The sequence below is a fragment of the Podarcis vaucheri genome (assembly GCF_965113315.1).
Source record: "Podarcis vaucheri genome assembly, chromosome: 13".
Classification (NCBI taxonomy): Eukaryota; Metazoa; Chordata; class Lepidosauria; order Squamata; family Lacertidae; genus Podarcis; species Podarcis vaucheri.
Window position 1 is genome coordinate 27,266,739 of NC_138751.1, and position 136,096 is coordinate 27,402,834.

A 136,096-nucleotide genomic window follows, 5' to 3' on the forward strand; every position below is an offset into this window, starting at 1 on the left:
ATTATTGATATCCTGGAACTTTTGCTAACAAACATTAATACAAAAGCAGTTGTCAGGGAACTGACATCGGAGCAGAGGGGGAAGGCGGTGCTTCCAGACTCTGCAGAAGAGGGAACGAGTAAGGGTAGAGAGAGAGCATCAGCTGGGGAAGAATGTCCAGGTGACACCAGGAAGAAGGGAGAGGGAGAAAGCATCTTGGAGGAGAGGCTCCGAGACTCTGGCAGTGAAATCAGTGAGGAGGGTGGAGGGGCACCCTTAGGCACGCCCACTCTGCGCAGAAGGGTTACGCGCAGAGAGGCGAGGCGAAGGTTGACCGTCAAGGAGCTCTTATGCTGGAGGAAATTTAGGAGACGCCCACTCACGGATTTGTCGAGCGACTGAGCAGCAGCAGCACCCAGGCTGCTCAGTCAGGGAAAGACACAACCGCCCCTAAGCATTTTGGAACAGCTAGAGGTTTACACACAAGCAACCCCAATTCCCGTGACAGCAGTGTTGATTTTTATAGATGCGGAGAAGGCCTTTGATAATATTTCATGGAAGTTTATGAAGAAAAATCTTGAAGGGATGGGAGTGGGACGGGGGTTTGAGAATGGTATAGAGGCAATTTATTCAGAACAAAAAGCTAAATTGATAGTTAACAGTGTGGTGACAGAAGAGTTTAAGATTGAGAAAGGAACACGACAAGGTTGTCCTATCTCCCCTTTGTTATTTATTTCGGTCCTGGAGGTGCTCTTGAATATGATTAGAGGGGACCGGTTGGTTGAAGGGATTCAGGTCGGAGCCAAACAGTATAAACTTAAAGCTTTTGCAGATGACTTGGTTTTGACACTACAGGAGCCAGAATCTAGTACGAAAAGGGTTTTAGAACTGATTCATGAGTTTGGTCAGGTGGCGGGATTTAAATTAAACAAGCAAAAAACAAAGGTTCTAGGAAAAAAATTGACACCTTTGGAATCAGAAAGGTTTCAGAAAGAGACAGATCTAAATGTGGTTAAAAAGGTGAAATACCTAGGGGTTAATATGACTGCCAAAAATCTGAATTTATTTAAGGATAATTATGAAAAGTGTTGGTCAGAAATCAAAAAGGATTTAGAAAGCTGGTCAAGATTGAAACTTTCCTTGTTGGGCCGGATTGCTGCTATAAAGATGAATGTATTGCCAAAAATGCTGTTTTTGTTTCAGACCCTACAGATTGTGGACAAGGTGGAATGTTTTAGAAAGTGGCAGAGAGACATTTCTAAATTTGTCTGGCAGGGCAAAAAGCCCAGAATAAAATTTAAAATATTAACTGACGCTAAGGAGAGAGGGGGGTTTGTCCTGCCAAACCTAAGGCTGTATTATGAATCTGCAGCTTTCTGCTGGCTGAAAGAGTGGTTGCTTTTGGAGAACACTGATGTCCTGGATCTGGAAGGGTTTAACAACGCTTTTGGATGGCATGCTTATTTGTGGTACGACAAGGTAAAAGTCCATAAGGCTTTCAAGAACCATATTGTCAGGAAAGCAATATTTAATGTCTGGTTAAAATACAAAGACTTACTAGAAAACAAGACCCCAAGGTGGCTGTCACCAATGGAAGCTAAAGCCCGGAAAAGACTCAATATGGAGGCCAAATGGCCGAAATATTGGGAAATACTAGAAAAAGTTGGAGATACTTGGAGGTTGCAGAGTTTTGAGAAATTAAAGGACAAAGTGCGAGATTGGTTACACTATGCTCAGATTAGGGAGATTTTTAATTTGGACAAAAAAATAGGTTTCCAGGTAGAAAAATCGAAATTAGAAACAGAACTGTTAGAACCTAAGACTAAGGTACTTTCGAAAATGTACAACTTGCTGTTAAAATGGAATACTCAAGATGAAACAGTTAAATCAGCCATGATAAAATGGGCACAGGATATTGGGTATAACATTATGTTTGCTGACTGGGAAAGGTTATGGACCACCGGTGTGAGGTTCACGGCATGTAGTGCCTTGAAAGAAAATATTATGAAAATGATATATAGGTGGTACATGACCCCAGTCAAGCTTGCAAAAATATACCATTTGCATGACAATAAATGTTGGAAATGTAAGGAGACTGAAGGAACATTTTTCACCTTTGGTGGACTTGCCCGAGGGTTAAGGCCTTTTGGGAAATGATTTATAATGAGTTAAAAAAGGTATTTAAGTATACCTTCCCTAAGAAACCAGAGGCCTTCCTTTTAGGCATTGTTGGCCAGAGGGTGTTAAAGAAGGATCGAACCTTTTTTATGTATGCAACAACAGCAGCAAGAATACTCATCGCAAAACACTGGAAGACCCAAGATTTGCCCACGCTGGAAGAATGGCAGACGCAATTGATAGACTACATGGAGTTGGCTGAAATGACTGGCAGAATTCGAGACTTGGGAGAAGAGACAGTGGAAGAGGACTGGAAAAAGTTCAAGGACTATTTACAAAAACATTATAAGTTGTATGAATGTTAAGAAAATGCACGATTGAAAACAACATGGCATCAGCAATTTAGTTGAAAGATATTATGAGAATAAGTGATGCTTAAGAAAAAGATGAAATTTGAAGCAATATTATGTTTAAACTAAGCAGCTAAGCGCTTGACAAAAAATTTTAAAGTCTGAGACATAATATTCGAGAATTACAAAATAAGAATTGAAACAAGGCAATAAATTGCTGTTTATAACTTTATTATTGAGAATGCAGGAAAGGGAGATGTGAGGAAGTCCAAAAGTTATGGAAATATGATTTATGGATAGTGGTTTTCGTTGTATTTTTTCTATTCTATGTTTATTTTCTTGTTTTTCTCTGTTTTCTTTTAATTGTTATTTCTTGGTGATGGTATTTTATATGTTTTTTTTTGTTTTTTTATTGCATTTTTCCAAATACAAATGAACGAGAAAAGCAAAAGGAAAAAAGAGAAGAAAAAGAAATAGAAGAAAAAAGAAAAAACAAACCATTTCATCAACTTATTTCAACTTTCCAACGGACTTCCCCACATCTCCTGCACAGAGCATTCTTAACAATAAATTTATCAACAAATTATAACCTTGTTTCGTGTGTTTCTTTTATACTTTCAATTACTATTTAAGTTTAAGTTCCTTATTTCCCATTTACTCTATAGTATCCTTTTTTACCATTTAAACATTGATTTTTTCATTAACATTATCTAATTTCATATATATTTCACTCTCGTTGCTGGGGCTGACATTCAAAGTCATGTGAAAACCTATAGTTCATATAACTTATAAAACTTTTGCAAATAGTCTTTAAATTTTTTCCAGTCCTCCTCCATTGCTTCTTCTCCCAAGTCTCGGATCCTGGCAGTCACCTCGGCTAGCTCCATGTAGTTCATCAATTGCGTCTGCCACTCTTCCAGTGTGGGCAAATCTTGAGTCTTCCAATACTTAGTGATAAGGATTCTTGCTGCTGTGGTAGCATACATAAAAAAAGTTCTATCCTTCTTTAACACCTTTTGGCCGACAATGCCCAAAAGGAAGGCCTCCGGTTTCTTAGGGAAGGTGTACTTAAACACCTTTTTTAACTCGTTGTAAATCATTTCCCAGAAGGTCTTCACTCTTGGACAAGTCCACCAAAGATGGAAGAATGTCCCCTCAGCCTCCTTGCATTTCCAGCATTTATTATCAGACAAATGGTATATCTTAGCAAGCTTGACTGGGGTCATGTACCACCTGTATACCATTTTCATAATGTTTTCTTTCAAGGCATTACATGCCGTAAACTTCATACCGGTGGTCCATAACCTTTCCCAGTCCTCAGACATGATATTATAACCAATGTCTTGAGCCCATTTTATCATGGCTGATTTAACTGTCTCATCCTGAGTATTCCATTTAAGCAGCAAGTTATACATTCTCGATAATACCTTGGTCTTTGGTTCTAACAACTCTATCTCAAGTTTCGATTTTTCCACCTGGAATCCTGTTTTTTTATCCAACTTAAAAACCTCATTAATTTGGGCGTAATGAAACCAATCTTGCACCTTACCCTTTAATTTTTCAAAACTCTGCAACCTCCAATTATCTCCAATGTTTTCTATTATTTCCCAATATTTCGGCCAGCCGGCCTCCATATTAGGTTTTTTCCGAGCCTTGGCCTCTATCGGTGATAACCACCTCGGAGTCTTACTTTCCAGTAAGTCTTTATATTTTTTCCAGACCATAAATATTGCTTTTCTGACAATATGGTTTTTGAACATTCCATGTGTTTTTGCCTTGTCATACCACAAATACGCATGCCAACCTAACGAATTGTTAAAGCCCTCCAGATCTAAGACATCAGTGTTTTCTAACAGAATCCAATCTTTCATCCAGCAGAAGGCAGCAGCTTCATAGTATAACCTTAAGTCCGGCAGGGCAAACCCGGTGGTATTTTATATGTTTGGTGATTTTTTGTTAAAAATTTGCAATAAATATCTTTTTTTTTTAAAAAAAAGGGGGTGATATGATAGCCATGTTCAAATATATAAAAGGATGTCACATAGAGGAGGGAGAAAGGTTGTTTTCTGCTGCTCCAGAGAAGTGGACACGGAGCAATGGATCCAAACTACAAGAAAGAAGATTCCACCTAAACATTAGGAAGAACTTCCTGACAGTAAGAGCTGTTTGACAGTGGAATTTGCTGCCAAGGAGTGTGGTGGATTCTCCTTCTTTGGAGGTCTTTAAGCAGAGGCTTGACAACCATATGTCAGGAGTGCTCTGATAGTGTTTCCTGCTTGGCAGGGGGTGGGACTCGATGGCCCTTGTGGTCTCTTTCAACTCTATGATTCTATGATACTCCTGCAACTCCGTTACCAAATGAGAACCCGAAGAGAACCCAAGCTGCCATATTACTCTCAGAGAACCATAAGGACTGGATTCAAAAATAGATTAATTCAAAGAGGATATGTGACCACCATTTACCTATGCACTCATATTTACCTGAGAGAAAATAAAAAAAATCCTTCCAGTAGCACCTTAAATACCAACTAAGTTAGTTCTTGGTATGAGCTTTCGTGTGCATGCACACTTCTTCAGATACACTGAAAAAGAAGTTGCCAGATCCTTCTATGGCAGACCAAGACGGCTACCTACCTGTAACTGTTACCTGAGAGAGTCACTCAAGGATGCTGTCTGTAAGGAATTACAGATTTTTCAAAATTCATGAATGCTTATCCTTCACTTTTCCCCCAAAGCCCCTTGAAGTCAGTATGGCATTGTTATTACAGCATTGTACTCAAATGAAGGAGACCCACCTTAAAATAAAATTAAGCTCATTTGCTATAATTCAGCATAACATATCTAACAGTGTTGCTGAGATGGTAGAGAGACAAATCAATGAATTCCTCCTTGCTCTGTCTAGATGAATGATATGGATGGAAAGTGAATAACGGGGGGGGGGTGGAGAGAACATTCAGAATGATGTCCTTTTAAGATGTTCTTTGTAAAATGAAATCCACATCCTAATTTATACTTAAATCAGAAAAGCTTTGAATGAGCTAGATATAACAAGTACAACAACAATAACAAAAATAAGCAGAAGAAGCTTTTGAGAATTACAATATTCTTTAGTGTTTTCCTCCCCTAATTAACTGCTCCCTTTTGTTCAGCTCAGGCCTCAACAAGATAATGTAGCATTTCGGGAAGAAGATGCAAGTCAGCAACCCAGCACTGGAGGCAAAGATGGAGAAGATCTCCACAGCCACCATATATTTCCCTTTGGTGCTCAAGTAAGTTGGAACAAAGGACAACCAAACACTGCAAAACACCAACATGCTGAAAGTGATGAACTTGGCTTCATTGAAACTGTCAGGCAAGTTCCGGGCAAAGAAAGCTACAGTGAAGCTGGCCGTGGCTAGCAAGCCCATGTAGCTCAAGACACAGTAAAACATGATTGTGGATGACTCGTTACATTGCAGTACAATCTCCTCAGTCATTGACTGGGCGTCAGTATCTGGGAATGGAGGAGAGGTGGAAAGCCACACCAGGCAGATGCCTGCTTGAAGAATGGAGCAAGAAAGGACAATGGAGCTGGCCAGGCTTTTCCCCACCCACTTCTTCATCCTGGATCCAGGCTGTGTGGCCATGAAAACGAGAACCACAGTGATGGTTTTGGCCAGCACAGAAGACACAGCCATTGTGAACACAAGGCCAAAGGCAGTTTGGCGCAGAAAACATGTCACTTTGTCAGGTCTGCCAATAAATAGAAGTGCAGAAAGGAAGCAGAGCAGGAGGGAGATGAGGAGAGTGTAGGTCAGGTCCCTGTTGTTGGCTTTAACGATGGCAGTATCATGGTGCTTCAGAAATATTCTTAGCATCAAAACTGTGATAATGGAAAATGAGACAGCAGAAACTGTTAAACTGATACCCAAAGGTTCTTCATAAGATAAGAAGGTTATAGTCTTGGGAATACATGCATTCTGGCCCTTGTTTGCATATTGATCATCTGGACATTTGGAACACACGGACACATCTGAAATGGAAAACACAAAAAATCAGGTTAGAATTATTTTTAACCATTTGCTTCTGACGTGACAGAAATACAGTCATGAATAAGTAACACAAACTAGCTATAGCTGTTACTCTCTTTTTTTTTATAAAATTTTTATTGGTTTTACAAAAGTTTTTATAACAAACAAACATAAAAGAAAAACAGACAAACAAACAAATATAATTTCAAAATGTCCTTTCATAAACTTCTTTCCTCGGACTTCCCCATACCTCCCCTTTCTGCATCCTCATGTCCAAATTTTATAGCAACTTATAAATGTTTTTTCCAACCCTAATTTATCATAGTCCTTTCTTAATCTAATCTTATATTACTGCAACCCTTTCTCTCTGTAAAATCTCGACATTCTAAACTTCATCAAGTTTATAATAGTTCTTAAGATAAATCTTAAATTTCTTCCAGTCTTCTTCCGCAGTCTCCTTTCCCTGGTCACGAATTCTGCTCGTCATTTCCGCCAATGTCATATAGTCAATCACTTTCATCTGCCATTCTTCCAAGGTGGGTAAATCTTGTGTCTTCCAATACTTTGCGATCAGTATTCTTGCTGCTGTTGTTGCGTACATGAAAAAAGTTCTATCCTTTTTTGGCACCAATTGGCCGACAATGCCCAAGAGAAAGGCCTCTGGTTTCTTAAGGAAGGTATATTTAAATACCTTTTTCATTTCATTATATATCATCTCCCAGAAAGCCTTAATCTTCGGGCATGTCCACCAAAGATGATAAAAAGTACCTTCAGTTTCCTTACATTTCCAACATTTGTTATCAGGCAAATGGTAAATTTTTGCTAGCTTAACTGGGGTCATGTACCACCTATAGACCATTTTCATCACATTTTCCTTTAAAGCACTACATGCCGTAAATTTAATACCAGTGTTCCACAACCTTTCCCAGTCAGCAGACATAATATTATGACCAATATCCTGTGCCCACTTAATCATAACTGATTTAACTGTTTCGTCTTGTGTATTCCATTTCAACAGCATATAGCTGTTACTCTCAGTCAGCTACACTGCCACAGTGCCAGTGGCACTGTGGTCTAAACCAACGAGCCACTTGTTCTGCAGTTTTAATCTGCAGAATCGGGTGAGCTCCCATTGCTAACTCCTGCCAACCTAACAGTTCCAAACCCTACCAGCGTGAGTAAAAAAATAAAAGGTAAACCAGTCACAGATGGTTAAGTCCAGCCAAAGGTGATTATCAGGTTGCGGTGCTCATCTCGCTTTCAGGCCGAGGGAGCCAGTGTTTGTCTACAGACAGCTTTCCAGGTCATGTGGCCAGCATCACTAAACCACTTCTGGTGCAATGGAACACTGTGACAGAAGCAAGAGCACACAGAAACGCCGTTTACCTTCCAACTGCAGCAGTACCTATTTTTCTACTTGTACTGGCGTGCTTTTCACCTGCTAGGTTGGCAGGAGCAGGGAGGGAGCAATGGGAACTCACCCCATTGTGGGCATTTGAACCACCGACCTTCCAATCGGCAAGCCCAAGAGGCTCAGTGGTTTAGACAACAGCGCCATGCACGTCCCATCAGAGAAATGGGTAACGCTGTAGCGGGAAGGTAAATGGTGTTTCTATGCTCTCTGGCCTCCATCACAGTGTCCCTATTTTTCTACTTGTACTGGTGTGCTTTTCACCTGCTAGGTTGGCAGGAGCTGGGAGAGATCAATGGGAACTCACCCTGTCGTGGGCATTTGAACCACCGACCTTCCTTTTTTATAATTAAAATTTTATTTTATTTATACAACAAGAAAAACAAACAAACAAACAAAAGAAATACCAAATTACACACAAATTACAAAAATAACCATAGACACATAATTTTCTTAGCAAACAATAAAACATCTATTGGTCTTAACACTAAAGACCCAACCTCCTGTCTATTCCATATTTCAAATTCATATTACTTATTGCCAATACAATATTTTTTTCATAATTAAACTTATTCTTAATAAATCTAATTTCTTATATCTACCTTACAACTATTACTGAAGTTCCTCGAATGCTGCAACAGAATTTAAACTACTATATTTATTTTTCAGATATTCTTTGAAAACCTCCCATTTAGAAACAAATTCCTGTTTTGATTTATTCTTTATTTTTTCTGATAAACCATCTAATTCGGCATATTCTGTCAGCTTTTGGATCCAATCTTGTATAGAGGGGATTTCATTACCCTTCCATTTTGCTGTGATCAAAACTTTTGCTGCCACCGCCACATATAAAAAGATACCCTTCCTCTTTTGTGGAATATCCAAATCTGTTATTCCCAGGAGGTAGGCCTCAGGTTTTTTATTGAAAGAGATCTTTAGCATTTTTTGCAGTTCTGCATGTATACTCTCCCAGAATACCTGTATTTTCCTACATATCCACCACATATGGTAGAATTGAACCACCAACCTTCCAATCGGCAAGCCCAAGAGGCTCAGTGGTTTAGACAACAGTGCCACACATGTCCCATCAGATAAATGGGTAACGCTATAGCAGGAAGGTAAATGGTGTTTCTATGCTCTCTGGCCTCCATCACAGTGTCCCGTTGCACCAAAAGCACTTTAGTCATTCTAGCTACATGACCCAGAAAGCTGTCTGTGGACAAACACCAGTTTCTTCATCCTGTAAGCAGAGATGAGCGCCACGCCCTATAGTCGAATTTGAGTGCACTTAACTGTCCTGGACTCCTTTACCTTTACAGTAGAATATGTAATAACAGAAAAATGAAATATTCTCCTTACTTGTGTATTCACTCATGTATTCCATTCTATTTTAAATGTGCTATTACATTCAATGGCTAAAATATCAAGGGCTCATTAAAACATAGGAAGAACAAGGTGATTTGACGGAACATTAAACTGGATTGTATGTTCATATTTCTCCCCATAATGTATTATGTAGTTCTTGTATGGACATTAGCACATATTTCCAGGCTATCACATGGTTGTTGCAAATGTTATGGCTCTAGATGCAAAGGTTCACAAAGACACACATTCATCGACACTACTAAATCTCATTTGAAATATGGAAGGCACCTAACATTGCAGAGCTGGATGCATAAACTGCCATTGTCCACATAGTACACATTAATTGCATTTGCATAATGTGCCCATTATTCTTCCTTGTATTGGGCTGTAAAATACAGACATTCTTCTTGTATCTGTATGCTGAAACTCTCACCTTCATGATCAGATATCCACCCTTTGGGGCATACAATGCAATCATAGCAGCAGAATGACTCCCCCTCCTTGCTTTTCTTCCTATAACCAGCTGGGCACTTGGGATTACACAAAGCAACAGGCTGTGTCTATCAAGAAATGAAAGGGGGAGATGTTGACCTTCAGGAGACTCATCTTGGAATCTCATTGTACTTTCTGGCCATTTTCCTCATACACAGTCATTTCTTTAGTCTTTAGTCATATGCCCTTCCCTTCCCTCCACTTTATCTGCTGCTTATTGTCATGCGTCCAAGTTCCTGGCCTGATAACACAGTAAAAAAGGTAAAGGTAAAGGTACCCCTGCCCGTACGGGCCAGTTGTGTCCGACTCTGGGGTTGCGTGGCCATCTCACTTAAGAGGCCGGGGGCCAGCGCTGTCCGGAGACACTTCTGGGTCATGTGACCAGCTTGCTGAAGCTGCTCTGGCGAGCCTGCACCAGCGCAGCACACGGAAACGCCGTTTACCTTCCCACTATAAAGTGGTACATATTTATCTACTTGCACTTAAGAGTGCTTTCGAACTGCTAGGTGGGCAGGAGTTGGGACCGAACGACGGGAGCTCACCCCGCCGCGGGGATTCGAACCGCCGACCATACGATCGGCAAGTCCAAGGCGCTGCGGTTTTACCCACAGCGCCACCTGCATCCCTTCGATAACACAGTAAGCATTGTTAATTAAAAAGGAGGATTTATTGCAAAAAAACAAACAGCTCCAGACAGCTGTAACATTGCCTCCAGCATCACCAATCAGGATGACCCTTCTGAAGACTGTTTCCGGTTTCTAAAGAAGATAAGAAATTTTTGAACCTTGCATCTCTTTCTTTATTTCTCGTCTAACAGCCCTCCCCTTAGCTGATTCTTAGAACGGATTATATCAGCCTCAACCTCTTCCCAGTCTGAAATACTACTTCCGCCCCTTTTCTTGCCAGATTGCACTTCCTGAGAGTTTTGGTTAGGTACCAGCCCGCTCTCAGTCATTCCCTTATCAACTGGCATTCCAAGGGAGTTAGCTCTCTCTGCTGCTTACCCTGCATGAAATTTAACCCTCTGTGTTTCCGGCTGCTTTCTTCAGTTCGCTGCAAACCTTCACTAGGAGTTGACTCATTCCTGACACTTATAACGCATAAACAACAATTTTCATAATTTGGTTTTTCCATATCCATACTGCATCTGTAACATCTTCATGTTGAGTGATTCTCTCAATGTCAGTTTCTCTCAAGCATCCCATCTATGGGGGGCCGGAGAGGTCAAGGATCCCTAAAACAAACCAATCATGGGGTGGGCCCCCTCAATATTCTGGAGCTAGGCAGGTGCCATCAGGCTCTGCCGCAGCTGCAACAGGCTCTTGGGATCTCTGTTGGGCCTTCCTGTTGTTGCAATAGGCTCTGAATGGCCTTTTAGAGGGTATGACAGGCCGTGTCGGGTGTAAATGCAACTGTGGCAAACCCATGCTGTGCATGTGATATCACACTCACTGACCCCCCCCCCAATGTTGAGTGAAACCTGGTGTGCCTGATTTCACTCCCTTTCTCTTTCTTTTCTATGTAAAATTTAGTTATCCAGAATTGTATATGCATTTTTTAAAAAAAATTCTCCATGAAAATTCACGTGCCTTTTAGTTTGAATTTCTCCTCATTTAGCGATGCTTGTATGCAATCAGCTGTCAGGAGTGCTCACCGTCCTAACAAGTACAGATTGCACTTGGCTAATTTGACACTTACAATGCCCAAATACCCCTTGCTGATGGCTCAGTTGCAGCAACAGGGGAGCTCACCCCATTCAACAGCTCCGAAAACTTTCATTTATGGGCTGCATGCACACAGCTGGAGACGACACTTGCATGGTAGATGTTTCTGCTCTTCCAGCTTCAATTCTCTCCTGCTTCTGGGGGACAGTGATACAGGAGAGGGTAGGGAAGCACCTGGCTCTTTACTTCCCTGACCTGCTTCTTCCTCCACTTCCTCCAGTCCTTCACCATCCAGCTCTGCAGCTTCTTCTGCCTCTTGCCTCTTGGCTGCCCTTCCTTCCCAATCAGACTCCAGCTCCACTTCCTCCACTGCACATTCATCAGTGCCTGAAACTCCCTGACACCACCACCACCACCACCATTTATTATTTGTACCCCGCCCATCTGGCTGGCTTCCAACAAAGATTAAAAATACATTAAAATGTCACACATTGAAAAGTTTCCTAAACAGGGCTGCTTTCAGATGTCTTCTAAATGTCAGGTAGTTGTTTATCTCTTTGACATATGATGGGAGGGCGTTCTGCAGGGAGGGTGCCACTACCGAGAAGGCCCTCTGCCTGGTTCCCTATAGCTTTGCTTCTCACAGTGAGGGAACTGCCAGAAGGCCCTTGGAGCTGGACCTCAGTGTTGGGGCTGAATGATGGGGGTGGAGACGCTCCTTCAGGTATACTGGGCCGAGACATAATATAGACATTTTTGCAAAGTAATTTCTGTCAAAAATTACAAAGCCCTATACAGCCTGTATATTTCTGTTACAAATATAAACATTCTAAAGCACACACTATGTGCTCTGACTCACGGGAATAAGTCTGCATAGGGCTGCTTTTTTATTTTTGATTGAATAAGAGTAAAATTTTCATGCATGAAATCTCTCCTCAGAGGGTTGGGATGGTTGGAGAATGAGCAACGGGCAGGAACAAAATTGTGCAGAGGGTTGGGCTTGGAACAAAGGACTCACCCTCATTGAGAACTGGGACACTTCCCAAATATCTGCATTGAAGTCCTACCTGATTAAACCAGCTGTGCCACACTATGGCTTCCTTATTGATGCTCATGAGTTGTTCAGGAGGAGCTCGGGGATCCATGCTTCCAACTTTCACTCTCTTGAAAGATTGGTTTGGATATGTGACCAAATTGATAATGTCATACTTTTGAATGAGCTCCCCATTCTGGTCAAAGGAAACCTTCTCCCCAACACTGTTGTTAAATGACACAGCTTTCAAAAAATGGTAGAGCTGGAACAAAAACAGAAAAGGGAGCCAGATAAAGTTGGATGTCATCAGCATATTGAGGACAACCCAGCCCGAAGTTCTGAACACGCTGGGCAAGAGGGTGCATGTATACAATAATATATATACAATACAAAACTATGTACACTATGTATACAAATAAGACCTTAGGATAAGAATACGAAGCAATAAGTAAAAAAGGAATAAAGTAAATAATCAAATCAGGACATCATATCAGTGTTCAGCTAGATTTGAAACAGTGGTAGAGCAGGGAGAGGAATATATATATATTTAAAAATAATATCAGAAAATTAATAAAAACTGAAGGAAGGAACAGAAATAAAAATAAAAATAAACCACTGTTAATACTCTCATAGATAGGTCGCACCATATATATATATCACATACACCCTTTTATTTCTTCCATCTCTCCATTTCTTTTTCACACAGCCCACATACAGACATTTCTCCCTCTCACTCCCTCTCTGGCCAAATATATGTTGCTCGCAAAGACAACACTTGAGCTCACAAAAAAAATATTAAGAAAAATTGCCCAGCCTTGTACCTCTTAACTATAGGGAATAAAGGCAAAGCAGAAGTGGACAATTGCACAGGATCAATGTAAAAAAATGTCTACAGCTGATGAATCTTTCTTCCTGGTAACTTGACCTTGAGATGTAATATTGCTGTTCTTGGACTTGGAGAACTACAGGGCCAAAGTTTTGGTGAGACCAGGGATCCCCCTCTCCATCATCGTATGAAGCTGAGGGACACAGCTGTGTCTCCTTAATTAAAGCAGCACCTCACAATGTGGGTGAGACCAACAATTCAGATGAAGCTGTTGCTACTATAAAAGACGTATTCTCCTAATATTTCTTGCTAATGCAACATTAGAGCTCTGCTTGAGTCTGAAAACACACACCATGTACATCCCTCAAACATCCCACTCTTTCTCATGTGCCCTTTCACATTCCCCTCTCTTCATTTCTCTTTCACAAACCAATATGCCTTCACATATATCATAGAATCATAGAATCATAGAGTTGGAAGAGACCACAAGGGCCATCGAGTCCAACCCCCTGCCAAGCAGGAAACACCATCAGAGCACTCCTGACATATGGTTGTCAAGCCTCTGCTTAAAGACCTCCAAAGTAGGAGACTCCACCACACTCCTTGGCAGCAAATTCCACTGTCAAACAGCTCTTACTGTCAGGAAGTTCTTCCTAATGTTTAGGTGGAATCTTCTTTCTTGTAGTTTGGATCCATTGCTCCGTGTCCGCTTCTCCGGAGCAGCAGAAAACAACCTTTCTCCCTCCTCTATGTGACATCCTTTTATATATTTGAACATGGCTATCATATCACCCCTTAACCTCCTCTTCTCCAGGCTAAACATGCCCAGCTCCCTTAGCCGTTCCTCATAAGGCATCGTTTCCAGGCCTTTGACCATTTTGGTTGCCCTCCTCTGGACACGTTCCAGTTTGTCAGTGTCCTTCTTGAATTGTGGTGCCCAGAACTGGACACAGTACTCCAGGTGTGGTCTGACCAGAGCAGAATACAGTGGCACTATTACTTCCCTTGATCTAGATGCTATACTCCTATTGATGCAGCCCAGAATTGCATTGGCTTTTTTAGCTGCCGCGTCACACTGTTGGCTCATGTCAAGTTTGTGGTCAACCAAGACTCCTAGATCCTTTTCACATGTACTGCTCTCAAGCCAGGTGTCACCCATCTTGTATTTGTGCCTCTCATTTTTTTTGCCCAAGTGCAATACTTTACATTTCTCCCTGTTAAAATTCATCTTGTTTATTTTTGCCCAGTTCTCTAATCTGTCAAGGTCGTTTTGAAGTGTGATCCTGTCCTCTGGGGTGTTAGCCACCCCTCCCAGTTTGGTGTCATCTGCAAATTTGATCAGGATGCCCTTGAGTCCACAGTTAAATGTCAATGGAATTAATAATAAAAGCAGAGCAACCAGTCCCTGATTCACATTTGGATTCTCTTACCTGCCATGGCTGATGATTATGAAGCTTCCTTCTTTCTTTCTTCATCCCTGCTTTTCTTCTGGATCTGGATGAAATCATGGCATGTAAGGCATGAGCCACAATATAGACACTATTGTAAAAGCTGTAGCTGTGGCCTGTTACACTCTTTGGGAAGACGTGCTCAGGAAGGCTCTCTAGTTTCTCCTCTCCAGTGCAGGGAGAAGAATAAGCTCTCCCAGAGTAATTACCCTGTACAAAAGGGTCCAGAACAATATCCTGAGATATACAGCGAAATTGATCTGTCCAGAAATCTGTAATAAAAGTATCTCCCTCAGCATTAGGAGGGTTTCTGTTCTGAATAAAGTGTTGGAATCCTTGTAGCTCATTAGACTGAAGTGCAAATGATAAAGCACCAGAGAAATTTTCTATATCAAAGATACGTTTGAAGAGGTAGGTTTTTAACTCCATCCCGATAGTCAGAATGAAGACTTTTCCTTTTGGATTTTGGATTTGGGGCTTGATTCTTTTTCGTAGAAAATATCTCAAACAGATCATATTTTTAACCTCTCCATGGAAGACCAGGACATTGGCTTTGCTGTTCATGATCTTATCAGACAAATACATTGCACTTCGGTCAAAATTTCCTTTCTCAACATCATATTCCAAACTGGTGAATGAGTCAAGGAATGCAAAACAAATGCTATGATTGGAAAATTCTGGAACCATCTTCTGTATGAACCATTGTAAAGTCATTCCATCTGCAGCAAACAATCCAATCAATCTCCAATGGAAATAGTCAAGTAATTTGAGAATCCCCCTGAACTGATCAAGTCTCTTTGGGACCATTTTGTAGAAGGAAGGGAGGTCAGGGTTCTCCAGTATGATTGAAGTAGAATCATATATGAGCTAAACATATATTGCAGATGTGGAAAGATTTTTTTTATTTAGTTTACATTGGTGGTGCTTTGGCACTGTACACCAGAAGGAGCATCTCCACCCCCATTGTCCAGATACTGAGATCCAGCTCCAAGGGCCTTCTGGTGGCTCCCTCATTGTTGAACCAGGGAAGGCCTCCTTGGTAGTGGCTCCGCCCTGTGTAACACTCTCCTGTCAAATATCTGACTTTTAGAATACATCTGAAGGTAGCCCTCTATAAGGAATGCTTCTATGTGTGGCGTTTTACTGTGGTTTTATAATTTGCTGGAAGCTGCACAGAGTAGCTGGGCCAAACCAGTCAGATGGCCAGCATAAAAATTATTAAAATTATTATTATTATTCATGAGGTGGGGCAGAATATATGAAGAAAATCAGGCATGGGAAGGAAAGTCTTGTGAAAACTCTAAGACCTATCCTGATTGCTGGGTGTGTCTTTCAGGAGAAGGTAGGAGCACACTGTGCCCACTCTCCTTCCTTCCTGCACTAGGAAGGATTTGCCGCTCTGTGTAGCAGCGTTTCTGTGCTTCCACCAATCCCGTCTTCTGCTTGGGATACTGGCAAAAGGACACCCCATAGAATTAGCCTTCCTTTTGATCAACAGAGGGAGGAATGAGAAAGTCACCTTCTTCTTCCCCCCTCCTAACAGTATGATTAATAAGGGTTGAAAAAACACCCTGATAAAACAGTCCTATTATTTTGAATGGATGTGGTTGATAAATTGGGTCAGGACATTTGAATACTTTAATCAGCTTCCCCTTGCATAATAGAGTCTATCTTTTTGTAATTTTGTGTTTTTTAGCCATTATGCCTATTCTATTAAAAGCTCTGTCACCTACCTTCCATGTCTTCAAATTCCTGATCTGGTTTATTTTATGTCGGCATTGTTGATCACTCATCTATAATTGTATATGGGTGATTCATACTGTCATCACACCTTGTTTGATAACTCTGTATTCTATACATTATGCATAATGTTCCTTTTTTCATTTGAAATGTAATAAAAATATATTTTCAAAAAACCAATTTGGGATGGATCCAAAACCACTTCTGAAATGGAAGGCAGTATTTAAATTGTATATATTTCTTCTGTTTCCTTGCACACATGCACTCTTACCTGAGGAATCTTGTAGATACCAAATACTTGTGGTATGGGAAAGTAGGAATTAGTAACATCCGCAGTGATTGTCAATAAATGTTCATGGATACCACACATAAAGTTGGGGAGGAGTCTGTCCTTTGGTGAAATAAATTGTATCGCAGCAGGAGTGGTCCACCTAGCTTCCAAAGAGTTATCATAAATGTTGAATCCCAGTGAAATATTGGATAAAATCTGGGGATTTTCATTAACCTCCTTTACAGCAAAAGCCAAAGCCAGAAGATGCTGATAGTTCTCTGTCACTCCACTAAAAAGAGAGTTGCATATTACACCAGAAGAAAATAACAAGTGCAGACAACTGCTGGAAATGTGTCAGTTAAAATGCAAACTTAGTACATATCCTGATTAACTGCAAGATAATAAGCTCATTTTGGTGCGAGGTGAGGATATTTAAAGCAAGAGTAATAATTTTTATTTATTTATTTAGGGGAACTTAATTTAATTCTAAGTTACATTCCGGAAATGTGGGCGATTTCAAGAGGTCAAAAATAATGGCTGTACCATGCTATATTAGAAGCAAAAAAACTTGTTTTGATGAATTGGAAGAGCTGCAGAAAGATTCAGTTGAGCACATGGATTGAGAATATGGACAGCTTTGCTACATACGAACGAACTGCATGTCGATGCAAAATAAGAATGGATAAATATGAATAAATCTGGAATGAATATTTAAGTGGATAGTGGTGAGAAGTACGGGGAGGAGAGAGAGGTGGGAAAATATTGTTTAAAAGGTGTAGTCATAGGTATATTAGTTTATTCAAATCTGAATTGTCAAAATGTGGTATTATTGTTATTATCGTTTTTGTTATATGTGTCTTTTGCGGTTGATTGTATAAAAAATGATTGAATAATATATTATTATTATTTTTAAAAAGAGAGAGTTGCATATTGTGTCACAAGCATATTCTGCTCTTTCTAAAGCTGTTATTTTCTAAAGTGGCAATCCTATAGCAAGATCCTTGGCTGAGGTGGCTGAGTTGAAGCTGGCTGAGGGTCACTGAACTGAAGCTGGAAAAATGGTTGTTCCAGAGGAATGGGAGGGCAGGACCACAGTGGGGGTGAGTTACAGTATTTCACTAGCACACATTACCTGGCAATCCATACAAAACTTTAACAAAAATATGTTAAAATAGAATATGTTCCCACTACCAGACCAGAGGCAGAATTGAGGCAGCTCAACCGGTTCGCTTGTACTGCACGTGGAGCCACAGGGTGTGCCGCAACTATGAAGTATGAAGGTGAGAGGCAGAGGGCACCCATGACATCTGAGACCCCCAAATCCACCACTGGCCAGGTTTAGGCCAAGGAGCAGCAGCAGCATTTCTACTGAATGTGGCTTGGATGTGGTGTATCTTTACCTCAGATTAATTCACACAGGCTTGCTTTAATGCACTTTATTGTGCGTAGGAGTGTTCCTAAGTTTTTTTAGTTATTGTTCTTCATTACTATACATTACTATATGTTGTGTGCTTACACACATACAAGAGTAGGGGAAAGCTACAATATTGACACCACCACCATCATTTTATGTGTATGCCTTTCTACAGTTGAAACCATGCTCAAGGCAGCTTAGAAAACAGAATTCTAGAAGATTAGGAAGGAACCTCATGTGTATGCTACCCTACAGGCATATCTGGTGGGCCTCAAACCACCAGCATTCTGATTAAAAGCCTGAAATCACTCGCCCATTGCTCTATCTTAGGCACAAGACATGACAATATGTGTATAATCACAAACATGAGAAAGGTCATAATGAACAAATAAAACACATCGAAAAGAAAACAGCGAAACTGAAATAATTTCTACAAAAATCAGAATAAGATATGATTCATAATCAGTTCTAAAAATGAAAAATAAAAAAGAATAAATTACAACAATGAAACACCCTAACAAAAGATGTGAAACAAGACCCCAGCCCAAGAGTCAGTTCAGCAGCTTTCGTAATATACCAAGTGAGATATACTAATGTTTGAGAGCTGAGGAGAGGGATGCTCCTTGCCTTATACATGGTTCTGAAGCTCAGCTGTTTAGATCCTTTATTTGGTGGGAACTGTAGCTTGGTTTGTGAAGCAGAATTCAATATCATAACTTAACTGGGTACTGCTGTCCATCACTCTTCCACTGCATGAGAATTCTGCTTTGGAAGACAATATGGTGATGGAGAGAGATACAAATGGAAAGAAGATGGAAATGCACGTAAGTCAAGAAAACAATGCTTCAAAAGTCAGGTGACATTCCAAAGCCCCAGTACATATTCAGTGGCTATTTGTATATGGAGAGGTGGGATACAAAATTCCTATAATTAATTAACTGATTCTCCTATTGAAAAAACAAACATGTCATTGTCTGGAGGCTGAAAACTTAAGATTCCTGTGGACTTTCCACGAGCTCTCCCTAGTTTAGTGTGTTCAAAGTTTCTGTTTTAGAATCAGGATTGCAAAGAACTAAAGTTCAATCTATTTAATTTCTGCTGTGGAATGTAATATAGACAGAGACAAAGTAGGGAGGAGAAATGATTCCTTATACAAACATTTTAGGTAGTTGTTCCCAATCAGGATGTCTGTTCAAGGTAATTGGAGACAGAGCAATTGCACTCTGAAAAACAAAGGCTCCATAGGTGAAATCTCCACGTTGATAAAACCTGGGATGAATTGGTCTGGAACGCCACTTTCTACACTGAACATCTTGAGCCTTGCATGCTATGTGAGGCAGCAGCAGCAGCAACAAAATTACTAGTATCACCATTTTCAATGCAAATCTACCTTCAGCAGATTTTTTTACATCTAGAAAATTAATAATGTCACCATTCTGCGTACAAATTTAACTTCAGCACTCAGATCCCTCTATTTGTCTCTACCGCTGTATGTTTAGAATCCCAATGATAGCAGAAGCCTGACTTTAATGAATAATTTGCAAATCTACCCAAGCCCAACAACCAAAAAACATGAATTGATAGAAACCAGTCTAACATAGGTTTGGTCTCTATTCCCTAGTCCTTGGTAATTGCAGGTACTCTATTTTGTATCCTCTGAGCATTTCTTGAAAAATATGTAATTGTTATATCTTAAGAGAAATAATACCTGCATGTGATTTGGATAATAATGGCCAAAAGCAAGAGCAATAATTAAAAAGGCTTGTCTAGAGCCTGGCAGAAAATGGGTTTCATTCATCCTAGGAATTGTCATGTCTGATAATACAATGCAATTTCTCCACTTCTGCCATTCTAGGAAAGAAAACATATTTTTGGCACAAGCACCTTTTATTGTGTGTCCCCTAAGTTTAAAGTGAATAGGATCCAAATGTGAAATGGGACTGCTATGATCAAGCAACAACTCCCAAATATGCACCCCATTATCAAATATCAAAGTCAATGAGTAGGCATTGCAGATATTCCTATGGACCATTGACTTGATTCATCTGCTGAGTCCTCTTAAGATATCTTTGCATCTCTCTAATTGATCTTTACTCTAAACAATTTTTTTAAAAAACCCTTTATGAGAGGGATGATAAGAAATAGACAAACGTTTGGCAAAAGGGGAAATACAAGGAAATTTTATGGGAAGGAGACGATGGCAAAGGGGAACAGCTCAACTCCTACGTACTCTCCATCTTTTCTGACTAACGTTTCAAAGCAAAAACAGTTGAAATGATGAAAGGAAAAGTTTTCGGTCCAATCTGTGTTAAGAAGTGATATGGAAGCACACAGTCACTTAATGAAAGGCTAATTTTGAATAGATAAGTCCATTCCAATTTGCCAAATGCCTTTGTGGCATCAAGTGACACCAGTGACAATTAAATATCCTTTGGTTTAGTGTGTCTCCAATCACATTGCGCTGCCAATTTTATAGGCCCCGAGAATCACGCCGCTCACCCTAATTGGCCAAAACAGCCTGGCTCGTTCCCAGGGCTGAACAGTTATGGTTTGGGCCACACCTATCAACAACTCACCCTGGTTGGGTTGATTCTCTGTACTTTTTGATTCTCTGTCCTTTTGTCCTTTTACTGAATTTATTTGTACCAATTTCAACTATAAAGTGATTTTCTTGAGTCAAAATGAGAGTACCCCTAAACATTTTAAAGAGAAAAAGCACTACCCGTCCCTGATAAAACCATTGATATTGGGAGTCTTTCTTACATTTCAGGCTTTATTAACTTCTTCTACTTTTTCAAGGGAAATGGGTATTTAGAAATATTCAATATGATTTTATTCTAGGTTTTTATTCTAGGTTGTTCTTATAGCATTGTACTCAAATGAAGGAGACTCCCCTTAAAAGAAAATTAAGCTCATTTGCTATCATTCAACACAACATACCTAACAGTATTGCTGAGAAGATAACATGGAGAGAAAAACCAATGAATTATGAACATTCACAATTATGTCATTTTAAGATGTTCTTTGTACAATGAAATCAAATTCTTATTTATACTTAAGTCAGAAAAGCTTTGAATGAATTATAAATAAAAAAGAATTATTATTATTATTATTATTATTATTATTATTATTATTATTATTATTATTAGCAGCAGCAGCACCTTTTGAGGATTATAGTGTTCTTCAGTGTTTTCATCTCCTAATTAACTGCTCCCTTTTGTTCAGCTCAGGCCTCAACAAGATAATGTAGCATTTCGGGAAGAAGATGCAAGTCAGCAACCCAGCACTGGAGGCAAAGATGGAGAAGATCTCCACAGCCACCATATATTTCCCTTTGGTGCTCAAGTAAGTTGGAACAAAGGACATCCAAACACTGCAAAACACCAACATGCTGAAAGTGATGAACTTGGCTTCATTGAAACTGTCAGGCAAGTTCCGGGCAAAGAAAGCTACAATGAAGCTGGCCATGGCTAGCAAGCCCATGTAGCTCAGGACACAGTAAAACATGAATGGGGATGACTCGTTACATTGCAGTACAATCTCCTCAGTCATTGACTGAGCATCACTATCTGGGAATGGAGGAGAGGTGAAAAGCCACACCAGGCAGATGCCCACTTGGAGAATGGAGCAAGAAAGGACAGTGGAGCTGGCCAGGCTTCTCCCCACCCACTTCTTCATCCTGGATCCAGGCTGTGTAGCCATGAAAACGACAACCACAGTGATGGTTTTGGCCAGCACAGAAGACACAGCCATTGTGAACACAAGGCCAAAGGCAGTTTGGCGCAGAAAACATGTCACTTTGTCAGGTCTGCCAATAAATAGAAGTGCAGAAAGGAAGCAGAGCAGGAGGGAGATGAGGAGAGTGTAGGTCAGCTCCCTGTTGTTGGCTTTAACTATGGGAGTATCATGGTGCTTCAAAAATATTCTTAGCATCAAAACTGTGATAATGGAAAATGAAACAGCAGAAACTGTGAAACTGATACCCAAAGGTTCTTCATAAGATAAGAAGGTTATAGTCTTGGGAATACATGCATTCTGGCCCTTGTTTGCATATTGATCATCTGGACATTTGGAACACATGGGCATATCTGAAATAGAAAACACACAAAAATACCAGGTTAGAATTATTTTTAACCCTTTGCTTCTGACGTGACAGGAATTACAGTCATTAATAAGTAACACAAACTAGCTATAGCTGTTACTCTCAGTCAGCTACACTGCCAGTGGCACTGTGGTCTAAACCAATGAGCCACTCTTAATCTGCACTTTTAATCTGCAGAACTGGGTGAGCTCCCATTGCTAACTCCTGCCAACCTAGCAGTTCCAAACCATTCCAGCATGAGTAAAAAATAAAAGTTAAATGTGAGAGATGTGTTTGCTGCCAAGCTATTTGGAGATAAAATTCCAGGCACTGAGCCACTTCTGTCCGGTAGATTAATTGCTGCAAATTCCAAGCCAACACAGGACCTCAAACAAACACGTCTGTGTTGCTTACTCAGTTGACGCTTCTGAATCTTTGTGACGATTTCTTGACCAGCATGCCCAGCGAGACAGGGCATGCCTCTGATTTCCTCTCTTCTGAATATAGCTAGTTCCGGGGACAGACTGGCCCCTCCCTAATTCAGTCTCCGATTCAGAAGACAGACTGGAAAAGGGCTCTTTAGGCTCTCGGTAAGTGCTTCCATGCCCCCCCTTCTCTGGCTACTTCCCTTTCCCTGACAGTAAAGCACTCATGGATGGTTAAGTCTAGTCAAAGGTGACTATCAGGTTGATGTGCTCATCTTGCTTTCAGGCTGAGGGGGCCAGTGTTTGTCAAAAGACAGCTTTCCAGGTCATGTGGCCAGCATCACTAAACCACTTCTGGTGCAATGGAACACTGTGACAGAAGCAACAGTGCACAGAAACGCCCTTTACCTTCCAACTGCAGCAGTACATATTTTTCTACTTGTACTGGTGTGCTTTTCACCTGCTAGGTTGGCAGGAGCAGGGAGGGAGCAATGGGAACTCACCCCGTCGTGGGCATTTGAACCACCAACCTTCCAATCGGCAAGCCCAAGAGGCTCAGTGGTTTAGACAACAGTGCCACGCACGTCTAATACGATAAATGGGTAATGCTGTAGCGGGAAGGTAAATGGTGTTTTTATGCTCTCTGGCCTCCATCACAGTGTCCCGTTGCACCAAAAGCAGTTTAGTCATTCTAGCCACATGACCCAGAAAAATGTCTGTGGACAAACACCAGTTTCCTCATCCTGTAAGCAGAGATGAGCACCGCACCCTATAGTCGAATTTGAGTGGACTTAACTGTCCCGGAGTCCTTTACATTTACTTTTTTAGTACAATATGTAATAACTGAAAAATGAAATATTCTCCTTGCTTGTGTATTCACTCATGTATTCCATTCTATTTTTATGGTGGGAAATGTGGTGTTACATTCAATGGCTAAAAAATCAAGGGCTCATTAAAACATAGGAAGAACAATGTGATTTGACAGAACATTATAAACTGAATTATATGTTCATATTTCTCCCCATAATGTATTGTATTATGTATTTCTTGTATGGACATTAGAACATTGTATTTCCAGGCTATCACATAGTTGCCACAAATGTTATGGGTGCCTCAACGCGGTAGGAGAAAACAAAATTCATATTTATTAGTAATATTGCATTGTGTGAAGCAAATGTTGATTGTTCTTATTTTACAAAAACAAACTCTCATGCTTTTAGGGATCAGTAGGGAAAACAAACAAGGAACTGGAACTATAGCCACTTCACAGAAGTTAAAAAACCTCACTGTAGATGTTCAGCTTGTAAACACGTGGAACTACATTGAAGGCAGAAATGTAAATTAAGGTTGAGACAAGGGATAGTCCATAATGTGCTAAAGAAAAGACTTATAGATCAGGCCAGTTGGCCTTCTTGTCCGTGATCTGGTTCTCACAGTGACCAGCCTGATGCCTTTAGGAAACCCATAAGCAGGACCCAAACAGAAGACTACTCTACCGCCCACTGTGGTTTCCAGCAAATGGTATTAGGAAGCATTCCTGCTGCTGAGCATGGAGGCATATCCATCATGGCTAGTAGCCACTGATGGCCCTCTCCTCCTTTAATTTGTCCAATGCTCTTAAAGCAATTAAAGTTGCAGGAAATCTCTGTCTCCTATGGCAGCAAGTTCCATCATTTAGCTATGCACTGTGCACAGAACTGCCTTTTTTTAACTGTACTGAATTTGCTAATATTCAGCTTAATTAGATGTCTACAAGCTCAAGTCCACAAACTTTTATTGAACTTTTTTTTTTTAATATGACAAGGAAAGAATAGGCAGAATGGCCTCATTCTGTTGCTGAACTGACAGGTCTGCTTCACTTTCCTTGACATTTTTTTCAGTTGGTGCTGAGACACATCATCAGCCAGGGCTCCCTCTAGCTCAAAGAGTGTGCTGCTGTGATAGATGGCGCTCGATGCAAAGGTTTACATTTTCATATGTTCATAGATACTACAAAATCTCATTTGAAACATGGAAGGCACATAACATTCCATAGCTGGACACATAAAATGGCATTGCCCACATAGTACTCATTAACTGCATTTGCATAATGTGCCCATTATTCTTCCTTATATTTGGCTGTGAAGTATAGATATTTTTCTTGCATCTGTATGCTGAAACTCTCACCTTCATGGTCAGATATGCACCCTTTGGGGCATACAATGCAATCATAGCAGCAGAAGGACTCCCCCTCCTTGCTTTTCTTCCTATAACCAGTTGGGCACTTGGGATTACACAAAGCAACAGGCTGTGTCTATCAACAAATGAAAGGGGGAGATGTTAATCTTCAGGAGAATCATCTTGGAATCGTGAAGGTTCAGGAATGAATATGCTAAAGAGTAGTCTAGCTTCCTAAGCAACATAAACAACATTTTTAATTGTTTACCTGTGGAATAAGTCCTGAAGGCCCAGTCTAACAAGTGCAGATGGCACTTGTCTAAGCTGACACTTACAATACCATAATACCCCTTGTTGATGGCTCAATTGCAGCAACAGGGAGCCTCACACCCTTCACCAGCTTGTGTAACTTCCATTTATGGACTGCATACACACAGCTGGAGACTACCGTACACTTGCATGGTAGCTGTTTCTGCTCTTCCTGCTTCAATTCTCTCGTGGTTCTGGGAGACAGTGATGGAGGAGAGGGGAGGGAAGCACCTGGCTCTTTACTTCCCTGACCTGCTTCTTCCCCCACTTCCTCCAGTCCTTCACCATCCAACTCTGCAGCTTCAGCTGCCTCATGCTTCCTTGCTGCCCATCCTTCCCAATCAGACTCCAGCCCCACTCCCCCCACTGCACATTCACCAGTGTCCTGAAACTCCCTGACACCAGCATAATATTGACATTTTTGCAAAGTAATTTCTGTCAATATAAACATTTAATATAAACACACTATGCCCTCTTACTCACTGGGATAAGTCTGCATAGGACTGCTTTTCATTTTTGCTTGAATGAAAGTAACATTTTCATGTAATGGGGAACCCTCCATGAAATCTCTTCTCAGAAGGTTGGGATGGTTGGAGAATGAGCATAGGCAAGGACAAAATTGTGCAGAGGGTTGGGCTTTGAACAAAAGACTCACTCTCATTGAGAAAGCGTGTTCTCCATAACCAGAGAGCACGGGTTGCGGTTGGGGAAACATGCCACCTTGCCATGACTAGGCAGATTTGAGAAAATCCAAGCCTGTTAAAGGGTTAATATTGGGTTGCTGGGGAGTTCTGTATGTTGCTAAATTCAGAGGAGGGGTAGAGTCTATAAATATAGGGAGCCAGGGGTTGGACTTCCTCTTGGCCGTTTTGCTTTCGGATCACATGGAACACTTGGACAATCTTCTCATTGTCTGGTTACATTTCTTTATTTCTTTATTTCCCCTTTCCTTTAATCCTCTCTAGTCCCTTAAATAATTTAATTCCCCCCTTTTCCTGTTTGATTTCCCACCCCACCCCTTACCCTGCCCTGTGGGAAGATTCTCCCTGTATCTGTGGCTTGCCTTTCCCAATAGGGAGAGAGCCCCCGTTAGGGGCTTTCTTTCGCAAAAAGGTTTCCCCCATTTCTCTTGTTGAAATTGTGGGGCTAGTCAGGGCTGTTCCCAGCTTAGCTGGTATCACTTTCGTTTATAGTATCTCCAAAGGTTGGCTTTATGGCTCCCTGTGCCTCCAAGGACTATGAGCACTCTGTATATGCTCTTGAACTATGCTGTTTCTGAACAAGTTTATTTTCTTTAAGTTTGTTTTGCCCTGATAGTGGCGACTGCCATTTTAGAGATGAGCCATTGTGGCTTAGTGGCTAAAGTGCAGGACTAGGACCTGGGAGACAGGGTTCATATACCCCTCTTAGCCATTGTTATAACAAAACAAAACAAACTGCTCCTTTTGAGCTATTCTGTTGCTGGGTAGTTCGGCCCATTTGTGATAAAAGAACTTTGGGATTCTTGAAGGGGTGCTTCCCTCTAAAAGGGCAAGCAGGGGTACCTGGACAAGCTGTGAGCTACCTCAACTCTGCTATTTCACTGGAAACATTTATGCCTGGCCTAGCAGGTGATCCTAGGGCCTTGCCCTAGAATTGGATGGCCTGGAAGCGTTTCCGGCCTCAATAGTGTCCCCATGTGGTCCATGAAGCATTGGTTTCACTGGGTCAGCGGATAGTGCCGGTAATGCCTAGGTTGCAGGATTGGTCGCTGTATGGGACAGCTGCATGCTCCCCCATTGCTCTACCTGGACACTTAGGTCCTTTTGGTGGTTACCTCACTGCGAGGGATGTAACAGGTGCCACATTTGCAATATGCAACTGGGAGAAAGCACCTTTGTGTGCCCGCATTGCAGTTTGCGTTGCAGAGCACGGCGCTGCACAGGCTGCAATTGCATTGCATTGCTAGGAGATTTGCAGTTGCATTGCACGGAGGGTGTGTGCATTGCATGGAGGGTGTGTGTGCATTGCACGGAGGGTGTAGTTGCATTGCACGGAGTTTGTTGTTGCATTGAACAGAGGGTGTGCAGTGCACGGAGTGTGTAGTTGCATTGCATGGAGTGTAGTTGCATTGCATGAAGGGTGTGTGCATTGCAGGGAGTGTGTAGCTGCATTGCATGGAGTGCGTGTGCATTGCATGGAGGGTGTAGTTGTATTGCACAGAGTGTGTTGTTGGTTTTTTTTTTTTTTGCATTGCACGGAGTGTGTGTGCATTGCACAGAGTATGTAGTTGCATTGAACAGAGGGTGTGCAGTGCACGGAGTGTGTAGTTGCATTGCATGGAGTGTAGTTGCATTGCATGAAGGGTGTGTGCATTGCAGGGAGTGTGTTTTGCATTGCACGGGGTGTGTAGTTGCATTGCACGGAGGGTTTGTGTGTGCGTTGCACGGAGTGTGTAGTTGCATTGCACAGAGCGTGCTTTTGCATTGCACAGAGTATGTAGTTGCATTGCATGGAGAGTGTGTGCACTGCACGGAGTGTGTTTTTTGCATTGCACAGAGTGTGTGTCTGAAAAGGAAGCTGGCTTGGCGGCAGCTTGGTTGGGACTTCTTTAGGGGTTCAGGCCAGCATCGGCCCTGTAAATTTACATATCATGATGGCAGCACAAGATGCCCCCTGCCCAAGCGGGGGCTGGAAGCTGGCAAGCAATAGCTCAATACCTTTTGCCCTTATTCCCATTTTATTTAGGGATCCAGTTGGATATCGTTGCTAAAACATACCACTTGGCTATGGAGAAGCTGTCTGCCTTGAAGGAAGTTAATTTGTAATACTTCCTCTGTAGCAAGTGATGCTTCACCAGATCCGATCTTGCTGGGTCACTTAACTAATCTTCCCACTAGGCCAGGCTGCCCAGATTTCACCCCTCCCATATCCAAGAATCTCCTGAGGAGTATGCTGATTCTCCAGAGAGGAGGAGGCGTGTTCTGGTCTCTACTTTTTCTGCTCCAGCACCAAGTCAGTCAGTCAGTCAGTGTCGGAGAGGGAGAGAGACTGAGTGTTAGAGATCATGTGTAGAGATAAGGTTGCTGCTAAGGGCAGCTGCAGACACTCAGTGCAGTGCAGCATTTATTTATACTTAGACCTATTAAGCTCTGTATATAGTTTGTATAGTAGTAGATAGAATAAAGAAGATATTCTACAGAGCTGCTCTCCGAGTTGTTTGTATACTCTGCTAGACTCTGCTGTACTCTGCTGTGCGACGACTGTCTTTTTGTTGGAGTGAATCTGGTGCTCACAACTCTAAGCTGTGAGTCCACAGCACTTTGACCTGTTCCTGTGCAGAAGGTGGTCTCTGGAAGTGCTACCCAGCTCGCCTAGCCCAGTTGGGGCTGAAGTGGATGAGTCCAGTTGGTGGCACTGGCTCAAGGGCGATGCTGACAGAGGTCCCCTTACCTTTGTGTATGCCTACCAAGTGTGGTGAGGGCAGATATCAGGCGATGGTGGCAATTCCTGAATGTATGCAATAGTAGTTCGCCATGGCAGGATACCTTGAACCCGCTCAGGGATTTTCAGGTTCATGGTGGTGCTGCTGGATCTTTGCCCTTTGGTTTTTATTTCAAGGGCTGCTGGTGTGCAAAGCTATGGTCTCAAGCCTGGTGTGGTGAGGCAATCATGTGACATAACTTTTCTTGAGTTTTCCCCATTGTAGTAGCAGTTCACGTGGCCCGAGGAGTTCAGTGACCATCGGATCTGCTTTTGGTCTGATAACCAGGTAGTGGTGAGCGTCTTGGCAAAACAGTCCTCATGCTGTAGCACAGTCTCTGCCCCTCCGCTCATGCTTTCGAGCTGCGCCACTTAAGGTTTAATATTGTGCTTTCTACTCTCCAAATTACATTGACACTATCCGATTTTCAGATGAAGCGCTTCAGATCTTGGGCTCCAGACTCAGCTATTGCCAGACTTTTCCAGACCTGTGGCATTTTGACAACAATTAGTAATTTCAGAGAGCGGCAGCTTCCATTTCCCCTTCTGCTTTTACCTCTTATGGGAAGGCCTGGATGGATTTCTTAGCCTTAAGCTGGCAGTTCTCGGCCATTCAGGAAAATTGGCCCCCATCCTCTGAGCAGATCCTGCAGTATTTGGTCCACCTGCTGCAGATTGGGCATGCGGTTATAACTATCCGAATTCAGTCCGCTGCAATGTCTGTTACATTGAAGCTTTATTTTTCAGAGACCCTTGTATAAAGTTTGCAGTGCGCAGGGCCTTGGAAGGTTGGAATAGGCTCCAACCTCATAGGACAGTGGGCAGGAAGTCGGTCAATTTTTACCTATGCAGTATCTGCAACAAGTTAAAACTTGTCTGCGGGTTAAAGATCAAGGTGAGACTCCTTTCAGTAGTCCACTGCATTTTCGCACTGAGGGTTGGGAAAATGGTTGTTGGAGCCAGCACGGGGCTGAGAGTCTGGAGGCTTATTGCTTCAGGACTTTTCCTTATCCTTTGGAGCTTGTCATTAGAGTTGGTAACTCTAAAACAGACTTAGTGGGCAGGAGTGCCATAATCAGGCTTCCCGCCACAGGTGAGGAGGGCCCTTGCCCCGTTATGGATAACAGAATATTTGGCTTTTTATTCCCTGGGGGCTGGCCCACTCCTAGTGCATGAAAATGGGTTCCCGTTAGCCCGGCATCAATGTGCTTACGTCGTGCACCAGTTATTACAGCCTGCGGCTTGCTTACCGCTGAACACTCCTCATTCCTTACGATTGGGTGCTGCTGCAAAGGCTGCACACTGGGTGCCTGTCAGTAGACAGGATTGTGAATACGGGTCATTGGAAGTCTGACGCTGACAAGGGTTATATCAGGAAGTGTCACAATGATGTCTGTGCTGATGCTTGTCTGTTATTTCCTTTTTTCATAGGAGCAGCTGTGCACATTTGGGCCACAGCATTGTACGTTTTATTCCTGGGGTGTCTAACGAAATTGCTGATGCTCTGTCCCGTTTTCAGATGGAGCGGTTCAGACTTCTGGTTCCAGAGGCACGGATACGTCCGGAATATTTCCCGGATCATCTCTGGAACCTTGGCAGCAATTAGTTTTGCAGGGAATGGCGGCTTCGGTTTCCCCTTCTACCCTTAGATCTTACAAAAAGGCTTGGACCGATTTTTTGACATTTTCGCGCCAGACAACCTCTAATTTAGAAGGTGTTCCCCCCACCTCCTCGCAGGTGTTGAGTTATTTAGCACATTTATTTCAATTGGGGTGGGCAGCAAGAACTATTAAGATACAGGCGGCTGCCATTGCCTTTTTCTGTAAGACATTTTATGATAAGGACCCATGTGCGAGGTTTATTGTGCGCAGGGCCCTCGAAGGCTGGGGCAGACTTCGTCCATCCCAGCCAGCCTCTCGGTGCCCCATTTCCTTTGATTTGTTGAGCAGGATGCGCAAGAGGCTGAGGGTGGTGTGCTGGTCGGGGTACGAGGCTCGCCTTTTCTCGGCTGCCTTTTCTATTGCCTTTTTTGGAGCTATGAGAGTGGGTGAACTGGTATTTGAAGACAACAGAGATGGTCGTTCCAGGGGCCTTTTGCTCAGGGATGTGCAGCTAACCCCCGCAGAATTGAGAGTCACAGTCAGAAATTCTAAGACTGATCAGAAGGGTAGGGGTGCCGTCATTCGTCTCCCTGCTACGGGAGAGGCAGGCCCTTGCCCTGTGAAGGATGTCAGTAAGTACTTAGCAGTACACGTCACGGGTGATGGGCCTCTGCTTAGACATGAAAATGGGTCGCCCCTAACGAGACGCCAGTTTGCACAGGTGATGCGTAAAGCGATTCTCGCTTGTGACGGCACGTCGGATGGTTTCGCCCCTCACTCCTTTAGGATTGGGGCTGCAACAACGGCTGCTCATTGGGGTTTGTCGGCCGCCAGGATAAAGGATTTGGGGCGCTGGAAGTCGAATGCCTTTCGGGGCTATGTTCGTTAGTACTCTCGGACTCTTATACTGTTTGTTTTTGTTTATCTCAGGTCTGGCGGCTGTTCGCATCTGGTTGGTAGGGCACAGCATCATCCATTGGGCTGGTGTCGCAGCACGGCAGTCCAGGCTGGGTCCAGGTCTCGGCTTCCCTCCACATGTGCAGCTGTCGTGGCTGTCCAGGCGGGGAATGCGCTGGTCTGAGTTCCTGCCAAGGATTCGGAGGCAGTTGCTCTTGGAAGGGCCGCCCACGGCTATCGTGGTGCAGCTGGGTGAGAACGACCTGGTATCCGTGGACTGTCTTTCACTTCGTGCTGCAATTTTGAGTGACTTGGAGATGCTGCGAACATTGGTGCCGTCAGCTAAGATATTTTGGTCTAAGCTATTGCAACGCCGCATTTGGTTGGGCAGTCGTTGCCCGCCAGCCACAGAAAGGGCCAGGAAACGCATCAATTCTGCGGTGGCTAAGAAGATTTTTGAGTTGGATGGTGATGTGATTTCCCATCCGGCGATACTGTTTCAAGCTACGCCCCTTTTTAGGGCTGATGGGGTGCATCTTTCTGCCTCTGGGAACGAGGCTTGGCTAGGTGCAGTGGTGGCTAAGCTAAGGGCTTGGCTGGGGCTGTGAGTGGTTTGGCGGTGAGCTTGAGGCTCCATGGCGGTTAGGCATTGGTTAAGGTGGTTCTTGGAGGGGTAAGTGCCTACCCCTCCAAATGATGCGAAGGGAATTCCGTTAAAGGAATCCAGGGGCTTGCCATTCTTTTCGTCCTTGTCCCTGGCATCGGACTTGGGCCGTGCAAGCCCCAAAGGAACATGAGGGTGAGTAGTGAGGGACTGATGCCCAGCTTCATTTGCTCACCCAATACTTGTTTCCCACTAAGGCTTCCGCTGGTGTCCGGAATGCCTCTGGCTTCCGCTGGTGTCCGGAATGCCAGCTCTGTCCCTGAGGGCATGGACAGATAGTCATAACCAGTGCCTAAGCAACCACTCACATATTTTGTATTTAAATAAAGTTGTGGCCAAAATTATGCCAAAAACCCAAACAAAAATTGATGTGTGAAGTGTGAATTATTGGGGGGTGGCAACTGTGGGACTCAACACGCAACTGGGACACTTTCCCAAATATCTGCATTGAGGTCCTACCTGATTAAACCAGCTGTGCCAAACTATGGCATCCTTGTTGATGCTCAGGAGTTCGTTGGGAGGAGCTTGGGGATCCATCCTTCCAACTTTCACTTTATTGAAAGATTGGTTTGGATATGTGACCAAATTAATAATGTCATACTTTTGAATGAGCTCCCCATTCTGGTCAAAGGAAACCTTCTCCTTAACACTGTTGTTAAATGACACAGCTTTCAAAAAATGGTAGAGCTGGAACAAAAACAGAAAAAGGAGCTATTTAAGAAAATGGTCCAGCCAGACCAAAAAACACACAACCGCCCCCCCTTACATGAAGGCCACTGTGGTGGACAATGCCCTCTTGATGGAGATAATGTTAATAAAGCAAGATCTAGGTCAGACGTTTATTATTTATGGCCAAAAGCTTCTGAAAATAATCAAACAGGCCTAAATGTATATAGTATATATATATATATATATATATATATATATATATATATATATATACACTATATATATAGTATTATAAAGTATGTAATGTACTCAAACAGGGCATCATGTCTGTGTACAGCTCGATTTGAAACCATGGTAGAGCAGGGAGAGGGGTGTTTGTTTTAAAATATGATCAGAAAATTAATAAAAACTGAAGAAACAATCAAAAATTAAAGTGTTGTTAATACTCTCATAGATAAGTCACCTCATATCCATATTTTATATTTCCCTTTCTCCATTACTCTTTCACACACACTACGTGTACACTTTTCTCACTGTCTCTCTCTTTCTCTGCTTAATGGCTCAATGAATATTGAATATGAATATTGAGCAATCACACGAACAAAGATCTCATAAACATTAAGAAACATTATGAAAAGTTGCCCAACCTTGTACCTCTTAACTATAGGGAATGAAGGCAACACAGAAGCAGAAGGTTGCACAGGACCAATCTAAAAAGTGTCTCCATCAGATGAATCACTGCTGCTTCTAACTTGACCTGGAGATGTAATATTGCTTTTCTTGGACTTGGAGGACTACAATGCCAAAGGTTTGGACAGACCAGGGCTCCCCCTCTCCATCATAGTATAAAGCTAAGGGACATAGCTGGGTCTCCTTAATTAAAGCAGCATCTCACAATGTGGGTAAGACCAACAATTCAGATGAAGCTGATGCTACTATATAGGACTTATTCTCCTTATGTTTCTTGCTAATGCAACGTTAGAGCTCTGCCTGACTCTGAAAACACACACCATGTACATGTCTCTAACATACCACTCTTTCCCATATACTGTACCCTTTTACATTTCCCCCTCTTTATTTCTCTTTCACACACCACACTTCCACCTAACTGTCTGTCTCTGCCCAAATGAATTCCATCCAATGCACATGAACATGCTCACACCAACACACACACAAAGACCATTCAAACAACACCACAAAGAGCATTCAAACAACCAGTCAGAAAAGTTGCTGAATGGATGAAAACATGCTGGCCAACAGCTCCAAATATGATATGTAAAAAATAGCTTTGTGGATGGAATGGTTCCCATCATTCCCCCTTCCCGAAAATATGGGAGGAAACTCTCTACACAGAGCAAAGCTTGTTCCCATCAACATCGCCACATGAGAAGCGGGTGACAAAGAAACAAAGAGACTGGGTGCTTATGTCATAAAGCGTGTTCTCACTAAAGGAGAGCACGTGTTGCGGATGGGTCAGACAAAGCACCCTGTAGTAATTAGGTGGATTGGTTTAAAGGGCCTACTTTTGGCTGGAGTTGGTGTTGCTGGGGCAAATTTGATGTTGCAAGTTTGGGGGAGGGGTCAGAGGTTATTTAAGGAAGGTCCACAGCAGAGTACTTTCTCTTTCGCTGTGGACATCGGATCTAGCTGGACACAGTGAAGGACTGGTTGTATTAACAATTTCTTCTCTCTTATCCTTTTCTTCTCACCCCCCCTTTTTTTTTGTTTTAATCTCTTCCTTATTAATAATCATTTCCTTATCACCCTTAATTTAGTTTGCCTGGCTGCATTCCCCCTTGGCAGGGCTTTTGGGGGCTGGGGGGCTTGGGGCGACCCTAACCGCCCGCGGCCTGGTCCGCGGCTGAGGCGCTGGTCCCCGGCCTTATCCCTGGCACCCGGGCTCCCCTTCTGGGTTGGGCAGCTGGGCAAAACGTTTAATTTTATGATTTGATTTGTTCCTCAATTATTTGTTTTGAACACGGGCGCCGCGGCTCTTGCCTCGCTCGTGTCGGCCCTCCCCGCGGTGCGCTCCGGCGCGCTCTGTTTGGAAGGAGACGCCGGGGGAGCACCCTGGGCGGCAGCGCGGCCGTGCTGCCGGCTAGGCTTCGGGCCTTGCTTTGGCCCGGGGAGGCTTGGGGCTGCTGGGCCTTTCCCCTCCCTTTCATCCGGGGAGGCCGGGATCGGCCGCTGGGATGGTCCTGCGGCTGGGTGGCTTACACCGGGGGAGGGGGCGGCCGGCGCTTGCCTGACCCCTTGCCTAGCCGGCCTCGGGCGGCGGAGGCGCTGCGGCGGAGCCGCTGGTTGTCTGAGCGCCTGGTTTTGGCCTAGCCAGGCCCTGCAGGCCTTCTGTGCTGGGCCGGGTTGGGGGATCGTGAGCAGGCAGTTTGGCGGGAGCGCCATTTTCTTTCTGCTTCATTTTGCGGTTGGTTGCCCCCAGTGGCCGAAGGTGGAAGTGCAGCCTGAATTGGTGGATTGTAGGTTTACACTCCACTGCTAGTGTTTTAACTTTGGTTCATTTGGCTGGTGGCAATTTTGGGTGTTTTACGTTTATTCTCTACCCCTTACCCTGCCCTGTGGGAAGATTCTCCCTGTATCTTTGCCTTTCCCAATAGGAAGAGAGCACCATTAGGGGCTTTCTTTCACAAAAAGGTTTCCTCCATTTTGCTTGTTGAAATTGTGGGGCTAGTCAGGGCTGTTCCCAGCTTAGCTGGAATCACTTTCGTTTATAGTACCCCGAAGGTTGGCTTTATGTTGAGTGTGTGCAGCGCTGTTGGCCAAATTTTAAGCTAGCCTTGGGTGGGAGCACTAATTGAGTTCTTTTAACATTGCTATGAGACTAAGATTCTCAAGAGCTGAAGCGGGGAGGCCTATTCGGCCTGCACATAACTTCCAAGCCTGAGTCTGCTACAGGTAGCAGTTAATGGTTAAGTCTCTGACACGTGATTCATTCTCTCTATGTACCTGCTTCCAGGCCCAGTTGCTGCTAATGTATATCTGAGGCAGACAGAGGGCCCCAGAGGCTCCCTGTGCCTCCAAGGACTATGAGCACGCTGTATATGCTCTTGAACTATGCTGTTTCTGAACAAGTTTATTTTCTTTAAGTTTGTTTTGCTCTGATAGTGGCAACTGCCATGGTGGCTTAGTGGCTAAGTGCAGGACTAGGACCTGGGAGACAGGGTTCATATACCCCTCTTAGCCATTGTTATAACAAAACAAAACAAACTGCTCCTTTTGAGCTATTCTGTTGCTGGGTAGTTCGGCCCATTTGTGATAAAATAATTTTGGGTTTCTTGAAGGGGTGCTTCCCTCTAAAAGGGCAAGCAGGGGTACCTGGACAAGCTGTGGGCTACCTCAACACTGCTATTTCACTGGAAACATTTATGCCTGGCCTAGCAGGTGACCCTAGGGCTTTGCCCTGGAATTCGATGGCCTGGAAGCGTTTCCGGCCTGAATAGTGTCCCCATGTGGTCCATGAAGCATTGGTTTCACTGGGTCAGCGCATAGTGCCGGTAATGCCTAGGTTGCAGGATTGGTCCCTGTATGGGACAGCTGCATGCTCCCCCATTGCTCTACCTGGACACTTAGGTCCTTTTGGTGGTTACCTCACTGCGAGGGATGTAACGGGTGCCACATTTGCAATATGCAACTGGGAGAAAGCACCTTTGCGTGCCCGCATTGCAGTTTGCTCTGTGCGTTGCAGAGCACGGCGCTGCACGGGCTGCAATTGCATTGCATTGCAAGGAGATTTGCAGTTGCATTGCACGGAGGGTGTGTAGTTGCATTGCACGGAGTGTGTTGTTGCATTGCACGGAGGGTGTTGTTGCATTGCATGGAGGGTGTTGTTGCATTGCACGGAGTGTGTTGTTGCATTGCACGGAGGGTGTTGTTGCATTGCACGGAGTGTGTTGTTGCATTGCACGGAGGGTGTTGTTGCATTGCACGGAGTGTGTTGTTGCATTGCACGGAGTGTGTTGTTGCATTGCACGGAGTGTGTTGTTGCATTGCACGGAGGGTGTTGTTGCATTGCACGGAGTGTGTTGTTGCATTGCACGGAGTGTGTTGTTGCATTGCACGGAGAGTGTGTTGTTGCATTGCACGGAGAGTGTGTAGTTGCATTGCACGGAGTGTGTTGTTGCATTGCACGGAGGGTGTTGTTGCATTGCACGGAGGGTGTTGTTGCATTGCACGGAGGGTGTTGTTGCATTGCACGGAGTGTGTTGTTGCATTGCACGGAGGGTGTTGTTGCATTGCACGGAGTGTGTTGTTGCATTGTACGGAGGGTGTTGTTGCATTGCACGGAGTGTGTTGTTGCATTGCACGGAGTGTGTTGTTGCATTGCACGGAGTGTGTAGTTGCATTGCACAGAGTGTGTGTACATTGCATGGAGAGTGTAGTTGCATTGCACAGAGTGTGTTTTTTGCATTGCACGGAGTGTGTGTGCATTGCATGGAGTATGTAGTTGCATTGAACGGAGGGTGTGTGCAGGGCATGGAGTGTGTAGTTGCATTGCATGGAGTGTAGTTGCATTGCATGAAGGATGTGTGCATTGCAGGGAGTGTGTTTTGCATTGAACGGAGTGTGTAGTTGCATTGCACGGAGGGTTTGTGTGTGCATTGCACAGAGTGTGTAGTTGCATTGCACGGAGGGTTTGTGTGTGCATTGCACAGAGTGTGTAGTTGCACTGCACAGAGCGTGTTTTTGCATTGCACGGAGTATGTAGTTGCATTGCATGGAGAGTGTGTGCACCGCACGGAGTGTGTTTTTGCATTGCACAGAGTGTGTGTCTGAAAAGGAAGCTGGCTCGGCGGCAGATTGGTTGGGACTCCTTCAGGAGTTCTGGCCAGCATTGGCCCTGTAAATTCACATATCATGATGGCAGCACAAGATGCCCCCTGCCCAAGCGGGGGCGGGAAGTTGGCAAGCAATAGCTCAATATCTTTTGCCCATATTCCCATTTTATTTAGGGATCCAGTTGGATATCGTTGCTAAACATGCCACTTGCATATGGAGAAGCTGTCTGCCTTGAAGGAAGTTATTTTGTAATACTTCCTCTGTAGCAAGTGATGCTTCATCAGATCCGATCTTGCTGGGTCACGTAATTAATCTTCCCACTAGGCCAGGCGGCCTGAGGTCCCCTTACCTTTGTGTACGCCTACCAAGCGTGGTGAAGGCAGATATCACCATGGTAGCAATTCCTGACCTGAATGTATGCAATAGTAGTTCGCCATGGCAGGATACCTTGAACCTGCACAGGGATTTTCAGGTTCAGGCTGGTGCTGCTGGATCTTTGCCCTTTGGTTTTTATTTCAAGGGCGGCTGGTGAGCAAAGCTATGGCCTCAAGCTATGGTGAGGCAATCATGTGACATAACTTTTCTTGATGCCTGATGCCTCTAGTCAGCCCCCGAGTTCACCTGAGCCTCCGGCCGTCACGTCTAGGGGCCGTAGAGGCACTAAGGGTACTGCCAGGAGAAGGGCGTCTGCCAGGGGGCGGGCAGCCCGCGCCACTGGTGCGCCACCTTCTCTAGTTGCAAGGGCGGCTTCTGGTCATTCACTGGTTGTCTCTTCTCAGCCTATCTTAATACAGATCAGCAAGGTGACGCTTCCGAGTCTTAGGTGGAGGACAGCCTGCTTCCCCCTCCGAAAGCTTCTTCTGGGGGTCGCTGCCGCCGAAGGAAATCCAGGAAGTGTGCCAAGAAGAGTCGGAGGGACACTTCATCCTCCCTTTCGGATGGAGCGGTTCAGATCCCTGGCGCCAGAGGCTCGAGAACGTCCGGAATTTTTCCCGGATCACTTCTGGAACCTTGGCAGCACTTAGTTTTACAGGGAGTAGCTGCATCTGTTGCCCCCTCCACTTTGCGGTCTTATGAGAAGGCTTGGAGTGATTTTTTAAAGTTCATTGGGCAGCCGGAGTTGGGAGGTGTGGGTAATCCCCACTCTACTTCTCAGGTGCTCCAGTATCTGGTGCACCTGTTTCAGAAGCGTCGGGCAAACAGGACGCTCAGACTGCATTCTGCAGCAATATCCTTCTTTAGTAAGGCATTCTTTAATAAGGACCCATGCGGGAAACTTGTGGTGAGAAAGGCACTTGAGGGCTGGGGTTGGCTTCGTCCCTCCAGGCCTATTTCCCGGCGGCCCATTACATTTCACCTGTTGTCTCGGATGCGTGGTAAACTGAGGAGCATCTGTTGGTCCAGGTTTGAGGCCCGGCTGTTCTCTGCAGCCTTTTCTTTAGCCTTCCCCGGGGCCCTGAGAGTGGGTGAAGTGGTGCTTGAACCTAACCGGGGTGGTGGTTCTAGGGGTCTATTACTAGAGGACGTGAGTCTGCTCCGTCTGAGGTGCAAGTCAACGTCAGGAGCTCAAAAACTGATCAGCGGGGTAGGGGAGCGGTGATTCGGCTCCCCGCCACTGGAGAGAAGGGCCCTTGTCCGGTCAAGGACCTCCAGAGGTATTTAGCCTTGCGTCCACCAGGCATGGGCCCCTTGTTTGTTCACAAGAATGGGCACCCGTTGGCTCGTCACCAGTTCTCAAAAGTGCTCCGTAATGCCATCGCGGCATGCGGCCTGGCTGCCGCTGAGTTTGCACCTCATTCCTTCAGGATTGGGGCCGCGACGACGGCCGCTCATTGGGGTTTATCGGCAAGAAGGATAAAAGACCTGGGTCGTTGGAGGTCGGACGCATACAAGGGTTATGTACGTAAATGATGCAATTTCGTGTGCTTACGTATCTGTTTTACCCTAGGTCAAGCCCCTACACGTATCTGGATTGTGGGGCACAGTATTGTGCACTGGGCAGCTCGCAGAGCTCGACAGTCTGGCTTGGGTGACGATCTTGGCTTTCCGCAGGAAGTGAAAGTGTCCTGGATCGCCAGAAGGGGAATGCTGTGGAAGGAACTTCTGCTGCTTATCCAGAGGCGTGTTCTTTTGGAGGGCCCTCCTACGGCGATTGTCATTCAGCTTGGGGAGAATGATTTGGTGTCACATTCTTGTTTTGTTCTGCGTGCTATGATATTGGAAGATGTGAGGGATTTGGCGGCCATGGTGCCACCAACGAAAATAATTTGGTCAAAATTTTCAACGCCGTAAGTGGAGGGGTAGCCCTTGTGTGGAAGCCACCGAGCGGTCCAGGAAACGGAGTAATGCTGCAGTGAGCAAGTTGGTGGCTGATTTGGGCGGGTTTGTGATTCCACACCCCTTGATTAGGTTCAAAGCCACTGAATTGTTTATGATGGATGGGGTTCATCTGTCGTCTGTTGGGAATGTTGTGTGGTTGAGTTCAGTGGTGGATAAGTTGAGGGTGTGTTTGAGGCTGTGAGTGGTTGGCGGCGAGCGTAAGGGGCTCGATTGGCGGTTAGGCATTGGTTTAAATTGGTTGGTGGAGGGGTATGGATTGGCTGTGCCTGCCCCTCCAATGAGGTTGCTGCATGGGAATTCCGTTAAAGGAATTCAGGGGCTTACCATCCATTCGTCCAAACCCCTGGAATCGGGCTTGGGCCGTGTAAGTCCCTAGGAGCATGCGGGGAGAAGCTGAGGGTCTGTGCCGCAGCTCCGCCTATCCCTGAACTTGTTCCTCCACACTGGCTTCCGCTGGAATCCGGGAGTCAGTGCTGTCCCCAAGGCGGGAGGGACAGCTAGTCGTAACCAATGCCTAAGCAACCACTCACAATTTGTATGCAAATAAAGTTGTGGCCAAAATTATGCCAAAAACCTTAAACAAAAATTCATGTGTGATGTGTGAGTTATTGGGGTTAAGGGTGTTTTGGGGACCTCAGCACGCAAAGACAGAAATCAAAAGACAGAAAACAAAAACACACACCATGTACATCTCTCAAACATACCACTCTTTCTCATGTGCCCTTTCACATATCCCTCTCTTCATTTCTCTTTCACAAACCAATTTGCATTCAGATGTACAGTTAAATGTTACTGGAATTGATAATAAAAGTAGAACAGCCAGCCCCTGATTCAAGTTTGGACTCTTGTCACCTGCCATGGCTCATGATTGTGAAGGCTCCATCTTTCTCTCTTCATCCCTGCTTTGCTTCTGGATCTGGATGATATCATGGCATGTAAGGCATGAGCCACAACATAAACACTATTGTAAAAGCTGTAGCTGTGGCCTGTTACACTCCTTGGGAAGACATGCTCAGGAAGGCTCTCTAGTTTCTCCTCTCCAGTGCAGGGAGATGAATAAGCTCTCCCAGAGTAATTACCTAATACAAAAGGGTCTAGAACAATATCCTGGGATATACAGCGAAATTGATCTGTCCAGAAATCTTTAATAAATGTATCTCCTTTAGTGTTAGAAGGGTTTCTGTTCTGAATAAAATGTTGGAATCCTTGAAGTTCATTAGACTGAAGTGCAAATGATAAAGCACCAGATAAATCTTGTATATCAAAGATACGATTGAAGAGGTAGGTTTTTAACTCCATCCCGATTGTCAGAATGAAGACATTTCCCTTTGGATTTGGCATTTTGGGCTTGATTCTTTGTTGTAGAAGACATCTCAAAAACATCATTTTTGTAACCTCTCCATGGAAGACGAGGACATTGGCTTTGCTGTTTATGATCTTATTAGACAAAAACATAGCACTTCTGTCAAAATTTCCTTTCTCAACATCATATTCAAAACTGGTGAATGAGTCAAGGAATGCAAAACAAATGCTATGATTGGAAAATTCTGGAACCATCTTCTGTATGAACCATTGTAAAGTCATTCCATCTGTAGCAAATAATCCAATCCACCTCCATTGGAAATAGTCAAGTAATTTGAGAATCCCCTTGAACTGATCAAGTCTCTTTGGAAACATTTTGTAGAAGGAAGGGAGGTCAGGGTTCTCCAGTATGATCGAAGCAGAATCATATATGAGCTAAACATATTTTGAGGGTGTGGAAATATTTTAGTTTATAATAATAATAATAAATTTTATTTATATCCCGCCTTCCCCAGCCGAAGCCGGGCTCAGGGCGGCTAACAACAATAAAACAGTACAAAAGTACAACATAAACAACATTCTAAAATCATTCATTATAAAAATTAATTAATTCAAGCCACTAGCAACCATTGGGCCAGAGCTCTGCGAAGATTGCCGAGGGAGGGAGTCAGGCTGTGCCGTGGCCAAAGGCCTGGTGGAACAGCTCTGTCTTGCAGGCCCTGCGGAAGGATGTCAAGTCCCGCAGGGCCTGGTCTCTTGTGACAGAGTGTTCCACCAGATCGGAGCCACAGCCGAAAAAGCCCTGGCTCTAGTTGAGGCCAGCCTAACTTCTCTGTGGCCTGGGACCTTCAAGATGTTTTTATTTGAAGACCGTAGGTTTCTCTGTGGGGCATACCAGGAGAGGCGGTCCCGTAGGTACGAGGGTCCTAGGCCATATAGGGCTTTAAAGGTTAAAACCAGCACCTTAAACCTGATCCTGTACTCCACCGGGAGCCAGTGCAGCTGGTATAGCACCGGGTGAATGTGATCTCGCAGCGAAGACCTCGTAAGGAGTCTCGCTGCAGCATTCTGCACCCGCTGGAGTTTCTGGGTCAGTCTTAAGGGCAGCCCCACGTAGAGCGAGTTACAATAATCCAGTCTGGAGGTGACCGTCGCGTGGATCACAGTGGCTAGGTCAGGGCGAGAGAGGTAAGGAGCCAACTGCTTAGCTTGGCGGAGATGGAAAAATGCCGCCTTTGTTATAGCTGCAATCTGCGCCTCCATGGAAAGGGAGGTGTCGAAGATTACACCCAAACTCTTAACGGACGGTGCTGGCACTAATTGCGCCCCTGCAAGAGATGGGAGTTGCCCCCCCAATCCCATATCGCCCCGTCCCAGCCACAGGACCTCTGTCTTCGAAGGATTTAGCTTCAACCGGCTCCCACGTAACCATCCAGCCACAGCTTCCAAACATCTGGTCAGTGTGTCTGGGGCCGAGTCAGGATGGCCATCCATCAACAGATAGAGTTGGGTGTCATCGGCATACTGATGACAACCCAGCCCAAAACTCCGAACAAGCTGGGCGAGGGGGCGCATAAAGATGTTGAAAAGCATCGGGGAGAGTATCGCACTCTGAGGTACTCCACACACCAAGGAGTGGCGCGATGACAATTCCCCCCCAAGCGCCACCCTCTGTCCCCGACCAGAGAGAAACGAGCACAGCCATTGAAGGACTGTGCCCTGAATCCCCACGTCGGCAAGGCGGTGGTCCAGAAGTTCGTGATCGACCATGTCGAAAGCTGCTGATAGATCTAGAAGAATCAGCAGCCCCGACTCGCCTCGATCCAGCTGTCTACGAAGGTCATCTGTTAGGGCGACCAGAGCCATCTCGGTCCCATGACCAACGCGGAAGCCGGACTGGAATGGATCCAGAGCCGATGTTTCATCCAGAAACCCACCAAGCTGTTCAGCAACCGCTCTCTCAATCACCTTACCCAGGAACGGAAGATTCGAAACCGGGCGGTAATTGGATAGATCTAAAGGATCTAATGATGTTTTCTTTAAGAGCGGGCGCACCACTGCCTCCTTCAGTTCCCCTGGGAATGTCCCCGTGCCAAGGGACAAATTGATGATATCCCCCAGGAGGGCCCGCACCTCGTCTGGACACGCTCTAATCAGCCAAGACGGGCACGGGTCGAGAGGACAGGTGGTGGGCTTTCCAGCTCGGAGGAGTCTGTCCACATCGGCTGGGGATATCTGGTCGAAGTGGTCCAATATTGGACCCGAGGACAGTCGAGGGGCCTCCAGTTCCTTTATTGTATCCAAATTGGCAGGGAGGTCATGGCGGAGCGACAAGACCTTCTCCGCAAAAAAGCTCGCAAATGCCTCACAGCCGTGTGTCAATGTGTTATTTAAATTTGGCTGTCCCTCAAGGGACGTTAAAGACCTGATTATGCTAAATAATTGCACTGGGCGAGAGTTTAGTTTACTTTACTTTAGCTTTAGTTTACTTTACATTGGTGGTGCTATGTTTGGGGGTGGGGTGGAACTGCAAACACATTTGTACAGTGCTGTATTTCTTAATAAAACATCATGTATATATCTCAATCATTGTTCGTACTTTGTACTCTTTTTTTTGAAGATTTTCAAGGTCTCACTAAATTTTACATCAAACATAATTTTAAATCTTACATGTTATCCAGAAAATCTCAAATCACACCACTGTCTTATTAACTGAAATCACATTAGAAGCAACCTTGCAAATTAAGTTGGATTGAGATAATTATGATTCTGATGAAAAACTTGGTGAAATATAAAAATATATTTTAAAAAGCTAATTTGTGATGGATCCAAAACCACTTCTAAAATGGAAAGCAGTATTTAAATTGTATATATTTCTTCTGTTTCCATACACACATAAACTCTTACCTGAGGAATCTTGTAGATACCAAATACTTGTGGTATGGGAAAGTAGGAATTAGTAACATCCGCAGTGATTGTCAATAAATGTTCATGGATACCACACATAAAGTTGGGGAGGAGTCTGTCCTTTGGTGAAATAAATTGCATTGCAGCAGGAGTGGTCCACCTAGCTTGCAAAGTGTTATCATATATATTGAATCCCAGTGAAATATTGGGTAAAATCTGGGGATTTTCATTAACCTCCTTTACCGCAAAAGCCAAAGCCAAAAGATGCTGATAGTTCTCTGTCACTCCACTACAAAGAGAGTTGCATATTGTGTCACAAGTATATTCTGCTCTTTTTGAAGCTGTTATTTTCTAAAGTAGCAATCCTTTTGCAAGATCCCCTTGGATGAGCATCTTAGAATACAGCAGATCTGTGAGTCAGAGGGCTGCTTCCTGTCTCAGCTGGCTCATCCTAGCTTACAGGGCAGCTTACAGTACAGAATCCTACAGAAACCTCATGTGTAATCTACTCCACAGGCATCTCTGGGTGGGCTCAAAGCACCAGCATTCTGGTTAAGTCATGATGAACAAATAAAATCCATCAAAAATTACCAAACTGAAATAATTTCCAAATAAATCAGACAAAAATCTGATTCATAAGCAGATCGAAAGATGAAAATTCAAAATAAATAAATAAATGAATAATATGAATAAACAAATGAAACAGCCCAACAAAAAATGCTAAACAAGACCCCAGCCCAAGAGTCTGTTCAGCAGCTTTTGTAGCTGAGGTCAGTCAGTCACTCAGTAGGGCACTGCCCTCCCAGGCCAGATGGGTAAAAGGCCTGTATGGAAAGGAGCAGATCATCCAGGACTTGCAAGCAAGATTGTCTCTGGCCAAGGACATATTTAATTCCTATATTGAATAACTACAAACATACCCAATGAGATATAGTAATGTTTTGGGAGCTGAGGAGAGGGATGCTCCTTGCTCTATACATGGTGCTAAAGCTCAGCTGTTTAGACCCTTTATTTGGTGGGAACAGTAGCTTGGTTTGTGAAGCAGAATTCAATATCATAACTTAACTGGGTACTGCTGTCCATCACTCTTCCACAGCATGAGAATCCTGCTTTGGAAGACAACATGGTGATGGAGAGAGATAAAAATGGAAAGAGGATGGAAATGCTATAAAAGTCAGGTGACATTTCCAAAGCCCCAGTATATATTCAGTGGCTATTTGTATGTGGGGAGGTGGAAAATAAAATGCCTTTAATTTATTAATTGATTTTCCTATTGCACAAAGTAACATGTCATTGTCTGGAGGCTGAAAACTTCAGATTCCTGTGGACCTTCCACTACCTCTCCCTAGTCTGTTCAAAGTTTCTCTTTTAGAATCAGGGTTGCAAAGAACCAAAGCTCAGTCTCTTTATTTTCTGCTGCAGAATGTAACATAACAGAGACAAAGTAGGAAGGAGAAATTATTCCTTATACAAACACTTTAGGTACTTGTTCCCAATCAGGATGTCTGTTCAAGGTAATTGGAGACAGAGAAACGGCACTCTGAAAAACGATGGCTCCATAGGTGAAATCTCCACGTTGATAAAACCTGGGATGAATCCGTCTGGAATGCCACTTTCTACACTGAACATCTTGAGCCTTGCATGCTATGTGAGGCAGCAGCAGCAGCAACACAGTTATGAATATCAGCATTATCAATGCAAATCTAAATTCAGTTGATCTATTTATATCTCCAAAATTACTAATGTCACTATTCTGTGTGCAAATCTAACTTCAGCACAGGCTTAGAATCTCTGTGATTGCAAGAGCCTGATTCTAATGACTAATTTGCAGATCTGCCCACAGCCAAAAAGAACAACAAAAAAAATGAGTTGGCAGAAATCAGTCTAACATAGACTTGTTGTTCTCTACTCCCTAGTCCTGGTGTTGAATAAGTGGCATATTTATGGCATCCTTAACAATGTACGTGATTTATTTTTTTATTGACCACTGGAATTCCTAGGAGAATTTTCCCATTACAGTCCTCTGGCTAATTGCAGGTACTCTATTGTGTATCCTCTGAGCAATTCTTGAAGAACACGTACTTGTTATATATTAAGAGAAATAATACCTGCATGTGATTTGGATAATAAGGGCCAAAAGCAAGAGCAATAATTAAAGAGGCTTGTCTGGAGCCAGGCAGAAAATGGGTTTCATTGATCATAAGGATTGTCATGTCTGATAATACAAGGCAATTTCCCCATTTCTGCCATTCTAGGAAAGAAAACATATTTTTGGCACAAGCACCTTTTAGTGTGTGTCCCCTAAGTTTAAAGTTAATAGGATCGAAATGTGAAATGGGACTGCTATGATCAAGCAAGAACTCACAAATATGCAGCCCATTATCAAATATCAAGGTCAATGAGTAGGCATTGGAAATTTATAAACCATGGTATCACCAAGACAATGTATAGCTAGATTTGAGAACTGGATTAAAAAGGGAAAGGAGGATCTTTAATCAATAGTTTTAGCAGGAGAAAAAGAAGTTTGTTGAAGCTGCATGAGAACTCTGCCTGAGCCTGTCAACACACACCGGTACATTTCTCGCATGTCACACATTCACACCCTTTCTCCTTCTCGTTCACCACCACTCTCTGTGTGTTTCACACATCACACTGACATGACTATCTCTGAATTTATTATTCTTATTATTATTGCCATTAATTTATGAACCACCTACTAAACCACCATCTCAAGGCAATTTACACATAATGTAATTAAATACAGTTAAAAGCATGAAAGCAAAATCGGTAAAATATGGGCCTTCATGGTAGAGAGCGATTTATCCAGCTGGGGGGAAAGTGCACACAAACCACGCATTGAGTACGCAAGCATATTCAAGATAGCTACTCTGTGGGTGAAAAAGTGCTTTCCACCAACTTCACATGATACTGGGCAACAACTAGCTTGGGGGGCAAGATGATCTCCATCACTTCCCCACCCCTGTAGACATCCTTCCAAACCAACAATTCACAATCAGCAAAATAGCACGGCCTGTGACACTGTCTTGGAAAGAATTAATACAAATAAAACAATCCATGCAAGCCAGCTGTCACAAACTCATGCTTGCTGCTGACATCAGGCACCAGATAATATAGGAACCAGTCCCCAGATTAAACTGTGGACTACGGCTTATATAAAACATAATAAAACATCAGACATTAAAACCTTCCCTAACAGGGCTCCCTTCAGATGTCTTCTAAAAGTCAGATAGTTGCTTATTTCCTTGACATCTGACGGGAGGGTGTTCCACAGGGCGGGTGCCTCCTCTGAGAAGGCCCTCTGCCTGGTTCCCTGTAACCTCACTTATCACAGTGAGGGAACCTCCAGAAGGCCTTCAGAGCTGGATCTCAGTGTCCGGGCTGAACAATGGGACCAGAGATGCTCCTTCAGGAATACTGGAGACGAGGCCATTTAGGGCTTTGAAGGTCAGCGCCAACACTTTGAATTGTGCTCGGAAATGTATCGGGAGGCAATGTACTGTATTTTTCGCCCTATTGGACGCACCGGCCCATAGGACGCACCTAGTTTTCAGGGGGGGAAATCAAGGAAAAAAATATGATCCCCCCCCACAGCTCTGGGAGCAGCGGACAGGCTGCACACAGCCTGTGCGCTACTCCAAGACCTTCTCCCTACTTTTGCGGGAGGTGGCGGAATTTCCCCACCTCCCGCAAAAGCCCACAGGAGCCGTGCGCGACTCCTACGGGCTTTTCGACCAGGAGGGAAAAGGGACTGAAATGGCCAGTCAGTCCCTTCTCCCTCCTTGGGGAAAAGCCCCCAAGAGTGGTGCGCTCTTCAAAGGGTGTGCGGCTCCTGCGGGCTTTTCTACAAGGTGGGGGAATTCCCCCACCTCCTAGAAAAGCCAGCAGAAGCCGCGGAGCCCCTTTAAAGAGTGCACGGCTTTTGCCTGCTTTTGCGGGAGGTGGGGGAATTCCCCCATCTCCTGCAAAAGCCCACAGGAGGGAGAAGGGACGAACTCGGCCAGTCAGTCCCTTCTCCCTCCTCGGGGAAAAGCCCCCAAGAGCGGTGCGCTCTTTAAAGGCTGCGCGGCTCCTGCGGGCTTTTCTACGAAAAGCCAGCAGAAACCGTGGAGCCCCTTTAAAGAGCGCGCAGCTTTTGCCTGCTTTTGTGGGAGGTGGGGGAATTCCCCCATCTCCCGCAAAAGCCCACAGGAGGGTTGGAGAGTAGCGGGAAGGCGTCGCGTGCCTTCCCGCTGCCCCCCATCCTCTGGGGCTGGCAATGGAGGAGGCGCTGCTTTCCCCCACTGCCAGCCTCAAAGAGCAGACTCTCCTGGCTTCAGCGGAAACAACGCAAAGCCTCCGGAGCGCAGGCTTCGGAGGTTTCGCGTTGCTATCGCTGAAGCCAAGGAGCCTGCATTCGCCCCATAAGACGCACACACATTTCCCCTTCATTTTTGGAGGGGGAAAGGTGCGTCTTCTAGGGCAAAAAATACGGTAGTTCTTTCAGGACCTGTGTTATATGGTCAAATGATACAGTGGTACATCGGGTTACATACGCTTCAGGTTACATATGCTTCAGGTTACAGACTCCGCTAACCCAGAAGTAATGCTTTAGGTTAAGAACTTTGCTTCAGGATGAGAACAGAAATCGTGCTCTGGCGGCGCGGCGGCAGCAGGAGGCCCCATTAGCTAAAGTGGTGCTTCAGGTTAAGAACAGTTTCAGGTTAAGAACGGACCTCCGGAACAAATTAAGTACTTAACCCGAGGTACCACTGTATTTCAAAATGTCAAAATTTATTAAGTAGGCATTTATTAAGTAGCCAGTCCTGCTAAAGAGTTCAATTCTTTACAGTGATCTCCCAAATATAATATAAATTTCCCCCATTCTTTATTGAATTTTTGGTCTTCCTGACAATATTATGGAATTAAAAATTAGGCCACAACTTTATTAAACTTCCGAATGTAGGAAGACCTTGGCTTAGGCCTTGGGCGTGTACTCCTCCCAGCCCCCCAGCCGGGGGGAACTGGGGCTCATCAGGGTAAATGGGATATGGGGTGCACTGTGAGACGTATGTGTAGCAGGCAGCCCAGCCCATATCCCTACACACAGGGTGGTTCACTGACAGCCTTTCGGTGTATGGCCAGTGATACCCATTATATAACCCCTTTAAGAGGGGGACCCTGGAATCGCCACTGCAAGGGGGTGAGTCACCACTAAGCAGGAAGAAAAAATTAACCTGCAAACAAGAAAACGTTAAACAAAGGGAGGGTAGGGAGGGTGAATCTCCAGAGCCAACTGCCTGGCTATTCTCGGCTCCACCCCCATTTATAAAGGGGGCTGGCCCCACCTCCCAGAAAGAAACTTGATTACTGAGGCTGGGCGTGAACCTCCAAATAATAACACTGAGAGGCAAGCCAGCTCCCTCTCTACTAGTAAGTTCCCTGGGAACTGTAGCACCCTGCTCGATCCCGCAAAGGGCACCCACATTATAAAGTGTGAATGTTCATTATTTTAATATGGGCCTGGCGTTTCAAGAGATCACAGACAATTAGCATTTTCCCCTTTTTTAAATAAATTTTATTTTCAAGTTTTTATATTTACAATTTTCCAAATATTCAATGCATTTCCAAAACACCAAATACAATGTGGACTTTCCCCCACCCCCATTCTGAATTCCAATTTCCCCCTTTTTTTACTTGCATCTCATCATTTAATTTTCAACATCTTTAACTATTAGCAATTTTCCCACCTAAAAGACCAGTATTTATTTATTTATTATCCATTTATTAAATTTATATATTGCTCTTCATTCAAGGATCACAGGGTGGTTTACAGTAGGAAAAAAAAATGCGTAACACACATCCCCATACACACACAGTTTAAAAGTCCATTGATTATTTAATTAGCCAAAGGCATGGGAGAAGAAGAAGGTTTTGCATGTTCAGACCCAGAAACCTCCCCCCTAAATAAATTCACACTTGACTCAAATTTTTGTTTTGGTTTTTGGCAGAATTTAGGCCACAACTTTATTGATTACAGAAAGTGACTGGTTGCATAGGCTCTGGTTCGACTAGCTCACTGCCATGCAGGTAGCGCTGACCCAGGGCACCAGCATAGGTCAGCCAAGGGTGAACACCTGGATAAGCGGAAAGCCAGGAACGGGCATCTCCGCCACCCAACTGTCCCCCTGGACTCAGGCACGGGCACAACCCCCTCTCAGGGGTTGACCAAACCATTGAGTCCCTGGATTCCTTTAACGGAATACCCTTCACCTGAACCAGAGCCTATCCACAACCTTACAAGTTGTGACGATTTGCTAACGTGGCAGGCAAAACCAAAATGGCAACAGCCAATCAACCAAGTGGGGAAAATTTTTGTCGTGCTCCTGTCCCAATGACTGATGACACATGACGGCATAGCAAGGTCAAGCGCAAAGCCCTAAAAGTAGGGAGAGGAGGGTGGGTGTTCCGAATGCATGCGCCGAAAGAGGAAGCTCTGGGTCACGTGCATGGGTATGTAAAGGTCCCTTGATCCGTTTGGACTGCATCTCATTGGCCAGATTGCACCCATCTTCAAGGGACCTACCAATCGGGTGTTGTGGCTGACCAATCGTACCCACCCACAACACAGGGTGTTGGTTTTCCAGGTCTTACCAGAATACGTGCCCTCTTTAAGGGAGGACCCGATTTCTCCTGACACTTAAATATACTCAGTGAAGATGCCAGGTAAGCCTCCCTGAGGAGAACATTCCTCAAATGTGGAGCCAGTACAGAAACGGCCCATTCTTAGGTTGCCACCCTCCAGATGTCTTGTGGAGGGGCACAAGAAGAAGGGCTTCAGATGATTAAAATCAATTTCCTCCAAGAGTGCCTGGATCTCATTCATGGCCAGAGGCAACAGCTTGCGAGGGTGATGGTGACATGCCACATCTTACATCATGCATGGTATTGATGGCCCTGACTGCTTGCTAGTACAGTCCTACAAACTGAAATTGAGCAATTGACTGTTTTCTTGATATGGTGTGTGAAAGAGACAAAATTTCATCTGCAACCATTCCTCATATTATGGCAACATGTGTAGTATTCAAGTAATAGGTTTTCAAACCAACTGTGATACCATGTATTTGGGATAATTAACTTTATAGGAACCTTCCATAATAGTAATTAGTGGGAAATTTGAAGCCCCTTTGATTTTGTTAGGGTTAAGAAGGTGTTCTGCATCACTGCAACATCTCATTTTGAGATCAAAATGAAGAAATACATTTTTGGAAAAATTTCCCCAATGGAATTATATTGTTTGATTTACTCAAAAGCCCATCTATTCATGAAGTGTAATTATGAGGTTTTAATATGCCCCAGGGGCTTTATTTAAAATGACAGTATTTCCAAAATGCAAACTGACTAGTCACCAAGGGACTTGTTAAAAATGTAGGAGAATTTATGATATTATTTCTTGAAAGTTAACCATTTTTACCTGCACAATATTTGGTCCATATCATGAGGAAACTGTATATGTATATGTCTTTCTGGAGGGCAGTTAAACTGAAAGGGTTTGACTATAACGATTAAATGAGATCTTTTAGGATTCCCATGTGAGCAAACTAAATTATCAGAGTCATACCCTCCGGGATGTAAATTGGTACTAACCAGCTAATGTCTATAAAACTAATTATATTCATTTATGAAAAGTGAAGTTCTAATGCTTAAAGTGCAGCAGAATTACTATTGACAAATGTGTAAAGGAGCAGATTGACATTGTACTGGTTTGCTGAATTTTAGCTATTATGGGAAAGGGCTGCAGTTCAGTGGTAAAGTGGAAGGTCTAAGGTTTAATCACTGGTATCTTCAGGTAGGGCTGGGAAGGATTCCTACCTGAAACCTTGGAGAGTCACTGCTAGTCAGTGAGCTAAACAGACTAATGGTCTCACTCAAGGCAAGGGAGCTTCCTGTTGCTGGAGTTTGGTAAACATATTGAAGCAGTGTGCAGAAAGAACTAGTCTGGTAAGACTGCTGGTTGAAAGAGTAAAGAACACTTGAGGTTTATTACTCAAGGCAAACAAAGCCATTCTATAGTAAGTATAGATTTTACATGCCACCAAGATGGAGCTAACACTAGCACATGTTAACTCATACTGTACCTGGCTTGGACTCACTAAACTTGGAGAATAAGCAAGAAGGAAATAAAAGCATGAAATGAAGTAATCCACTTTACCAGCATTAGTTCCTAGAAGAGAAGGAATCAGTGAGAAGGAAGGTTTCATTTCTGTCTATAGGCCCCCATTGGTTAAGGTAACCTGTTTCAAGTGTTGTTGCTTTACTCACAACACCTATGTTCCCAACTAATATATATATATTTAAAGAAACCTAGACAATCTTAATTCAATCCTGACAATTAATTAGGACTAACCACTCATCACCTGACAGCAACAGACCTCAGAGCAGGTCCTATGTTTAGAGGTTCTTCTGACATTAAATATGTACTACATTGTGCTACATTAAATATACACTCAAGCAAATAGAAATATTGTGCAGAGAATTAAAATATGTAAAGGACCAGGAAGAAAAAATAGGTCTGGGAAGTAGGTCAGGGCACATTTTGGGAAAAGAGCTGATGTGCCTCTATAAGTAGAAACAGGATCTTCCTTTTGAAATTAGCATAAATAGTCTTGAAAAACCTACTGTAGGGGTCCCAGAGAAACAAAAGGAAAATAAAACAAAATAAAATATGAATTATTCATTTTTTACAACTTCTTTTCCAACAAATATATTTACCGAGTTTACAGAGAAGCATGTTCTTCCCTCTCAACCTCCAGAGGGCATCTTTCACTTCCTTGTTCCTCAGACTATAGATCATAGGATTCAGCATGGGTGTAACAATGGAATAGAATAGAGCAACCAGCCTGTCTATGTCCTCAATGTGACTGGATTTGGGACGCAGGTACATGGCACTGGCAGAACCGTAGAACAAGGTAACTACTATGAGATGTGATGAGCAAGTAGAGAAGGCTTTGTGCCTACTTTCAGCTGATGGCATGTTCAGTACAGTGAAAAGGATTCGAATGTAGGAAACCAGCACCAGCAGGAACGGAGATAATGTGATTAGCACACTGAATGCAAGAACTGACATCTCATTCCTTGTGGTGTCAGTGCAAGCCATCTTCAGCACTGGTGGCACATCACAGAAGAAGTGGTTAATCTTATTGGGACCACAGTAGGGCAAGGTGAATATCCAAACTACGTTGCCAAGAGGCATCACAATGCCACATAGCCAGGAGGCAACTGTCATCTGAGCACAAGTTTTTTGATTCATAATCAGTGGATAATGCAGTGGGGAACAGATGGCCATGTAGCGGTCATAGGCCATGGCAGCCAACAAATAGCACTCAACTGTTCCAAGCGAAAGAAGAAAATACATCTGAGCAGCACAACCAGCAAAGGAGATGCTCTTGGACTCAGACACAAAATTGACCACCATCTTGGGGAGGGTCACTGAGGTGTAGCAGATCTCTAAGAAGGACAAGTTCCTTAAGAAGAAATACATGGGTGTGTGAAGGGCTGAGTCAACCAGGGTGAGGGTGATAATAAGGCCATTTCCCAAAAGTGTCAGAGTATACATAGCAAGGAACCCAACACAGACTAACACTTGTGTTCCAGAGCTATTGGATAATTCAATGAAAATGAAATCAGGTGTTAGGGAATGATTTACCAGTTTATATTCCAGAATATAAGTCATCTGAAAAAAGGAAATGAAAAAACAAAAATTACTTTCCAAACAATTCAGTTCATTTATAATTATATGGATCACCTTAACACAGAGATGAGGAACTTGCAGTGGTCTGGATGATGTTGTTGTACTACTGCTTCCATCACCCCTGACCACTCACTATGTTGTTAGGGGCTGATGGGAATTGGAGTTCAACATGTGGGGGGACAAAAGTTCACTCATCCTTCTTTACTGGCAATCCCTACAGTTTCCCCCTCAGTTCTTATAAACTGTTCTGGGGATATCATTGAAGGTTGGTATAGAAATATATAGGATAAAGTTTTTTAAAATATGCTTTTTGGTCATTTGATCCATGTGTTCAAGTCAATTACTCTTCATTCCTCCTATACCAGTGTGCTTTTGTCTTGTGAAAGAAACAACCACAATGAGGTTTAGTCAGCATTTCAAAAGACAGACTTACCTCTGAGATGAGAACAAATATCTGTGCCAGGTGCCTGAAGCAGATGCTTCTACTCATGAAACACCGCTATATCACACAATGCATGAAAGTTTCCCCTGCAGACTCTGGTGGTTAAGAAGAGATTAGTTATACATATGGGCAGACTGAAAGCATGCCAATGGGGACGAAGCACTCTACAGAACAGGCCACTGGTGAATTGTTTCTTGTCTATAGAGATAACAGTATATGTGCTGCTGGCAGTGTTGTTTTCTGTTGTATTTTATATGGGGAAGGCCCGGGGTTCAGTGCTTTGTGTGCAGAAGCCTCCAGGTACATTTCTTGGTGTCTCAAATGGGTGGGTTTGGGAAAGATTCATGTTTGAAAACCCAGAGAGCTGGTGTAAGTTCTGAACTAGATGGGCCAATTGTGTGACTCATTTAAGAGAATTGTTCTATGACTATAACTGTTTCTTAACAGATGCTAAGTTCTCATAAGGGGAATCTAATTTGAGCAGTTAATGTGCATAACAACTGAAAAGCCATAAAAATGACTCATGGGACCAAACTTTGGGATGAAGGTTATATTTTTTGAAATATAACAAAAATTGATGAAGTGCCAATAAATTAACCAAATTCAGAAAGTATAGACAGGGGAGGATATAATTTAACTCTAGCAGAGAAACATCTCTCCAGGCCCCTGTGCATGCAGCAAAGGTTCTAGAGGAAATGACTCCCTCCTTGCTATGGGAGCCTTGGATGAAAAACCCAACATGTACACCCAGAACGCACTGTCCACCATTCACCATAAAGTTCTGACATATTCCTAAAAGGTGTCCTAAACCCAATAACACCCTAATATAGCTACAATTTTACTTTTCACTTCCTCACCTGAGCAGAGGCAGAGCTAGCTGCTCTGGCACCCAGAGCGGCGTGCACCCAGGGGGCAGGGCTAGCCGCCCATGGGGGTGGAATGAATATCTCAGGGGGGAGTGTCCCAGGGGGGGCAGGGCAAATGTCCCAGGGGGGTGGGGCAAGTGTCCCGGAGGTGTGTGCCGCCCACCACGAGTGTCCCGAGTGGTGGGGCGGCGATGTCAACCCCCCTCAGGGATGACACCCGGGCCAGGCCGCACCCACCACACCCACCTTGTTCCACTTTTGCACCCTGGTAGGAGTCAGTCACACTCCTTAAGTTGTCAATCAAAATAGTCCCAGTAGTGTGGAATAGGTGGGAAAAGGAGGGAACCTTAGGACCAATTTGTTGGGGTGTGATTAAATGTTAGGAGAGTATATATTAGATATTATCCTTCCTTCCTCACATTTGTGAGTTCAGCAGAGTGCCAACCCTTTGCAACTTAAAAAGAAGCTCAGATAGGCTAGTTTTAGTCTTTTAGTTTAAGACACTTCCCTCCATGTCCCTGTTACTTCATTCACTCCCCAGGTGTGCTGTCTTTGCAGAATAATACACAACTGGTAGGTTTTGGTATGCTTTATTCAAAAGTAATTTCTTTGAAATAAATAAGTCTCCTTTGCTACATTGAAAAAACAGTGCTATTGTAATTGAGCAGATTTTCAATGTCACCCACCCAGCCACTACTGGTCTGCTTGCCATCATCTCTTACTTATTAATATATAGTAACCATAAACAAAAATACGAACTACAAAATGAATCAGCAAACCCTGTACACTTGCACAAGTTACAATGACAAGAGTTTGAAAACTGCTACTTCTTCTTCCTCTTCTGGATTTTGGTATTTTGATTTAAATGTCCAGACTATGAAATGTTGCACTTAAAGCAAGGGGACTACTCTAAATGACATATTTGTATCTTGCTGTTCCATTCAGGACATCAAAGCTGTGTACATTATCATCTGTCTGCCACTTCTGTCATTGTAATGGGATTCACCAGTGTTTTTCTGAGGGGATGCAGGGGTACACATACCCTTAAGCATTTGTGAATCTTTGTACTTTTGTCCATTTACTGTATTTATTTTCCCCGATTTGAACTATAAAATGGTGATTTTTCTTGAGTCAAAATGAGAAGTACCCCTAAACATTTTTTGTAGAAAACAAAGCACTGGGATTCACCTTATTTCTGTAACTGTAATTTATTTTAAAAACTGTTTTTAATCGTGATTTTTATGTTGTTTTAACCCTTAAACCTGTGAGGCAGGCTAGATTAAGTTAATATAGGTTCATAAACTGCAGTTTCTGCCAATAGATTGCCATGGTGTGGGAGACAATGTACCAGGCCCAGGAAATCCAGCTGACATCACTGTAGCAGGGTCACTTAACTGGCTTTGCTGAGAGACTAAGCTACCTCTGACTTTTCCTCTTTCTCAACTGACACTAAGTGACTATCATTCCATCAGGCTGCAGAAGAGGGAGTATTTGGTAGCAGAGCTACCACATTCGCTCTGATGAGGGACCAGCATCTTTTGGCCCCACCTCTCCCTAAACTGTTTCCATTCTAGCTGGTCCTTATAAGGACTGGACAACTTTAAGAACTGATGCTTGATGAGTTTGCGTTTCCATGCCCAACTTTTTTTTGTTTGGTGTTGTATTTTTGTAATTATAAACCTTGCGACAGGTGCTATCGAAGAAGAAGAAGAAGAAGAAGAAGAAGAAGAAGAAGAAGAAGAAGACTGCTGATCTGGGATTGTTTTGGGCTGAACAGTGGTGTAAAAGCTTAAATAGAAAAATGGGCAGATAAAACTGTAAAAGCTTATGTACAAATGTGTTAGTTATGAAAGTTTCTGAGGACTTCAGCGCTCCTTTCATGAATCAAGGCTCTAATGCCCTAGCTGGGAATTAATTGGAATGTGTCAAGATGATTTGCTAATAACTGTTGCTTCCAGTTATTTTCTTTCTTCTATATATTGCTGGAAACAATCTCAGCAGGTTACAGAAGTCAATTAACTACCATTCTAATCATAACTATCTAGATTGCAGGAGCTTCCGGAATTCGCTTACAACATTCACAACATGTTTGGCTTTCCACAGGTAAGTGTGGAATTATGATTTCTAAAACTGCAACTTGTTGCCTGGATATCCACAACTATTAATTATATTACTGATTTAATATTTGGATGTAGGGGTGCCTTTTGGTTCACACAATGTCTTGGGAAGTGTAAATTGGGTGGTTTTGCATTATAATAAGAGCTCAACCAAATTTCTTCTCCACCCCTATTTGGATGCTTGCAATGATAACTTTCTACTTGCATAATAGTTTTTGGCCAGGCAAATATGTTCTTGTCATTCAAAGGCTAATACTTTGTAAACTTGTGATTTGTGCAGAGCAAACAGCTGTCAGAGACTATAACAGGCACAGGAACAAGCCAAGCTCAGACAACTGGCAAACCTATTAGTTTTTTTATACTTTACAACTTATTGCTTTGGGCAATATAACCATCAAATCAGCCTGACTCTGTCAATTGGAAGTAACAGTGAAAGAGGTCTATTTCTCATCAATTGCTGCCCAGGCCTTTTAACTGGAAATGCCAAGTGATTAGAATTAGCACAGTGTGCTAGATACAATTCATGATATATGACAGAATGCAAAACACTTTCTCTAAAAAAAGAAAAAAGGAACACAGTAAGTTGCCTTATAGTAAGTCAGATCAGTGCTTCATCTAGCTCTATATTATTTTTTCCCAGTCCTACCTGGCGATCCCAGGGATTGAATCTGAGAGCATCTTCATGGAAAGCCGATGCTCTGCTGCTGAATGATGGACCTTCAAATCAATGTTCCAATGGTTTAATGAGAGAGGTGTGCAACATAACTCTGTGCCTGCTCTTTTGGTACTAAATCCAACAGTGCTTTAGCCAGTCATGTGATATCTCTACTCAGAACTAAATTCTATTTAGTTCAATGGGACTTCTCCCAAGGTATACAGAATTTTACTTTTATGGGTCCACTGGTCTCTTACGAGAAAGAGAGAATTTGTTAACTTCCATGGACTCTAGCTTTTCTTTATACAGTTGGGTTAGAGGTACACTAAAGTGCCAGACAATATAATGCATGCAAGTAAGGGTACTTCTGATCTCTCTTGCAAAGACTGAAAATATTCTGAACCTTATATCCATGGCTTTCAGAGAATATATTTTCTATAAAAGTCCTACACTTATAGATAGATGGAACAGCCTTATTTACAATCTGTTTCAGTTTTACATCTGCGCAGTATGGATGAGGGAGATATTTAGTTCAGATCTCATACAGTTACCTATCTAATTTGCGTTTCCAAGAACAATCACAAACCAAAATGCAGGTATCCTTTGCAATTCTCTGAAATTTGAAAAATAATTCTGAAGCAAAATAATAATAATAAATGTGTAAAGAAAGTGTGCATAAAAGTGCATATCTTAGTGATGCTGAAATATGATACCACTTCCATCAGCCAGGGTGGTAGATTGATCAGGGGATCTTTTTGTGATATCCCCCCAAAAGTTCAACAACTAAAAAGTATTGATTTCAAAATTTTGGCACCCAAAAATAGGGGTCGTCTTATACATGGGGGTGTCTTCTATATGGAAAAATATGGTAGTCCCTTAGGCTGTGGGGAAATGACCAAGACAATGTCACCCTGTTAGCTTCATGGCCTACTACTAGTCCAACATTTTAACCGCTATAGCTGTCTCTTTCTCTTTTGTCACAAAGGTGGAAAATAACCTGTTCCAAAACTAAAGGTGGGTTGAAACATTTTCCTTTGCAGGTCCTAATATCAGAAATTCACATATCACAGTTGCTTTTTAAAAATCCTTGCAGGAGGAGCATGCAGAAGAAACCACAAAAAGGAACACAAGCAGCACCACATTTGAATTTGTGCTCCTGGGAATCTCACACAGATATGATTTACAGTCTGTGCTCTTTGCTGCCTTTCTGCTAATCTACCTGTTCATAATGATGGGGAACCTGCTGGTTTTTGCTGCTACTATATCAAATCGCACTCTGCATACACCCATGTACTTCTTCCTTAGACATTTGTCTCTTTTGGATATCTGCTATGCATCTGTGACTCTTCCTCAAATGCTGGTGAACCTAATGTCAGAGAAAAAAGTTATCTCATTCTTTGGCTGTGCCATGCAGCTGTTCTTCTATGTTTTCCTTGGAGCTGCTGTGTGTTACCTCCTGGCTATTATGGCATATGACCGCTACCTGGCCATCTGCCACCCTTTGCATTATATGAGGCTCATGACCAGGAGGGCTTGCTTCCTGTTGGTTTCTGGATGCTGGCTCAGTGGGTTGTCCATATCGCTTATGGAGACATGGTTGGTATTTTCCCTCCCCTTCTGTGGCCCAGGTATCATCAATCACTTCTTCTGTGATATCCGCCCATTAGTAAGATTGCACTGCCCAACTACCTACATAAACGAGGTGGAGAGAATTCTAACTGTCTTCCTGGTTCTCATCACACCATTCATATTTATCTTGGTCTCCTACATTCTCATATTTCTAGCTATTTTGAAAATCACTGCAGTAGATGGTAGGCAAAAAGCTCTTGGTACGTGCTCCTCACATTTGCTCTCCGTGGTCCTCTTCTTTGGCACAGCTATGTTCACATACTTGAGGCCAAGTTCTAGTTATCCAGCTCCTACAGACAAATTTCTCTCCCTCACCTATACTGTGGCTCCAGCCATGTTCAATCCTGTTATCTACAGCCTGAGGAACAGACAAATGAAACATGCCCTGAGCAGTTTGTTAGCCAAAAGCAGACAGTTTGTAGGCATGGGAAACATTCATTTTGGTGTCTGACTAATTAGACAATCAATCTCTTTGGAAATGGCTACGCACCTCTTAAGGGCCAAATATCTAGGTTATTCTTGTGACCCAATTGTCCTTTATCCCTTCAGAAATTGGTGATGCCAGAGCAGGGGTAGGGTATCTTTTGTCCTCTGGTTGCTGTTGGCCTCAGTGGTAAGAAGAAGAAGAAGAAGAAGAAGAAGAAGAAGAAGAAGAGGAGGAGGAGTTTGGATTTGATACACCGCCTTTCACTCCCCTTAAGGAGTCTCAAAGCGGCTAACATTCTCCTTTCCCTTCCTCCCCCACAACAAAACTCTGTGAGGTGAGTGAGGCTGAGAGACTTCAGAGAAGTGTGACTAGCCCAAGGTCACCCAGCAGCTGCACACAGAGGAGTGGGTAATCAAACCCGGTTCACCAGATTACAAGTCTACCGCTCTTAACCACTACACCACACTCTCTCTCATTCTCTCTTAGGAATGATGGCAACTGCAGTCCAACAACATCCAAAGGACAACAGACTCCTCATCCCTGCACTAGGTTGAGACTGCATTTCTTAGTGCAGAAAGTATTGATCTAATGTGTAGAGATCTTTCCTATTCTAATTAGTTCAAGAGGGTTCTAGAAGCTTCTCTGTGTGAAAGAAACTTCATGATATTTGGGTTATTCCCTCAGAGAAGCTGAGTACAGCTGGTTTGAACTGGTTCTCTTCTCTCTTCTGTCAAGGTCATGCTGACTGTAAAACTAAGGCCCGAAGGAGCCTGGGTTTCACTTTCTCTTATCTCTTTTCCTTCTGGTGTGGTGTTCTATACTGTACATAGTACAGTGGTACTTCGGATTACAGACGCTTCAGGTTACAGACTCTGCTAAACTGGAAGTATTACCTCGTGTTAAGAACTTTGCTTCAGGATGAGAATAGAAATCGCGTGGCGGCGGTGCGGCAGCAGCAGGAGGCCCCATTAGCTAAAGTGGTACCTCAGTTTAAGAACAGTTTCAGGTTAAGAACGGACCTTCAGAATGAATTATGTTCTTAACCCGAGGTACCACTGTATGCTTAGTGTTAAGGTTTACATTTATAAGTTACTGTAAGTTTAAGTTAAGTCTGCTGTAACTGGATTTCTTATGGACAGGGCCAATCCTGAATGTATTGGATTTGTGACCATTATGCTCATTTGCCTTCAGTAGCAGTAAAGCTCTGCAATTGCCTCTTGTCTATTTTTTGGGAAGCCTGCAACATGTTTAAGTTGTTAATCTGCTAACTATACATTGGAATCTACTCTGGATCAATATTGAGTAGAATTACATGACAGAAACATGCAGTTGCAGTTGGAGCTGACCTACGCAGAAGCAACAATCATACCACAAAAGTAACAAAAGGGCCTGAATAAAAGATCAAAATTGATATTTTAGTGTGGCAGCACCAGCGCTTTGGAACTTCCTGCCTGTTGACATGAGGTAGGCACCTTGACTGTAATCTATTTTGTGCCTGCTAAGAAACATTTTTGTTTAGACAAGCCTACCCAAACATCTAGGGGGCTGATGTATGTCTTATCTGTTCTTAGTTTACTGCTGATTTCATTTTTTGAATATTTTCAATAGTTGTTATTAACTGTTTTTCCTGATCGTTTTATTCTCTTAATGACTTTGAAGTTTGTCTTTACAATCAAGCGATGTATACTTTTTATTAAATAAATAAATTAAATCATAAAAATACATCATATATTAAATTGCCTATAAAGTTTTTCTCTCCCTTTAGAAACATCAGCAGCTATTCATTAGGTCTGTGCATACGGCCCGCAAAGACCCACAATCCTGAACTGAATCAGGACAATCTGGGAAAGTGAATCAAGGCTTGCCCCAGGGACTGGTGGACTTTGGGTTTATCTGCCCCCCCCAATATTTTATTCAAGTTTGTATCCCTGGCAGCACCTAAGTGACAACCATAGGGTGCAAACATGGGCAATGCATATAGCAGTCCTGAATGAATACTCAATAAATAGCTGGTGTTGCCTAACCTGGCTACAAATTTTGTACAAAGAAGTCAGGATGAATTCTCCATAAACAGGTCATCTAGAAGTGACCTTACAAGCAAGCTGAACCACCTAAATACTTACTTTCTTATTTCAATTTTTTTTTTTTATAATCTCCATGTCTGGGAGATTATATGTGTGTGTGTATAATGACTACATTGGTCATTATAACTCTTTGAAAGAGCAACAGGGAGTGATTTTCATGCATGATTTAGACCAGGCTTGGTTTCACCAAGAAAGGGTATAGTTGGCCCAATGTGATATATAAGGCAAAGTCAGTAAGACGTACAATGGAAGCAGGGAAGAACTTTAATTCCCCTCCTTCCACAACTGCCAGTATGGATAGGCCAATCAGGCCAGAGCTATCAAGTAAGCTGTCACCACACCTGCTTAGCACTCTCTGCCCCCAGATAGGGATGATTTCCCCCAGATAGGGAGGACCCAAGGTAGGTAATAAGCAGGGAAGACCTAACCTTCCTGGCTGTACTCTGAGCCCAATGTGGCCTTCTTTTCTTCATCATTCCCCAATTTAAACACACGTAGCATGACTCCGAAATGGTTTAGACACATTAGAAGAAAATTTCCTTTCAGTTTAGTGGAAATAGACAAAGGAGCTGAAAATAAGAAAAACAAAATATTGCTATGTGATATCAGGAAAGAAACACTCCTAACAATAGGCTGGGTTCACATCCAAGTGCTGTTGCTGGTTTCCATTTTGTTTGTATGAATCACTCAAAGTGATATGCGAAAATTAAAAGCAAATATTATAAGTCAATATTAAGCAAAGGGGGGGGGGAGAAACACTAACAGTGCATTCCGGTACATTTCTGCTCAGAAGTAAATTCCCTTGAGATCAAAAAGGCTCACATTCAGGTAGGTGGATAAAGGATTGAAGCAAACAAATCATGCACTAAAGTGGTGACATGCAGCAAACCAGCAAATGTGTACAGAGACCTGTGCATGTCCGTACAATCGTATGTCCCTTCAAGCAAAGGATTTTAAAAGAACTGTCACAATGAATAACCTTAATAACGCATGTGGCCACTCCAACTGTCATTCATTGTGATCTGTTTTGGAGCACAGCTCCCAGAGGGAAGAATATGGGAAAATAAAACATGCCCATTGTGGCTGGTGAAGAGGCAAATACATTGCAAGCAGCCTAAGATCCCTGCCTTCTATCAGTGTGGCTGAAAAATCACTAGTGCCACTGGTGAGTCAAGAGCAGAGAGCTGCGTGTGACCTTCCAGGTATTCCGTAAGTACGAGATTATTTTCTTTTGAAGGCTTTGGCATGTTTCACTCTTAGTACACTTCTCATGATTGATACTAAATTCTTTCTTGGACAGTTATTATTTTTCAAGTTTGATGCATTTATTGAGGAACAATCCTACCAAAGGTTGGCACTTATAAATCCTATTTTTAATAAAGAAAATGATGATTATATGAATTGCATTTTCCGTGAAATCGTTCAATGATTATTAAAATAAAACTTCCCCATATTAAGAAGACATGGGAGCTATAAGCATAATTTAGAATATTTATTATAAGATCACTTCTAAATCCTATTGATTTCAGTTAAATACTTTATTCTATTCTAGCACTGAAAACAACAGGGCTTAAAACTGATGTAGCTAGATCAGCTATTTATAATATAAAATTTACACGAGATAACAGTAGTTAAAAGCATACGTATATTCCACTCATTCTTCAAAGAGTTCATGAAAGCTTAAATATAATGCATAGAAGGTATAATATGAAGACAATGCTAGAACCAGAATTTAGTAACTTCTGTTTTAGAAGTATGCTATGTGACTTTGGATCATTCCCTGATCTGCTAGGTACTCTTATAACAGAGTTCCACATATACACTATATAAAAAGATTTTGTAGAACCAATCATATCCTAAATTCATGTTCAAGTATGTTCTTTTTCCAGGATGCATAACAGAAAAGAACACATTCTACAAAACAGTACAACACCAGCAACGTTCATCCTCCTGGGTCTTTCTGACGATCCAAACCTGCAAAGTGCATTATTCTTCACTTTCCTGGCACTTTATATCATTATTCTGACAGGAAACCTTCTCATCATTCTTCTGACATTGGTTGACTCTGCCCTCCACACTCCCATGTATTTCTTCCTAAGAAACCTGTCTTTTCTGGAGATCTGCTACACATCAGTCAATGTCCCTAAGATGCTGGCAAACCTCCATTCTGGAAATAAATCCATCTCCTTCATCGGATGTGCTCTGCAGACCTACTTTGATTTCTTCCTTGGTGGGTCAGAATGTTTCCTTTTGGCCTCAATGGCCTATGATCGATATGTTGCCATTTGTAAGCCCTTACACTACCACGTCCTGATGAGCCAAAAAGTTTATACTACTTTAGCTGTGGTATCTTGGTTAAGTGGGTTTCTGATGTCCTTTGGTCACACCAGCATGGTGTTTACTGTCTCCTACTGTGGCTCAAATGTGATCAATCACTTTGTCTGTGACATCCCTCCTTTGCTGAAATTGGCTTGTGGGGACACCTCAAGGGTTGAAATTGCAGTCTTTGTGGTGGCTATGATTTTTGTGACTTTTCCTTTTATCCTGATCTTGATGTCTTATGCGGGCATTATAACCACCATTGTGAAGATGTCCTCCTCAGAGGGTCTGAAGAAGACCTTCTCCACCTGCTCTTCACACCTCATTGTGGTGACCTTGTTCTATGGTTCTGCTTGTATTACATATTTGAAGCCCAATTCCACGTACTCACCAAACACTGACAAATTTCTCTCACTTTTCTATACAGTTATCGGTCCCATTTTGAACCCCCTCATTTACAGCTTGAGGAATAAAGAGGTAAAGGGTGCCTTTAAAAGAATTTGGGATAGAAGACCCTTTCAGTGATAAAAATGAACTGACATATTGTGGGAGTTCCAAAATAGGTAGGGACTTGTACCTACTAATTTCTGAAAGCATTGGCTTGGATCCAGAATGATTTAGTAGACCTGTGGTCCCCTTAAAATTAATGGGATTAAGTTAATTATGCTTTAATATATGATCCTTGATTTAAATGGGAATTTAATTCATTTGACCTTTCCTGTATCTACCTAACAACTCAAACAGTGGGATAATTTATAGTAAATAAATTTGTGTGAGGAAAGATTGTGCTTCCCTCCTAGTGAAATCTACAAAAATCCCCCAAAAGATATCTCAGTGAGGGTTGAAGATTCCTCCTAAACATTTTGTACAGTGGTACCTCGGGTTACATATGCTTCAGGTTACCCACACTTCAGGTTACAGACTCCACTAACCCAGAAATAGTACCTCGGGTTAAGAACTTTGCTTCAGCATTAGAACAGAAATTGTACTCCAGCGGTGCGGCAGCAGCAGGAGGTCCCATTAGCTAAAGTGGTGCTTCAGGTTAAGAACAGTTTCAGGTTAAGTATGGACCTCCGGAACGAATTAAGTACTTAACCCGAGGTACCACTGTATTGGGGAATGGATGGAAAACTATTGGGGGAAGTGTGAATCATCCTCGATTAAGCTTGGAATCTAATATAACTTAATATGAAAGTCATTCTCTGTCAGAAAGTTTCCTGCCCCTTCATCCCCAACCATTGGAGCCGAAGGGTAAATCACAAGCTTTGTCTGCAAAAGGTCCCATGTTCAGTTCAGGCAGGGCTGGGAAAGATTTTTCCCTGAAACTCTGGGGAACTTCTGCCAAGCTACATTCAGAGGTGGGGTTTATTGCATGAGTTTTTCTGGTTATGATGCTAGTGCTTCTGTCCTAATTTCTCACATTCCTTTTGCACTGCAATAGCAGCTACATTCCAGAACTGTGGTGTTTTTTATATTTAAAAAATTGCTAAAATGCTGAACTACATTATAAAGGACAGAAAAGCATTATATGCAGGGATACTGCCCACATTTTGTTTTTCTTTTTTTTTTAATAGAATTTTTATTGGTTTTACAAACTTTTTTAAATAACAAACAAACACTTAAAAAGACAAACATACACGTATAGTTTCATAACATATTTTCATAAACCTCTTTTCTTGGACTTCCCCATACCCCCCCTTTCTGCATCCCAATGTCCATAATTTTTAGCAACTCCCAATTGTTACTTCCAACCTCTGTCATCTTAGTCCTCTCTATATTCTGACCTTATATCACGGGATACTGCCCACATTTTGTCACATGAACTCACAATGCAATAATTCCCTCCGTTTGGACTTCTCCTAGCATGCTTCTGTTCCAGTGGTGTTTTCATTTGTCTATTTCATCCAGTATAAAGAACCCTAAATCTACCTATCTTCTGCATTGATTTCCAAAATTTGCAGAGACTAAATTAGTGTTGATTGACGTCCCCCTGGCTACTGACTGCCTTGTGATTGTCTGGACAATGCCAGATATCATTCAAGACCTACCTGGATCAAACCTCTTGGAATTGAACTGTTGCCATATAGCCCATTGTCTCTGAACATCCCTCATATTACTTGACCATCATGGACCCTCCACATTTCCTTTTTTTACAGGGATAGTCCTGGATTTACTGAAGCTGTCTCAGTTTCTGGTTCGATCCCAGAATGTCTCGCTTTTTCTTAGGATGTCCCTATTTTCATTGGAGAAATTTTGGAGGTATGGAGTTAGGCAACCCCCAAGCCAAGGAAATAAGTACTATACAGCCTTTGAAGGATGCATTGTATAGGGAATGTGTTTTTTAATGTTTAATTTTTTATGTTTTTATATATATTGGAAGCCACACAGATTGGCTGGGGCAACCCGGTCAGATGGGCAGGGGATTGATAATAACAATAATAATAACAATAATAATAATAATAATAATAGGGTGTCCTTGTTTCATTGGAGACATGCTGGAGGGTTTGAAATCAATGCTGCTTCTTTGCACAGAATTATACCCAAAGGCTGATTGTAAGTAGCTGCAGTAAGATAGGTCCTGCAGGAGGTTGAACCAGTTGACCCTCAGGGTCCCTTCCAACTCTGCAGTTCTATGCTATCATTATAGCAAGGCATGGGATAGCCTGTGGAATTATTTCTATTGTTGTTATCGTTGAACTACCATTTGTCCTCTTACTTTCTGCTTAGCTCTTAATAAACTTCATCCAAATAACTGTCTGGATTATCGTGTGTATTGTTGCCAAACCCAAATGGAATTTTTCACTTATGTGTCTACAACATTTTGGAGATTGGAGTCTGCCAAAAAGAGAAAGCTACATTGGGCTCAGAAAAGATTCAAGAACGCTAGGTGCTCTCTGTGTCTCCCCTCCTCATTACCTGCTTTGGATCCTCTGAAATCACCCTTTGGCTGCATAGTATATTAAGCAGATGGGGGAGGGGCAGCTTACTTGCTGGTTCGGGCATAACTGACCTACACCCAGACTGACAGCGGTGGAAGGAAGGGAACGAAATTTCTCCCCAATCCTTTCACTGTACATTTTATGAACTTTGTTTTGTATACCAAATGGTGGTAACTACAACTTTTATTGGTAAAACCAAGCCTGGCCTCAGTCATTCAGGACAATCACCCCTGTAGCCCTTTCAAAGACTTATAATGGCCAAGGTAGAATATGAAAATCTATCATCTATATCTATCTATCTGTCATCTATCTATCTAATCAAAAGATCTCACTTTGGGGACGAAAAGTAAGGATTTTAGTGGTCCAGCTTGCTATTAAGGTCAGTTTCCGATGATCTGTTTATTTAGCATTCATACTGATTTCTTTGTACAATGTTTGTGGCAAGGATAGGCGTCACCCACACTTGCATTTTCTCCACGCTTTCCAGACATTGTCTGCAATTTAAAGCTTCTTTTCTGAATGCTTCCACATCACCTCCTCCAGAGCTTCCTCGTGAAAAAACACTCTTTAAAGCTGAATTGGAGCAAATGTCAAACCTCAGAAAACCCGAATTGACATTTGCTCTGATTCTGCCTGGAAGAGTGGGTTTTCACGGGAAAAGCGCTGGCATGGGGGGCGGGGAACCAAGGACACAGAGATTTAAATCCCGTATTTGTGCCTGGAAAATGATGGGGAACTGAGCATTAATTCTTGTTTGTTTGCTATAGGTTATACAATATGGTCAAGAAAGTGTTTTAAAATTACAGTATATTTGTTGGAATCAATCTGTCTCAATCAATCTGATTGTTTGAGGGCAATCAAACCACTGAATTGGCAGAAATGAATGGATGTTCTGGCCTGCCCAGATGACAAGACCCCTTTCTCAACCTCACTGATGTAGTCGAGATGAAACAGCAATACATTTGACACCAGCTTAGCTGCAGGAGTTGTCCCAGAAGACTGCTTCTGGGAGCCACAGGTGACAGCTGAGTGGAGGGTGGGGACCAAAGGGAAACAAACTACCCAAGAATCATTTGTGTACCAACAGAGGTACTACCCCTCCCCACCCCATTCACCCCATGCAAGGGGTTGGACTAGATGACCCTTACGTCCCTTCCAACTCTACAGTTCTATAATTCTATGTGTGCATAGCCATATGCCCCATAGAACAAAGAATGAAGGGCTTTAAAGTCATCTTAATAGAAATATCACAGTGGATAACTGAATAGCTACATTAATGCATCTGCCTGATCAGTGAGTTATTCATTGTGATCTGTCTTGGAGCAGAGCTCCCAGAGGGAAGAATCTGGCAGAATAAAACATGGTGAAGAGGCAAATACACTGAAAGCAGCCTAGGATCACTATGTTCTATAACTGTGCCTGAGAAATCTCTAGTGCAACTAAGGCGTCAGGAACAGAGAGCTGGGTGTGACCTTCCAGTGTTCAGTAAGTACCAGATTGTTTTCTTTTGAAGCCCTTGGCATGTTTCACTCTGAAGGAACACACTTCGTAAATTCTTTCTCTTGAATGATACTAAATTATTTTTGGACAATGTTTATTTTTCAAGTTTGATGCCTTTTAATAATGTTATTTAGGAACAATCCTACCAAAGGTTAGCACTTGCTATGTTTAATAAAGAAAATTATATAGATGGAAATGAATATATAGATGGAAATTTCAGAGAAATCTCTTGTATGATTATTAAAAAATTCTTCCCCATATGAACAAGACACAGAAGCTATAGGTATAATTTGGAATTTTTATTATAAGATCACTGCTAAATCCTATTGATTCCAATCAAGTTAAACACTGCAGTATGTGCCTTTGAATCATTCCCTGATCAGCTAGGCAGTCCTTGAACAGAGTTCCACATCTAATCTATATAAAGAGATTTTGTATAGCCAAACAATCATATCCTATATTACAGTAATCAGTTCTTTATGTTCTCTTTCAAGGATGCAGAACAGAAAAGAATACATTCTACAAAACAGTACAACACCAGCTAAATTCATCCTCCTGGGTCTTTCTGATGATCCAAACCTGCAAAGTGCATTATTCTCCACTTTCCTGGTACTCTATATCATCACTCTCGCAGGAAACCTTCTCATCATTCTTCTGACATTGGTTGACCCTGCCCTCCACACCCCCATGTATTTCTTCCTAAGAAACCTGTCTTTTCTGGAGATCTGCTACACATCAGTCAATGTCCCTAAGATGCTGGCAAACCTCCTTTCTGGAAATAAATCCATCTCCTTCATCGGATGTGCTCTGCAGACCTACTTTATATTCTTCCTTGGTGGGTCAGAATGTTTCCTTTTGGCCGCAATGGCCTATGATCGATATGTTGCCATTTGTAAGCCCCTACGCTACCCTGTCCTGATGAGCCAAAAGGTTTATATTACTTTAGCTGGAGCATCTTGGTTAAGTGGGTTTCTGATGTCCTTTGGTCACACCACCATGATGTTTACTCTCTCCTATTGTGGCTCCAATGTGATTAACCACTTCTTTTGTGACATCCCTCCTTTGCTGAAATTGGCTTGTGGGGACACCTCAAGGGTTGAAATTGCAGTCTTTGTGGCAACTATGATTTTTGGGACTTTGCCTTTTATCCTGATCTTGATGTCTTATGCTGGCATTATAACCACCATTTTGAAGATCTCGTCCTCTGAAGGTCGGAAGAAAACCTTTTCCACCTGCTCTTCACATCTCATTGTGGTGACCTTGTTTTATGGTTCTGCTTGTATTACATATTTGAAGCCCAATTCCACTTACTCACCAAACACTGACAAATTTCTCTCCCTTTTCTATACTGTTATTGGTCCCATTTTGAACCCCCTCATATACAGCCTGAGGAATAAAGAGGTAAAGGGTGCCTTTAAAAGAATTTGGGATAGAAGACCCTTTCGGTGATAAAAATGAACTGACATATTGTGGGAGTTCCAAAATAGGTACGGGCTTGTACCTATTAATTTCTGAAAGCATTAGCTTGGATCCATAATTTTTTATTAGAACTGTGGTCCCCTTAAAATTAATGGGATTAAGTTAATTATGCTTTAATATATGTCCCTTGATTTAAATGGGAATTTAATTCATCTAACCTTGCCTTTATCTACCCAACAGATCAAACAGTAGGACAATTTATTGTAAACAAATTTTTGTGAGGAAAATTGTGGTTCCCTCCTAGTGAAATCTCCAAAAATCCCCAAAAAAATATCTTAGTGAGGGTTGAGGATTCGTCCTAAACAATTTTTGTTGGGGAATGGATTGAAAACTATTGGAGGAAGTGGGAATAATCCTCGATTAAGCTTGGAACCTAATATAACTTAATATGAAGGTCATTTTCTGACACAAAATTTCCTGTCCCTTCATCCAATTCCATCAGAGCCCAAGGTTAGATCGCATGCTTTGTTTGCAAAAGGTCCCATATTCAGTCCAGACAGTGCTGGGAAAGATTTTTTTCCTGAAATTCTGGGAAACCTCTGCCAAACTGCATTCAGAGGTGGGGCTTATTGCATGAGTTTTTCTGTTATGCTAGTGCTTCTGTCCCAATTTCTAACATCCCTTTTGCACTTCAATAGCTGCTGCATTCCAGAATTGTGGTTTTTTAAAAAAAACAACAACAACACAACAACAGCTTGCTTCTCCACCATGCTGCATTAGATTTTAAATGGCAGGAAAGAATTATATGCAGGGATACTGCCCACATTTTGTCACATGAACTCACAATGCAATAATTCCCTCTCTTTGGACTTCTCCTAGCATGCTTCTGTTCCAGAGGTGTTTCCATTTGTCTGAATCAGCCACTACAAAGAAGCCCAAACCCATCTTTTTTCTGCATTAATTTCCAAAATTTGCAGAGACTAAATTAGCATTGATTGGCATTCCCCTGGCTACTGACTGCCTTGTGATTGTCTGGGCAGTGCCAGATATCATGGAAGACCTACTTGGATCAAAACTCTTAGAAGTGAACTGTTGCCATATAGCCCATTGTCTCTCAACATCCCTCATATAACTTGACCATCACAGACCCTCCATGTTTTCATTTTTTTTACAAGGACAGTCCTGGAGTTACAGAAGCTGTCTCAGTTTCTGATTTGATCCCAGAATGCCCCACCTTTGGTTAGAATGTCCCTATTTTCACTGGAGAAATATTGTGTGTATGGAGTTAGGCAACCACCCACCCACCCCCCGAGCCAATTACATAAGTAACTATAGAGCCTTTAGAAGATATCTGAAGATATCTGTATAGGGAAGTTTCTAAACATTTTATTCAGTTTTTATATATTTTGGAAGCCACCCAGAGTGGCTGGGGCAACCCAGGCATATGGGCAGCGGATTTATAATGATAGCAGCAGCAGCAACAACACTAATAATAATAATAATAATAATAATAATAATAATAATAATAAAAGATTTCCCACTTTTCATTGTAGAAATATTGGAGGGTCTGCAATCAATGCTGCTATTTTGCACAGAATGAGACCCAAAGGCTGATTGTAAGTTGCTGCAGTAAGATAGGTACTACAGGTGGTTGAACTAGTTAACCCTCAGGGTCCCTTCCAAGTCTACGATTCTATGATACTATGATAGGCAGGCATGGGATAACTTGTGGGTAAATTTTTTATTTTTTATTTTTTGTTGAAGCAACTTCCTGTCTTCCATTTGTCCTCTTACTTTCTGCTTAGCTCTTAATAAACTTCATCAAAATAACTGGATTATCGTGTGTATTGCTGCTGGACCCAAAGGGAATTTTTCACTTATGTGTATACACCATTTTGGAGTCATACTACATACTACACTACTACATGTGATAAGATTGGAGTCTGCCAAAGAAGAGAAAGCTACATTGGGGTCAGAGAAGATCCAGGAAGGCTAGGTGCTCTCTGTATCTCCCCTCCTCATTACCTGCCTTGGATCCTCTGAAATCACCCATTTGGGGGCAGAACATGTTAAGCAGGTGAGGGGAAGCTTACTTGCTAGTTCTGGTTTAACTGGCCTACACTCAAACTGACAGCGGTGGAAGGAAGGGAACAAAGGTTCTCCCCACTCCTTCCACTATAGCTTTTGCCAACTTTGTTTTGTATGCCAAATGGTGGTAACTACAACTTTTATTGGTGAAACCAAGCTTGGTCTCAGTCATTCAGGACAATCACCCCTGTAGCCCTTTCAAAGACTTATAATTGCCAATGTAGAATATGTAAACCTGTCTGTCTGTCTGTCTGTCAATCTATCTATCATCTATCTATCTATCTATCTATCTTCTATCGCAGGGACACTGGTGGTGCTGTGGAACAAATAACTGAGCCTCTTGGGCCTGCCGATCTGAAGGCTGGCATTTCGAATCCCTGTTATAGGATGAGCTCCCCTTGCTCTGTCCCAGATCCTGCCAACCCAGCAGTTCGAAAGCATACCAGCGTGAGTGGATAAATAGGTACTGCTAGTGCAGGAAGGTAAACAATGTTTCTGTGTGCTTGTTTCCATCTTGGTGCGCCTTTCACTGGAAGCAGTTTAGTCATGCTGGCCACATGACCCAGAAAGCTGTCAGTAGACAAATGCCAGCTCCCTCGGCCTGAAAGCGAGATGAGCGCCACAACCCCATAGGCGCCTTTGACTGGACTTAACCATCCAGGGGTCCGTTACCTTTTACCTACCTACCTATCTATCATCTCCATTTCTATCTCTATCTATCATCTATCTATCTATCTATATCTATCTATCTATATCTATCTATCATCTATCTAGCTATCTATCTATCATCTATCTATCTATTATCTATCTATCTATCTATCTATCTATCTATCATCTATCATCTATCATCTATCATCTATCATCTATCATCTATCTATCTATCTATCATCTATCATCTATCTATCTATTATCTATCTATCATCTATCTATCTATTATCTATCTATCATCTATCTATCTATCTATCTATCTATCATCTATCTAGCTATCTATCTATCATCTATCTATCTATTATCTATCTATCTATCTATCATCTATCATCTATCATCTATCATCTATCATCTATCTATCTATCTATCATCTATCATCTATCTATCTATCATCTATCTATCATCTATCATCTATCTATCTATTTATTATCTATCTATCATCTATCTATCTATCTATCTATCTATCTATCTATCTATCTATCATCTATCTAGCTATCTATCTATCATCTATCTATCTATTATCTATCTATCTATCTATCATCTATCTAGCTATCTATCTATCATCTATCTATCTATTATCTATCTATCTATCTATCTATCATCTATCATCTATCATCTATCTATCTATCATCTATCATCTATCTATCTATTATCTATCTATCATCTATCTATCTATCTATCTATCTATCATCTATCTATCTATCTATCTATCATCTATCTATCTATTATCTATCTATCTATCTATCTATCTATCTGACATCTATCTATCATCTATCTATCTATCAATCTATCTATCTATCTATCTATCTATCCATCTATCTATCGTCAGCTTCGTTCCAGAGCTGACAGAGACTGGGAATGAGAACAGACAAAGAGAGATAAGGACATTGGAATGTGAGAGGGAGGAGGGACAGCCTAGTGGCATGGCTTCAGAGAACAGAGAGCAGGCAGCAGATAGCAGATAGCAATGGTAACCTGATCCCTGAGCATAGTGAGCAAGGAAAGGGGAGTCAGAGCAGAGATACACAAAATAGCAGTCTTAGCTCAGAAACAGAGGGAGGTAGACAGGGAATAGCCAGCCCAAAAATTTGAGGGTGCGAAAAGGTCAGTGAGAGGAGGGGAAAAGAGCAAAAGCAAAAGGGCTTTTTCCCCTGTTGGAGGAAGAGGAAGGGGTGGAGTTTAGACTCGGCAACTGCGAACTTGGAGTCAGACACGGCGTGAAGGAGCTCCAAAGTGATCTATATGTTTGAGCAATAAACCTGAGATAATTACTACCAGTGTCTCGCTTCTTTGGAAGAGCCAAGCCATTACTCTATCTATCTATCTATCTATCTATCTATCTATCTATCAACAAACACATCTCTCTCTTGGGGGAAAAAGGATGTTAGTGGTCCAGCTTGATATTAAGGTCAGTTCGAGATGGCCTGTTTATTAAGCATTCTTACTGATTTCTTTGTACAAAGTTTCTGGCAAGCTTAGGCATCTTCCACACTTATCCTTTCGCCACACTTTCCAGACAGGGTTGAAAGTTTAAAGCTTCATTTCTGAATGCTTCCACATTACCTTCCCCAGAGCTTCCTTGTGAAAATCCACTCTTCAGAGTTGAATTGGAGCAAATGTAACACCTCAGAAAACCTGAATTGACATTTGCCCTGATTCTGCCTAGAAAAGTGGGTTTTCATGGTGAAAGCTCTGGTGTAGGGGGGGGGGGAATCCCACAAGGATGCAGAGATTTAAATCTCGGACCTATGCCCGGAAAATGATGGGGGAAAGGTTAGTATAGATAAACCCTTAGACAACATCAGGTATTTACTGAGCATTAATTCTTGTTTGTTGGCAGAAGGTTATACAACTTGGTCAAGAAAGTGTTTTCCCATTATATTTGTTGGCCTCAGTCTGCCTCAGGAGATAATCAAACCACTGGATTGGCAGAATTGAAGGGCCGTCCTGGACACATGCCTGAGCAGTGTGTATTGATGTTCTGGGCTGCTCACATGACAAGACCCCTTTTTCAACTTCACAGATGTGGTCGAGAGGAAAACAGCAATACATTTGGCACCAGCTTAACAGCAGGAGTTGTCCCAGAAGACAGATTCTGGGAACCACAGGTAACAGCTGAGTGCAGGGTGGAGACCAAAGGGGAACAAACTACACAAGAAGAATCATGTGTGTACCAACAGAGGAACCCCCTGTCCCAAACCCATATGCCCCATGCAAGAGGTTGGACTAGATGACCCTTGGGTCCCTTCCAACTCTACAATTCTATAATTCTATGTCTGCACAACCATATGCCCCATAGAACAAAGGATGAGGGGCTTTAAAGTTAATATAGTAGAAATATCACAATGGATAACTGAATAGGTACATTAATGCATCTGCCTGATCAGTGAGTTACTCATTGTGATCTGTCTTAGAGCACGGCTCCCAGAGGGAAGAATCTGGCAAAATAAAACATGGTGAAGAGGCAAATACACTGAAAGCAGCCTAAGATCACTCACTACCTTCTATAACTGTGCCTGAGAAATCTCTAGTGCAACTAGGGTGTCAGGACAGATTGCTGGGTGTGACCTTTCAGGGCTTCAGTAAGTACCTGATTGTTTTCTTTTGTAGCCTTTGACATGTTTCACTCTGAAGGAATACACTTTGTACATTCTTTCTCATGAATGATACTAAATTATTTCTTGGACAATGTTTATTTTTCAAGTTTGATGCCTTTTAACAATGTTATTTAGGAACAATCCTACCAAAGGTTAGCACTTCCTATGTTTAATAAAGAAAATGATTATTATACAGCCTGGCAGTCATTGAACAGAGTTCCACATGTAATCTATATTAAAAGTTTGTGTATAGCTGAACAATCTTACTCTATATTCATCAGTTCTTTATGTTCTCTTTCCAGGATGCAGAACAAAAAAGGATGCATTCTACAAAACAGTACAGCACCAGCTAAATTCATCCTCCTGGGTCTTTCTGATGATCCCAACCTGCAAAGTGCATTGTTCTCCACTTTCCTGGTACTCTATATCATCACTCTGGCAGGAAACCTTCCCATCTTTCTTTTGACATTTGCTGACCCTGCCCTCCACACCCCCATGTATTTCTTCCTAAGAAACCTGTCTTTTCTGGAGATCTGCTACACATCAGTCAATGTCCCTAAGATGCTGGCAAACCTCCTTTCTGGAAATAAATCCATCTCCTTCATCGGATGTGCTGTGCAGACCTACTTTGTATTCTTCCTTGGTGGGTCAGAATGTTTCCTCTTAGCCTCAATGGCCTATGATCGATATGTTGCCATTTGTAAGCCTTTACACTACTCCGTCCTGATGAGCGAAAATATTTATATTACTTTAGCTGTGGCATCTTGGCTAAGTGGGTTTTTGATGTCCTTTGGACTCACCAGCATGGTGTTTACTGTCTCCTACTGTGGCTCCAATGTGATCAACCACTTCTTTTGTGACATCCCTCCTTTGCTGAAATTGGCTTGTGGGGACACCTCAGGAGTTGAGATTTCAGTCTTTGTGGCCACTATGATTTTTGTGACTTTGCCTTTTATCCTGATCTTGATATCTTATGCTGGCATCATTACAAGCATTTTGAAGATCTCGTCCTCTGAAGGTCGGAAGAAGACCTTTTCCACCTGCTCTTCACACCTCATTGTGGTGACCTTGTTCTATGGTTCTGCTTGTATTACATATTTGAAGCCCAATTCCACTTACTCACCAAACACTGGCAAATTCCTCTCCCTTTTCTATACTATTATCGGTCCCATTTTGAACCCCCTCATATACAGCTTGAGGAATAAAGAGGTAAAACGTGCCTTTAAAAGAATCTGGAGTAGAAAGCCTTTTGGGTGATAAAAATACATAACTGTATTGAGGGTGTCCCAAAACAGGTAGGGACTTGTACCTACTAATTGCTGAAATCATTAACTTGGATCCAGAATGATTTAGTTGAACTGTGGTCCAATTAAAATTAAAGGGATTAAGTTAATTTTGGTTTAATATATTTCCCTTGATTTAAATGGCAATTTTTGTCATCTAACCTTGCCTGTATCTACCTAACAACTCAAACAGTCGGATAATTTATAGCAAATAAATTTTTGTGAGGAAAGATTCTTGTTCCCTCCTAGTGAAATCACAAGAAATCCCCCAAAAGATATCTCTGCGAGAGTTGAGGATTTCTCTTAAACAATTTGTGTTGGGGAATAGATGGAAAACTATTGGGGGAAGTGTGAATCATCCTCGATTAAGCTTGGAACCTAATATAACAATATCTCTGTCAGAATGTTTCCTGTCCCTTCATCCATTAACATCGGAGCCCAAGGGTAGATTGCAAGCTTTGTATGCAAAAGGTCCCATGTTCAGTCCAGGCAGGGCTGAGAAAGAATTTTCCTGAAACTCTAGGGAACCTCTGCCAAGCTGCATTCAGATGTGGGGTTTATTGCAAGTGTTTTGCCGGCTATGAAACTAGAGCTTCTGTCCCAATTTCTAACATCCCTTTTGCACTTCAATAGCTGCTGCATTCTAGAACTGTGGGTTTTTGTTTTTGTTTTGTTTTTTTAAAAAAATGCTATTCCATCATGCTGCACTAGATTTTAAATGGCAGGAAAGAATTATATGCAGGGATACTGCCCACATTTTGTCACAGGAACTCAAACGCAATAATTCGCTCTCTTTGGACATCTCCTAACATACTTCTGTTCCAGAGGCGTTCCCATTTGTCTGAATCAGCTAGTATAAAGAAGCCCAAACCCACCTTTTTTCTGCATTAATTTCCAAAATTTGCAGTCTAAATTAGCATTTATTGGCATTCCCCTGGCTACTGACTGCCTTGTGATAGTCTGGACAATGCCAGATATCATTCAAGATCTACGTGGATCAAAACTCTTAGAAGTGAACTGCTGTCATATAGCCCATTGTCTCTCAACATCCCTCATATTACTTGACCATCATAGACCCTCCACATTTCCCTTTTTGACAGGGATAGTCCTGGATTTACTGAAGCTGTCTCAGTTTCTGATTCGATTCCAGAATGTCCCGCTTTTCCTTAGGATGTCCCTATTTTCATTGGAGAAATGTTGGAAGTATGGAGTTAGGCATCTCCCGAGCCAATAAGTAAGTAACTATAGAGAAGTAACTATAGAGCCAACTATAGTTAAGTAACTATAGTGCCTGAAGGTTGCCCTGTATGGGGCAGTTTTAAAACATTTTATTCAGTTTTTTTATATGTTGGAAGCCACCCAGAGTGGCTGGGGCAACCCAGTCATATGGCAAGGGGGTTTATAATGATAGTAGCAGCAGCAGCAGCAACAACAACAACACTAAAGAAAATAATAATACTAGAAGATGTCCCTCTTTTCATTAGATAGATATTGGAGAGTCTGTAATCAATGCTGCTACTTTGCACAGAATGAGACCCAAAGGCTGATTGTAAGTAGCTACAGTAAGATAGGTACTACGGGAGGTTGAACCAGTTGACCCTCAGGGTCCCTTCCAACTCTACGATTCTATGATACTGTGATAGGCAGGCATGGGTTAACCTGTGGGTGGATTTCTTATTTTTATTTTATCTTGTTGAAGCAACTTTCTGTCTTCCATTTGCCCTCTTACTTTCTGCTTAGCTCTTAATAAACTTCATCAAAATAACTGCATGGATTATCGTGTGTATTGTTGCCAGACCAAAAGGGAATTTTTCACTTGTGTGTCTACAACATATTTTTTTTAAGAATAATTTTTTATTAACCGACCAATCACATAAAATCAAACCAAACTACATAAATTCCAAATTACACAGCCGAATTTTAAATTTTTGTTGGGGGTACCCATATTTCAAGTTCCAAAGGGGATCCATCAACTTCTTGCTTCTTGCTGCTGTTTTAATGTCCACAAGTCTAACCTTATGATGTTCACAGTACTATCCAGTCCTTTCTTATTGTTTTTCCACATCTCTTGTTGTTATTTTCATATATTTTTCCTTTCTCTTTGTGACCTCTGATAGTCTCCGCAAGCTCGTTAGAACAGTTTGTAATCCTGCGTGGATTATTTTTTTTTAATCCAATAGCCATATCCAGACGTTTTCCATATAACATCACTTCCATACATCAAAACAGTCTTAGCATCATTAATCTTCACCAATCTGCCTCCTTTCTCAAAACCTCTGAGGAGATTCACCAGGAATGCAGTCTGAAAACAAGTCCGTTCCTCCTCCCGGCTATAAATCCTTTGGCAAGATGGCGACTCCGAATTAATTACTGCGCCATTCCAAAAGCTCTTATTGCTTCTCGATCTCCATAAAGCATACTTTTGGTTAAAGTTTATCTCCACACAAACCTGCTTGGGTCAGTTCAACCAACGATTCTAATGAGGAGGGGTTCTTGTAAATCACATAGAAGGAAAGTAAAAAAGGTCCCCCCCCCATTCAGTCCCGTTGTCAACATACCCAGCCTTTGCTGTATCTTCATCGTAAAATATTCCTGTTTCTCCAATTCGTCGTCTTCTTTCGCAGAGGTCACTTAAATTAGCCGACTTCACTCCCCTTCTTCACTTGAAATATGTGCATTTGCTTCTTTTGTAATTAATTATTCCAAATTGCTGCAACTAGTGCGCGATCAGAGACAGCGTCCAGGAGAGCCGAGGTCCACACGGGGGCATTCTGCCTAGTGCCCTCACCTGCTTCTTTCGAATTAGGGGGTGATTTATGGGCACAGCAGGCAAGGGCAGTGTTCCCCATTTCCTTGGGGCAACAAGGGAGGCTGCCTACTCCCATAACAGCCTCTTAATTACCTGGTGTGGGTCGGAGAGATGGTATTGTCAGCCATCTTCCAATGTGCCCCTAGTGGCCCCCCGTGTCTACAACATTTTGGAGTTATGCTACATGTGATGAGATTGGAGTCTGCCAAGTAGGAGAAAGCTACATTGGGGTCAGAGAAGATCCAGGAAAGCTAGGTGCCCTCTGTGTCTCCCCTCCTCATTACCAGCCTAGGATCCTCTGAAACCACCCATTTGGGGGCAGAGCATGTTAAGGAGGTGGGGGGGAGAGAGATTACTTGCTAGTTCTGGCTTAACTGGCCTACACCCAGACTGACAGCAGTGGAAAGAAAGGGACAAAGCTTCTCCCCACTCCTACCACTGTACCTTGTACCAGTGTACTTTGTATGCCACATGCTGCCAACTACAACTTTTATTGGTGAAACCAAGCCTAGTCTCAGTCATTCATGAAAATTACCCCTATAGCCCTTTCAAAAGCCAATGTAGAATTTCTTTCTTTCTTTCTTTCTTTCTTTCTTTCTTTCTTTCTTTCTTTCTTTCTTTCTTTCTTTCTTTTTCTTTCTTTCTTTCTTCCTTCCTTCCTTCCTTCCTTCCTTCCTTCCTTCCTTCCTTCCTTCCTCTATCTATCTAAAATCTATCTATCATCATTATCATCTATCATCAAACACATCTCTCTGTTGGGGAAAAAAATAGTGGTCCAGCTTGCTAGTAAAGTCAGTTCTAAATTACCTATTTATTGTGCATTCATACAGATTTTTTTGTACAGTTTGTGGCAAGGTTATGCATCATCCACACTTACCTTTTCTCCACAATTTCCAGACATTGTCTGCAATTTAAAGCTTCTTTTCTGAATGCTTCCACATCACCTCCTCCAGAGCTTTCTCATAAAAACACACTCTTTTAAGTTGAATTGGAGCAAATGTCAAACCTCAGAAAACCCGAACTGACATTTGCTCTGATTCTGCCTGGAAGAGTGGATTTTCATGGAGAAAGCTCTGGCATGTGGGGTGGGGGGGGTGGAGGGACCAAGAACACAATCTCGGATTTGTGACTGGAAAATGATGGGGAACTGAGCATTAATTCTTTTTTGTTTGCAGGAGGTTATACAATGTGGTCAAGAAAGTGTTTTCCCATTACAGTATATTTGTTGGCATCAGTCTGTCTCAGAGGACAATCAAACCACTGAATTGGCAGAAATGAATGGATATTCTGGCCTGCCCAGATGACAAGACCCCTTTCTCAACCTCACTGATGTAGTCGAGATGAAACAGCAATACATTTGACACCAGCTTAACTGCAGGAGTTGTCCCAGAAGACAGCTTCTGGGAGCCACAGGTAACAGCTGAGTGAAGGGTGGGGACCAAAGGGGACCAAAATACCCCAGAAGAATCATGTCTGTAACAACAGAGGTACTACCCCTCCTCAAACACCCCACACACCCCATGCAGGGGCTTGGACTTGATGACCCTTACGTCCCTTCCAACTCTACAATTCTATAATTCTAAGTCTGCACGGTCGTATTACCCATAGAACGAAGGATGAAGGGCTTTAAAATTATTTTAAAAGAACTATCACAGTGGATAACTGAATAGCTACATTAATGAATCTGCCTGATCAGTGAATAATTCATTGTGATCTGTCTTGGAGCAGAGCTCCCAGAGGAAAGAATCTGGCAGAATAAAACATGGTGAAGAGGCAAATACACTGAAAGCAGCGTATACCTTCTATAACTGTGGCTGAGAATTCTCTAGTGCAACTAAGGCATCAGGAAAAGAGAGCTGGGTGTGACTTTCCAGTGTTCAGTAAGTACCAGATTGTTTTCTTTTGAAACCTTTGACATGTTTCACTCTGAAGGAATACACTTTGTACATTCTTTCTCATGAATGATACTAAATAATTTATTGGACAATGTTTATTTTTCAAGTTTGAGGCCTTTTAATAATCTTATTTAGGAACAATTCTACCAAAGGTTAGCACTTGCTATGTTTAATAAAGAAAATGATTATTATAGAGCCTGGCAGTCATTGAACAGAGTTCCACATATAATCTATATAAAAAGATTGTGTATAGCCAAACAATCTTACTCTAAACTCATCTGTTCCTTATGTTCTCTTTCCAGGATGCAGAACAGAAAAGAATACATTGTACAAAACAGTACAACACCAGCTAAATTCATCCTCCTGGGTCTTTCTGACGATCTAAACCTGCAAAGTGCATTATTCTTCACTTTCCTGGCACTTTATATCATCACTCTGACAGGAAACCTTCTCATCATTCTTCTGACATTGGCTGACCCTGCCCTGCACACCCCCATGTATTTCTTCCTAAGAAACCTGTCTTTTCTGGAGATCTGCTACACATCAGTCAATATCCCTAAGATGCTGGCAAACCTCCTTTCTGGAAATAAATCCATCTCCTTCATTGAATGTGCCCTGCAGACCTACTTTGATTTCTTCTTCGGTGGGTCAGAATGTTTCCTCTTGGCGTCAATGGCCTACGATCGATATGTTGCCATTTGTAAGCCCTTACACTACCACGTCCTGATGAGCCAAAAAGTTTCTATTACTTTAGCTGTGGCATCTTGGCTAAGTGGGTTTCTGATGTCCTTTGGACACACCAGTATGGTGTTTACTGTCTCCTACTGTGGCTCCAATGTAATCAACCACTTCTTTTGTGACATCCCTCCTTTGCTGAAATTGGCTTGTGGGGACACCTCAAGGGTTGAAATTGCAGTCTTTGTGGTGGCTATGATTTTTGTGACTTTGCCTTTTATCCTGATCTTGATGTCGTATGCTGGCATTATTACAAGCATTTTGAAGATCTCGTCCTCTGAAGGTCGGAAGAAGACCTTCTCCACCTGCTCTTCACACCTCATTGTGGTGACCTTGTTCTATGGTTCTGCTTGTATTACATATTTGAAGCCCAATTCCACTTACTCACCAAACACTGGCAAATTCCTTTCCCTTTTCTATACTATTATCGGTCCCATTTTGAACCCCCTCATATACAGCTTGAGGAATAAAGAGGTAAAACATGCCTTTAAAAGAATCTGGAGTAGAAAGCCTTTTGGCTGACATAACTGACATATCTGTATTGTGGGAGTTAAAAACAGGTAGGGACTTGTACCTACTAATTTCTGAAAGCATTAGTTTGGATCCAGAATGATTTAGTCAAACTGTAGTCCCCTTAAAATTAATGGGATTAAGTTAATTATGCTTTAATATATGTCCCTTGATTTAAATTGGTATTTAATTCATATAACCTTGCCTGTATCTATCTAACAACTCAAACAGTGGGATAATTTATAGTAAATAAATTTGTGTGAGGAAAGATTGTGGTTCCCTCCTAGTGAAATCACAAGAAATCCCCCAAAAGATATCTCTGCGGGGGTTGAGGATTTCTCTTAAACAATTTGTGTTGGGGAATAGATGGAAAACTCTTGGGGGAAGTGTGAATCATCCTCGATTAAGCTTGGAACCTAATATAACAATATCTCTGTCAGAATGTTTCCTGTCCCTTCATCCATTAACATCGGAGCCCAAGGGTAGATTGCAAGCTTTGTATGCAAAAGGTCCGATGTTCAGTCCAGGCAGGGCTGAGAAAGAATTTTCCTGAAATTCTAGGGAACTTCTGCCAAGCTGCATTCAGATGTGGGGTTTATTGCATGTGTTTTGCCGGTTATGAAACTAGTGCTTCTGTCCCAATTTCTAACATCCCTTTTGCACTTCAATAGCTGCTGCATTCCAGAACTGTGGGTTTTTGTTTTTGTGTTGTTGTTTTTTAAAAAAAATGCTATTCCATCATGCTGCACTAGATTTTAAATGGCAGGAAAGAATTATATGCAGGGATACTGCCCACATTTTGTCACATGAACTCAAACGCAATAATTCGCTCTCTTTGGACTTCTCCTAGCATGCTTCTGTTCCAGAGGCGTTTCCATTTGTCTGAATCAGCTAATATAAAGAAGCCCAAACCCACCTTTAATTTCCAAAATTTGCAAAGTCTAAGTTAGCATTGATTGGCATTCCCCTGGCAACTGACTGCCTTATGATTGTCTGGCCAATGCCAGATATCATTCAAGATCTATGTGGATCAAAACTCTTAGAAATGAACTGTTGTCATATAGCCCATTGTCTCTGAACATCCCTCATATTACTTGACCATCATAGACCCTCCACATTTCCCTTTTTGACAGGGATAGTCCTGGATTTACTGAAGCTGTCTCAGTTTCTGATTCGATCCCAGAATGTCCCGCTTTTCCTTAGAATGTCCCTATTTTCATTGGAGAAATGTTGGAGGTATGGAGTTAGGCATCTCCCGAGCCAATAAGTAAGTAACTATAGATAAGTAACTCTAGAGCCATTAGAAGATATCTGAAGGTTGCCCTGTATATGGGAGATTTTAAACATTTTATTCAGTTTTTATATATGTTGGAAGCCACCCACAGTGGCTGGGGCAACTCAGTCGTATGGGCAGGGGATTTATAATGATAGCAGCAGCAACAACAACAACACCACCAATGATAATAATAAATAATAATAATAATAGAAGAAGATGTCCCTCTTTTCATTGGAGAATTATTGTAGGGTCTCCAATCAATGCTGCTACTTTGCACAGAATGAGACCCAAAGGCTGATTGTAAGTAGCTGCAGTAAGATAGGTACTACAGGTGGTTGATCCAGTTGACCCTCAGGGTCCCTTCCAACTCTACAATTCTACAATACTATGTGGGTGGATTTTTTATTCTTTTATCTTGTTGAAGCAACTTTCTGTCTTCCCTTTGCCCTCTTACTTTCTGCTTAGCTCTTAATAAACTTCATCAAAATAACTGTCTCGATTATCATGTGTATTGCTGCCAGACCCAAAGGGAATTTTTCACTTATGTGTCTACAACATTTTAGAGTTATGCTACATGTGATAAGATTGGAGGAGAAAGCTACATTGGGGTCAGAGAAGATCCAGGAAGGCTAGCTGCCCCATGTGTCTCCCCTCCTCATTACCTGCCTTGGATCCTCTGAAACCACCCATTTGGGGGCAGAGCATGTTAAGGAGGTGGGGGGGGAGATTACTTGCTAGTTCTGGCTTACCTGGCCTACACCCAGACTAACAGTGGTGGAAAGAAAGGGACAAAGGTTCTCCCCACTCCTGCCACTGTACCTTTTACCTTTTACTCTGTATGCCACATGCTGCCAACAACAACTTTTATTGGTGAAACCAAGCCTAGTCTCAGTTATTCATGAAAATCACCCCTGTAGCCATTTCAAAGGCCAATGTAGAATTCCTTCCTTCCTTCCTTCCTTTCTTCCTTCCTTCCCTCCTTCCTTCCTTCCTTCCTTCCTTCCTTCCTTCCTTTCTCTATCGATCTATCATCTATCTATCGATCTATCTATCTATCATTATCTATCATAAAACACATCTCTCTGTTGGGGGAAAAAAGAATTTTAGTGGTCCAACTTGCTACTAAAGTCAGTTCTAATTTACCTGTTTATTGAGCATTCATACAGATTTCTTTGTACAGTTTGTGGCAAGGTTATGCATCATCCACACTTACCTTTTCTCCACACTTTCCAGACATTGTCTGCAATTTAAAGCTTCTTTTCTGAATGCTTCCACACCACCACCTCCAGAGCTTTCTCATAAAAACACACTCTATTAAGTTGAACTGGAGCAAATGTCAAACCTCAGAAAACCCGAATTGACATTTGCTCTGATTCTGCCTGGAAGAGTGGGTTTTCATGGAGAAAGCTCTGGCATGTGGGGTCGGGGGGGGGGGGGACCGAGGACACAATCTCGGATTTGTGACTGGAAAATGATGGGGAACTGAGCATTAATTCTTTTTTGTTTGCAGGTGGTTATTCAATGTGGTCAAGAAAGTGTTTTCCCATTACAGTACATTTGTTGGAATCAGTCTGTCTCAGAGATGACAAGACACCCTTCTCAACCTCACTGATGTAGTCAGGATGAAACAGCAATACATTTTGCACCAGCTTAGCTGCAGGAGTTGTCCCAGAAGACAGCTTCTGGGAGCCACAGGTAACAGATGAGTGGAGGGTGGGGAGCAAAGGGGACCAAATTACCCCAGAAGAATCATGTCTGTAACAACAGAGGTACTACCTCTCCCCAAACACCCCACACACCCCATGCAGGGGGTTGGACTTGTTGACTCTTACGTCATTTCCAACTCTACAATTCTATAATTCTATGTCTGCACGATCATATGCCCCATAGAACAAAGGATGAAGAGCTTTAAAATTATTTTTTAAAAAGAACTATCACAGTGGATAACTGAATAGCTACATTAATGCATCTGCCTGATCAGTGAATAATTCATTGTGATCTGTCTTGGAGCAGAGCTCCCAGAGGAAAGAATCTGGCAAAATAAAACATGGTGAAGAGGCAAATACACTGAAAGCAGCGTATACCTTCTATAACTGTGCCTAAGAATTCTCTAGTGCAACTAGGGTGCCAGGAACAGAGAACTGGGTGTGACCTTCCAGGGCTTCAGTAAGTACCAGATTGTTTTCTTTCGTAGCCTTGAGCATGTTTCACTCTGAAGGAACACACTTTATACATTCCTTCTCATGAATGATACTAAATTATTTCTTGGACAATGTTTATTTTTTAAGTTTGATGCCTTTTAATAATGTTATTTAGGAAGAATTCTACTAAAGGTTAGCACTTGCTATGTTTAATAAAGAAAATGATGATTATATAGATGGATAGTTCAGCAAAATCTCTTTAATGATTATTAAAACTATACCTCCCCATATGAACAAGACACAGAAGCTGTAGGTATAATTTAGAATTTTTCTTATAAGATCACCTCTAAATCCAATTGATTCCAATGAAGTTAAACACTGCAGTATGTGCCTTTGGATCATTCCCTGATCAGCCTGGCAGTCCTTGAACAGAGTTCCACATATAATCTATATAAAAAGATTGTGTACAGCCAAGCAATAATATCCTAAATTTATCAGTTCTGTATGTTCTTTTTCCAGGATGCAGAACAGAAAAGAATACATTCTACAAAACAGTACAACACCAGCTAAATTCATCCTCCTGGGTCTTTCTGATGATCCAAACCTGCAAAGTGCATTGTTCTCCACTTTCCTGGTACTCTATATCATCACTCTGGTAGGAAACCTTCTCATCATTCTTCTGACGTTGGCTGACCCTGCCCTCCACACCCCTATGTATTTCTTCCTAAGAAACCTGTCTTTTCTGGAGATCTGCTACACATCAGTCAATGTCCCTAAGATGCTGGCAAACCTCCTCTCTGGAAATAAATCCATCTCCTTCATCGGATGTGCTCTGCAGACCTACTTTGTATTCTTCCTTGGTGGGTCAGAATGTTTCCTTTTGGCCTCAATGGCCTATGATCGATATGTTGCCATTTGTAAGCCCTTACACTACCATGTCCTTATGAGCCAAAAAGTTTATATTTCTTTAGCTGTGGCATCTTGGCTAAGTGGGTTTCTGATGTCCTTTGGACACACCAGCATGGTGTTTACTGTCTCCTACTGTGGCTCCAATGTGATCAACCACTTCTTTTGTGACATTCCTCCTTTGCTGAAATTGGCTTGTGGGGACACCTCAAGGGTTGAAATTGCAGTCTTTGTAGTGGCTATGATTTTTGTGACTTTGCCTTTTATCCTGATCTTGATATCTTATGCTGGCATTATTACAAGCATTGTGAAGATCTCCTCCTCAGAGGGTCGGAAGAAGACCTTCTCCACCTGCTCTTCACACCTCATTGTGGTGACCTTGTTCTATGGTTCTGCTTGTATTACATATTTGAAGCCCAATTCCACTTACTCACCAAACAATGACAAATTTCTCTCCCTTTTCTATACTGTTATCGGTCCCATTTTGAACCCCCTCATATACAGCCTGAGGAATAAAGAGGTAAAGCATTCCTTTAGAAGAATCTGGGGTAGAAGACCTTTTGGGTGATAAAAATGAACTGACATATTGTGGGAGTTCCAAAATAGGTATGGACCTGTACCTACTAATTTCTGAATGCATTAGCTTGGATCCAGAATGATTTAGTTGAACTGTGGTCCAATTAAAATTAATGGGATTAAGTTAATTGTGATTTAATATATGACCCTTGATATAAATGGCGTTTATTTGTCATCTAACCTTGCCTTTATCTACCCAGCAGCTCAAACAGTGGGATAATTTATAGTAAATAAATTTGTGAAAGGAAAGATTGTGGTTCCCTCCTAGTTAAATCACCAGAAATCCCCCAAAAGATATCTCAGCGAGGGTTGAGGATTCATCCTAAACAATTTGTGTTGGGGAATGGAAGGAAAACTATTGGGGGAAGTGGGAATCATTCTCGATTAAGCATGGAACCTAATATAAATTGATATAAAAGTCTATCTCTGACAGAAAGTTTAATGTCTCTTCATCCAATACCATCGGAGCCGAAGGGTAAATCGTATGCTTAGTATGCAAAAGGTCCCATGTTCAGTCCAGGCAGGGCTGGGGAAGATTTTTTCCTGAAACTCTGGGGAGCTTCTGCCAAGCTGCATTCAGATGTGGGGTTCATCGCATGTGTTTTTCTGGTTATGATGCTAGTCTTTCTGTCCCAATTTCTAACATTCCTTTTGCACTGCAATAGCAGCTGCATTCCAGAACTGTGGTTTTTTTGTTTTATGTTTTTTTAAAAAGTCCGTTCCCACCATGCTGCACTAGATTTTAAATGGCAAGAAAAAATTATATGCAGGGCTACAATCACATTTTGTTGCATGATCTCACAATGCAATAATTAGCATACTTCTGTTCCAGAGGTGTTTCCATTTGTCCGAATCAGCCAGTTAAAAGAACCACAAACCCACCTTTTTCCTGCATTAACTTCTAAAATTTGCCGAGACTAAATTAGCACTGATTGACATTCCCCTGGCTACTGACTGCCTTGTGATAGTCTGGAAAATGCCTGATATCATGCAAGACCTACCTGGATCAAACCTCTTGGAAGTGAACTGTTGCCATATAGCCCATTGTCTCTCAACATTCCTCATATTACTTGACCATCATGGACCCTCCACACTTCCCTTTTTTAAGATTTACAGAAGCTGTCTCAGTTTCTGATTCAATCCCAGAATGTCCCACTTTTTCTTAGGATGTGCCTATTTTCACTGGTGAAATATTGGGGGTATGGAGTTAGGCAACCCCCGAGCCAATTAGATAAGTAATTATAGAGCCTTTAGAAGATATCTGAAGGTTGCCCTGTATAGGGAAGTTTTTATTCAGTTTTTATATATTTTTGCATTTTATTCAGGTTTTATATATGTTGGAAGCTGCCCAGAGTGGCTGGGGCAACCCAGTCATATGGGCAGCGGATTTATAATGATAGCAGCAGCAGCAGCAGCAGCAACAACAACAACAACAAGAAAGACCAACACTAAGAAATAATAATGGAAGATGTCCCTCTTTCATTGGATAGATATTGGAGGGTCTGTAATGTATTCTGCAGCTTTGCACAGAATGAGACCCAAAGGCTGATTGTAAATAGCAGCAGTAAGATAGGTACTACAGGAGGTTGAACCAGTTAACCCTCAGTGTCCCTTCCAACTCTACGATTCTATAATACTATGATAGGCAGGCATCAGATAACCTGTGGGTGGATTTTTTATTCTTTAATCTTGTTGAAGCAACTTTCTGTCTTCCATTTGCCCTCTTACTTTCCGCTTAGCTCTTAATAAACTTCATCCAAATAACTGTCTGGATTATTGTGTATATCGTTGCCAGACCCAAAGGGCTTTTTTCACTTGTGTGTCTACAACATTTTGGAGTCATGCTACATGTGATGAGATGAGATTGGAGTCTGCCATGGAGGAGAAAGCTACATTGGGGTCAGAGAAGATCCAGGAAGGCTAGGTGCTCTCTCTGTCTCTCCTTCTCATTACGTGCCTTGGATCCTCTGAAACCACCCATTTGGGGGCAGAGCATGTTAAGGAGGTGGGGGGAGGAGGAGATTACTTGCTAGTTCTGGCTTACCTGGCCTACACCCAGACTGACAGCGGTGGAAAGAAAGGGACAAAGGTTCTCCCCACTCCTGCCACTGTACCTTTTACCTTTTACTCTGTATGCCACATGCTGCCAACAACTTTTATTGGTGAAACCAAGCCTAGTCTTAGTTATTCATGAAAATCACCCCTGTAGCTGTTTCAAAGGCCAATGTAGGTTTCCTTCCTTCCTTCCTTCCTTCCTTCCTTCCTTCCTTCCTTCCTTCCTTCCTTCCCTCCTTCCTTCCTTCCTTCCTTCCTTCCTTCCTTCCTTCCTTTCTCTATCGATCTATCATCTATCTATCGATCTATCTATCTATCATTATCTATCATCAAACACATCTCTCTGTTGGGGGAAAAAAGAATTTTAGTGGTCCAACTTGCTACTAAAGTCAGTTCTAATTTACCTGTTTATTGAGCATTCATACAGATTTCTTTGTACAGTTTGTGGCAAGGTTATGCATCATCCACACTTACCTTTTCTCCACACTTTCCAGACATTGTCTGCAATTGAAAACTTCTTTTCTGAATGCTTCCACACCACCACCTCCAGAGCTTTCTCATAAAAACACACTCTTTTAAGTTGAATTGGAGCAAATGTCAAACCTCAGAAAACCCGAATTGACATTTGCTCTGATTCTGCCTGGAAGAGTGGGTTTTCATGGAGAAAGCTCTGGCATGTGGGGTCGGGGGGGGGGGGGAGAGAGACCAAGGACACAATCTCGGATTTGTGACTGGAAAATGATGGGGAACTGAGCATTAATTCTTGTTTGTTTGCAGGTGGTTATTCAATGTGGTCAAGAAAGTGTTTTCCCATTGCAGTACATTTGTTGGCATCAGTCTGTCTCAGAGGACAATCAAACCACTGAATTGGCAGAAAGGAATGGATGTTCTGGGCTACCCAGATGACAAGACCCCCTTCTCACCCTCACTGATGTAGTCAGGATGGAACAGCAATACATTTGGCACCAGCTTAGCTGCAGGAGTTGTCCCAGAAGACAGCTTCTGGGAGCCACAGGTAACAGATGAGTGGAGGGTGGGGACCAAACTACCCCAGAAAAATCATGTCTGTACTAACAGAGGTACTACCTCTCCCCAAACACCCCACACACCCCATTCAGGGGGTTGGACTTGTTGACCCTTACGTCATTTCCAACTCTACAATTCTATAATTCCATGTCTGCACGATCATATGCCCCATAGAACAAAGGATGAAGAGGTTTAAAGTTATTTTAAAAGAAGTACCACAGTGCATAGTTGAATAGCTACATTAATGAATCTGCCTGATCAGTGAATTATTCATTGTGATCTGTCTTAGAGCAGAGCTCCCAGAGGGAAGAATCTGGCAGAATAAAACATGGTGAAGAGGCAAATACACTGAAAGCAGCGTATACCTTCTATAACTGTGCCTAAGAATTCTCTAGTGCAACTAGGGTGCCAGGAACAGAGATCTGGGTGTGACCTTCCAGGGCTTCAGTAAGTACCAGATTGTTTTCTTTCGTAGCCTTGAGCATGTTTCACTCTGAAGGAACACACTTTATACATTCCTTCTCATGAATGATACTAAATTATTTCTTGGACAATGTTTATTTTTTAAGTTTGATGCCTTTTAATAATGTTATTTAGGAAGAATTCTACTAAAGGTTAGCACTTGCTATGTTTAATAAAGAAAATGATGATTATATAGATGGATAGTTCAGCAAAATCTCTTTAATGATTATTAAAACTATACCTCCCCATATGAACAAGACACAGAAGCTGTAGGTATAATTTAGAATTTTTCTTATAAGATCACCTCTAAATCCAATTGATTCCAATGAAGTTAAACACTGCAGTATGTGCCTTTGGATCATTCCCTGATCAGCCTGGCAGTCCTTGAACAGAGTTCCACATATAATCTATATAAAAAGATTGTGTACAGCCAAGCAATAATATCCTAAATTTATCAGTTCTGTATGTTCTTTTTCCAGGATGCAGAACAGAAAAGAATACATTCTACAAAACAGTACAACACCAGCTAAATTCATCCTCCTGGGTCTTTCTGATGATCCAAACCTGCAAAGTGCATTGTTCTCCACTTTCCTGGTACTCTATATCATCACTCTGGTAGGAAACCTTCTCATCATTCTTCTGACGTTGGCTGACCCTGCCCTCCACACCCCTATGTATTTCTTCCTAAGAAACCTGTCTTTTCTGGAGATCTGCTACACATCAGCCAATGTCCCTAAGATGCTGGCAAACCTCCTCTCTGGAAATAAATCCATCTCCTTCATCGGATGTGCTCTGCAGACCTACTTTGTGTTCTTCCTTGGTGGGTCAGAATGTTTCCTTTTGGCCTCAATGGCCTATGATCGATATGTTGCCATTTGTAAGCCCTTACACTACCATGTCCTGATGAGCCAAAAAGTTTATATTTCTTTAGCTGTGGCATCTTGGCTAAGTGGGTTTTTTATGTCCTTTGGACACACCAGCATGGTGTTTACTGTCTCCTACTGTGGCTCCAATGCGATCAACCACTTCTTTTGTGACATCCCGCCTTTGCTGAAATTGGCTTGTGGGGACACCTCAAGGGTTGAAATTGCAGTCTTTGTAGTGGCTATGATTTTTGTGACTTTGCCTTTTATCCTGATCTTGATATCTTATGCTGGCATTATTACAAGCATTTTGAAGATCTCGTCCTCTGAAGGTCGGAAGAAGACATTCTCCACCTGCTCTTCACACCTCATTGTGGTGACCTTGTTCTATGGTTCTGGTTGTATTACATATTTGAAGCCCAATTCCACTTACTCACCAAACAGTGACAAATTTCTCTCCCTTTTCTATACTGTTATCGGTCCCATTTTGAACCCCCTCATATACAGCCTGAGGAATAAAGAGGTAAAGCATTCCTTTAGAAGAATCTGGGGTAGAAGACCTTTTGGGTGATAAAAATGAACTGACATATTGTGTGAGTTCCAAAATAGGTATGGACCTGTACCTACTAATTTCTGAATGCATTTCCTTGGATCCTGAATGATTTAGGAGAACCCTGGTCCCTTTAAAATTAATGGGATTAAGTTAATTGTGATTTAATATATGATCCTTGATATAAATGGTGATTTTTGTCATTTAACCTTGCATTTATCTACCCAGCAGCTCAAACAGTGGGATATTTATAGTAAATAAATTTGTGAAAGGAAAGATTGTGGTTCCCTCCTAGTGAAATCACAAGAAATCCCCTAAAAGATATCTCAGCGAGGGTTGAGGATTCATCCTAAACAATTTGTTTTGGGGAATGGAAGGAAAACTATTGGGGAAAGTGGGAATCATTCTCGATTAAGCATGGAACCTAATATAAATTGATATGAAAGTCAATTTCTGACAGAAAGTTTAATGTCTCTTCATCCAATACAATCGGAGCCTAAGGGTAAATCGTATGCTTTGTATGCAAAATGTCCCATGTTCAGTCCAGGCAGGGCTGGGGAAGATTTTTTCCGGAAACTCTGGGGAGCTTCTGCCAAGCTGCATTCAGATGTGGGGTTCATTGCATGTGTTTTTCTGGTTATGATGCTAGTCTTTCTGTCCCAATTTCTAACATTCCTTTTGTACTGCAATAGCAGCTGCATTTCAGAACTGTGGTTTTTTTGTTTTATGTTTTTTTTAAAAAATCCGTTCCCACCAAATGGCAAGAAAGAATTATAAGCAGGGCTACAATCACATTTTGTCGCATGATCTCACAATGCAATAATTAGCATACTTCTGTTCCAGAGGTGTTTCCATTTGTCTGAATCAGCCAGTTAAAAGAACCACAAACCCACCTTTTTCCTGCATTAACTTCCAAAATCTGCCGAGACTAAATTAGCACTAATTGACATTCCCCTGGCTACTGACTGCCTTGTGATAGTCTGGAAAATGCCTGATATCATGCAAGACCTACCTGGATCAAACCTCTTGGAAGTGAACTGTTGCCATATAGCCCATTGTCTCTCAACATTCCTCATATTACTTGACCATCATGGACCCTCCACACTTCCCTTTTTTAAGATTTACAGAAGCTGTCTCAGTTTCTGATTCAATCCCAGAATGTCCCACTTTTTCTTAGGATGTCCCTATATTCACTGGCGAAATATTGGGGGTATGGAGTTAGGCAACCCCCGAGCCAATTAGATAAGTAATTATAGAGCCTTTAGAAGATATCTGAAGGTTGCCCTGTATAGGGAAGTTTTTATTCAGTTTTTATATATTTTTACATTTTATTCAGGTTTTATATATGCTGGAAGCTGCCCAGAGTGGCTGGGGCAACCCAGACATATGAGCAGAGGATTTATAATGATAGCAGCAGCAGCAACAACAACAACAACAAGAAAGACCAACACTAAGAAATAACAATAGAAGATGTCCCTCTTTCATTGGATAGATATTGGAGGGTCTGTAATGTATTCTGCAGCTTTGGGCAGAATGAGACCCAAAGGCTGATTGTAAATAGCTGCAGTAAGATAGGTACTACAGGAGTTTGAACCAGTTAACCCTCAGTGTCCCTTCCAATTCTACGATTCTATAATACTATGATAGGCAGGCATCAGATAACCTGTGGGTCGATTTTTTATTCTTTAATCTTGTTGAAGCAACTTTCTGTCTTCCATTTGCCCTCTTACTTTCCGCTTAGCTCTTAATAAACTTCATCCAAATAACTGTCTGGAGTATTGTGTATAACGTTGCCAGACCCAAAGGGCTTATTTCACTTGTGTGTCTACAACATTTTGGAGTCATGCTACATGTGATGAGATGAGATTGGAGTCTGCCATGGAGGAGAAAGCTACATTGGGGTCAGAGAAGATCCAGGAAGGCTAGGTGCTCTCTCTGTCTCTCCTTCTCATTACCTGCCTTGGATCCTCTGAAACCACCCATTTGGGGGCAGAGCATGTTAAGCTGTTGGGGGGAGGACTTACTTGCTAGTTTTGGCTTAACTGGCCTACACCCAGACTGACAGCGGTGGAAAGAAAGAGACAAAGGTTCTCCCCACTCCTACCACTGTACCTTTTGCCACTGTACTCTGTATGCCACATGCTGCCAACTACAACTTTTATTGGTGAAACCAAGCCTAGTCTCAATCATTCATGAAAATCACACCAGTGTAAAATATCTTTCTTCTTTCTTTCTTTCTTTCTTTCTTTCTTTCTTTCTCTCTCTCTCTCTCTCTCTCTCTCTCTCTCTCTCTTTCTCTCTCTCTCTCTCTCTCTCATCTTTCTATCTTCTATCATCGATCTGTCTATCATCAACTATCATCAAGCACATCTCTCTGTTGGGGAAAAAAAGAATTTTAGTGGTCCAGCTTGCTAGTAAAGTCAGTTCTAAAATACCTGTTTATTGAGCATTCATACAGATCTCTTTGTACAGTTTGTGGCAAGGTAAAGCATCATCCACTCTTACCTTTTCTCCACGCTTTCCAGACATTGTCTGCAATTTAAAGCTTCTTTTCTGAATACATCCACATCACCACCTCCAGAGCTTTCTCATAAAAACACACTCTTTTAAGTTGAATTGGAGCAAATATCAAACCTCAGAAAACCCGAATTGACATTTGCTCTGATTCTGCCTGGAAGAGTGGATTTTCATGGAGAAAGCTCTGGCATGTGGGTTGGGGGTTGAAGGGGGGAGACCAAGGACACAATCTCAGATTTGTGACTGGAAAATGATGGGGAACTCAGCATTAATTCTTGTTTGTTTGCAGGAGGTTATACAATGTGGTCAAGAAAGTGTTTTCCCATTACAGTATATTTGTTGGCATCAGTCTGTCTCAGAGGACAATCAAACCACTGAATTGGCAGAAATGAATGGATATTCTGGCCTGCCCAGATGACAAGACCCCTTTCTCAACCTCACTGATGTAGTCGAGATGAAACAGCAATACATTTGACACCAGCTTAACTGCAGGCTTCTGGGAGCCTCTGGTAACAGCTGAGTGGAGGGTGGGGACCAAACTACCCCAGAAGAATCATGTCTGTAACAACACAGGTACTACCTCTCCCCAAACACCCCACACACCCCATGCAGGGGCTTGGACTTGATGACCCTTACGTCCCTTCCAACTCTACAATTCTATAATTCTGTGTCTGCACAGTCATATGCCCCATAGAACAAAGGATGAAGGGCTTTAAAGTTATTTTAAAAGAAATATCACAATGGATAACTGAATAGCTACATTAATGCATCTGCCTGATCAGTGAATAATTCATTGTGATCTGTCTTGGTGCAGAGCTCCCAGAGGGAAGAATCTGGCAGAATAAAACATTGTGAAGAGGCAAATACACTGAAAGCAGTGTTTACCTTCTATAACTGTGGCTGAGAAATCTCTAGTGCAATTAGGGTGTCAGGACAAGAGATCTGGCTGTGACCTTCCAGGGCTTCAGTAAGTACCAGATTGTTTTCTTTTGAAGACTTTGGCATGTTTCACTCTGAAGGAACACACTTTGTACATTCCTTCTCATCAATGATACTATATTATTTATTGGACTATGATTATTTTTCAAGCTTGATGCTTTTTAATAATGTTAGCGTGGAACAATCCTACCAAAGGTTAGCACTTGTTTAATAAAGGTTAGCTATGTTTAATAAAGCAAATGATGATTATATAGATGGAAAGTTCAGCAAAATCTCTTTAATGATTATTAAAACTATACCTCCCCATATGAACAAGACACAGAAGCTATAATTTAGGTATAATTTAGAATTTTTATTATAAGATCACCTCTAAGTCCTATTGATTCCAATGAAGTTAAACACTGCAGTATGTGCCTTTGGATCGTTCCCTGATCAGCCTGGCAGTCCTTGAACAAATAAGCCCACATATAATCTATATAAAAAGATTGTGTACAGCCAAGCAATAATATCCTAAATTTATCAGTTCTGTATGTTCTTTTTCCAGGATGCAGAACCGAAAAGAATACATTCTACAAAACAGTACAGCACCAGCTAAATTCATCCTCCTGGGCCTTTCTGGTGATCCCAACCTGCAAAGTGCATTATTCTCCACTTTCCTGGTACTCTATATCATCACTATGGCAGGAAACCTTCTCATCATTCTTCTGACGTTGGCTGACCCTGCCCTGCACACCCCCATGTATTTCTTCCTAAGAAACCTGTCTTTTCTGGAGATCTGCTACACATCAGTCAATGTCCCTAAGATGCTGGCAAACCTCCTTTCTGGAAATAAATCCATCTCCTTCATCGGATGTGCTGTGCAGACCTACTTTATATTCTTCCTTGGTGGGTCAGAATGTTTCCTTTTGGCCGCAATGGCCTATGATCGATATGTTGCCATTTGTAAGCCCTTACGCTACCCTGTCCTGATGAGCCAAAAAGTTTATACTACTTTAGCTGTGGTGTGTTGGTTAAGTGGATTTTTGATGTCCTTTGGTCACAGTAGCATGTTATTTACTGTCTCCTACTGTCGCTCCAATGTGATCAACCACTTCTTTTGTGACATCCCTCCTTTGCTGAAATTGGCTTGTGGGGACACTTCTAGGATTGAAATTGGACTCTTTGTGGGGGCTATGATTTTTGGGACTTTGCCTTTTATCCTGATCTTGATGTCTTACACTGGCATTATAACCACTATTTTGAAGATCTCATCCTCTGAAGGTTGGAAGAAGACCTTCTCCACCTGCTCTTCACACCTCATTGTGGTGACCTTGTTCTATGGTTCTGCTTGTATTACATATTTGAAGCCCAATTCCACTTACTCACCAAACTCTGGCAAATATCTCTCCCTTTTCTATACTGTTATAGGTCCCATTTTGAACCCCCTCATATACAGCTTGAGGAATAAAGAGGTAAAGCATTCCTTTAGAAGAATCTGGGGTAGAAGACCTTTTGGGTGATAAAAATGAACTGACATATTGTGGGAGTTCCAGAATAGGTATGGACCTGTACCTACTAATTTCTGAATGCATTAGCTTGGATCCTGAATGATTTAGGAGAGCTCTGGTCCCCTTAAAATTAATGGGATTAAGTTAATTGTGATTTAATATATGACCCTTGATATAAATAGTGATTTTTGTCATCTAACCTTGCCTTTATCTACCCAGCAGCTCAAACAGTGGGATAATTTATAGTAAATAAATTTGTGAAAGGAAAGATTGTGGTTCCCACCTAGTGAAATCACCAGAAATCCCCCAAAAGATATCTCAGCGAGGGTTGAGGATTCATCCTAAACAATTTGTGTTGGGGAATGGAAGGAAAACTATTGGGGGAAGTGGGAATCATTCTCGATTAAGCATGGAACCTAATATAAATTGATATAAAAGTCAATCTCTGACAGAAGGTTTACTGTCTCTTCATCCAATACCATCGGAGCCGAAGGGTAAATTGTATGCTTAGTATGCAAAAGGTCCCATGTTCAGTCCAGGCAGGGCTGGGGAAGATTTTTTCCTGAAACTCTGGGGAGCTTCTGCTAAGCTGCATTCAGATGTGGGGTTCATCGCATGTGTTTTTCTGGTTATGATGCTAGTCTTTCTGTCCCAATTTCTAACATTCCTTTTGCACTGCAATAGCAGCTGCATTCCAGAACTGTGGTTGTTGTTGTTTTTTGTTTTATGTTTTTTAAAAAAATCCATTCCCACCATGCTGCACCAGATTTTAAATGGCAAGAAAGAATTATAAGCAGGGCTACAATCACATTTTGTCGCATGATCTCACAATGTAATAATTAGCATACTTCTGTTCCAGAGGTGTTTCCATTTGTCTGAATCAGCCAGTTAAAAGAACCACAAACCCACCTTTTTCCTGCATTAACTTCCAAAATTTGCTGAGACTAAATTAGCACTGATTGACATTCCCCTGGCTACTGACTGCCTTGTGATAGTCTGGAAAATGCCTGATATCATGCAAGACCTACCTGGATCAAACCTCTTGGAAGTGAACTGTTGCCATATAGCCCATTGTCTCTCAACATTCCTCATATTACTTGACCATCATGGACCCTCCACACTTCCCTTTTTTAAGATTTACAGAAGCTGTCTCAGTTTCTGATTCAATCCCAGAATGTCCCACTTTTTCTTAGGATGTCCCTATTTTCACTGGCGAAATATTGGGGGTATGGAGTTAGGCAACCCCCGAGCCAATTAGATAAGTAATTATAGAGCCTTTAGAAGATATCTGAAGGTTGCCCTGTATAGGGAAGTTTTTATTCAGTTTTTATATATTTTTACATTTTATTCAGGTTTTATATATGCTGGAAGCTGCCCAGAGTGGCTGGGGCAACCCAGACATATGAGCAGAGGATTTATAATGATAGCAGCAGCAACAAAAACAACAACAAGAAAGACCAACACTAAGAAATAATAATGGAAGATGTCCCTCTTTCATTGGATAGATATTGGAGGGTCTGTAATGTATTCTGCAGCTTTGCGCAGAATGAGACCCAAAGGCTGATTGTAAATAGCAGCAGTAAGATAGGTACTACAGGAGGTTGAACCAGTTAACCCTCAGTGTCCCTTCGAACTCTACGATTCTATAATTCTATGATAGGCAGGCATCGGATAACCTGTGGGTGGATTTTTTATTCTATAATCTTGTTGAAGCAACTTTCTGTCTTCCATTTGCCCTCTTACTTTCCGCTTAGCTCTTAATAAACTTCATCCAAATAACTGTCTGAATTATTGTGTATATCGTTGCCAGACCCAAAGGGCTTTTTTCACTTGTGTGTCTACAACATTTTGGAGTCATGCTACATGTGATGAGATGAGATTGGAGTCTGCCATGGAGGAGAAAGCTACATTGGGGTCAGAGAAGATCCAGGAAGGCTAGGTGCTCTCTCTGTCTCTCCTTCTCATTACGTGCCTTGGATCCTCTGAAACCACCCATTTGGGGGCAGAGCATGTTAAGGAGGTGGGGGGAGGAGGAGATTACTTGCTAGTTCTGGCTTACCTGGCCTACACCCAGACTGACAGCGGTGGAAAGAAAGGGACAAAGGTTCTCCCCACTCCTACCACTTTACCTTTTACCACTGTACTCTGTATGCCACATGCTGCCAACTACAACTTTTATTGGTGAAACCAAGCCTAGTCTTAATCATTCACGAAAATCACCTCAATGTAAAATATCTTTCTTCTTTCTTTCTTTCTTTCTTTCTTTCTTTCTTTCTTTCTCTCTCTCTCTCTCTCTCTCTCTCTCTCTCTCTCTCTCTCTCTCATCTTTCTATCATCTATCTGTCTATCATCGACTATCATCAAGCATATCTCTCTCTTGGGAAAAAAAAAAGAATTTTAGTGGTCCAGCTTGCTAGTAAAGTCAGTTCTAAATTACCTGTTTATTGAGCATTCATACAGATCTCTTTGTACAGTTTGTGGCAAGGTAAAGCATCATCCACACTTACCTTTTCTCTACGCTTTCCAGACATTGTCTGCAATTTAAAGCTTCTTTTCTGAATACATCCACACCACCACCTCCAGAGCTTTCTCGTAAAAACACACTCTTTAAAGTTGAATTGGAGCAAATGTCAAACCTCAGAAAACCCGAATTGACATTTGCTCTGATTCTGCCTGGAAGAGTGGGTTTTCCTGGAGAAAGCTCTGGCATGTGGCGTGGGGGTTGGGGGGGGGAGACCAAGGACACAATCTCGGATTTGTGACTGGAATATGATGGGGAACTGAGCATTAATTCTTGTTTGTTTGTAGGAGGTTATACAATGTGGTCAAGAAAGTGTTTTCCCATTACAGTATATTTGTTGGCATCAGTCTGTCTCAGAGGACAATCAAACCACTGAATTGGCAGAAATGAATGGATGTTCTGGGCTACCCAGATGACAAGACCCCCTTCTCAACCTCACTGATGTAGTTAGGATGAAACAGCAATACATTTGGCACCAGCTTAGCTGCAGGAGTTGTCCCAGAAGACAGCTTCTGGGAGCCACAGGTAACAGCTGAGTGAAGGGTGGGGACCAAAGGGGACAAAAATACCCCAGAAGAATCATGTCTGTACCAACCCTCCTCAAACACCCCACACACCCCATGCAGGGTCTTGGACTTGATGATCCTTACATCCCTTCCAACTCTACAATTCTATAATTCTATGTCTGCACAGTCATATGCCCCATAGAACAAAGGATGGAGGGCTTTAAAGTTATTTTAAAAGAAATATCACAATGGATAACTTAATAGCTACATTAATGCATCTGCCTGCTCAGTAAATAATTCATTGTGATCTGTCTTGGAGCAGAGCTCCCAGAGGAAAGAATCTGGCAGAATAAAACATGGTGAAGAGGCAAATACACTGAAAGCAGTGTATACCTTCTATAACTGTGGCTGAGAATTCTCTAGTGCAACTAAGGCGTCAGGAACAGAGATCTGGGTGTGACCTTCCAGTGTTCAGTAAGTATCAGATTGTTTTCTTTTGAAGACTTTGGCATGTTTCACTCTGAAGGAACACACTTTGTACATTCCTTCTCATCAATGATACTAAATTATTTATTGGACTATGATTATTTTTCAAGCTTGATGCTTTTTAATAATGTTAGCTAGGAACAATCCTACCAAAGGTTAGCACTTGTTTAATAAAGGTTAGCTATGTTTAATAAAGCAAATGATGATTATATAGATGGAAAGTTCAACAAAATCTCTTTAATGATTATTAAAACTATACCTCCCCATATGAACAAGGCACAGAAGCTATAATTTAGGTATAATTTAGAATTTTTATTATAAGATCACCTCTAAGTCCTATTGATTCCAATGAAGTTAAACACTGCAGTATGTGCCTTTGGATCATTCCCTGATCAGCCTGGCAGTCCCGAACAAATAATCCCACATATAATCTATATAAAAATATTGTGTACAGCCAAGCAATAATATCCTAAATTTATCAGTTCTGTATGTTCTTTTTCCAGGATGCAGAACCGAAAAGAATACATTCTACAAAACAATACAGCACCAGCTAAATTCATCCTCCTGGGTCTTTCTGGTGATCCAAACCTGCAAAGTGCATTGTTCTCCACTTTCCTGGTACTCTATATCATCACTCTGACAGGAAACCTTCTCATCATTCTTCTGACATTGGCTGACCCTGCCCTCCACACCCCCATGTATTTCTTCCTAAGAAACCTGTCTTTTCTGGAGATCTGCTACACATCAGTCAATGTCCCTAAGATGCTGGCAAACCTCCTTTCTGGAAATAAATCCATCTCCTTCATCGGATGTGCTCTGCAGACCTACTTTATATTCTTCCTTGGTGGGTCAGAATGTTTCCTTTTGGCCTCAATGGCCTATGATCGATATGTTGCCATTTGTAAGCCCTTACGCTACCCTGTCCTGATGAGCCAAAAAGTTTATACTACTTTAGCTGTGGTGTGTTGGTTAAGTGGATTTTTGATGTCCTTTGGTCACACTAGCATGTTATTTACTGTCTCCTACTGTGGCTCCAATGTGATCAACCACTTCTTTTGTGACATCCCTCCTTTGCTGAAATTGGCTTGTGGGGACACTTCTAGGGTTGAAATTGGAGTCTTTGTGGGGGCTATGATTTTTGGGACTTTGCCTTTTATCCTGATCTTGATGTCTTACGCTGGCATTATAACCACTATTTTGAAGATCTCATCCTCTGAAGGTCGGAAGAAGACCTTCTCCACCTGCTCTTCACACCTCATTGTGGTGACCTTGTTCTATGGTTCTGCTTGTATTACATATTTGAAGCCCAATTCCACTTACTCACCAAACACTGGCAAATATCTCTCCCTTTTCTATACTGTTATAGGTCCCATTTTGAACCCCCTCATATACAGCTTGAGGAATAAAGAGGTAAAACGTGCCTTTAAAAGAATCTGGGATAGAAAGCCTTTTGGGTGATAAAAATGAACCAACACATTATGGGAGATCCAAAATAGGTAGGAACTTGTAACTTCTAACTTCTGAAAGCATTAGCTTGGATCCAGAATGATTTAGTTGAACTGTGTTCCCTTTAAAATCAATGGGATTAGGTTAATTATGCTTTAATCTAAATCCCATTGATTTAAATGGGAAACTAATTCATCTAACCTTGCCTGGAACTCACCTAACAGACTGGCTAGGACAACCCAGTCAGAGGAAGGGGTACAAATAATAATAATAATAATAATAATAATAATAATAATAATAATAATAATAATTATAATAATAATAGAGTAGAAAAGTTTCCTGCTGTAACCACCAGAAACCCCACAAAGATCTCTCTGACTTAGAAATCTTCCTACGCAATGTGCATTCTGGAATTGATGGAAAACAATGTTAAATGTCCCATGTTCAGTCCAGGAAAGGCTGGAATAGATTCTTGCCTGAAACCCTGGAGATCTACTGCTAGCTTGCATTCAAAAGTGGGGTTTATTGCATGAGTTTTTGTTGTTTTGTCCCACTTTCTAGCATCCCTTTCATACAGCTATAACTGTTACATTCCAGAACTGTGACTTTTTGATTACTATCCCACCATGTTGCACTATATTTTAAATGGCCGGGGGGGGGGCAGAATACTGTCCCAAATTTTGTCATATGACATTGCAATGCAAAGCTATCATGATTTTCTGAGTCAATGCCAGTCTGGTGCAGTGGTTAAGAGGAGTGGACTCGTAATCTGGGGAACTGGGTTCGCTTCCCCGCTCCTCCGCATGCAGCTGCTGGGTGACCTTGGGCTAGTCACACTTCTCTGAAGTCTCTCAGCCCCCCTCACCTCACAGAGTGTTTGTTGTGGGGGAGGAAGGGAAAGGAGATTGTTAGCCACTTTGGGACTCCTTAGGGTAGTGATAAAGCTTGATATCAAATCCAAACTACTACTTCTCCTCCTTCTCCTTCTCCTTCTCCTTCTCCTTCTCCTCCCCCTCCCCTTCGTCTTCTTCTTCTTCTTTGGGGCTACAAGCATTCCCCCCCTGGAAACAATTAACAAGGAAGTGTGCACTAATATTTCACTAGATTTCCAGAAGTGCTTCTCATGTTGTGTGAAATATATAACATGAAAATTAAAAAGTCAGTAAATGCTGGGAAGGTGCAATAAAGTGGCATCTGGATACAGCTCTTGTACAGCTCTAGACCACACTGAGATAGATGGACCAATATCAGAATCAGTTTCTAGACCCCTGCCCACCATCCTGCATTGTTCAGGACAGCCCCATGACCTTCCAAATAAGGTTTTTAATGTGTCCCATGTAGCTACTGCAGTAAGGAAGCAATCAGAAGCGTCCCTTCCAAGGACTCATATAGTGGTAGGAGTTATACAAATAGGTCAATGTGATCACATTAGTGTAGGTATGTGGAATAATTTACCAAGTAGGTTAAGGTTAGGTCAGCACCCTTAGGCACCTTTGAGTTCTGAGACTTGCCATAGAAACCCTCTCAGGCCAATTACAATATTTCAACCACCCACCCCAAAAAAACCATGAAAATGTTTGGGTCAGGGGGGTAGTTTTGTGAAATCCCCCACCTACCAGTTTGATTTACTGATTCATCAGTGCATTAACTTGGAAGTAAGAACCATTAAGCTCAGTGTGATTTACTTCTGAAAACAAATCAGAACTGCATTATTAATATCAGATTTGCCCCCTCTTAAAAAAAAACAAAAACAAAATACACCACAGTGAGACACCTTTTGAAGCTCTGGGTCTACTTTCGGATTTGGACTTGTTTCCTGCTTGGCAGGGGGTTGGACTCGATGGCCCTTGTGGTCTCTTCCAACTCTATGATTCTATGATTCATTGTTCCCCTGGAACATTCTTATTTTAAATGTGGGGTTTTTTCCAGTTCAGACTTTCCTAGGATTGAAAACCTCTGCATTTCAAGGGGGAAAGGTCCAGGTCAACTCTGGGATGGGGAAGATGTCATGTGAACACCTGTACACTAACAGGGGCACAGGCCAGTGCATGTCCAGTTTTTGTTCCACCGTGTACAAGTGAGTCCTGGAGGACCTGTTCCCTATCCTGAAGGCAACTGTTCCACCAGGCCAGGGAGGGCAGAGCCCTGACTGACTTCAGCTACAAAAGCTGAGGCTGCTGAACAGAATCTTGGACAGGGGTTTTGTTTGGGGGGTGGGGGTGCTGTTACTGATATTAATGTTTTGTATCTTTATATAAGATCTTATTACGATTTATGTGGATATTGTTCAAACTGGTTGTGTATTTTTTGATGTTTTGATTTATTGTCTATGACTTCTTTTGTTATGTTGTGATTATGTATTTTTTCATGCTGTAAGCCACCTTGAGCATAGTTTAAACTATGGAAAGGCAGCATACAAATAAATTATGTATATTCTTTATGTATATATATTATGTATATTCTATCAGTCGAATAAAAGATTGATTGATTGATATTATGTATATATTTCCCTGAGTGGGAAAGAAAACAGCTATTTTTAATGCAACAACCATTTTGCATTTCAAAAAAGCACCTCAGAACAGTGTTTTTTGGGTGGCTGCCCCAATTCACTTTCCCTTTGAAATAATGTTACCTCAATCCCAAAATCCAGATGGGTGCATAGAGAAAGGGGAGCATGAGCACTGCTTAAAATAATGTAATATGGGCCCTGCTTGGTCTGACCAAAGACTTCCTTCTCTCACAGTGGCCAATAGTGATGGGCAACTATGTCTATTTCAGTTTCTCTGAGTTTCTCATTTTACCTGTCTTAAGTACAGTTCACCATGTTTCCACTTCAGTTTCTGGTGTGTGTGTTTGTGTGTGTGTATTTATGAAACTTTGTCACCATTTTAGTGCATGTTTATCCTGCAATACACATATTCATATGCAATTTTGTCTGGTATGCACAGTCCAGCAAGCAAAGTCTTAGAATATAATTCCTTTTGTGTGTGTTTTTTCACTAATATATACCTTTAAAACTTTATATATTTTATTAGATTTATACCCACTTTTCTTTCATCTGGCAAACTAAGGTAACATACATGTAGCTCTCAACCAATTAGCCATCCAGAAATTGACCAGACACAGACCTATTTAGGTTCAGCAACGCAATGGCAATGTGGCCCTTTATATCACAGTTTGAGACTATGGACACCTTCCCCTAATACACACACACACACACACACACACACACACACTTACTTTTGGGGGGGAGGGAGGAAGATGGATAAGTGCAAATTTCAAGGATTGGCTGTGTTATGGTTTGCATAATGTTATGAGCAGAGCAAATCAGGACAACTTGCATCCGACTGAAAATCCTACCCAGCCCTTTGGGTACCCCATTTCTTACATTCCTCCATTGTGAGAATTTCACATTTATTTCTATTTTCTGCTTTCTGTTCTTTAATCAATTACCAATACACAAGAGGACCTCTTCTCATATCTCAGGACAAATAAACGTATCCAGGAGCTTGTGCTGAAGGACATTGTTGAAAAGTTTTTGAAGTACAGTACACATTGTCTCTTCAGTCACTCCAAACCACGGACAGGTTCAAACAGAGGGCAATTCTTCTTCAACAAGACATTCTTATACATGTTTAAATCATTTTATATTTACTTTCCACCACTTCTCCTGGAATAAATGTTCATCAGCCTGTAATTTCCTGGATTCCCCCGGATACATTTAAAAATGGTGCTACATTAGCCACTTCCTTTGGGTTTGGAGGGGTGGGTTACATAGAGGAAGGTCACATATTGAATTGGAAGAAGGGGTGGGCCAGGTTTAAAACTGTGCCAGAGATCATGGAGAGTAAAAAAATGGGATAACGAAATAGATGGAATTATAGTTAGAACTGCATAATTTAAAGTCACTTTGACATCCAGCCTATTTCTAACCTCCCTTTGTCTTTTATTTGACTATTCTCTTCAGCATTCCTTAAAAAAAAAAAAATCTTTTACTTCAAATTCCGGATTAATCAAATATTTGCACTTTTTCACAATTTAATACCTGAGCATTATGTATGTGACAGATCTTCAAGACTCTGCACTCAATAAGCATGAAATTTCTTCCAGTAGTGCAGGGGTCAGCAATGTTTTCAGGCGTGGGCCGGTCCACCATCCATCATACCATGTGGGGGGCCAGACTATATTTTATTTGGGGGGGGGGGGGAATGAACAAATTCCTATGTCCCACAAATAACCCAGAGATGCATTTTAAATAAAAGGACACATTCTATTCATGTAAAAACACGCTGATTCCCGGACCATCCATGGGCCAGATTGAGAAGACGATTGGGCTGCATCCGGTCCCCAGGCCTTAGGTTGTATACCTCAGTAGTGTATACCTCACAGCAGAGAATGAGATTTGTAACAAATACAAGATCCATCCATACTAGAGATGTGCAGAGCCTCTACCAGCATCCTTCCCATCCACCTGATTTCTTAATCTCTCTGCTTTTATGCATCAATTTCTTCAGGGCTTGCACCACATCTTTATTTCTCAGACTGTATATGAAGGGGTTGAGTGCAGGGGTGATGACTATGTAAAACACAGAGGCTATTTTGACATGCTCCTTGGATGCACTGGATTTTGGTTTCAGGTATATTGAAAGGACGGATCCAAAAAAGAGTGTGACCACAGTCAAGTGTGAGGAGCAAGTGGAGATGGCCTTTCGCATCCCCATACCAAAATGGCTACCAAGGATGGTGTAGAGTATGCGAGTATAAGACACAAGTATTAACGAAAGAGGTAATATCAAGGTGAACACACAGGAAATAAACATGCACATCTTGGCTTGGTGTGTCCCCCCATAAGCTATACTGACTAAGGCTGGCATTTCACAGAGAAAATGGTCTATCTTGTTATGGTCACCAAAGGATTGTTTCAAAGTGAATGCAGTGTTGACGGCAGAAAAGAAGAAGCCACCCACCCAAGAAGTAGTGGCCATTGCAATACAGGTCCGCTTGGTCATGATGAGGCTATAGTGCAGTGGAAAGCAAATGGCAACATGACGGTCATATGACATGACGGCGAGAAGAAAACATTCTGTAATGCCAAATGAAAGGAAGAAATAGAGTTGCACAGCACACTGGATCAGTGGGATGCTCTTTTTCTCAGCCAGAAGGTGAGATAGCATCTGGGGCACCACTGTTGAAGTGTAGCAAACCTCCAAGATGGAGAAGTTAGATAAGAAGAAATACATCGGTGTGTGAAGGCGCAGATCTGCTTTGACCAAGACGACTATGAGCAGGTTGCCAATCACAGCTGTTATGTAAATCACATTGAACACAGCAAAAAGTGCAACTTTGATTGTAGCGTTGTCTGTAAGCCCCATTAAGATAAATTCCTTCGGCAAAGTGGTCTGATTGATTTCTTTCATTATATCTAAAAGAAAGATTATCATGGTCGCAATTAGCTATGGTCCAACACAGGTTTAGAGATACCATGAGGCTGCCATCTTCTGTAGCAGCCTACTTGAGAGTAAGCCCCATTTAATTCAGTGGAACATGCTTCTGAGTAGACCTGTTCCAGTCTGCTCTATAAATGCCCATTATTTTCTGTTGGATGGTGGCCACCATCTTCATACTGACATATAATACCAACATTATAATGATTTACTGTTTCCTGAACAATTTCCACCCCCAGTTCAAAGTGTTATGCATTTAAATATTTATTATTTAAACATTTAAAGCTCTGAATGCTTTGGGAGCTGGATAGCTAAAGGACCCACCTTTATTCACAGGTATTTCTCTGTGTGCTTCAGTCTTCAGAGGACTCTCTGCTCTAAGTTTCACCTCCATATGAGATGCTGCTGTTGACCATGAGGAAGGGGGCCAATGATAAGTAATCTATGGCTAATTAGCCATTACTTGCCTTTCCTCTCCTTAAAGCATCAAGTGTCTAAGAAATAAGGCAACTGGTGCCTGCAACCCATAAACATTCCTGATTCCATACATGGAAATTGGTACGCTTTACACTATGTAGTTCTCATTTTTTAGCACAGTATTTTAACTCTAATATTCATCTAGCCTCAAGTTGTGCGTTTGTTTAAAATGGATTACTATGGGTCTTATTTCTTTCCCTCTTCCCTCCACTTTCTATTGTTGTATTGAATATTAGAGAGTATAAATTACTGTTAATCCATGCTCTTAGAAGATAGTGTCCCTGCCAAACAGCAATGTTTTTTGATGCATGTGAAACAGAGAAAGCAAATGCTTTATATAAAATAATGTCCCTTGCTTGGGATTTGTTTAACACATGAATAATACACACAGGGATAACTTGTAAGGATTTGCTGGGAGGAGATTCACATGGGACATACAACTCTGCCCTGAATTTCTTTGGAAATCACAGTACAATTATTTTGGTGTGTCCTGAGGATTTAAGGTTACTTGTGATTCAAGACGATATCTGCACATCCATCCGTTTACATATGCTGAAGTAGCAATCAATATTCGGTCTCTCCCAATTATTACCTGCAGGTTAACAATTTTGCATGGAGTTCTCTTATGGGTCCTAAGGAACACTTGTAGGTTTGGGTGTTGTCAGGGACTGGGCAGAGGAGGAATGGTGGAGACTGCCTCCCCAGCCTGACCCTTCCAGAGAAGAAGACAGTTCAGAATTACAACCACATTGAACATTCATAGCTTCCCTCAAAAATTCCTGGAAACTGTACTTTGTCAAGGATGCTGAGAGTTACTAGGAAACCCCCTTTCTCCCACAGAGCTGCAAACATTGAGGGGTTTATTTTTAAATCATTCTGCCATTCTGCTTCATGGAGCCTTGGAAACAATTTCCAGGCCCTCGTGAAGCACTGGAAGTCATGTCCCAAGGTCTTGTGGGACCTCGTAGGTGGTGTCCATGGTCTCGTGGGGCCTCCAATGTGACTTTCAGGACCTTATGAACCACTGGAAGTTGCATCTGACATCTTGTGGGGCCTTGGGGGTGGTGTCCAAGGCCTCAGAGGTTGAGTCCAAGGCTTTGTGGGGCCTCGGACATGACTTCCGGTGCTCCCAGGCACTGATGTGGCATGCACACTGTAACATGATGTCATCACATCACATTATGTCGTGTGCGCCGCTGGGCACCCACAACCTAGGGCCCAAGTCGGTGCCCCTGCTCAGTACTCTTAACAAATTATAGTTGCCATAATTCTTTCAGTGAAACCATGCCTACTTAAAGTGCTTTACATGTATAGTGCTGATGGGACCTAAGAGTGCTTTAAATTTATGGTGTGAATGTGATATTAAAATACATGCATTCATATCCACAATTCAATGTGGAACTAAATTGCAAAAAGCCACCACAATTAACTAGTTGTTTATACTGTAAATCCTAGGAGAATTACACTTAGAATTCCTCTGGTGCAACTGTAGGAGATTTAGGTTGAATCTTTATGGTGGAGCAGAACAAAAGCAGTGTTATGCTTTTAGCTGGTGTTATCTGAGTAGTCTAAGGACAGCTTAGAAAGGTAAAGTTATCCTCAAAAAAGCGAAAGTTGGGTTTATTAAAGATGGATCAGAGCCATCTTATGAACCGTGTTCTGCAAGGTAAAACTGTAACGCATTGGTATATGTTCTTTTAAGAATTCCAGTGGAATAATATTCTTGCACATACTCAGCAGAGTTGAAGCATGGAACAACCACCATTAGGGGCTGTGAGCCTATAGTGAGAAAGGGGGGTTATTTTACTCAGAGCAAGCCCTGAAATTCTTTGAAGTGGGGCTTCTAAATTTCGTTTTTGTTTTGGAGTTATTGGCACTGGCAACCATTTTAAGAAGACTGCTGAGGAACTAAGGTGAGTGAATAGACAATTTTCCCCTTTGTGGCCAGTAAGAAAAAGCTTCAAAAAGAGGTTTTGGTACTGAGAGTAGCAGCCTAAGATAGAATACTGTTATTGTTTGATGTTTGAGAGTTATAAGCTATATGTCTCTGTATCATTCCTTTCTTTCCAGTCCCTCCAGAGACCCTGGGGGAGAAAGGCACTTGGCAAATCCACACTGTGATCAACTCCCACCTGGAAACCAATGTCCCCACTGTTGAAGGATGTGTGGGTCCAGAATTGGCCTCCACAGTCACTTACGGACTCATCGTTAAAACTATGTTTATGGAAGACAAACTTACTCGGCTATGAGTGATTGCCAAAGAAAGAAAAAGAGCAGTGGCTTCAGGCAGTGTTACAGACAGGGATCATTCCTGGCCCTTGCTGGAGATGCTGGGAAAAAGAAATAACTGAGGAGCACATCTAAAGAAGTGAGATTTGGTCCTGGAATTTTAAAGCAAGACATGTAAGAAAGAAGATGAGGGGGATAGGTTTAGTTATAGAGTGAAGGCATAGGCTGTCTTGAAAAACATTTGCACAAGGTAGGAAATGGGAGAGTTGTCAAAGATCAATCTACTTAACTAAAATGTGTTTGTGTGTGCGTCAGAGAGAACGGGAGACAGAGAAGCATCCAGTACCCTTATGATATTTTTTTAAGTGTGCATTTAAAAACAAACTTGTGATTGTTGTTTCATTTTGACTTAGTACCCACCCTCACTCCAAAGTCATAGGGCCAAATCACAACAGTTAAAGATTAAAAAACAGTCGCTCACTTGAGTTTTCTTTTTTAGTATGTTTTGTATGTGTACTGTGTGCATGCAATTGTTTGTGTGCAGAACTGACTGAGTACAAATGGACAAAGGTGGCTGAACAGGCCTACATACTTAAGCCCCAGTAAAATGTCACTGATGTAATTAATCTTCAATTCCTTCATTTTCTTACTATTGTTTTACATAATGCAGAGCCCCTCCTTACAGGGACAGAAATGTCAAGAAATGTTGTTGTTGTTGTTGTTTTTCTCTTCAGATGAGAGCACTCTGGTGATACCGTAAGAATGAATGCAACTTCCACCAGCTATTTCATGTTCCTTGGATTTCCCAGCCATCTGGAGGTGCAGATTCCCATGCTTCTTCTACTTTCTGCTGTCTACGTGGTCACTGTAACTGGGAACTCTTTCATCATTGCCATCACTTGTGCAGACACCAACCTTCATTCCCCGATGTATTTTTTTCTGAGAGTGCTATCGCTCCTGGAGATTTGCTACACCACTGTCACCCTTCCCAAGATGCTGCATGACCTTGTTTCAAGAGACAAGTCCATCTCGTGGCTGTGCTCTCCAGTGGCTGTGCTCTCCAGATGTATTTTCTTTTATTCCTAGGAACAGTAGAGTGCTTCCTCTTGGCTGTGATGTCTTACGACCGGTACCTTGCAATATGCCTCCCCTTGCACTATATGGTTTTGATGTCCAAAGGTGTTTGTGTACGCCTAACTTTGGCTTCATGGCTGTGTGGCATTCTTCTTCCACTGGTGAATACAAGCTGGGCATTCAGCTTGCCATACTGTGGCTCTAACGAGATCAACCATTTCTTCTGTGACTTCCCACCAGTTTTGAAGCTAGCCTGTGCTGATACATCTCTGAATGAAGCAGTGATGCTAGTGAGCAGTTTGATCATCACTCTGATACCTTTCGTCTTCATACTCATATCCTATGCCTGCATCCTTGGCACCATATTAAGGGTGCCTTCAGCTACAGGTAGGCAGAAGTTGTTCTCCACCTGTTCTTCACACCTCATCATGGTGACACTTTTCTACGGCACAGCCAGCTTTATGTACTTGCAGCCCAAATCCAGTTATTCTTTAGAACGAGATAAATTCCTCTCCCTTTTTTACACTGTTATAACACCAATGCTAAACCCCATCATTTATACCTTGAGGAACACAGAGGTGAAAAAGGCAGTGAAGAGAATGACAAAGAGGAAAATATTGTTCTAATTTTCACTTTTTATTTTTAGTGGCTGTTGTGTACTTACTAATCACCCTAAATTTGGGATCTTCTTAAAGTTGTGAGCTTTGTTGTATATACTACATTGGTATATCATGCAATGAAAATCATAAATGCATAGAATTGTAGATTTGGAAGGGAACCTGGTGGGCATCTAGTCTGACCCCTCCCGCAGTGCAGTAATCTCAACATGTAGTCCTCATCCAGCCTGAAGCCATACCGGACCCTAGGGAAAGGGGGGGTACACACAGCTACTTTGTATTCAGTGAGCTTAACCATGGGTGGCAGCACCCTAGATTGTGACTGTGAGCACAAGGATACAGCCAAAGAAAGCAAAGCCTTCCTAATAAAATACGGTAATGAGAAACTTCAAGGAACAAAGCTCTACTATTTGTGTTGGCTAAGAGCAATGGATACTGGATTTTATAATGATTGTATTTTTCTTGAACATATTACCCATCCTTTACCCAAAGGTCTCAGGAGAGAGAGATATTTTTACTATGGTCTGTCTTACACACCTAAAACGTTGACTGGCTTTAAATTAACTTCAAAGTAAAAATAATTCTGCATTTCCCCCCCCCCCTCAACTCTGTCACTGACAGAAAACTTGATTCTGTGTATGAATATATGGAGTTACCTTATACTAAGTCAGCTGATTTGTCCATCTCGTCTAGTGTAGTCTAATACAGTGTTTCCCAACCGGTGTTCCGCGGCACACTAGTGTGCCGCGAGATGTTGCCTGGTGTGCCGCGAGATGTTGCCTGGAGGGAGGCGGGCGAGTCCAAAAAAGGTTGGGAAACACTGCTCTAACACACGCCAGCCGGGGTCTGCCTCCGCGTTGCATCAGCTTCCTCGCTCTCGGCGCTCTGCTTGCCAGCCTGGTGGCCTCTGCCCCGCCCTGAGACTGGAAGGGAGGGGCGGGGCTTCCACTGCGGCTGCGTCTCTGGCTCTTTCGACTCATTCCTCCTCCGAGTGGGCTTGAAAGAGCGGCCGATGGATGAATCGGCCGGCGACCCTGAAGCCTTGTGCAAAGTAGAGGAGGCGGAGAAGCGACGGCAGGGAGCTTAGGCGCCGCATCCGGCTCATTGCGGGAAGTCAAGATGGCGGCGGGTAAGTGTGGGAAGCAGCTTTTTCCCTCCGCCGCCCCCCTCTCACCGGGAATAAAGGGGGCCCCGCTGGGGGGTGACGTTGTAGAACGCAGAGTTCTTATTTTGGGAAGGTTTGAGGGGTCGGACTAAGCGGGTTGGGGGCTGGTCTGGGCTTCCGCTCCCTCCCCTCCCCACGGAGTGTACCTGTGGTGCAAGGAGGCGCTCTGAGCCACTGCTCTGGGAAAGGAAGGAGGGCGAGGCGGCCTGGCCAAGTACAGGGGAGACCCGTAGTGGGGAGCAGGGGGAGGAGGAGGCACCGAGGAATGGGGGTGGGGGAGACTCCCTCGCTTTGCAGAAACTGCAAAAAACGAGGCAGGAATTGGGTTTGTTTTTGTAGCTCAGGACGTGCTTCGCTTCTGGTGTGCCTAAGGCGGCCGCCCCAATTCTCCCCTAGCCTGTCTTTCCAGGTGCTGCCCCCCCTCCACAAAGGGCCATAGAACTGTAGAGTTGGCAGGGGTCCCAAGGGTCATCTAGTCTTAAGTTTCTCTTTCAAAAAGGAAACGTGGGTTAAAGCGGCGGCGACGCCCCCCACTCACTTTCCTGCTCTGGCTTCCCTAACAGTTTTCCGAGTTGCGTCACTGGATCCAGCCCCCTTTTCCACAGGTGACACGGGGCTGGATGGAGGGAAAGAGGGCTTTACGTCGCGCACAAAGGCATCCTCCTAGAAGCGCTCTGGGCCGGCGCCGTTTCGCCGAAGGCGCCGGAGGACCCCCACCCTCAGCTCCTTCAGAAAGGACTGGAGCGGAATAGCCCTTTCTCTTCTTCCCCAACCCTTGTCGTTGGAGGAGTCCCTCAGTCCCTCGCTTTGCTGCCTCCTCCCCCCCCCCACCCCCAAAGCTTGGAGGTTCCCCGGCAAGGGGGAGGGGAAAAAATTGAAACTTACACTTTCGTGCGTCCCTCCCGGCGTGACGCTGCGCGCTGACATCACGGGGCTGTAATGGTGGTGTGCCTCGAGATTTTTTTCATCAAACAAGTGTGCCTTTGCCCAAAAAAGGTTGGGAAACACTGGTCTAATACAGGAGTAGCTAATGTGGAATCCTCTTAATGATGTTTGACTAAAATTTCCATCATCCTGGACTACTAGCATCATGAGCTGAGGTTGATGAAGCAAAATACCTAGGGGATTGGTTACCCCTGGTCTATCTGACTAGCAGTGGGTTTGTGAGTTTTCAGGCAGAGACCGTTTCTATCATCTGCTCCATGATCCTTCTGACTGGAGAAGTGAGGGATTGAACCAGGGACTGTTCTTACTTAGCATATTGTTATATAACACCCACAATCTCTACAGCAGTGTGATATTCCAGGGAACTCCCTGTAATCTCGCATTGTTGTAGAGATTGGGGATGACGTGTAACACAGGATCTGTTTTTCCTTTTGGAAATGCTGCCTTGAGAAAGGCAAGGAGTGATGCCCAGTGGGTATGTCAATAACTATTGGCTGAAGTTGTGTCAGCTCGTTCAACTTGCTGCTGACAGCAGCAACATTTGCAAAATGTATGAAGGCACGAAGACAGCGTTGGAAGAGCTGGACGCCCACAAGATGAGCATGTCCTTCCATGAAAATATGTCTGGCACATCCAGTGTAATGGTTCATCTTTGGATGCTTTCCCTATAAAGAGTGGTGAAAAGGTCTGTGTTCTTGTCCCAACTCTCTTTGGCAAATTCTCTCTCTTCTCCTTGTTGTTCTCATATGCTTTCCGCTTCACTGAAGACAGTCTGTATTACCATTCCATCCCATTTAAGGAGCGATGGGGTCTGTTCAACCTGGCATGTCTCTGTGCCAAGACCGGAAAACTCTAAAGAAGCTCTACAGAGACTCATTGACCATTTTGCCCAAACCTGCATGGAGTTTGTCCTCTCTATCAACCTGACAAAGAACAACACCCTAGGTCAGGACATTGTCACTGGTACTCCAGGCAGATGGTAGACGATTTTGTCTACTTGGCCTCCAGAGTAACCACCAACTTTTCCATTGATGCTGTGTATTGGCAAATGTATTGGCAATACAGCAATAGCTCGCCTCTCCAAAAGGGTATGGGAGAATATGATACTAACGTCCAATACAAAGGTGACATACAAAGGCCTGTATGTTGAGCACACTGCTTTATGAAAGTGAATCATAGGCAACTTCAACCAGCAGTGGCACCTCAATATACATGGTGTCAGGAAGATTTTGGGCATCACATGGCAGGAGAGAGTCTTAAACAAAGATATGCTCTCCCCACCCAGCATTCCCAGCATGTTTGCACTTCTGTCTCAGTGACATTTGCACTATTGGTCATGTCCACAGAATGGAAGGTGGCATGATCCCCAAGGACATGCTCTACAGGGAGCTTGCTTCAGATACTAGACCTGTTGGAAGACCAATTGTGCATTACAAAGATGTCTGCAAAGATGACATGAATGCTGGCAGCATTAACCCTGCCATGTGGGAATCCCTTGCAGATGGTCACAGTGCCTGGAAACAGTCAGGTCATGGATCCACAGAAGTGACCAAAAGAGAAATGAAGGCTGGGAGGGGCACAGAAAGAAAAAGTGGCATGGTGCACTTGCAGCAGCAAAACCAGATGCCTTAATTTGTCCCATCTGCAATAAAATATGTCTCCCTCATATTGGTCAATGATCTCTACAGTCACAGCATGCACTGTAACTCTCCAATGGTTTAACTTTAGTCAACACTGGCTATTTAATGAGCAGTGATTCTGATTTGTTTGCAGAGAGCGTAGCTGATGTTGCATCAAAACGTCTGCTGTCTCACACAATTCTCGATCACTTCCATTATTGCAAAAACTCTAATCTTTTATGGGCATTTGTTTGCACAAAACCTCCCAAACAATTACAATGAGCACTCACACTTCATAATGGCAGTGCCCTTTGTGGGATCGTGCATGGGACTACAGTTCCCAGGGTGCTTAGTGGTAAAAGGGGGCTGGTTTGCTTCTCAGTGTTATTATTCAGAGGCTTATGCACAGCCTCAGTAATCAAGTTTCTTGCTGAGAAGTGGGGCCAACCCCATGTATAAATAGGGGGTGGAGCCAACAATAGCCAGGCAGTCAGCTCTGAAGATTCACCCTCTCTACCATTCCTTTGTTTAATGTTTCTTGTTTGCAGGTTAACTTTTTCTTCCTGTTTAGCGGGCGCTGCTATGCTCTTTGTCTGGTTGCTGTTGAAGGAAGAAATTTTCCTGCATTGGCAGGTTTTGTCTTCCCCATAGCAATTTGTCACAATTTTGGTGGTTATGGCCTTGGGTGGAATCCTTCAGTCTTTTCTTCCCTATATGGGGGGGGGGGCGTGAAGTGGTGACTCACCCCCCCTGCATCAGCGATTCCAGTGTCCCCCTCTTAAAGGGGTTATATATATGGGTGCCACTGGCCATACACTGAAAGGTTGTCAGTGAAGTACACTGCATGCGGGGGATATGGGCTGGGCTGCCTGCTACACTTACGTCTCACAGAGCACCCCCATATCCCATTTACCCTGATGAGCCCCAGTTCCCCCCAGCTGGGGGGTTGGGAGGGATACATGCCCAAGGCCTAAGCCAAGGTCTTCCTACATTTGGAAGTTTAATAAAGTTGTGGCCTAATTTTAATTCCATATAATGTTGTCAGAGTCTTTATTCCTTCCTTATGATCCCTGGGGGCTGGGGCTGTCACTGCCTGGTCACGCAATGATGTCCATTCAATAACTGGCATAGTTTGCTCCCTTTTATTTTCATCCCATTGTATCCAATGAGAGGGAGACTTCCTTTAAAATCCTCCACTAAATATCAGGAAAGGTGCTTTCATTTTCATCTTTGCAGCAAGAGTCCAGATGGATATTGGATAAGGTAGACAGGCTCCACCCTTTCCCTCATACTTGGACTGCAGCCTAAGAAAGTCAACATTTTCAGAAGAGTTTGCTGCTAATGTTTTTTTTTCACCCCACACTAATCATTGTAGAATGTCAAGCCCGCTAATCGTATTTGGTGAAGTGCTCCCGACCCCCTTCACTACTCACAAATAGTATGAATAACTTCAAGATACCCTTTTTTCCTTAACCCTACTTTGATTATCAGAGATGGAATTTTTGCATGACCTCAAACACAATACTTTCTAAAGAAGTTATTTTACTGCGACCATGGTTTGTTGCATAATGGCGTGTTATCTAGTGATGTGTACAGGTTCACGTCTTGCTTTATGTTTGAGAATCATTACGTTAGGGCACGCATCCCAAATATTGTTGTGCTGTCATTGTTCTTTTGGAAGATATTGAAGATCCAGAATTCCTCAGATTTTGTATCTGAATGTAAAGTGTGCATGTGTGTTCATCTTTCAGTCAACCCTTAGGTTGGTTTGCTTAATGTGTGCCAGTTGCTGTGGGTTTCAATACTGAAGGGAGTGCTTGCAGGTTTCAGCCAAGGGAGCTTCATGTATTTTTTAATGAAAAGACAAAACATTTATTTATTTAGACTGAAATCCTATTTTTAAAAAATAAATGGGAATAAGTCACAGACTCAAAGAACTACAGAGTTGGAAAGGACCATGAGAGTCATCCAGTTCAACCCCTTGCAATGTAGGAATCTTTTGCCCGGTGTGGGACTTGAACCTGCCACAATCCTGAGATTAAGAGTCTCATGCTCTACCAACATAACTATGCACAGGACTCTAAAGTCTGTTGACCCTAATGAGTTCTACTTCTAAGCAGATATGCTTTGTATGGTAAAATTGCAAAGGATTACAGCTGAAGAATGGCTGCATGGAAAACACAGAACATTGCTGTTTTACAGTGACACTGAAAATTTAAGCACATTGAACTTAATACATTATAATTCGATTCACCTTAGAGGTGGGAATCGCTTTCTCTGTCAAGAGTGACATTTCTTCAGGGGTAATCTGTCATAGCCCCCTCCCACATATGTTGGAGCCCCCACTTGTTTCTGGAATCTTCTCCTTCAATATCTGTAATCTCTCCTTGCCACTGAAATGTCTTTGGTGTTAGAATACTACTATTCTGTAGTATCACATTTTTCTACCCAGCAATTTTCTCAGGGACACTTTCACTTCCCTGTTTCTCAGGCTATAGATGATTGGGTTACACATAGGAACTAAAATGGTATAGAACAAGGATAGCAACTTATTAATGTCTTCTGTCTCCTTTGACCTAGGACTCAAATATACAATAGTTGCTGAGCCATAAAAGAGAGATACGACAATAAGGTGTGAGGAGCAAGTGGAGAACACTTTCTTCCGACCGTCTGCTGAAGGCATCTTCAGAATAGCAGAAATTATTTTCACATAAGAAGCAAAGATAAGGGAAAATGGGATGATCAAGAAAACTACGGCAGCTGCAAACACAATTAACTGGTTAACATTGGTGTCAGCGCAGGCCAGATCAAGCAGTGGGGGTACATCACAGAATAAGTTATTAATTTCATGAGAGTCACAAAAGGGCAAGGTGAACACTAGATATATTTGTCCTGCATGTATGGACATGTTGACAGCCAATGATCCAGTGATGAGTACCAAACAGAATTGCTTGTTCATGATGAGCTTATAATACAAGGGGTTACATATGGCTACATATCGGTCATAAGCCATGGCAGTCAATAGGAAGCACTCTGTGCCTCCTAGTATAAGTAGGAAGTAGATCTGGGCAGCACAGCCAATGAAAGAAATGTTGCTCTTTTCTGCCACTAAATTGGCCGCCATATTCGGCACAGTGACTGAGGTGTAGCAGATCTCCAGGAAAGACAGGTTCCTCAAAAAGAAATACATAGGAGTATGAAGGGTAGGGTCAGATATTGTAACATAAATGATTAGTCCATTTCCAATTAGAATGCCTGAATATGTGATCAGGAACACAGAAAAGAGCAAACCTTGGAGATCTGGGAGATTTGAGTATCCAAGGAGAATGAAGTCAGAAAACGCAGTGTGATTATCTCGTGCCATATTTGGATCCCTTTAGTCTGAAGAGATGATAATGACAGAAAAAAACAAAATTGTTTTACAGTTCCCCTTATCAAAACCTCAGCTACTACAAATTCCATATTTATCAATCATTGTGTCATGTAAGCCCAGAAACAAAATTCATGCCCACACTCAAGTATTTGTTGTGGTGGCCATTCTCTGCATCCTGACATAGGTGCATGCTTGGTTAACCCGCAGTGGTAAAAATGCTTCTTTCTGTAAGCCCCAGCTGTTCATTCCATCTTCCCTATTTTTAGCTTTCTTCCCCATGCCACATGAAAATAATTTTGTTCCTGGTGGCTTTCCATTAAGTTTAGGACATTTGGCTGATTGTGTTTTAGTTACCTGCCATGCTTTTGTGGCTGTTGGTATGGTTGTATGTATTTAACTGCTTTACTGTTGATTGTTTTACTGTGTCTTGAATGTTATTAGTTCATCTGAGGACTGTGTTGTTAAGTAGAAAGTTTAGATATAAAGCTTCTGAATTAATAATCCTGTACTAAAAATTCTGACATATCATGCTTTATCTGATTATTTGATCACAAAACTGAGGACATTTTTATGCTGAGGTCTTGTAAGCTTCATGGGTTGTGCAGATTCAATCTTTCTATGTGCACATTCTGTACATTGGCTTCCACACAACCCCATTTTATCAGTCTTGGGAATCCATATTCTAACATAGAAAAAAGTTCTATTCTCCAGAACAGAACAAAATTTCACATAGCTAAGATAAATTGCTCAATTATGAGTTTACAAAATGAACATTATTAATATTACATTCCTCTTTACATATTTAAATATTTCAAATATTTATTTTAACTGGCATTTGACCTAAGAACAGAATTTTTGCCTTTAATTATTCATTGCTATTCTGTCACTTGCCATCCAAAACAGTGTCTGGAGGTCTGTAGATGCCATACAGATTTATTCATTTTTTTGTTGTTCCCACTGTCACTCCTACGCTACTTTCCAATGTCGTCTTCTCTTGTGGATGCAAGTATTTCATGCACCCTTAAAAATAAAAGGGGCAACATGCAACAATAAACGTTACAAGACCAGCCTTAGGTCACAATTCCAACTTCAGTTGCTTCTTGGTTGGGCTTTACATGATGGCAGGGATTAATGGAGCCATGGCTGCATCTGCAGCCCTGACAAGAGTTGCTGCAGGAGTTGGATCCAAACTGGGCCTGTGTCAGGGGCTGGTCTGAATTGGAAGATGGGGGAATGCAATTGCAGGAAGGTCAGCTTCTAACAGGAGGGGAAATATTCGCTCCCACTGCTTATGCTGTCCAGCACATTGCTACAGCATTGTTACATATATTTCCTAAGGAAGTATGGTTTAGAAATATCTAAATAACTTAAGTGGCAGCATGGATGGAGGTAGCTAAAAATTCAAAATTAGAGAAAGAGTAAACAATTGATGCTTGGTCAAATAGATAAAACAATAGCAAAGAAATTGATTTTTACACTGAAACTAGTCAAAGGAAAATCTAAGCTACTGGACTTTCATGTGGTCTGGCATCCACTTAGGGCTTGTATCTCAATGTGTGAACAACAGCTGAATATGTCACAAGCTTTCCTTCAACGATGGAATGAACCATGATGTTTCCTTGCTTGCATTGCTATATAAAAGACTCATTTTTCTACCCATATCCAGATCGGTAAGATAGACAAGTGAAGTATAATTACACTAAGGGATTCATTTAGAATGAGGGAACAGTGGTGGGGTGTTTCTTATCCCTGTTTGTATTATTCTGCTGTTCTTTCTACCCCAATCTATGTATTTTAGAAATATTTTTTATAATAAAGTCAAAATAAAGAAACCATCATGACAACTAGTTTTTGAAACAACTGCTTCAATCTGCTGAACTGGCATTGTTACAGGTGCTACAAAATACAAATTGTTTTAACTACTTTTAAAAAGGGAATATCACGCTTTTGGCTATGTCTGGTCTTAATTATAGTTCTGGTTTAATTCTGAACTGGATGTTTCTTTCTTTTAATATTTGCTGAAAGACTGTTTTATTAATTTGTTTCTGATTGTGTGGCATATTGGCATTCTATGGAAGATGCCTTAAGAGAGTCTTTTCACTTAAGGGCAGCATATACATGTTTTAAATAGATAGATAAATAAATATTTAGTTCTGTGAGCTCTATGCCCAGAGAAATGTGCATACGTTTGGAAGCTTGAAGAACACAGCATAAAGAATCTACTTGTCTATAAGGTATGTGAAATGGAAAAGAAAAGAAAAAGACTCAGAGTGATTGAAAACACTTCTGAAATCCTGATGCAAATATACAGTTAAACAGAACAAAAGTATCATCTTACCTGTGTTGTGAATAAAGAGTTTCATTTCAACATTTTATTTCCCTGGGGGTCCATAAGAATTCATCATTTTGCTCAAAGAGAAAAGCAACTCATTCTGAATGTACATGTTACAAACCAGCCATTTAGATATTTTAAATACATTTGACAGTTATGTTAATCCAAAGGGATAAGTTTAAGAAAGACATTTAAAAATGATATGCAATTATATATTTGTATACATACACATATTTAGAAATGCAATTGTGGGCGTTATCTAGGGAAATTGTCTCAACTGTAATGGACTTTCATTAGAAAACGTCTAATTAAATTTTGGCAATAGGAAGCGGTTTCTTTAGGCAACTTTTCCTGAAAAATCTAACTCTGATGTGAGAAATCTAGCAGCCTTGATATAGGTTACCCAGAAGTAAGGGTACACATACGTTTGTAATCATGTCAATTTTCAAAGCAAATTAAATAGCCTTAAAATAAATGTGCTTCACCTATTCAAACACCCTCCCATCAACTTCCCATGGGAATAATTTCTGGAGAAAGAGAGAGGCAGACAATGACCACCTCAGAGCTTCTTCCAGCTAAACTGCCCTCCCTCAACAACACACAGGACCATGTACCATCAACTGTCCAGTGATAATTATTCCAGGCAGCAAAAGGCCACCCCAGAGACTGCTTCAGTGGAACTTCCTTCTCCCCCCCCCCCGGTCTATCTCTATAAAATGTTGATTTCCTTGAGTCAAAATGAGAGTACCCCTAAACATTTTATATATATATATAGAAAAAAAGCACTGAGTAAATCCATCCATCAATCTCCCCCAAATGTCTCCATGAAGGAGGTGTTTGGTGAACCATCACAGGAGATGAATGATAAAACTGAAAGGGCCCTTTCTGTCCACATCAAACTCTGTTTTATTGCAATTCCTCTTTATATTTTAATCAGAAACAATTTTATTTTTTATTGTTCTTTGCTACCTTAGCAACCCTTGGTGGAAAGACAAGCCATTGAGTTGTATAGCTGAGAAACAATGGGTATGGAAAGGTCACAAATCATATTGCCAGAAGCAGGGATGTGGTAGAGGCATGGAATGCAAGGGCTAGGGGAGTGAAAAACAGTTGCTAAAGTGCCCAACAAGTTTAATTGTTGCCTGCCACTTTTGGGGGGAAGCGGGGGAAAGAAGTATAAATTTCAGGTAGGGTTGCCATATTCTGAAGAGCAAAAAAAAGATGGCACATTTGCAGACTTCTACTTTTAACTATGGATCGCTATGATGACTCTTTTTCCAGACTCAGGATGTGGCCTGGAAAAAAAGAGGACATATGGCAACCCTAATCTTCCTTATTATCATTCTGAAAAAAATATACCATTATGGCTTTCTAAAATTTAGGATGCTATTATACTGCCCCAGATGATGACAATTTTATTTTCTGAAACTGTTTTGGCAACAACAAAATATTTTGAGTACATTCAAAACATTGTATCACATTTTTTTGCTCAGCAATTTCACCAGGGAAGCCTTCACTTCCCTGTTTCTCAGGCTATATATGATTGGGTTACACATAGGAACTAAAATGGTATACAACAAGGAAAGCAACTTATTAATGTCTTCTGTCTCCTTTGACCTAGGACTCAAATATACAATAATTGCTGAGCCATAAAAGAGAGATACCACAATGATGTGTGAGGAACAAGTAGAAAACACTTTCTTCCGACTTTCCGCTGAAGGCATCTTCAGAATAGCAGAGATTATTTTGACATAAGAGGCAAGGATAAGGAAAAAGGGCATGATTATCAAAAGCATGGCAGCTACAAACACACTTGCTTTATTAATGTTGGTGTCAGCACAGGCCAACTCAAGCAATGGGGGGATATCGCAGAATAAACTGTTGATTTCATGAGAGTCACAAAAGGGCAGAATGAACACTAGATAGGTCTGTCCTACGTGTATTGGCATATTGACAGCCAATGCTCCAGCAATGAGACCTAAACAGAATTGCTTGCTCATGATGAGTTTATAATGTAAAGGGTTACAGATGGCCACATATCGGTCATAAGCCATGGCAGCGAGAAGCAAGCACTCAGTGCCTCCTAGTAAAAGCAAGAAATAGATCTGGGCAGCACAGCCATAGAATGAAATGCTCTTGTTTTCCACAATGAAATTGACCAGCATCTTTGGAAGGGTGACTGAGGTGTAGCAGATCTCCAGAAAAGACAGGTTCTTCAAGAAGAAATACATCGGGGTGTGAAGGGCAAGGTCAGTTTCAGTAATGCAGATGATTAGTCCATTTCCTATCAGAATTTCTGTATAGATGAATAGGAACACCAGAAAGAGCAAAGCTTGGAGATCTGGGAGATCTGAGTATCCAAGGAGAATGAAGTCAGAAAATGCAGTGTGATTTTCTTGTGCCATATTTGGTCTAAAGAGATTGTCATGACAGAGAAGACACATTAACCAGTGCAAGCAAAATTTCTATATACCGTACTTCCCCTACTCACATATTGTTTTCTTCAAAGCTGCCAGCATGGGGATGCAGAACCTGTGGCTCTTCAGATGTTGTTGTACTCCAGGTCCTATCAGCACGAACCGCTATGAGTAAATGTCAAGGAAGATGGGAACTGGAGTCCAACAGCATCAAGAGTGTGTGTGTGCAGCTTTCCCGTTCCTTTGCTAGAGTGTGCAGACATTTATTATTTTATGATGTAGGCCTATATAGAAAATCCATGCCCACACCCTAAAATCTGGTGAAGAGGCTCTTCTCCCCATCCTAATGTAAGTGGGTGCTGGATTGTTTTGGAGCCATGAGCAGAACTTCTGTAGCTACTCCCTGGTTTTTCAACTGCTCCTCGCAGCTGCCCTATATATTTTTTACTTTCTACTACCCGGCTAAGTGAAGAGAATGCAGTTTAGGTTGGCTTTTCATTAAGTTTGGCATTTTATGCTGATTCTGTTTTAGTTATCTGCTTGGCTGTTTATGTTTTTGTTATGATCCGTTTATAAATGTTTTACTGTATGTCTGAATTTTGTTACCCACCTTGATCACCATGGTGGTAAGAGGCTTTTCTGTAGCCCAATAATGAATGTTGGAAACATTATGCTTTTATCTGTTAGTGGTCATACCTAGGGGTTGGCTAGGCTGGCCACTGCCAAGGGCGCAGGTCTGGTGTGTGTCAAAGTATCACAGAACTACAGAATTATAACAGTCGGGAGTGACCTTGGAAGTAACCTTGGAGGTCATTTGTTTCAACCTTCTGCTCAGTGCAGGAGGTACAATGTAGAATGCACAATGAAGGATACAAGTGCAGAATCCCTGAGAGATGGTTGCCCCGCCTCTGCTTAAAATGATGACAAAGCTAGGTGAAAATGAAATACATGAGCAAAGACCCAAGAATGCAGATGAGGGAGATGAGGGGCACCAGGAACCACATCCAAGTTCTTTAACCTGAGAGTCTGGAGAGGCAAAGTCCAATCAAGTATTGGAAATGGAGCAGGGAAGGAAATGTTATTGTAGCTACAAGAACAGCTTTGACCCTTTTAGAAATATTCCAGACCCTCTCCCTGAATGTTTAATTTTAATTTGTAAAATCATGTCTCTGGCCCTTTTACTTTTGGAGATTTAAGGGAAAGCATGTGGACAGGCAATTACTCCTTAAGAAATTAACTTATTCCTCCCTTCAGGTGTACTGGCCAATGCATGCAAAATGTTCAGGTGGCCACTCACAAAGTTGCTGACCAGACCTGCCTTGCTTCAACAAGGTGGTGGACTCATGTGGCTTCACATCATATCCCAGGAGCATAAGCACTTACATATATACTTTGTAAAAAGCTATTTTCCTCCCCCCAAAAGTGATCTAGTGAAATTACTTTAAACTTGTTAAACTACATGGATGCTTACTTGTTCCGTCTCTCTTGAGTCTCCAATCTCCACTGGCCCGTCTCACCACAAGCATTTCCTGTTACAGACTACCCAGGAAGGATCAAAAGTAGCTCTGCTCAAATTGAAGGGAGCAGAAAGTTAGTCAGAGTCGGGGCTTTCCTACTCTGGAGTGGAAGGGAGGCAAGAGAGCAAACAGAGAATCAGTTTATCTTTGTTCTCATTATATTCACGTTTACTTGATCAAATGGGAGGTGCCAATTAAAAGCAGAAGGGAGAATATCTCTGTTGATTACATCACCTCTTTCTGTGCTATGCAACCACCACATCATGCACCAATGTCTACCTAGTCAAAAACTCAATGACATTCCTTCTAAAATGCTAGTTACTGTATGATTCACTTACATACGAACATATGAAGCTGCATCACACCATATTGGAACATTGGGCCCTTTAGCTCACTACAGCCTACACAGACTGGCTCTCCAGGGTCTCACATAGGAGTCTTTCCCCAGCCCTACCTGGAGATGCTGTGGTTTGAACCTCGGAGCTTTGGCCTGCATAGCATGGGCACTGAGAAACAGTCCTTAACCAGCATAGTCTAATATTGCAGACTAGGTTCTACCGTGGGAACATAGCCAGCCCTACTCACTCTCTCACACACACGTGTGTGTGTGCGCATGCACATGAGGGAGAGGTGGATATAGTCTCTGCTTCACAAGATGATCCATGCAAATCAACTGAGAAGGAAGATCTATTGCCTGCACTCCATTCATCAAATGATTTTACTACCACCACCACCAAATTGATGGAGTCTTGGGAGACATTTAACAAAATAATGTTTGAGCACCCCAAATGTGCTCAAACCTCTGGACTATAGAATCATAGTAAAGGAAGTGATTCCCCCAAGTGTTGCTGTTTACAAAGAATTGTGTGTTATGGCACTCTAAGGTCTTCCCTGGTCTTCATTCTCACAATCAACCACTGTATCATTAAGAACAGCTCTGTGACGGCCTGAAAGTGGTCATAATGTGCAGTGACTTCCTGGGGATGTGTATGAGGGGGGCGGGGGGAGCGGTGGCAATGGCTGCTGACATGTACCCAGATATCTTTCCCCCTCTCCATACAAGGACACTGTATACACAGTGATGCGTCCATCCCAAACTGTGATATCCCATCCCCTCATGTAATCAAATAAAATAACTCTTTCTTTTTTATTATACATATTTATTCACATTGTGATTTTAAATTATTGCAAGCTGCGCTAGTATAGAAACAAAACGGGTGGGCTAGTAATCTGTATGTAAATCAGGTATGGCTATCTCGTGGCCCATATTTGGCCACAGGAGGTTTTCATGACCCACAGAGACTAAACCTCCCCCCCTCCCCGCAATTCTGCATACTTTACAGCAGCCACTAAAGCAGCTGTGAAGAGTTTGGATTTGATATCCCGCTTTATCACTACACGAAGGAGTCTCAAAGCTGCTAACATTCTCCTTTCCCTTCCTCCCCCACAACAAACACTCTGTGAGGTGAGTGGGGCTGAGAGACTTTAAAGAAGTGTGACTAGCCCAAGATCACCCAGCAGCTGCATGTGGAGGAGTGGAGACGTGAACCCAGTTCCCCAGATTACGAGTCCACCGCTCTTAACCACTACACCACACTGGATCTCTGTAGCGGATTTAGGGAAGTGGGACCAGTTCTTCTGCATTGTGCGCCAAGCCTAGGGGGCACCACAGACTGTTGTAACTATGTTGAAGTGAAGTGAGCAGAACAGAAGGCGAGAGGTACAAGAGGGGCGGGACCAAATTTTAACTTCACACAGGGTGCCACTGAATTTGAAAGACCAAAGTCCACCCTTGACAGCAGCAGGTCAAGCACTTTTTGCAAAACAAGCCTTGCCATTTTTAACTTCCACATTGTTTCCGAGAACCCTTGAGTGTCTTGCTGCTATTTGGGGGTGATTTTTCCCAATATCCTTTGGGTTATTTCCCTCCAAAATCAGTGTGCATGACCCTCAATGGCACTGTTTATTTTCATGTTCAAAGGCCTCCCATTGCCCTTTGTGAACTCTCATTGTTTGTTTTCAGGCACTAACAAAGCTCCATGGTTAGGTGTGGTGCTTCAGCTGTCAAAGAGAGGTGTACTTAAACATGAGATACCAAATGCATTATGCATCACTGGAGTGTTTTTGGGACAAGGCAAATTATTGTATCCTGCAGGTGATGCCAACTGAAACACACTTAGTAGTGAGCAAAGTGCTCTGTGATATAATTGAGGATCAGTGTTAGAGGAAATGAATGCAGAGGGGAAATGAGAGTTATTAAGGAAAGGCAATGTAAATGGATTGAGTTGACTTCCACATTGTGTGGGCTTCTGGATTTCTCAGGAATGCTCCTTGCTTTTAAGTAAGAGTAGCTGAAACATAAATTATTGTCTTTTTTCCCTTCCCCTCCTCCTTTTATGAGTGCTTGTCTTTTCTATGGCTGCGTGCCCCTGTATGTCCATTTGTGTGTGAGAGAGGGCTTTTGCTTTTCCTGCACTCCCCCCTTGGAAATTGTTCCAATCTTTGACATTCCTCCATTTCAAGAAAGTCCAGGCCCTGTGCAGGTGGAAAGGGCAGGCAAGACAGTGATGGCAAAGAGCAAGCCTACTAGACATCTACAGCAAGCAATTAATTCTAGCTAGTCATAGGTTTGAGTTTTGTTTGTGTCTGAAGGCAATTTCTGTTCTCCTTAATTGATGGAGAATGGTAAAAGGGGGGATTTTTTGTTACACCACTGCAAACCCCTCAAAAACATTACTTGCTTGCCACAAGATTTGTAGGGCTGACACATCAGAACTGTGCTAATGATTGACAGGCCATTACCTCTTCTAGAGCACCATGGGGATTTCTAGTTCTTTGAGAAGAAATGAAATTTCTAGTAGAAAAGTTCTCTGTGTCTTTCTCACCAAATTGCAGTTCGTGTGATTCTTTATGGAAGTCATGACAGAACACACTTTTTTATTTTGTCTAGTCATTCATCCACCTGTTCCACTCAGCCTCAATCAGCATAGCTAATGGTCATGGATGGTGGCAATTATTCATCATCTGAAGGGTCATAGTTTCTTAACCAATGTCTAAGGAAATGATAGAAACCATTAAAACAAATATTGCATTTACAATGTCTAACTGTTAGAAGGAACAAAATTACAAACAACCCCATCAACGTTCATGCTTGATATGCAAGATATGTCTTAGCCTGCCTATTATCGTTTTAAGGACTCCTTTCTGCACCAACTGAAGTTCCCATACCATCCTCAGAAACAGACCAGTGGAGCTGTTGTAGCAAGATAGTTGTATATTTCATTTAGAGCACACTCCAGGTAAACCAAATCAAGTTTATGTCTCATTTATTTAAATGACATAACAAAACAAAACAAAAAACCAAGCACCAAATTCTCTGGCTGAAATCAATTTTTATATTTTATATTTTAAAAACTTTCTCCACCTGGATTCTATCATTGCTTTCAGTGTTGTTTTGTTTGTTTGTTTGTTTCCTCCTTTCCTTCCCCCCCCCCAATGTGTATAATTCTGTATACATACAGATTCTAAGGACCTGCAATACTTAGGTATGACATAGAATAGTAAAGAAAAGGTAGAATTAACTTTACAATCTAGAAAAAATATTTTTTCTGACCATCAGCCTCTTCAGATAATCTTTCACTTCTTTGTTCCTGAGGCTATAGATTAAAGGGTTCATCATAGGGCACACAACAGTGTAAAAAAACGAGAGCACTCTGCCAGTTTCCATTGAATAATCAGATTTAGGTCTTAAATATGCTAAAACTCCAGCTCCATAGAACAGAGTTACCACTGTGATGTGAGAAGAACAAGTGGAGAAGGCTTTGCTTCTGCTGGTAGCAGAGGACATCTTCATGATAGTAAGGAGGATATGGGTGTAGGAGATGAGAATAAGCATAAAGGGTAGCATTATGAAGACTACAGTGACAGTGAACATTATGATCTCATTCTTAAAAGTGTCTGAACAGGCAAGACTCAGAAGTGGTGGAAGGTCACAGAAGAAGTGGTTGATCCTGTTGGGCCCACAGAAAGGTAGAGTGAATATGAATGTTACTGGTACCAAAACCACCAGCACTCCAATGAGCCAGCAGGCCACAGAAATCTTCAGACAAATGGTCTTGTTCATAATGACTGTGTAATGCAAAGGGTGACATATTGCCACGTAGCGATCATACGCCATGGCGGCCAACAAGCAACATTCTGCTATTCCAAGGGAACCAAAGAATACATTTGTGTGGCACAGCCAATGAATGAGATGCTCATGTCTTCCGACAGAAGATTTGAGAGCCATTTGGGGATTATTGTCGAGGTGTAACCAATCTCCAAGAAAGATAAATTCCGAAGGAAGAAATACATGGGGGAATGAAGAGCAGAATTGGTTAAAGTAGCAACGATGATGAAAGTGTTCCCCATCAAGATCATAAGGTACAACGTCAGCACCAGCAGGAATAGGATGATCTTTATAGAACGTACATCAGTTAACGGCTCAAAAATGAATTGAGACACAGACGACTGGTTCCTACCATCCATGTTTATAGCTCAAAGCATTATCATCAAGATCTCTTCCCTCATTGCAGAAAAACTCTTTTTCCTCCCACAGCAGGTTGCATCTAATTTAAATAAGAAAAAAAATGTAAATAAATAGTACCCAAATGCATGTTGATAGTGAATAATGACAGTAAACATTGTGCCTGCAGCAGCACTTGGGAGGAGGGCTGGAAAATGAAGCAAAGTTAGGTGTTTGAGGGCACTTTACTCCTCTTCAAATTGAAGTCTGATGCCAATAAAGTCAGATCAGGTCTCCCACAAAGTCTCACACCACTTTGCTGTTTTGTAGTTTCTGTTTTATTTTGCTCCTTTTAGCTCTTTCCCCCTATGTCCGTGGGCTTTGGCAAAAACAAAGCTGTCCAAAACATTGCCTGCAGAGCACCAAATGGTTCTGGATGATATTGTTGTTAAAGCAGAGCAGCAGGATTTTATTAGAAAGCTAAATGCTTCATTTTTAAGAATAATATAAAAAAGAGTCCATTCCTCTGTTTGAAGGGGCCAGGTGTAGGAATTCTCAAGAACTTTGCAGCACAGGCAATATTCTGTGTAAGCTCACCTTACCAGTCCTAATGGAAGACTTTCCTTCACTCCAGACACAGACAAGCACAAGAAAGCTAACCCGGTCATGTGAAGCAGCTAATGTTTTAGAAATGTGCAAGCAAGAATACATACCACTTGGTGCTTCCTAATTATTTTAAGCTATGAAGAACAAGATACAAACCCCTGCTCCCCATTTAGAAAATATGAAAGTAATGTGATTTTTGGAGTTTCAATTGAATCATCATTATTTACATTTCTTAGTTGCTTTTTGCTATGACAACTCAAAGGAATTTACAATATTTTAGGCAATAAAAACCCAATGCATACTGTCGCATGCTACCCCAATCTCTGAAAGGCGCAAGTTTGAGGCACTTACCCAGGATTCGGTTTCCTTGGAATGAGGGACAGCAGAGATGGTGGTGGCTACATGATATATGGTTTACACATATATACATTCTGAACCTAAGCACCCCAGAAGGCCATGCTTCTCCCATATTCATAGCCTTGGATCAAACAGGAAACAAATATGGCTCTCACTCTCTGGCTTTTGTCTGCTTCTAGTCCAGCTCATACACACTCAGCTGCCCTGGTCTTTGTTTTTACTCACTACCAGCAAGGTACTCTCTAGCACAAAGCCACTTCATTTGTTATACACCATACTTGTGGCCTAACTCAACAAGAATATTGCCTGGCTGAGTCAACAGTGCAATTCTCCATTGGATTTTTAACACTTGCAGGACCCAGGACCCCAGAAATTAGATGGGACTCAGGCACTATGCAGGTTAACCCTCCAAGTTCACAACAATACATACATTAAAACCAGCATGTGTCATATGCCTCATGTCCATAACTCTCCCAGGAAGGCTCATCTGGCTATTTAAATAATCTATGGCATTTTAAATGGAGGGTAATTTTGGTTTAATAATATGGTATATATTTTGTGTTCTTATATTGTTGAACACCCTGTGATCCTCAGATGAAGGACGGTATAGGATTTTGATAAACAATAGTAAATATATAAATAACCAATATTAGTTATTTCACTACCTGACATCATGATGACTAGATAATACTTACCACTACCAAGAATGATTAGGCAGAGGAATGAAGGACATAACGGTCATAGTTCAGTCAAATGTGTTCCGAAGCAGAAACCACTATGTATTCTAGTGTCAGAAATGCTGGCTATTTCCAGGAACTTTGTAGATGTGTATTCCATCTCAGAAATACATAATCCATATAATTTATATCAAGGTTTGAGGGACTCACTAACACTGAAATCCTATGCTTATCTATTCTCACAGGTAAGAGGGTATCAGACTACAGCATTAGCCTATGTCCAAGCCATACAGTCTCCTGCACTACGCTTGTGCTACCTTTTCCTGCTAGTATGCTAGTGGATGTTCCAAGTGGATGTTCCAAGATGAGCTGTGGGAGAAACACAAATATTAAGATACTTGACTTAATTATTTTGGGATTAGTGACATATGAAGAATGAAACAAATGGTGTCTTTTCCATTCTAAATAGATAGTTGGGCAGGACACTAAAAAATAATCTACCTTTACAAACATCTACATTTTCTTAAAAGCCTATGCTACACAACTGAAGTCAATGCAGTAGAATATCCTATGTCATCTACAATCCCAAATTAATACCCCATGTTTTGTTGTTGTTTAGTCATTTAGTCATGTCCGACTCTTCGTGACCCCATGGACCAGAGCACGCCAGGCACTTCTGTCTTCCACTGCCTCCCACAGTTTGGTCAACCTCATGCTGGTAGCTTCAAGAACACTATCCAACCATCTCGTCCTCTGTCGTCCCCTTCTCCTTGTGCCCTCCATCTTTCCCAACATCCCATGTTGTCTATAAAATAACACCTTTATAAATGCACAAAGCTTTCTGTGCTCCATCTGTTCCTCACTATTAAAAAATTGATGATATCTGTGGTACAACACCAGGGAAAATGTGGTCAGGAAACTTACTACTAAAAATCTAGAAGGGTAGGGTTATTTAAAATACACCCTAGTGTGAGGATTTCTACCTTTCCTTTATCAGGGAAAGCAGGCTGTTTGGAAGAATCATCACCATATTCATCATCCCATAGTCGCTTTTCAACCTTTCTTGCATCTGTTGAGATTGACCCTCTAGAGATATAACTGTGATTAATTGTTTAGGATCTCCAAGAAAAACCATACATATATATTCCTTTGATGGGTTGAAAAAAATCATTAATCATCTGCCACATTCAAATCTTCAAATGGCTACAATGGACACTAGAGGCTCCAGCCTGTTCTTTTAGTTGCTTACAACTATTCACCATAATTGTTAAACAACTAAGTATTATTAGTATTGCTTACAGCAGATACTACTTAATATTTATTCATGTAGGATCAAACAGTTGCTTGTTCTGTTCAATCTTTCCACCATATGATCCTCTAGCTATATTCAAGATTACTATGTGAAGAAATGTGTGTATTGTTGATATAGACACTACTGGGGGCTACCACCCTTGCTCTCATTGCTTGCCAACCTGGCCTGCCCCCACCATCATCAAAGTCCCTTTCTTTACACCTTGCCAAACTACGCCAACCCCTCACTGATCAGGTGGCGCTGTGGTCTAAAACACTGAGCCTCTTGGGCTTGCCGATCAGAAGGTTGGCAGTTCAAATCCCTGCAATGGATTGAGCTCCCATTGCTCTGTCCCAGCTTCTGCCAACCTAGCAGTTCAAAAGCATGCCAGTGAAAGTAGATAAATAGATACTGCTGCAGCAGGAAGGTGAACAGTGTTTCCGTGCACTCTGGTTTCCATCATACTGTTCTGTTGCGCCAGAAGCGGTTTAGTCATGCTGACCACGTGACCTGGAAAGCTGTCTGTGGACAAACACTGGCTCCTTCGGCCTGAAAGCGAGATGAGTGCTGCACCCCATAGTTGCCTTTGACTGGACTTAACTGCCCAGGGGTCCTTTACCTTTACTTTTTTTTTTTACCTTCAACCATCATCTCCTCACAATTCTGTCAACTCTCCGATACCCTTGCAGTTCCATCAATCCCCACCTCTTGCAGCTCCTTCAGCTCCCCCACCCCCTCACTGTTCTTTCCATGCCCTCAAACTCTCCAGCTCCTTCAACCCCCCTTCCTTTAATCCTCCATCCCCTTCAACCCCCATCCCATAAAAGTTCATTCAACTCCCCACACTAACCTACCTGTCATACTCAATATTGTGGCCAAAGTTCTTCACTGTTTTAAAGGGCCTGCAAGTATCTGTTCTTTACATTAAATATGTGTTAGAAAGCAACAGACTGGCTTTCATTAGCCAGAACTCACTGGGACTCAGTTCTGGCACCTCTCAGGTGGGTGTCATTGCCATTCTCAGAGAATGAAGGAGCTGTTCATGGTGAATTCTGGCACTTCTTTTACTAGAAAAATAGCACTGCCTACAATTTAATATGAACCATTCAAAATGAGCCCTCCCGGCCTGTCAGATGGCAACATGTGTACTATATAAGAGCTAAGCAACCTTCAGGTTACCTTCAGGAGCTAAGTGCAAAATGGCAGCTCAAGGGGCAGAACTAATTATGAGCTCAGCCATGTAAACTGGTCACTGGGACGGTCTGTATATGCACATACAAACCTATGTCCGAGTTACTCCACCTCAGGGACTGTAAAGCAAAATTCTAACAGTGATCAGTGAAGTTGCATAAGTGTTAAAGGCAACCAATTAATAAACCTATTTTACAAAATCTTCAGCTCCCAAGGCCAATCAGGTGAGAGTAAAAAAAAAACCAATCCATCCCTGACAACCAGTCACCAAACATGTTACCAACAAAAGACCTAACCCCAAGGGAGGGTAAATATGGAATTCTTGATTCGAGTAGGGCTACTGTTGTGAATTGGACCACCTTTTCTAGACCAGGCAGCCCCACATTTCCCAGAGTTCCAGTGATACTGTGGAGACTCCCAGGGAATCCTATGAGGCCTTCAAATACTGGGGGCTCACCACATAGGACATCCAAAGCACCTTGACCACAAAAGCTGTCAGCATACTGGGATTTCTCATAATAACCCTCTGTGACAGGCTACATCTATACAGTGACAAAGTCAGGCCAGTGAACTTTATGGCCAATTGAAGATAGGAATCCATGTTTTTCTGTAGCCATAGTCCAGCCTACAAAGCCATACAATCATTTTCCAGATCACTGTTCTGTGTCTGTTAGCTGACCCTAACAAACTAGACACAATGTGTGATGTACACCTGCTCTATAGGATAGACACACACACACACACACACACACCACAAGTATGTGGATCATCATAGTTGCCTGCATTTTAATTTCCCCTTGGGGATGTGGATGGGAGACTGTTATGTCAAGATTCTGTGCTTCAAAAAGTTATGATTAAATGACTGATGAAATCAACTTCTTTCTTATGGATGGATGGATGGACAGATGGATGACCTGGAAAATAATTTTATCGTTTCTTCCAGTTTCATTCAGAATACATTTATCCATAGCATTTTACTATGTTTAAGTGAAAAACAAACAATTCTGTTCTATGTAAAACTAAGAAGAAATCTACTACCTTTGTGCAGGAGGCACAACCTATGTCCTAATCAGCCAATTAAATAAGAAGAGAGCAATTAAGGATTAATTAAGTCAGAAGGTAACAACTTTATGTTGCCACAAACACACAAGGCCCATAACCTCAGAGAGACCTTGTCAAATAAAGCCCCAAGGCACAAACATCAACAGGCCACACTGGACTCATAATAAAAGCTGAATTTGAAGACTGGAATACAATTGGGAGAGTTTACAATTAAAGGGAGGTTTGCCAATTACTCAGTATAATGAGGATTCGTCCTGTAATTTGAAGGCGCAGCTAATCTTACAAACATTTGTTTCATGTGTAAACTTTTTCCAAGTAACTAAATATTGTCCTCTTACTTTATGAAAACATATAGTGCTGTAATGGTTCTCCAATGTTTATTTTAATTGTAAAGAAACTAATTCCAATTCTCAGTCTTTAATAAACATCTACACCAACTCCAATTGGAAACATGATCTAATTAAAGGGACTAATAGCAGATTGCTCAAAGGCATAGTTAATGAAGTCCTAGAGTTATAGGCCCCCATTCCTCATGTTTTATATCTACAGAGCCAAAGTTTATGTGTAAGGCGGACACATATTATTGGGACCCAGATATCCAGGGTGTGGGGCAGTCCAGGTTTCAATCCCATTACTATGAAAGAAAGAAAAAGAATCAATATTGTATATTATGCTTGATATTTATGGGAACTTATTTATCTATGTATTTCTTGTCCAGCTCTTCAAATATTGCCATAGTATTACTCCATTGGTCTATATTTGTAAAGTGTTAGGTCCAGATGTAGCTGTGCTTAGAACAGACCCACAGAAATAATGATTAACTTAAATATCCTTAAATTTAGTGGATCTGTTGTAAGCATTACTAAGTTTGGATACAACCCAAAATGCTTCCTGCCATGTTAGACATTTTGATGCTTCAGATAGCATTTTATGTAAATGGGATTGA

The 136,096-nt window shown here is 42.1% G+C and overlaps 8 protein-coding genes and 1 pseudogene across 9 annotated transcripts; 6 read left to right on the top strand and 3 right to left on the bottom strand.

The window, feature by feature from the left end:
* Positions 1–22,713: 22,713 nt before the first annotated feature.
* Positions 22,714–69,901, top strand: LOC309516599 (olfactory receptor 10A2-like; the record flags this gene model as incomplete). Its single annotated transcript, XM_082195360.1, has 2 exons — positions 22,714–22,792; positions 68,947–69,901. Exon 2 carries the CDS (start codon positions 68,948–68,950, stop codon positions 69,899–69,901), a length of 954 nt encoding a protein of 317 aa, XP_082051486.1. The 5' UTR covers positions 22,714–22,792; position 68,947.
* A 5,666-nt stretch (positions 69,902–75,567) lies between these two features.
* On the top strand, positions 75,568–82,508 carry LOC309517277 (olfactory receptor 10A2-like; the record flags this gene model as incomplete). Its single annotated transcript, XM_082196418.1, has 2 exons — positions 75,568–75,681; positions 81,669–82,508. 2 exons carry the CDS (start codon positions 75,568–75,570, stop codon positions 82,506–82,508), a joined length of 954 nt encoding a protein of 317 aa, XP_082052544.1.
* Positions 82,509–85,901: 3,393 nt separating this feature from the next.
* Positions 85,902–87,387, top strand: LOC309517253 (olfactory receptor 10A2-like; the record flags this gene model as incomplete). The annotated part of the gene is made up of 2 exons (XM_082196395.1): positions 85,902–85,938; positions 86,433–87,387. Exon 2 carries the CDS (start codon positions 86,434–86,436, stop codon positions 87,385–87,387), a length of 954 nt encoding a protein of 317 aa, XP_082052521.1. The 5' UTR covers positions 85,902–85,938; position 86,433.
* A 3,499-nt stretch (positions 87,388–90,886) lies between these two features.
* Positions 90,887–92,372, top strand: LOC309517252 (olfactory receptor 10A2-like; the record flags this gene model as incomplete). Its single annotated transcript, XM_082196394.1, has 2 exons — positions 90,887–90,923; positions 91,418–92,372. Exon 2 carries the CDS (start codon positions 91,419–91,421, stop codon positions 92,370–92,372), a length of 954 nt encoding a protein of 317 aa, XP_082052520.1. The 5' UTR covers positions 90,887–90,923; position 91,418.
* A 3,980-nt stretch (positions 92,373–96,352) lies between these two features.
* LOC309517255 (olfactory receptor 10A2-like) lies at positions 96,353–97,306 on the top strand (the record flags this gene model as incomplete). The annotated part of the gene is made up of 1 exon (XM_082196397.1): positions 96,353–97,306. The coding sequence occupies one exon, from the start codon at positions 96,353–96,355 to the stop codon at positions 97,304–97,306; it is 954 nt and encodes a 317-aa protein (XP_082052523.1).
* A 4,005-nt stretch (positions 97,307–101,311) lies between these two features.
* LOC309517250 (olfactory receptor 10A2-like) lies at positions 101,312–102,265 on the top strand (the record flags this gene model as incomplete). The annotated part of the gene is made up of 1 exon (XM_082196392.1): positions 101,312–102,265. One exon carries the CDS (start codon positions 101,312–101,314, stop codon positions 102,263–102,265), a length of 954 nt encoding a protein of 317 aa, XP_082052518.1.
* A 15,992-nt stretch (positions 102,266–118,257) lies between these two features.
* Positions 118,258–119,187, bottom strand: LOC309517286 (olfactory receptor 10AG1-like; the record flags this gene model as incomplete). Its single annotated transcript, XM_082196427.1, has 1 exon — positions 118,258–119,187. One exon carries the CDS (start codon positions 119,185–119,187, stop codon positions 118,258–118,260), a length of 930 nt encoding a protein of 309 aa, XP_082052553.1.
* A 3,816-nt stretch (positions 119,188–123,003) lies between these two features.
* On the bottom strand, positions 123,004–123,933 carry LOC309517285 (olfactory receptor 10A7-like; the record flags this gene model as incomplete). The annotated part of the gene is made up of 1 exon (XM_082196426.1): positions 123,004–123,933. The coding sequence occupies one exon, from the start codon at positions 123,931–123,933 to the stop codon at positions 123,004–123,006; it is 930 nt and encodes a 309-aa protein (XP_082052552.1).
* Positions 123,934–129,045: 5,112 nt separating this feature from the next.
* LOC309516600 (olfactory receptor 10A4-like) lies at positions 129,046–129,989 on the bottom strand (annotated as a pseudogene). Its single transcript has one exon. The product of its transcript is annotated as an olfactory receptor 10A4-like (transcript).
* Between the last annotated feature and the right edge of the window lie 6,107 nt (positions 129,990–136,096).